We start from the raw sequence: 124,387 nt of genomic DNA, 5'->3' as shown, positions 1-124,387 counted from the left end.
AAATTATAAATTGCAAATTAATAAAGGTAGAATAAGATGTTCACACATTCCCTTTGGAACCCATCTGAACACTCGTCCTTTTGAGTTTCTCCTTTCTGGAAGCAGATTTGAATTTTGACTCCAACCTGGCAACCATGTAGAATTTCGGTGCAGGGCAGGATTAGGCTGGAAATTCCTGGGAGGACAGGATGATGAGTGGCTCTCAACACAGGACCATGGAACAACTTGGAGGCACACAGGCTCGAGAGGTTAATTCTTTAAAGATTTTTTTTTCTTAATATATGTAACCATGCTACTTTTTTGGTTAAATAGCAAACTAAATTCACATGCTTTCTTAGGAAAAATAGGAACTACACCTTTGCAAAATTCCCTGTCAAATTAGTTTGTCAAAATATCAAGTAGTAAACAGCTTCCTTACTTGGGTTCTGACCACATTTCTTGGCCATGTGCTTTTGGACGGACACACACACACGGCTCAGAAGCTAGGTGGTCTAAGATGGAATTTCAGTAATTACCATCCAAACACAACAAGCCTTCCCCAGAAATCTGTACTAACTATTCTTTCAGAGCCCAGATGAGGCGAGGCTGGGACGCTGAGTTAGCCACGAGTACTCCCTGCTGCCGGCTTCTCTCCAGACACTTGAGCAAGCAGAAGCTTCTAATGGAGCCTCAGACTGCAAAACCCTTCCACGTGCACCAGCTAGCTCATCCGTTTCCTAGCAACCCTCCGTTGACGTCTCTCCCCAAATACTGTAAAATGAATGCTGCATAAAAAACGGCTTTCCCTTTCTTTTCTCAAGATCAGCCCAGGCCAGGTTTCTACTAAAACAGCACACACTGAACTTATAAACGGGTTGCTTCCCTTGGAGCAGCAGTCCTTAACCAGGAGAGATTCTGCCACCCATCACCTCCCCGTGGCATATTTAGGGACATCTGGAGGTGTGTGTGTGTGTGTGTGTGTGTGTGTGTGTGTGTGTGCATGTACACATGTATAGATGTGCTGTTGAGGTCAGTCCTCAGTCTTACCTGTCATTCATCTGGTGCTAGCCACCACAATTTATATATTTATTTATTTATTTATTTATTTATTTATTTATTTATTTATTTTTTGAGACAGGGTCTCTCATTGGCCTGGAGCTCACCATGGAGACTTAGTAGGCCACCAAGTTCCCAAGTTCCAGGGATCCAACTGTCCACCTCCTCAGTGCTAGAACTCTTAGTGTACATTGCCAGATTCTGCTGTAAAAATATGTTTTCTGGGGGCTGAACTTCAATCCCCCTACTTGCAAGCCAAGCACTGTACATACTGAGCTGCTAACCCTGCCCTGGAGACATTTTTGTTTGTTTGTTTTTAAAACAAGGGGTCTCTCCTAGCATCTAGCTGGGGATAGGCCAGGGGACTGCAAAGTACCGTCAGACCACACCCCTCAACAAAGAACTATCCAGTTCAGTGTCAGTAATGCCAATGTGGAGAAACCCCACTTCTGTGAATTTGAAAAGATAGTCACTTATTCTCCAAATGAACTGACCATTATTCAGTTTGGGTTTTATTCAGCAGCAGAGTTTGGAAACAAAATTAAATCCTTTACATTATGATTGCTGCATTCAGTAAACAAAAATATAGGAAGCCCAGATCACTTTGAAGGTTTTATGCATATGAAACATTATCCATAAGAAATTAAAATTTAACTGAGAATCTTGTGTTTTATCCAATAACTCTTCTGGAGATGAAGACATTTTCTTTAGCTTCTCACTTTAACATCTTTCATGTTTTTTGTCTTAAATTATATGGAAATGATTAGTTTTATGTTTTTAAGTGAGAACCACTTTAATATCTTGGTGTAAACCAATGATTGAAATGAGTTGAAGAAACTCACTGACTACCTTCCTATGTTAAGGTGGCATGTTAAACAAACTAATTGCCTTTCAGAAATACACCTTAAACACATGGACTAAAGTTAGATTCTGTCACAAAAATTACACTAATTTGATGTTTTTGGTCAACATTGATGTGATGTGCTAATAAACTCTATAATGTCTTTTCTTGTGCCAGGAATTGTGCACATTTATTCTGAATGCACACTCATATTTTCCTCAGATCTTACCCCAAATACAAGACTCAGAGTCTTTCATTCATGTTTCTTGCAAGAATTTTTATTCTTTTTACTTTCAAAAGACAACAAGGTCATATCTGTTTTAGAAGAGTCTAAGTAATTGTCTCAGACAAAACCCAACAAGCCACAAATGGAGAGATGGTCCAGTGGGTAAAGAGCTTGCCATATGCGTGTGGGGACCAGAATAAAATGAGAAGCAGTGGTACCCACCCACGATGGTGGTACTCCTCTAGGAAGGTGAAAAATGGAGACAAGAGAATCATGACGTCTGCATGCCAGTTAGCTTGACAGACACAAGAGCCAGCAACAAGAGACCTTGTCTTAAACAAAGTAGAAGGCTAGGATTGAAACCCAAGGTTTCAACACACATGGAAAAAAAGACATACCCACCACATCGCCAGAACAAAAGACAAGCAACAATAAGGCTCGAACAGTGATATGTTCTAACAGCACGTGCTGTGTGTGCTGGGGTCAGAAGAGCAGTGTTCTACTGCAGTTCAGTGCTGGCTTGTGTCGGACTGCTCACCTATTCCCAAGGTTTCAGTTTCATTCACAATTTGGATCTTTGAGCACAATTGCCCCCAAGAGCTGCATCAGTTGACGGGGTTGAAGGCTGTCAAGCAGAATTGTTTTCCTCGCTTCTTTGTTTCTATGGAACCTATTATTTTTCAGGAAAAAAACCTTTAAAATATACATTTCACTTTAAAAACAATGCCATAAACAGAATTGTACTATGTACAGTGTGCCAATTTGCACACATGTCTAACAGGCATCATTTTTTTTGTTCTGAAGACATACAAGGCCACACATACAACTTAGTAGTGTTTCCCTTTATACAAAACAGGGCACTAAGATTGACAGAAGCTAGCTGAACTCGCTCAGGCCCACATATGGCAGGAACAGGCCTGACCCCAGATCTCTAGTGTTCATATTAAGTTCTCATTCCTTTGTGACTCAGTTTCTCTTTACAAAGTTTAAGGTGATTTGTGGCTTAAGTTTATTCAGATATATTAAGAATGACTTAATTTATCCATACAATTGTCAAATCCAGTAAATTAAAGCTAGAGGGTAGTTAATTGCGGTTCCTGCAAATGTACTGATTAAATTAACTTTTAGCTGTACTTATTTTTATTACACGTGGAGCTACAAGCTTCTAAATTTTAAAGAAATCTAGACTCTCTTACTCTTTGCCAGTATGGAAACCTGGGGACCATTACTACAAAAGTGAAAATACTTTAAATTTCCTTTCTATTCTGTTTAGTTGCATCAAAGAACTACATTAAATACTCACCAAAGGAGTTAGGAAAGAAACACAAAACCCAGCCCTGTCCCCAAGTCTATTAAGACCAACTTTTCTGCATGAACTTTATGCAATAACTTCCATTGTCTGAGCTTTCATTGTAATTCTTTCTTCATATTTCCCTTTTATTGAAAATAGATTCATTTCTCACACAGTATACCCTGATTATAATTTCCCCATCCCCCACTCCTCCCCATTCCTCTCCACCTCCCCTCCTCTCCCGATTCATTCCCTCTTTGTTTGCCATTAGACAAGAACAGGCTTCTAAGAGATACCAACAAAACGTAACAAAACAAAATATAACAAGATAAAACAAAGACCATCACATCAGATTTGGACAAACCAACAGAAGGGTAAGATTCCAAGGGAAGGCTCAAGAACCAGAGACCCACTCATTCACACACTCAGAAGTCCCAGAGACCTAGGGTAAAACCAACATTACTGGTCAAAAAAAAATAATGATAAAACGACTCCTAATGATACTCTGCTATATGCAGAGATCAGTGCCTTATTCTGTCATCATCGGAGAAGCTTCCTCCTACAGCAGATGGGAACAAATATAGAGACCCACAGCCAGACATTACACAGAGTCCTTGGAACACACAGCTCTAAATGGGATGTCTCCATCAAATCCCTCCCCTCAGAGCTCAGCAAACCCCATGGAAGAAAGAGGGGGAAATTGTGTAGGAGCCAGAGGGAATGGAGGACATCAGGAGAAAAGGTCCTCTAAATCAACTGAGCAAAGCTCATGTGAACTCACAGAGACTGAAGAGCAAGCTCAGAACCCGCACAGGTCTGCACCAGGTCCTCTGTGTATACACTGTAGCTTTCAGGTTAGTGTTTTTATAATTCTCTCTTTAAAAAAAAATTTTTTTTTGAGACAGAGGCTTACTGAACATCCTTGGCTGACCTGAAATTCACAAAGAGATCCACCTGCCTCTGCCTCCTGACAGCTGGGATTAAAGGTGTGTGCCACCACACCCTGCTCTCTAGAATTCTGGTTGGCCATTTATTCTTTATTTGCCATGGCTACAGAATGCTAAAAGCTGCATCTTTGCCTGAATGGATAACCACTTATCTAATCTTTCATCTAATTGCTCATTTCTACCTTTCTAGAATTTTTGTAGACTGTAGTAGAGGGATGACCACAGTGGATGAGAAGAAAGGGCATGACACAATGTCCTGCAAAGATCGAAGTCTCCAGAATGAACATGGAGAGGTCATTCAGCTCTGGGTTGAAGGTTGTCAAGTCCAATGACAAGTTGTAGCATCCTGCGAGGGCCTGTGTGCTGTGTCATAGCATGTCAGAGGTAGAGACAAAATAGGAGGGACAGATGTGATGTATCACCACTGATTCTCAAGGTTAAAAGCCCACCCTTGAGAAATGACATCATTCCATTTAGAGAGCGCCATCCCAGGACCCAGATTCCTACCAACCCTGGGGCATTGTGAATCAAGCTTCCAATGCATTGATTTGGGGGAACAAACACACACATTACAACAATATTTCTATGAAATGGATATTCTGAAAATTTCCATTTTCTCCATCTGGGGAAAAATAAATAAACGTTAAGCCAATCCTGAATGATGTCATAGAAAACTCAGCTTCCAGTTTCAACTTAGCCATTAAGGCTCAGGGTTCCTGTGAAAGATGCTTGCCACATGTAGAAACTGAGGAAACCAACCAGATTTTAAGAACCTCTTTAGCTGTAAAAGTTAGTGCCCTTTATTTCCCCGTCTGCCCCTAATTCATTTAGACAATATCAGGACCTTCCCCCATACCTGCTGTCCCAGGGCTCACCGCACTCATCTTTGCTTTCAGTGTTTAAAGAAACGGACCTGGAATGTTGTAAATCTGCACTGTGTGAAGAGCCTCTCCAGGATCTCCCACCCGCCTGTTTCTGATGACAAATGCCAGATGTGAAAGAAGAAGATTAACTACGCAGACAACTTGCTTGTAAATTACAGTAAATTATACAGCGATGGCGGAAGAGGGATCTGGAGGGAGAGGCAGTTTCATTCTGAACTTGGCTAAAGCATCTGTTCCTATCCCCAAAGGGAAGGAGCTGAGAGGCTCAGCCTCATTCAGATGCACATGCTCACCGCCTTTCCTGCTCTTGGTGTGGGTGTGTGTGGGGGGTGTAGTTGCTAACCTCTTCCCTCCTCTTTCCTGTCTGTTGGGGGAGCCGCTTTAAATTGGTTGAAGCTATTAGGTGGGAGGGTTTTAGAAACAGAAACACTATGGGCAGTTGAGTGAGCCTTGAGGTCAATGGGAGATGGCTACAGAGTTATCTAATCAGAAAATTGATTGATAGGGATGTAGCCTGAATGTTTCTTAGTCCTGCCCGGCCCCGCAGTCTTGCAGATGCTTATAAAATAATGACTCAGAGGCTTATATTAATTACAAACTGTATGGCCTATGCCTTCAGCTTCTGGCTAACTAACTCTTTTGTCTTAAATTAACCCATTCCTAATAATTTATATGTTGCCACATGGCTGTGGTGTTACCATTCTGCTGGCATCTTTATTCTCCTTTTTATTATTATTTATTTATTTTATGTGCATTGGTGTTTTGCCTCCATGTAAGTCTGTGTGAGGGCGTCAGATCTTGGATACCTTCACAACACAGACAGTTGTTAGCTGCCATGTGGGTGCTGGGAATTATTACATATAGGTACTGTGAAGGCAAATTTTTCTCTACTCTTTTCTTCTAGAGGTATGGTTAAAAAAAAACAGTTTTTAAGTCAATAACTATAATAGGCCACTTTTTAGGTAACAGAGTGGGCAAGGGCATCCCATTCTGCAGGGAGCCCATAGGCTGAATTACTTTATTAATGGCTCTCAGATCTGTCAGCATTATCCAATTACCAGATTTCTCTTTAATAACAAATACAAGAGAATTCCAAGGGCTGGTAGATTCTTCAATGTGTTGAGCATTTAACTGTTCCTGAACTAGCTGTTCTAAAGCTTCTAGTTTCTCTCATGTCATAGGCCATTGTCCAACCCAGACAGGGTCATCAGCCCAGAAGACTGTATGGTGACCTCTAGTCCTGTTCAAAACCATCATTTCTCCTCTGCTTTTCTCTCTTCCTACTTATTTTGTTTATTTGTTTGTTTGTTTATTTTTGTTTTTTTGAGACAGGGTTTCTCTGTGTAGCTTTGGATCCTGTCCTGGAACTCACTTTGTAGACCAGACTGGCCTTGAACTCCCAGAGATCCACCTGGCTCTGCCTCCCAGTGCTGAGATTAAAGGCGTGTGCCACCACTTCTGGCTCAACGTATTCTTTCTCCCTAGCCTCTGCCCCTCTGGCCTCATTCTTCTTTCCTTTCCTCTCCCCTAATGTGCCTTGAGCCTCTGACTCTCCTTTGAAGAACAATGAAATGCTCACAGTGTTCAGTCATATGTGATCATATTCGGAAGAATAAGCATTGCTCCACTACTCAGCTAACAGGTCCATCATAGAAAATCACGGAGGCTGCTTCCATACCCCTCTCCTGCTGGTGCTCACCTTCATCTCTCCCATCCTGGGAGTCAGCCACAGGGCTTAACTTGTCACCAGCTCAGCCACGACAGACTGCAGTGGGAACTGTTGTGAAGATAATCCTGTTCTTACTGTGTGTATTTTCTGTTCTTTTTTTTTTTTTTTTTTTTTTTTTTTTGGTTTTTCGAGACAGGGTTTCTCTGTGTAGCTTTGCGCCTTTCCTGGGACTCACTTGGTTGCCCAGGCTGGCCTCGAACTCACAGAGATCCGCCTGGCTCTGCCTCCCGAGTGCTGGGATCAAAGGCGTGCGCCACCACCGCCCGGTGTATTTTCTGTTCTTAAGAGTTAAAGTTTTGAAGAAGAAGAGGAAGAGGAGGAGGAGGAGGAGGAGGAAAGTGAAAAGGGTTTTTTTCAGATGACCCTAGCTGCTCACTGTCGCACTTTGTTTCCACAGCCCCTGACCCCCATCTCTGACCTCTTTCTGAGTTCTTCAGCTGCCCACCTCTCCTCCCTTCTCAGTGCTGCAGGACTCCTCAGTGACATTCACTGCTCGGATAGTTTGTTCTTGAGTTTCAAGTGCCTCCGTGTTCTCTGCTTAGCACTGAGTGATTCTGCTTGACTCTCTGCACCCTTTCTGTTTAAATGATCTGCTGAGAGGCCTGACCATCATCTACATTAAGATGCAGCTCGGGGCCCTCAGAAGGGGTTTCCTGGCCTTTTTAAGAAGAGTGACTGTGCACAAGGCAGAGGGCACGGTCCTTGGTCTCCTCTTCCTCTTTGGGAGATGCTAATGGTTCAGGGGCAGCAGAGTCGTTCTCAGCACTGAGACCTTCTTTGACACTGTTGAAAGGATGTCAGTGACCAGTGCCAGGGCAGGAAGAGACCTCTGTTCCTTCCTGGCCCAACAGACATGCATTGATAGAGATGCCCTTGAGATGGTGTCCCCAGATTCCCATCTCCACAGGAAGTCACTGGAGGCACTGCCCAGATGCCCAAAGATAGAACACTTACCATACAGTGCCCATCAAGGATAAACCCAGTACTGCACGAAGTCAATTTGCTATCTTATTACTGATGAGAGTGAACAAAGCAAATAGAACTGATGGTATAATGTGATTATGATGTAAAATATGTCCAAGGGATATGATGGTATGTCATAGCATGCTTTTCCCCCCAAAATAATGCTTTAAAATATTTTTCATATTCATTTACCTTTTATAATATCACTAACTTACATCTTTGGCAAATAGGATTTTGACAGTATCTGTGAAGTAGACAGACAGGATTTAATGTAAAAAGTCCAAGCTTTGGTGGCAAATAGAACTGAGTAAAACCCTCATGTAATTTTTTTCACATAATCGCTTTGAAACAGATATTTCCCCTTTATGCTTTGAAATCCAAGTTCCTCAATGTGCCTACAAAGGCCTCTATTTGTGCTGTAGCCTGTATTGTAGGCATTGTGTCAACGGTCACAATTTCCATCATTTCTACTGCCCACTTTACCTTCCTGAAATGTTGAGTTACACTAATTCTCAGAATGCAGAAGTAAACGTCTGTGCCCCTTGTATTTTCTTGAGCTGTTTATACCTGTCTGAACCTTTCCCATGATCCATCTCCTCCTGGGCACTTCTCTGTTCTTGTTCCAGTCGCTCTGCAAACTGAAGAAAGATTCTTTATAGATCATCTCACAGCACCCAGAATTCATTCCCATCAAGAACTCACCACCAGGATGGTATGACAACCCCACCCCCCAACTGTACATCAGTCAGTAACAAGAGCTGCATCTTATTCATCTCGCTCTAATTGGTGCCAGAATTTGGTAAACCCACTAAGTACTTACTGGATTAGCAGGGACAGAGGAGCATAATTCTATCCTTTCCGTTATGATGAGGAATTCAAGAAATGCTAGCGTTAGTTCCATTACTCGGCCTCCAAAGTATTTCTAAAATACAGGAGCAAATGCAGGGTGTATGCAAAGGAAAACTATTTGGACAGTATTTTGAGGTACTATTTTTGTATCACAAAAAGCTCATTCAACAGAATTGCAACTGTCTCTGTCATCTTCAAGACCCTATGTTGCTCGAATTTCTAATTGGTCTGATAGTAAAAAAAACTTGTACCAGATATTGGGGTAAATGCTGACTTATCAGAGAGACAAAGGAACAAGCCACTGTCATGTCTCACCTCACCAATTTCAGGAATCCTCTGACTGAAATTCTCTGAGTCCTCACCCTAAAGGTTCCAGCCAAAAAAAAAAAAAAAAAAAAAAAAAGCCTCTAGCTGTGAGGGATGCTTCTGCCAAAAAGCCTTTAGTTCCTGTCTCCTCACGTCTTATATACCTTTCTACAGCCATCACTTCCTGGGATTAATGGCGTGTGTGCTGTCCAGTGCTGGGATTAAAGGTGTGTGCCACCACTGCCTGGCTCTGTTTTTCTCTTAGACTGACTTAATCTCATGTAGTCCAGGGTAGCTTTGAACTCACAGAGATCCAGACTGATCTCTGCCTCCCAATGCTAGGATTAAAGGTGTGCGCCACCACTGCCTGGCCTCTATGTTTAATCTAGTGGCTTGTTCTGTTCTCTGATCTTCAGGCAAATTTTATTAGGGTACACAATATATCACCACAACACTACTTGGCTGGGCCTGAAGAGATGGCTCAGCAGTTATGAGTTCTTTGCTCTCTTCCAGAGGACGCGAGTTCTGTTCCCAGCATTCATATCTGGCAGCTCACAACCACCTGTAGCTCCAATGTTCTCTTCTGGTGTCTGTGGGCACTGCATTTACATGACTTACACTCACACAAACATATATACAAGTAAAGAGAAATGTTTTAAAAGACTTAATTTTAAAAAAAGATATTGGCTGGCCAGTTGTGGTACGTGCCTTTAATCCCAGCACTTGCGAGGCAGAAGCAGGTGGAACTCTGAGTTTGAGGCCAGCCTGGTCTACAGAGCAAGTTCCAGGACAGCCAGGGCTACACAGAGACACCTTGTTTCAAACAAGCAAGCAAACAAACAAACAAACAAACACTACTTGCCTCATGAAATCCAAAATGAGGGAGGATATTCATAGATCAGACAAATAGTTTAAGAATCAAGTGCTTCTCTTGCTTTTGATTAAAAAAAAAAATTGGCCATGCCCACAGACAGGAATTACTTTGAAGAATAAATGTAGAGGTGTGTTGTTATAAGAACAGGCTATGTCCTACATATAAAAAGATCAGGGGCTGGGTGGTGGTGGCGCACGCCTTTAATCCCAGCACTCGGGAGGCAGAGCCAGGTGGATCTCTGTGAGTTCGAGGCCAGCCTGGGCTACCAAGTGAGTTCCAGGAAAGGTGCAAAGCTATACAGAGAAACCCTGTCTCGAAAAACCAAAAAAAAAAAAAAAAAAAAAGATCAGGAAGAAGGGAATCTCTTCTGCAAATGAAGACTTGAAAACAAGGTCTTCGTACTGAAGAAACATAATTCCTTCCCCGCAACCTGCCCTGCACCACCACAGCATGCACACAGGTGTCCATGGAAACATCACTCGGGGTTATTCACACTGAGTTCCACAACTGGAGGTAACACTTCTCTGGATTCAGTCATTCCTCTGCTACCTTTGTGACTTTTAGTACATGGTTAGTCTTAGATGAAAGATGACCTTATTACCCATGTCAATAACAAAATGGAAGGTATCTAAGTTGCGTTTAGTCACGTAAGTCTTGCCTGCACCTATGACAGAATCAAAGGAGAGCATGGGAGGCAAGTGCTTCAGATCGGGAATCCCATGCAATGGGAATCCAGTGCCTCCAGTTAGCACAGGGTTATTGAGTGGAAGGAAGAAGACAGGGTGAGAAGAGAAAACGGACATCAGGAAAGCCACTGCAGAAAGGGCTGGGTTTTATGGTGAAAAGCCATGTTGGCTTTGAGGCACTGGAGACTGAACAAGCCAGCAACGTGTTTTGTGCCCATCAACTACAAAGTTTATTATGTACTTATTGGATATGTGGGCCATATAAGACCTTCCCCTCCCCCCATTTTCATAGAAAATCAGGGTAAAAACATCACAGGCAGGCAAATATGTGATTTGAACAAATGGAATAACAAATGTTTACACTCAGAGGTGTTTTGTAAAGAAGTTCACACATATGCCACCCTCTCTGATGCACCTTTATATACCTCTTTGCTTTTTGGTGTCTTTTCTTTGGGACCCAGATGAATATGGACAGTGAGGTATCCAGAACTGTGAACCATCCCACGGGCACAAACCACAATACAACTTACACACTCACTGAGTTCTGTTCTCTCTTCTCCCCGACGTTTCTCTGCTACCTAAAAAGCACATTGATTTCTTTCAGGGCGCTAGATGATATTTAAGGTATTCATTCAAGTAATAACATTTCATGAGAGATTTCCCTACAGTTAGAGTTCAGAACAAAGATGCTTCATTTTATATAACTGATATGATGGACATATGGACTGTTTTTAATTGCCAGGAGACCCTGCTTTTCAAAACAATTTGTTTATAAAGCAAAAGGTTTCCCCCTTCCAATACAGAGCCTTTCTTTACGCAGATTACAAGACATCAGATCTCACAAGGCAGGATTTGTTCTTCATTATTGAAGATAAACAGCCTAAAAGAGTAAGCCAGCTCCCTAAAAGCTAAGTTCTGGAAATAACTAAGATCATTTTGTGTCTTCAATTTTATACAACCCAGAAAGTGAAATCATGACTATAACTTTTCAGTTATCACCATAAAAATTCAAGGCATATGAATTTATTGTCTCCTCCTAATACACTAGTCTAATTCAATGGAGGAAATAGAAGGCAATGTGCATAGTGTAATTTACATTTCTGCCCATTGCCTTTTCTTTTTCCTCAAAGAAAACTTTTGAAATGTGTCTTCAGTCAAAATAGAGAATGCTGGAAGATTTGTGAGTTGTAATGAGGATTCCAGTGATTTCCAAGGATGATTGGATCCCAGTGGTGTAAGGAGGCAGACCAGTGCTGAGAATGGGCCCCCGAGAGCAGCCTCACTCCCAGAGGCCTGTCTTTAATCATTGTTATTGATTTTGGAGGGCCATGTGGTCAGCAGAACATCCAGGGCATCACTCTGGGGAGACATTCAAATGGCATGGTCTTGCTGATGAAAAGACGTAAGTCTGCAGATCAGTCGAGTACATACTTAGGAGCACAACCGCTCCATTGTGTGGTACATTCATTTTCTAGGACTGTGGCAATAAATTACCATGAACTGGGTGGCTTAAAATAATAGAAATTCACTTTCGTAATTCTTGAGGCTAGAAGTCTGAAAACAAGTTGTCAGCAGGGCTGTGTTTCTGCTCAAGGCTGTAGGAAAGAATCCTTCCTCATCTCTTCCTAGTTTCCCATGATTCCCAGCAATCCACAGTACTCCATGACTTGTAGATGCATTACTCTGACTTTTGCCTCCATATTTACATGGCCTTTGTTAACCTTTTTCTTTGTGTTCTAATTTGCGTTCTATTGCTGTGAGGGAAACACTGGACAAAAGCAGCACCAGAGAAATGGGTTTATTTGGCTCACAGGTTACAGCCTACCATCAAGGGAGGCCAGGGCAGGAACTCAGGGCAGGAACCCGGAGGCAGGAACTGAAGCAGAGCTCATCGAGGCACACTGCCTCCAGGCTTGCTTCCTCCGGTTTGCTCAGCTACATTCTATACAACACAGGGCCACTGGCCCAGAAATGGCCCTGCTCACAGCGAACTGGGCCCTCTCACAGCAATTCGTAACCATGACAATGTCCCATAGACACGCCCACAGGACAATCTGTTGGACACAGTTCCTCAACTGAGACTCCCTCTTCCCAGATATGTCTGTGTGTGAAGTTGGCAAAAGTTACCAGCACAGCACATCTGTGTGTGTCTCGGCATGTTTTCTTCTTTTCTATCATTGACTAACTGGATTTCAGACTCATCCTAATCCAGCATGCTCTCCCCTCAATTTGACTGTATCCTCAAAGACCCTATTTCCAATAAGGTCACACTCACAGGTATTGGGATTTGGGGTTCAACATACCTTTTTGTTTTGCTGTGTTTTTTTTTTGTTGTTGTTGTTTTTTGAAGTAGGGTCTCGTGTATATAGGCTGGCTTTCAACTCACTGTAGTACAAAAGGCCTTAAAATTGTGATCCTGTTGCTTCTGGAATTACATGCATGGTGGTACATGGTTTCTGTGGTGCTGGGCACGGAACATGGGACTCTGCATGTGCTAGGCAATCATTTAATTGAGCTGCACCCCAGCCTCTTGGTGTACCTTTGTGAGGGAGGACACTTTAACACAGAACATACAGTAGGATAACATTTATTTAACTTTGTCTTTCAAAGTTTTGCATTCCCAGCAACAATGACTGACAGTTCCTTCGAGTTCTTTGGGCTTGCAAACTACTTGGTGTTGTCAAGTTTGGATTTTAGGCATTCTGCTCCAAGGGGTGTGTGATGATATCCTATGGTTCTTTTAATTTCCCATTCTCAAATGGCAATGATGTTTACCCTATTTCCACGTGATAACTTCCTTTCATATGATGTTTCTGTAAGGTGTCTGTCCATAACTTTTCCCCATTTTTAGGTTGGATTGTTTGCCTTCTTGTTGCTATGATTTGGCTAAATGCACCCAAAGGCCCATGTCTAAAACTCTGAATTGCCAACGTTGGCACTATTCTCAAATGCCTTTGTGGGGGTAGGGGTGGGGGCCTTGATGGGAGTCTTCCTGTCAGACCTATGGAAGTGTGCCTGGAAAGAAGAGTTTGGCATTCTGGCTCGTCTTCATTCACCCTTTGCTTTCCAGCAGCCATGAGACATCACCACACACTCTCCAGCATCACATGCAGCCCTGCCATGGGCCCATAGCAATGGATTCAATTGATCACAAACTGGCACTCCCAAAACTCTGAGCCAAAGTAAATGTTCCCCCTTTTAAGTTGAGTATCTCAGGTTTTTTTTTTTTTTTTTTTAATATATAATAACAGAAAGCTGATCAATGTGTGCTTCTACTTTTTAGGATTTCTTTGTGTTTGGGGTTGGGGAACAAGTCTTTTTTGAGACAGGGTTTCTCTGTTTCCCTGACTGTCCTGGAATGCACTCTGTAGCCCAGGCTGACTTCTAACTCACAGAGATCCACCTGCCTCTGCCTCCCGAGTGCTGGGATTAAAGGAGTGCACCACCACTGACTGGCTTGCATGAGTCTTTTTTTTAAAGAGATATGCATTTTGCACATTTTCCTCCTAGTCTGTTATTTATCTTTTCATTCTCTCAACTAGCTTTGTTGTGTTTCTAATCATTCAGATTTAGGATTTTCTTTTCCTTTGTGACTTCCTGTTTGACCATGTGATTGTTTAGGCTAGTATTAATTTCCATGTTTGGAATTTTTATTTGTACCTTTCTACTATTCATTTCTAGTATGTTTAAGACATATACTATAGCTGTTTCTAGTCATCAGGCTTTTTCTCATTAGGCATTTGATCATAGCAACAGGAAAAGTCACTAAAATAATGCTCACATTTAGCACTGCTATGACTTTGTAGTGAGCTGGCTCATTTATCATCCCCTAAGACCTTTCTTTCCAATTGTAACTTTATCTGAAGTCTACTTAATCCACATTAGTTAGCACACTCACTTCTGACTTTACCCCATCAATGTTTGTATCACGTAACTCTCCAACCTTTTCATGGATGTTTTAAGCATACCCATCTATATCACTATATCACTATATTTGAAGTAAATTTCTCATAAGATAGCATACATTTGACTTATGATTTTTATCCATTCTGCCAAACAACTCCTAACTGGTATGTTTAGATCACTTGCATTTAGAGAAATTACTGGTATTTTAGGGTGTAAGTCTATTTTATTCGTCTTCTGTTTGTGGCCCGAATCTCTCCTCCTCTCTCCTCTTTCTCTCACACACACTCATGTACGTATCTCCTCATGGGTTCTTTGGCTCTTTAGAATTCCATTTTGGTTCATCTGGCACTTACCGCCTCACCTCTTCTATCATTTTCTTGTTGGCTGCCCTCAGTGTTACAATGGTGCATGATTATCTCATCACAGTTACTAGTGTTTGTTTTGCTGCTTTCAGTGAGATATAGAAATCTTACTTTTATTTAGGGCCTATTACCCTCATCACTTTAAAAATATAATTAAAATTCAAAGTACAATTTTCATTTTATTCTTTCAGGACACATTGAACATCATATTAGATAATTTTTAAAATATTTTTTGTTGCATTTAATTTGTTTTAATACAAAACATAGATCTCAAGTTCACTCTACCAGAGAGGCAAATGAAGCCCTTCCAATATGTATCACCTCCTGTCAGGATCCACACAGTTACCTAATGAATGAACAAACCTGGCTCCCTAGTCATGCTTCTGGGTAGCAAAGTATCTTTGGAGGAAGCCACATGCTTGTACAGGCAGCTAGACTTAATGATGGCTGAACGCCACCACACTGGAGCTACGGATGCCATCTTCCATTGACCCTTAAACGCCTTCTCCTTTTCTCACCATCGTGCTTAGGTACAATTCCTCAAGACTTACTAAAAGTCAGGTATCCGCAAAAAACTTAACATTGTTGGTAAAATGTAAATTGATCCTGTTACATTCTAAAATCAATATCACTGTCGCTAAAAAAGTTGACTGTTTAAATAGTGCCTGTTTAAAGGCACCTCATAATTAGCCTGCCTTTGGCATCATCTATCTTCATGCTGAACTATGTTTGATTTTGAGCACAGTCAGCAATGTTTCTAGTCACTGTCAACCAATTCCCTGGAGATTGTTCCAGTCTGTTTCTGTCTCTGTCTCTGTCTCCCTACCCCTAACCTCTCTCACCCTCTTCTTTTTTTCTATCATAACAGAAAAATTTGAAGGAGTGTGACTCGAGCTTACTCAGCATCCTGTCTTCCTGCTTCAAGTTTCCTCAGTGAAGCTTTTCTTTTCTTTTCTTTTCTTTTCTTTTCTTTCTATCATAACAGAAAATTTTGAAGGAGTGTGACTCGAGCTTACTCAGCATCCTGTCTTCCTGCTTCAAGCTTCCTCAGTGTCAAGGAGAAAACATGCCACTCATTTCCAGTATTAGCCTCACAGCTCAAGTTCCGAACGGTGGCCCCTCAACTCTTAGGATCCTATCCTTCTTTCCAGTATTTCAGGCTTTTGCTCACAGTGGCCACTTCTGTCTTCATCTATATATCAATTCATCTTGTCAACTCTTTCAAAAACTTTATCTTTTACAAGAGTCTGATTTTTTATTTCTTTTCTATCTTCAAGATCTTACCCATCCCTAATCTTTGTACTGCTTCTTCTAGTAATCCTCAAGCACTTTGATTTCTAACAGCATCACTTTCATGATATTCTGCAGTATATCCTCATTTCATTTTCCAGCCCATTTTGCTTCATTTGATGCAATTTATGGATTCATAAAACTTCTCTTCCTGTTATATTCATGAAACAACTCTATTACTCCTGTTGCCTTTGACTGGGGATCTATTGGTTCTGTTCGGATGCTTTAGTCTTCCTTCGCATCCTTCAAAACTACACTTTCCCACAACTTCCAATCATGGTACCCATTAATTAAGCATCACTCCTTCCCATCAATATCCAGCTTATAATTTCCTGCTATAGACACCCCCATTTCTATGTCACATCTTCACTCATCTAGCTTAGCTCAGTGGCCTTCTTTCCTTCGTGTTAAACTAAGCCCAACAGACTCATGACTCAAGGTCATCAACACCCTGCTTCCTCCATTATGCCTTTTCCAAGCATGGAAATATACTTAAAGCCTTTGTCTAAAACAACATTAGGCTTATGGTCTTGACAAAATGGTACACCTTGTTAGTATTTAGTTAGCTCAAACATAGAGTTCTTATTTTACCAACTATTCATCTGAAACGTGAATGCCAGTTTTTATTGCCTCACTGTCTTACCACGTGCTAGGTACACAGAAATTGTTCAACTAATTTGCTCAATTGCTTAATGTTAAACATTGCGTAGAGAAGTAATAATGTGTGTATCGTGTCACAAGGGAGACTTTTAAAGATCTTAATAAAGTACCTTCAAAGAAACAAACAAAAAGTAGACTTTCAAATGGATTTCTTGGGAGGTTATAGGAGGCATTGTAACATTGTTTAAGATGGAGTTTCGGCTTTTAAGGCAGATTGCCTGGGTTAAAATCCTTGTTCTCCCACCTAGTGAAAGTTTGGGAAGGTTAACTAACATCCTTGTATGTTAATATCTCTCCACAAAGCTGGGAGAGATAACAGGAACTGCTTCATGGAGCTATTATGAAATCAAAAGAGTTATGTCACATAGTGAAAACAATTCTGGTATGTAGGAATTGCTCTATAAATATCAGTTATTAATAAATGTTTGTTATACATACAATGGTAGTGCCTCAGAGCTAAAAGAACCTTCACTTTATAACCGAAGAGCCACGGAACCAAAGTAATAACTGGCTCACAATTCAGAGCAAATTTAGAAGCCAAGAAAAAACACAGTTCTCTTGACCTATTTTCTATGGGATTTTTCTCCTTAAGGATTTCTATATCTGAACACAAACTAAGGGACATTCAAGGATGTTCAGCTTAACTCTCCCATAAGGGATCACACTGCATGATCATTTATCACAAACTGTTTCCTTGCCAGCAACTCTATTTCATAGATTCTTGGTCACAGAAATGGGCGGACAGGGATTCCAACAGAACTTGTATCATAGCCCCAAGTAAAACTAAGAAACACATGAGCAATAGAAGTAGATGCCAAGGTCGGGTCCTCTGAGTTCAGATGAAGCCACTTAATGTGCATCTTCTGAAAAACAAAACTGTTCAGGGAAAACGTGGTCTGGAAGAGTCATTATAAAGCTGTGGTCCAGGCTATCCTGCCCATACATGAATGCTTTGCAGATAGTGAGAATGCTTTGCCTGGGAAGAATCTGAAATTATGATTTTGATGAACTCGGAACAACCTCTTTAACAGCCAGAAAAGTTACCGGAGCCAAGTACCCATACCAGGCATGATTTCTGATGGTTTAAGCTTTCTTTGTCATTGTCTGGAACAATATTCAGCCTGGTTGTGCAATCAGGTTCACCAGTATTTTAAAATTCAATTATTCAATCTAGCAGATATAGACTTTCAAGAGGAATTGCAGCAACTAGGTACAAATAAACCTCTAAGAAAGAATTCTCTTATCAGATGAAAAAAGATGCTGTTATCTGCCTCAACTTAACAATAATGCAAATTAAATCATCATCAGTAGGAGTGGTGGGAGAAAGGGCCATACTATATGCCCACAAAAGGTTCCGATCACCCACTACCCCAATTGCCAACAAGACTCAGAGAATCTACGTTCTCACTGTAGGATTATTTTAAAATACTTTGCTTTAGAACACAGACTCTGAGCTTTATTGCTTGGAATTTTATTTCTCAAAGCATGAAGTTTCCATTACATTAAATCAGAAAGTTAAATTACCTTCTTTATATTGAAGATGAACCAGACACCCTCCAACAACCTTACAGTGACGCACTGTTCCTCTTTTTGTTTTTAGTATTTTACATATATCTCTAAATTTACTGGTGACAGTGACTTTTTATAGTTTGGGTTGGGAGCTTAGCTTTTAATGGCTGAGCCATCTCTCCAGCCCAACAATGACTTTTTATACCTACCTGTGTGTGATGTCCGATTTGTAGTCTCTAAACTCCTAAGAAGAGACTCCCTGTCTCATTATCTTTTTATTCCTCCAAAGTCTTCTACTGTCTCAGATGTATCTGCTCAGTAAATGTGTTTAGTTTCAACTGTACATTCACTAAGCATTTCCCACTTGAAAAATGTGACTAATGGATTCTTAGGGTGGAATGTCTTTTCTTTCATTTCTGGGATATCTTATTTTTGAAACACAATCTTTAAAAAATACCATAGCAGGTCAGCATTGAGATTTTGGAGTGCTAAGGAAGTATCTAGCAAACATTGCTGAATATTATTATTATGGAAATTTGCAGAGGTTTCAGTTGAAGGAGACCTAAGCATCTCGTGACAGAGGCAAAGAGAAAGCCCAGAGGTGTATCAAGAGGATAATCCAGAAAGACTATTGCGCTGCCTATAAAAACCACACAGCACCCAGGTCCTACCTCTGAAAGAAAGTATGCCAAGTTATCTCTTTAATGGTTTTTCTGAGAAATTAGCAGGTTTAATGTTCATGAAACATTTAGTACATGCCCATTAGGCCCATAGACAAGACTAGTTGAATGATTTACAATGTTTAGTCTAAAATAAAAATGCAGAGTCCTTTATGCCAAGATTAAGATTTCAAGATAGCAACAGCAGAGCAGTTAGTGAACTGAGGCTTTCTAAGCAAAGAACCTCTGTGTCTGCATTGGTCCCACACCTACGAAGCCAGACCTGTTCTTCCTGGAAGAGCTTCTGTACAGTGGGAGGCACAAAGCCTGTGACTAAGACAGAAGCAAAATTCAAGGGCATACAAGGAGCTGCAGGAAGCCAGAAGGGGCTCCTAATTTTGTGAAAGATAAGTTTAACTTAAAAAAAAAATTCCTTTTATGTCTATGTTTTGCCCGCATGCATGGAAGTGTGCCCATGAACGCCCGGTTGGTGCCTATGTAGTCCAGAAGAGGGCCTCAGATCTCCTGGAACTGGAGTTATACAGACTGTGAGCACCATCTGGGTGCTGGGAACCAAGCTAAGTCTTCAAGAGCCCTTAGTACCTTTAGCTGTGCCAGTTCTCCAGCCCCACTAACCTCAATTTGGGGAGAGCAGTTGGAGAAGAAAGCTATTCTGGATTAAAGGAGTAGCACTTGTGAGCAGGTAGGAGTCCTCTGCTAAACTTCAGAACAGGGTTCACTTTTAATGAGGTCGAATCACGCTAGCAGAGGAATGGCAACCGAAATTGAGCCTGGAAAGGCAGGCAACGGCCCATCGTAAAGACTGAACACTACAAGGGCCTACCGGGTACCAACCACCCCCATGTCATTTTAAACTATGTTTGTGTGAAGAGTCGTTGTACAGATTTGGGTGTAGCACAGTGATGTGGGCGGTAATACGGCATGTCACAAATACTTTGAGCATGCCTAGCAGGTCTGTTTCCCTGATGGCACAGTCCTCTGAGCCCCTAGACTGGCTGTTAAATTCTCTTCCAACGCCTGGCGCTGTCCTTTCAGCCTCTGTCCCTGCTCCTCGTCCCGCCCCCGCCATGCCACGTGCTGGAGAGTGGGCGGCAGCAGTGCTTCCGGGTGACGGAGAGGTCGGCCCCGGCAAGATGGCGGCCCCCTGGGAGCTGAGCTGCTGGGGAGGCGGCTGGGGGCTCCCTTCGGTCCACAGCGAGTCCCTGGTGGTGTTGGTGAGGGCGCCTCGCGGGCCGGGGCGCGGGAGGACCGGGCTGGCCGGCTGCGGGCTCCGCTGGGGACGGGCGGGCCGCCTGCAGGCGTCAGCTGGCGCCGGCCTGGCCGCGCCGGCCCGGCGGTGGGAGAAAGCACGCTCGCCCGCATGCCCGCATGCCCGCATGCCCGCATCCTCAAGCCCTCCTGCAGCCCCGCGTCCCCGACTGCAGACCCGGGAGGGGCGCGGGCAGCCTTGGGCCTCTGCGGTTGCAGCCGCTGTCAGAGCCGCTCTGCAGACCTGCATGACTGCTCCGTCTAACATGTCTTTTTTTTTTTTTTTGCAAACTCTGTTTCAGGCTTATGCCAAGTTCTCTGGCGCACCCTTGAAAGTCAATGTTATAGATAACACCTGGAGAGGTTCCAGAGGTACAGTATGAGCTTTCACACGCCCCTTTCTGCCCTTTTAACACTTGCACCCCTTCTTGCATTTAAAGCCCTGGGTATATAGCCCTAGAGTACCTCGGGTGTTTTAGCTTCTTAGAATGATCTTGGCTGTGGGTTGGTTGTGATTTGATCTCTCTGAGTAATAACTCAAAGTGCAAGCCAAATCTGTGGAAAATAGGAGAGATGAAAATGCTCTCCAGAACTGCTCCTTGTGAAACTACAAGCACACACTCTCCCATGTGCAATTGGTATAATTTTTAAGGTATTGTAATCTTCAGAATAAATCAGGATGTTTGCGTGTGTGTAAACTGTTTTTGATTATAGGTGATGTACCAATTTTGACAACTGAAGACAGCATTGTTTCTCAGCCTGCAAAAATACTAAACTTTTTAAGAAAACAGGTGGGTGGCTCCTTTTGAAGAACTAGATAGTTTTCTGCATGTTACTCTTTTTATTATTATTTTAGACTAGGTTATACTCTACTGTACCCTGACTGCCACTGTGCAGCACAGACTGCCATCAAATGCTAGGATTATAGGTGTAACCCATCACACCTGGCATCCTGTATGGCGTTTTGTTTGTTTTTGGGTTTTGATTTTTCGAGACAAGGGTTTGTCTATCTTTGGCTGTCCTGGAATTCACTCTGTTGACCAGGCTGACCTTGAACTTACATAGATCAGCCTACCTCTATCTCCCGAGTGCTGGGATTAAAGGTGTGCTCAGCCACCACCCAGAAGGTTTTTGGTTTTGGTTTGTTTGTTTGGTTTTGATTTTGGTTTTTTGAAGACAGGATTTCTCTGTGAAGCCTGGGCTATCCTAGAACTCTCTCTGTAGACCAGGCTGGCCTTGAATTTACAAAGATCTGCCTGCTGCTGCCTTCCGGTGATGGGATTAAAGGTGGTCAAAGCCACTGAGCTGGCTTTTATTTTTAATTCATTATAAGGTGGTTTTATTTTTTTCAATTCTTTGGCCAACTGGGAATGCCTGGATTTTGACAACAGTGACAGAAAGACTTGCTTACTAGTTCCATAAAGCATGCATTTCACTGTGATTTGGAAGTCATAGTGAAGTACATAACTGTATATTTTTATGAATTTATTGAAATAATATAAGATTCAGTTTAAGTTATTCAAGATTACTCTTGCTGATAACATTATCACTTTATTCCCGTTGTTACTATACATTTCATGCTAAGTTTGACACCTGAGTTCCCACCAAATCACAACTTATTTGATCATTTATTCTTTTGTTTTATTTTATTTTTGTACTGGAAATTGAATCTGGGGTCTTGGGACTGGTAGGCAAGCACTCTACCATGAGTTGTATTTTACTTTTTAAGAAGCACTTATCTGATAGTTATAGACTTTATGAAATCGTGCATCTAAAATGTGTGAAAGTATAAATATTTATGTAGTAAATCTGCGATGTCTAAACATAAAGATTCATATAAGCACGAAAGTTATAATTGGTTTGTCAGTACTCTTAAGGAAAAAACCCTGTATCATTAATATTTAAGCATATTCTAAATTGAAGAGTTTCCTTTTATATGCAGAAAAACATTAGGAAGAACTATATGTTTTTTCCTTTCTCATTAAAAATAATTGCTTCTTGTGGACTTTGTACCACGTGCCATACTCTGAACAAAGGCCATTAATGAGCGTCGAAGCAATAGAAGTCAGCCGACAAACAGTAGGCAACATTTGTTCACTGTGTATGGTGTGGTGCTGAGAACCCTCTTTGCATTAAGGAACAGTATTCAATGGGTTAGTATTTACCCCCCTCTTAATGTTAGGATTGACATTTGTGAGGGAGAATCAGAGTTCTAATTTGCTCAGCTTCCTTGTCCTTGGGATGTTCTCTGACCTCTGAGACGTTTTGTTTTGGTTTTGAATAGAAATATAATGCTGACTGTGAGCTCTCAGCAAAACAAGGGGCAGATACCCTGGCTTACATCGCCCTCCTAGAAGAGAAGCTTCTCCCTGCCGTGGTGAGTGTTCTGGATACCGCAGCATTGTGGTGACTTAGTGAGAATGTTGTGGTCTGTTTAGAAAGAACAGAAGAGGGGGAGGGTCTTAGAGGAAATTTCTCATATTAGCCTTGATCTTTTATATTATGACAAAGCTGGATTCTCTTAGACTTTTAACTTCCCACTGAAGTGATAGTCTGGTTGGTTTGTTTGCTTGCTTGGCTAGGGAACCATTCTACCATTGAGTTCCACTCCAGCATAATATTGTTTTTTAAATAAACACCACTAATGGAAGATGAAACTTTGCTCCATGGATAGAATTGGTTATATTGAAGTTCATTCATTCAGTGAATATTTACTGAACACTCAGTATGTGCTAGGCTCTATTCTGGGTGTTGAGATACAGCGGCCAACAAAATTCATAGGTTTAAAATCATTTCATTTTACCTTGAGTCATTTTATCTGGAAATTTAAATGAAGTTACTTTATTCAAAGACCTTTATGAAAAAAACTGTCACATTGATTGAGCGATGTTTGTTTTAGCAGAAGAACATCCCTGTAACTGTTTAACCTTCCTTTGACAGCTTCACACTTTCTGGGTTGAGAACGACAATTACTTTACTGTGACAAAACCGTGGTTTGCCTCCCGTATCCCTTTCCCTCTAAGTTTGATCCTGCCTGGAAGGATGTCTAGAGGGGCACTGAACAGGATTCTCTTGACAAGGGGAGAACCGCCCCTCTACCACCTCCAGGAAGTGGAAGCCCAGGTATGGGATTCTCCCAGCAAGCCCTGTTGGGAAGGGAGAGGAGAGGAGACCGGTGGCCTTCCCTCGAGATGCTACTCCAAGGTGTCTTTCATCCTTTTTAGATATACAGAGATGCCAAGGAGTGCCTGAACCTCCTGTCAAACAGATTGGGAACATCTCAGTTTTTCTTTGGTGACACGTGAGTAAATTCCCTTAAAAGTCATTTTGTTGGAATTCACCTTTTCGCTGTTTCCACCAGTATATTTGAAAAGTGCTTGATTTGTGGCTTTCTTTGCCTTGTTACTATAAGAGCTTCCTGAAACGGCTGCCATGGTGGGACACACTATTTAGAGTGACCTGAATCTGTAGAATAAGCTATCTCTTATCCCTTAAAAAAGAAAAGAAAAGAGAAGTGGGGGCCAGTGATTCTGCTGCAGAAGATGAGGGCCCTTCTGAGTGAGGCTCCGCCTCAGCGGCCCCTGGGCTTCCTCCTCCCACAGGCCATCTAGCGCATGTCCCTGATCATGAAGCCACTGGCCACTGCCATGTGTGATGCACACATGCTGCCACGCCCTTCTTGAGGAGCACCCTGAAGGAAGTCACCCAGCTGCCCCTCAGTCCCAGGGCTGGTGGCTGGTATTGGATTTGTGTAGACTGTTGATACTTATTTACTGTATAAATACAACTTATCATTTTTATTATGTAAGAAAAGAGTCATTTTTGATATGTTGTGCGGGTATATTCAGTGAGATGTGAGTTAAAGCCGGTTCTCCCATCCCCCAAAAGGTCAGTTTTTCACTTCAGAAGGGGACCTGGGGGTATAGCCGAGTGGCAGAGCTCTCAAACAGCATGCATGAGGCCCCGGGTTCAGTTCTTAGCCCAGGACTTTCTCGGCTTTTATAGGAAATTTTTCTGTTGCCATTAATCTTACATTAGCTTAACGTGCGGCAAATGTGGCTGTGAATGTATCAAAAACTCCTCCCACCCTGCTTCCAGTCCATACCGTTTGCAGTTTACAACCTCAGTTTCCTCTGACTAAAATAAATGGCGAGAATATTTTTAAAACTACTTAGAAGGTAAAACCCTGGCCGCTTCACTTTTGAAAACAAAAACATGGTAGATCATTCAAAACATGATGCTGCCTATTCGACTCGGCAGATAGTGTGAGGACAACTTTCAAAATACGGTCCGAGTCAGACTTCCCTTTGATGCTCCTGACAGAATCCGTTGTTTCCAGGCCTTCCACCTTGGACGCCTATGTGTTTGGCTTCCTTGCACCACTCTATAAAGTGCGGTTTCCCAAAGTCCACTTGCAGGAGCATCTGAAGCAGCTTTCCAACCTGTGCCGCCTCTGTGACGACATCCTCCACAGCTACTTTAGGCGGGGTCCTGGGGGTAAGTCGGTTCTTCTTTAGCTAATGTCTGTTCAGATTGACTGTTGTAATAGTCTCCTGGCAGTGCAGAAGTAGAACACGTTTGTGGGTTGTCTTAGATCTGGTTCCTAGCTTCAGGATCTGGTGGTTTGCCCATTCTGTCTGCCGCCATGTTCTTACTTACATGGAGAAAGAGACCTCTGACCTGCATGCACCATCCTCTGGACTTTACGTCTTATGTGACTCTTCTTTGAAAGTACTGCCCCCCCTGAAGTGAGTCATTTTCCTCTAAAAGATTAAACCACATGTGTTGAGTCCCTGCTAAAAAGTAGTGTTTGTCCTCATGCGAACAGGCAGTCACTTTAAATGATTCTTACCTGCTGCTTCCAGCATTTTCCTTCATGAACAGAAAGCAGTAGCAGATTGACTTTGGTGAGGTACACTCCCATGAGTCTACTTGAAAACTGATTGCAGCAAACTGGAGATGAGTAAGTAGAGGGCTCTTGACACTGAGGATGGAATTCTCTGTGACTGGGGGCCTGTGCTTAAGGGACTGGGCACACTGTGTTTGTGTCTGTGGAGGTGGCTGAAGTTGTCCTCTTAAGAAGCAGAAGTTAGGAGATAGCTGGCTTAGGCAGCAGGCTATTTTTTTGTGGTGGATTATCTGCTTTACCTATAGGGAAGTCTAGGAAATGGGAAGTTAGGGAACTAAGTAACCTCCGACCTTGTGACTTGGACCAGTGACTAGCAAACCTGACTGCACAGCTCCTCCATACTTCCCAAATTAAAATGTCCTGGGATCAATCCCAGAAGGCTCTGCTTTTAAAAATGCCTTTAAATGTCTTGGGTGCCTGATGAGTAGCGGTTAGGGAATTGCGACTTTAGCAATTATAACGCCTCTAGCGTGATAAGCAGTGGCCTGTGTGTAGTGATTAGGGAAGCGGGCAGCATAGTTTTGAGACCGCCTTGCCGTTACTAACCGCTGTAGCTGACTGCATGTCGTGTGCTCAGTGTCTTCTAAGAACACATCCAGTGTTTTCCTTTCTGGTTTCCTGTGGAGCACTGCTGTCCCTCCTGACTTTGCCCTTGAACCCAAAATATTTTTTCTCTTTTTCTTTTTCTTTTGCGGGGGGCAGGGTGGGGCATGGAGCAATTGGGAGGGTGGGTAAACGGAAAAATTTTTTTTTTTTCAATCTTAAATAGCTTGAAGTCTTTCAAAGTTTCCTTGCTTTCCCTGATTTCTCTCCTGGCTTCTCAGGCATCTCTCCAGCTGGACAAGAAATGATAGACGCCAACCTGCAGAAACTCACCCAACTTGTAAATAAGGAGTCCAACCTAATTGAAAAGGTCAGGTCGAGTTACTTCAGTCCTTCCTTTCCTTTCTGTGGGAACGCTGTTCTCTGGGCTGTGTGTTCACTTTACCCTCTTAGTTTTAAAGAGTTTACTTTTCAAAAGGCTGTTTATATACACTGTGAGTGGAGATCTGTTTAACACGGTGTTTTGAAGCCAGCGGCAGCCCGATGGTCCCGAGGGAAATCTGAATCATTGTATTGGGTCTGCCTTTTACTGTGTAGTTGGCGCTTGTCCAGTTGGGTGAGATGAAAATTCCCTCCAAAGACAGCCGATCTGAAGCAAGCCTCGCTTGCTGCCCCTGCTCTGGCCCGAAGTCACTTTCTGCAGGGTCTCGGCACTCCTGCCCCTCCTCTTTGTCAGGAACGTGTTTGTCTTCTTCCCTCACGTACCTTCTCTGTCCTGAATGTAGTCTACGGTGTTTTCACCAACCCGGTTAGCTTGTCACTCTGGAGATTCTCAGTGTGTGAGAGACTTTGAGGAACTGGGGAGCGGAGAGAGCCAACCGCGCAAGATTTGAGGAGGATTCTGATTGGAAGCATGGGAAAGGGCCATGCAGATTCTCCCCAAGTGTGCGATAGACTGGCTCGCTTTCACATCCACCGAGGTAAAAGCGCTTCATAGGGGTTAGCTTACGCAAGCCTCCCAGAAGCTCCATGTGCAGATACTGTAACTGTCCCCAGGTCACAGATGTGAAGGTGTGAGCAGTTGACCACACTGCCTGAGTCTTGGCTGAAGTCGGTTCAGGGAGGAGACTGGAACTGTAGACACGGGGACATGAGCCTCCACATGAGTGTTGTAGCAGTTCATTGTTCTGTAGCAGCTGTTTTCTCCCAAATGAGACTGTTGTCACCAGGAGGATGTGGTGATCACGGCTGTCCTCTGGATGGCCTTGTGTTTCCAGTGTCTCTCATGGTGTTGAATTTGGAGAATTTGCGGAGTTCATTACTGTCCGAGTTTTTGTAGTGTGAGGGAAAGCCTGCTGGGCTCTATTCTTTGTTCGGTCCAATACGCATCCTATGAAGATGTGTGCGAAGTGCTAAGTGTGGTTAAAGGAGCTCACTCGTCTAGTGGGAAGGCTGTTTAACATAGTTTCCATTTTCTTTCTTTCTTTCTTTTGGTTTTTTGAGATAGGGTTTCTGTGTATAACAGTCATGTTACACAGTCCTGTCTGTCCTGAAACTCACTTTGTAGACCAGGCTGGCCTCTTAATTCACAGAGATCCACCTGCCTTTTCCTCCTGAGTGCTGGGATTAAAGGTGTTCACCATCACCACCCAGCTAGTTTCCATTTTCTATGTGTGGAACCCATGACAGATACAGCATAGGAACTGTGAAATACCCACACAGGCAGAAGGTAAAATTAGGAGCCCAATCACTACTTTACACATATCCACCTTGGGTCTTCCTCAGCTTATGAGAGTCTTGTAAGACCAGCAGGCGTTCATATCTGCTCTTCTGCAGCAAGTGTGTGATGGTTGGTAAAACACAGTAGGGCAGCGGCTCTTCTTGGCCACCACTGTTCACAATTATAGTAAAAGTCTAGAGCTTAAGGGAGAGAATAATGCTTGAAAAACAATTCTTGCTGGAAAGTAAATGCTGCTTGCTAGAGTTGTTCTCTGGTCATGTTTTTTTCTATATAGAAACAATTAATAGTTTCTCTCAGGTTGGCTTAGAAGTAATCAGTGTTTGACAGACCTCTAGATTAGACCTAAAGAACTTGTCCTTGCCACAGTTCTCCCAGCATCCTTTGGTCCACATACTCTCAACTAGGGTTGGGGGCTGGGGGGTTGCATGGCGTTCTGGCCACTTTCAGTTTGGAAAAGGGAAGGAGTTAAAAAACAACTGTGTTAGAAGAAGAAGACGTGGTTCATGATGCTGGCTTTAGGACCTGGAAAGGGGACTTGTCTCTCCTGAGCCTCGTAAAGAATGGGACTGTGCCTGTTCTTCAGTGTGGAGGGATTGGCAGAGCACATTAGAAGTATCACATTTACCCTTGCTTGTAGAAGGTGTCTTAAGTGAGTCACTGGTCCAGTTCAGCAGCGTATTCTTTTTTGTGGAACTTACTATAACTTTGTGATGGACAAGGACGAGCCACATTGCTTTTCACGGATACTGAGTCAGCCGGTATTTGAGATGACAGTCATAATTTGGGAGCAGTCGTCAGAGAGATGTCTCTCCATCAGTCCTGCAGACGTCCAATTCTGTTCTCTTCCGAGCTGGGGTCTAGATGAGGAGGCCACGTCTGCCGAAGAGAAGCCTCCGCCTCAGTCAGATGTGTCTTTGTGCTTCCTACAGATGGATGACAAGCTCCGCCAGAGCCCTCAACTTCTTCCCCGGAAGCTGCCCACCCTCAGGCTGACTCCAGCAGAGGAGGAGAGTAGTTCCCTGCAGCGCCTGTCACCCTGACGGCTGCGGCCTAAGTCTTAAGGTTGTCTGCAGTCGCCGAGTGCTCAGACCGAGTGCACGGAGACCCAAAGAACAGACGCTATAATGGGTGTAAGGAAGGCTTTACGGAAAGCAGAAGGAACTGTACGTGACTTCCTTTTAATTAGAGAATCTCTGATTTCCTCTTGGCAGTGCATTTTAAATAAAGGGGAATGCTACGCGAACTGGGTGGGTGGGTGGGGCAGATACATGGTACTGTATATTAAAATCCTGCCTTAATCATGGCAGATCTTTGCCTTTGGTTCAGGTGTTGCTGACTAAAAGCTGCAGTTCTGTTCTGAATGTGCATTTTTAAGTTATTTAAGTTAATTTTATTAACTTATTTTTCTTAGCCCTGTCTCAATACTTGATATGTGGCTTTTTGGCTGAGATCTTCTTTTTTGCAGTCTAATGCCTATTTCAGGAACTAGGAAAAATAGAAAATTATTTCAATAGAAAAGCCTGAATTTAACTTTAAAAAGCAGTGAGGAATGTGCTTTTTAATTATTCTCTTGTAAGTCTGATTCTTTGGTGGCTTAGTGCCACGTATGCAAGTGTTAAGGGTGGTTATATAATACGCACCTGATAGCACATGGCGGTGTGAATAAGTACTGCTGATATGTTTGCTTTAAGCTAGCAAAGGCGAATGTGGCAGCCTTAGACCTGTGTATTTAGACACTGATGCCCACTTGTCTCATTCTTGTATCGATTCCAGAACTGGAAGTCTAGCTCATCTTAGAGTATTCAGCTGAAACCCTTATTGCACTGTGCTCAGTTCACTGTTAAGCATCCTTGGGATGAGCTGCTCTGAGGGTCCTGGAGACACCTCCCACGTGCCTGGTCTCAGTGCTCCACACTTCATTCAGAACAGTTGGTTTCATAATAATAAGTGTATCATGTAGTCACACACTTTCTGACAAGCTATTATTTTCTGTGTATTTTTAAGTACAGTTGCAGGATCCAAAGGAATAAGTAAAAACTAACAGATTTCTGAGACAATTTATATTTATTGGTGGCTGAATGAGCTGTTCGAACATTTGCTGTGTGGTGATTTTACATGTAAGAGAGACATGCTTATTTTAGTGGCTGAGGTGCTTCTGTTGTCGAAAACCACTTCTGGGATTTTTAAAATGTAAGACCATGTTTTGGCCCAGTGTCTTACAAGATTACCATGGTGCTCAGCAAAGCTTCCCAGGTCCTGCAGAAACCAGGCTGCGTTGTCCAGAGACTGGGCTGCTGGGAGCAGAGTGAGGCTCAGCTGCCTTCGACCTGCGTCATCCCAGTTGGCTCTGTGCTGGGTGGAGGAAAGTCTTAGGTCACTGTAAAAACTGTTTCTTGAAAGCTTTAAATGAGTCACAAGGTGGTATTCACAGTCTTGTTCATCTTTTTGGGTGCATTTAGGTCAGGTACACATGAGTTTCATAATCCTTCTGTAAGAAAGGGGATGTATGTAAGTGAGTGTGTGCCTGGAAGTGTATGTAGGGTTGGGTAAGTGTGTGTGGTTGTGCGTGTGTGTGGTTGTGTGTGTCATTCATCTTCTAAGTCAAGTTACAGCAATCTGAAACCTGAGTATCTTGTTTTGAAAGTCATGATCAAAAGACTCCGTTGTCTCTAGGACTGATCTATATTGGAGATGGATGGTTAGTACATTAATCAAACGTCTGTTTATGCTTTAATCAGGGTTAGTCATTTTCAATTATGATTTAATAGTAAGCCTTCCAAGAAGTATTTGAAGTAGCTTACAGTTGTAAAACACATGTAAAAATAGGACAATTATTTTTGAAAAGTAAAAATTTCTAAGAGAAAGAACCGTATCAACACTACTAGATGTAAAATCAAGTATGAAATCTAACTGTGGGTGAAGTTAGAAGGTAATATTGAGTTAAGTTCTTCTGGTGAAACTGCTGATGTCTAGATTAAATATGTAGAACAGCAGTTCTCAACCTGTGGGTCAAACAGCCCTTCCAGGGGTCACATATCAGATATTCTGCATATCAGATATTCACATTACGATTCATAACAGTAGCAAAATTAGTTATGAAGTAGCAACAAAAATAATGTTATGGGTGGGGGTCAGCACACCACGAGGAACTGTATGAAAGGGTCGCAGCGTTGGGAAGACTGAGAACCTGGTGGAGAGGAAAGCAGCAGATCGTGTCAGAAGACCAGCCGAGAAGTGCGCTGTGGTGTTTTGTGTGCTGGACTCTTAATCAAAAGACTCGCCTTAGAATAACAAGCACTCGTCCTTTTTGGTGGAGAGGATGACTGTGAAGGGGTTTGTCTGCTTTCTGGTCACCCTGCCCAGAACTCTCTTTAGCCTTCCATTCTGTAGCCCACGTGCTTGAAGACCACATTTCGTAGATGCAGAACCAGAGTCAAGTGAGAACTTAGATGTTGGGTTCCTTCGTTCAGCTTTGTTTGTCCAAGCGAGAGAGTGATAGAAAACGGACTGAGCACAGGACGCTTTAGGACCAAGCACACAGAGAAGCTCTTAGAAGGAAATCATTTCTTAGACTGGACAAAGGGCCCATGTCACCCCCGTCAGGATGTTTGTGCTGGAAGCTTGAGTGTGCCGGGAAAAGTGGTCCGTGGCCTTGACCGAATACTGTGAGCCATTGTCTTCTGGAGGTAGAGGATAGTATGAAAAGAAGGACTCTGCTCATTTTTATTTTTGTTGATAGTACAGAGCTAGAAAAGTTGGTTTGCTAATTCCCACAGGTTAAAGATCCTGAATGAACACTGTGTCCCGGTGGTGACCTAACACTAAAGACATTGCAGACAAGGGAGATGGGAATTTCCCAGAACTTCGACCTCACGGGAGGGCCATATTAACTAACAAATCTCAGTTTCAATGTGCTTGAATTGTTTGGGGGTACCAGAGGACCCATTTTTTTTTTTTAAGCAACCATTTTTATTTCTACTTGTAACCCCTAACGATTTACTCTTGATAGATATAGTAGCACTAAGGAACAAAGACATTTATGTTGGAGCTAAGTTAAAAATTTTCAGAGTCTAAAAGTGGGGGAAATTATCAACAGAGGCAGAAACTGGTAATGGACTCTTGTAAGAAAACCACTTTAGCTTCGTGTGATAAAGTGGGATTTGAATTAGATAGTGTTTCTTTAGAGCCTCTTTCGAACATGGGCACCTAACAAGCTCGTTAAAAATATTTTTTCATGGGGTGGAACAGTTTTTTGACAGCCACAGCCATAACCACTCAAAGCCAGAATATAAATGTTTATGTATGGGCGGGGGCTGATAAGATGGCTCAGTACTTAAGAGAACTTACTACTCCTGCTGAGGACCTGAATTCAGTTCCCAGAACATACGTCAGGTGGTTACAACCTCCTATAACTCTAGCTCCAGGGGATCTGGTGCCCCCTTCGGAATCCATGAGCACCTGCACTCACAATGTGTATGTACCCCCCCCCCCATATACACATAATTGACAGTAAAATAAATTTAAATATACGTAGGAAGCTGAATGATAGAACCATGGGATATCTCACTTCTATTTTTGTAATGCCTTCAGAGTCTAATTATTTTTTAAAAAATTTTTTTTTTTTTTTTTTTTGGTTTTTCGAGACAGGGTTTCTCTGTGTAGCTTTGCGCCTTTCCTGGAACTCACTTGGTAGCCCAGGCTGGCCTCGAACTCACAGAGATCCACCTGGCTCTGCCTCCCGAGTGCTGGGATTAAAGGCGTGCGCCATCACCGCCCGGCCTATTTTTTAAAAAATATTTTTAAAGCAAACTTAATAGAGTAAGTTTATTACTATCTACATAAATGTGTCTTAAATTTTAACACTACAGACCTAGTATTTAGTTCCAAATGAGAACTACATTATATCTTGCTAAAATTTTTATTTCGTTCTTGAGTTTAAAGAAAAGGCAGCTAAAGTTTCTAACAAATTGTTCTATGACACTCTCTTCTGCCTTACCAAGAAAGTTTTTCTGACAACCTTACACGAAAAACTTCTTTTCCATAAAATAGCAAAGTGCTTATGATTTCATGTTTCTACTTTGTGTGTTTTTTCCCCCTGTGGCAGCTGGGCTCACATTTGAGGACAAAGTATTTTGAGACTTTTCTTCAGTCTCTGTGTGGTCATACCTTCTTGTCTTGCGTTTTTTGTTTTTTGTTTTTTCTCTGTATTCACAGTGTGGCGCTGTGCACACTGAGGCCGCCCTCTATCACGGAAGTGTGACATAGCTGTGCACATAGCTTTAAGGTCAAGGGAGTTTGTAATCGATTTTGTCTTGTTGTGGTTATTTTTAGAGTTGAAATCCTGAGCAAAGCCACAGCGATCATTTGAGTTACAATGATTATCCTTTGTGTATGTTCTTGGTGGTTAAAAAAAAAAAAGAATTCTATGTCCGTCCGTCCCCCCCACCCCACCCCACCCCCGCCTTTGCTGTTGTTCAGTTATGGGAAGTTTATATTTATTTCTTAGTGCTTACATATTTCTTAAACAAATTTGAAAGAAATCTGTGGTTACGTGCAATCATAGTGCAGTGGTTTCACCCTGAAAGGTTTTGTTGAAGCTTCATTGGATTTCAGAATGCTGATTTTCATAATGATGCATGCTGGGAAGAGTTTTGGTTTTAGTTTTCAAGTGTTTGTAAATAGTTGAGTGCAGAAGTTGCTGTTGGGTGTTGTAGTCTCCAGGAGCCCAGGCTACTTGTCGTACAGTTAGGACCGTCGTGACAGGAGCAATGGGGACTCTGGGAATTAAAAAGGCTTCAAAAATGTCTTTTGTCCTCCCCCAACCCCCGAAAGTATTCCATGGATTACTTAGTAGAATTAGCATTCTTGAACAATGATACAATAAAAGGGAGACTTGAGTTGATTGCTTGTGAATAGTGAGGGGTGTGTTGTGATAGACTCTTACTCAAACAGAACAAAATAGTTTCTTTAAAAGGAAAAAAAGGCTAGTTATTTTTGTGCTCTCATTATTATTAATTTAAAATTATAAGGTAAAAACATTTAGTTTATGCAAGAGTAGTTTCTAAAAGGGTGTTTGGCAGAATATATTCTTCTAATAAGTTTGGAAAATTCTGGATTAGGTAAAGCTGAGTTGCTGTAGGCTTTTCAGAACCTTTGATGTGTAAATGTGTGGCTTGGTTTCCAGCTTCAGAGATGGTTAACTTATTAGCAGAGAGGGCAGTCTGAACAAGGCTGCATGTGGACCCATGTAGAGAAGACAGTCTGAACAAGGCTGCATGTGGACACATGTAGAGAGGACACAGTCTGAACAGGGCTGCATGTGGGCACATGTAGAGAGGATGCAGTCTGAACAAGGCTGCATGTGGGCACATGTAGAGAGGATGCAGTCTGAACAAGGCTGCATATGGACCCATGTAGAGAGGATACAGTTTGAACAAGGCTGCATGTGGACACATGTAGAGAGGATGCAGTCTGAACAAGGCTGCATGTGGGCACATGTAGAGAGGATGCAGTCTGAACAAGGCTGCATGTGGACACATGTAGAGAGGACACAGTCTGAACAAGGCTGCATGTGGGCACATGTAGAGAGGATGCAGTCTGAACAAGGCTGCATGTGGACACATGTAGAGAGGATGCAGTCTGAACAAGGCTGCATGTGGACACATGTAGAGAGGATGCAGTCTGAACAAGGCTGCATGTGGACACATGTAGAGAGGATGCAGTCTGAACAAGGCTGCATGTGGGCACATGTAGAGAGGATGCAGTCTGAACAAGGCTGCATGTGGACACATGTAGAGAGGATGCAGTCTGAACAAGGCTGCATGTGGGCACATGTAGAGAGGATGCAGTCTGAACAAGGCTCTGTGCGGCCACATGCTTGTCTCCCAGGAGACATCATGGCCACTCCATTTAATACACTGCTTCCCTAACTTACTTTACTGTGGGTTTTTTTTAAGTGAGTGTTTTATGGGATTTGTGTTCTGAGACATTTACTTAGGAGAACATTGAGTGTTTTGTTCTCTGTGCTTATTACAAGGTTTCTGCCTTTGTGTGCTTCTCTGGTGATGGTGAGGGTAACTAGTAACTAGACGAGCTTTATTTCATTTCTGCGTCGGAACCAGCTCGCTCTGAGTGCTGGTGTAATGGTGAGCATCCAGCCACATGAAAAGCTTTGGATCTTAGTTCTGATGTTTAGTTCAGTTTTCCTCTCGCGAATTAGAGCACAGCCTTTTTAATCATGTAGTTTACATATCCCAGATCCTTGGAAATCACAGGAAATGACCTGCCAGAGTTTGCATCAGCCCTGAGAGCCATTTAAGGTGGAGAGGGCCATGCTGGCTGCTCGCTCTTGGGTCTGTGGCTGCTGGCATTTTGATCTGTGGAGGAGGGGTGTGCGCAGCCTTTAAGTTAAGTGCATAAAGATGAGCCGGGTGTCATATGATTTATTTTATTTTGTAAAATAGAAACTGTTTTAAGTGGGACTGAAGTGTTTGTAGCTTAGCTTTAGCTTTCTGGCAGATCAGCAGTGAAAAAGACAAGAACTATGTATGTGTGCTATTGACTCCATCTCCTCCAGCCTGTCTTTGAATAGCAAACATTTTTGTTTTGTTTTTTTTTGTTTGTTTGTTTTTTGAGACAGGGTTTCTCTGTGTAGCTTTGCGCCTTTCCTGGAACTCGCTTTGGAGACCAGGCTGGCCTTGAACTCACAGAGATCCACCTGGCTCTGCCTCGCGAGTGCTGGGATTAAAGGCGTGTGCCACCACCGCCCGGCTGAATAGCAAACATTTTTAAACATCTATCTGGTGTGCAAATACTGTAGTCTTTCATAAAGTAAACTATCAAAATCAGCAATGTCGGCCATGGTCTCATATTCTAGCCTTGCCTACTGTGAATGTATTTTACCTAGAGCTGATGTGTAAATACCCAGAAATGGAAATGATAATCATTGTTGTTAAGAATTTATTCTGATAAATGAGAAACTGGATATAATCTCAAAATAGCTATTTTCTCAATAAAATTTCAAATCACCTGAGTGGTTGTTAATTTTTGGTGTAATACTATTTCTTCATTGAGGGATTATTTGTTCATCCCTGGGATGAGCTTTCAGTGGTGGAAGCGGTTACCAGTGACTGAGCGCTGGGGCTCTGCTGCATCGGGCCTTTCCCTTTCTACCCTTCGTCTAGGGCGTGTGGACACCATTGTGAGCTTTGCACTCCATGCTGAGGGGTGGAGGTCTGCTTTCTAGGCCACTGACCTGCATCTGTGTCGACACCTCCAGCTTTTCAGGGTTGCTGCCTCTTCATCCCCAGTTCTGTCCATCTCTTCTTTCTCTGTCCACAGCCCAGCAATGTTCCATCAGCTGAGTGGAGACACTAAGAAAAGAACACTGTTTCAGGTTGGAGGGAAGATACTGTTTCTTGCTTGCACGTGTGTGTGCATGCAAGTGCATATGTCGGGTCAGGAAGTGAATAGGCCAGAAAATACCCTTGAGTATCATTTCTCAGGTGCTGTCCACCTTTTCCAGAGTCTTATTGCCCTGGAGCTCACCAAGCAGGCCAGGCTCTAGGCCAGAAGCCCCAGGGCTCCTCCCCTCCATCTTCTCAGTGCTGGGAGCTTACTTTGGGGAGGGCAGTTCTAGGATTCACACTTCAAAAAAGTTCAATCTTTTGGTATAGAAGAAAGCATTGGTGTTTCCCATACATCTCAGTCAGGACCAAATAGACTTTAGGTTCATTTTAAATGCAGAAGGCAAACTGACCTGAAGACTTGTCCCAGTCTTCCAGTTTTGATATGCATGATCCCAGTCTTCTCCACAAGAGGGAAAAATTGCCTTTTAACCCTGATAAACTATTTGCATTTTGAATCATACACAACATCTTGACCCCTGCTAAAATTGCTTAAAAAAAAAGTGTGTGTCGGGGGGGGGGGGGGGGGGTGGGATATAGTAGGTATAGAAATTAAGAAGAAAAAGAGGGAAGGATTGCACATGCACATGTATACAATCATGAATCAGTTACAAAAATGTGTAAAGATGTAATCATTGAAGTATGTGGCTGAGTGTGGATTCCTGCAAACTTTATCTGCCTCTCTAGTTTTGAAGCTGTTCGACTCACGTTCATGCCAGGCTGGATGCCCATCTCCTAGTCGGTGCCATGTGGAAGCCAGAAACACCCACACCTTTTAAAGCCATTTCTCTCCTGCTCCTTCATCTTTTGAGAAGGTTGCTGTGGTGGTACTGAGTGTGGACGGTTTTGAGCACATTTTTGGGGGGGTGTACAAGAGGCTGGGAGAGATTGCTCTCAAGGACCTCACAATATGAGATGAATGAATGTCACTTCAGTACGGGATTGTCTCGGTCTGACTTAGGCTGTTTTCCTTCATCCTGCTATAACTCTGTTTTGTGCTCAGCCTAGGTCATTTATAAATACAGGAAACCATTTCTTACCATTATTGAGGCTGGGAGGTCCAAGGTTAAGGGACTAACCTCTGTAATGGCCTTAGGCTGTGTTACCTCATGTTGGAAGAAGGAAGACCAGGAGAACAGGAAGGAGAGAGGGGGCGAGGGCTAAATTCATGCTTTTCTTAGAAACCCCCACAAAGAGCTAACCCATTCCTGTAACTCTAGCATTAGTCATTCGGGGGCCAAGCTCTCCTTGCCTAATCCCCTCCCTGAAGCTTCCAACTCTCAATACTACGGTTTAGGGATTAAAGTCCTAACTCACGGTCTTGGAAGGAAACAATTAAACCGTAACAAGTAGCCAGGACTTGCCCTCCACATGGCTTTACCTTCTGCCCCCAGACATAGTCACAGATCCTCCCGAAGGCAACGGATGTGTCTGCACATGTGGCTTTTATGTCCAGTCGTGCAAAGCCCTGAAGTCGAGGTTCATGGCTATGGGAAGCTAGGGCATCCATGCACTTACAGTTGGGAAGCTGGGGCGTCCATGCACTTACAGTTGGGAATGTGGGGCATCCATGCACTTACAGTTGGGAAGCTGGGGCATCCATGCACTTACAGTTGGGAAGCTGGGGCGTCCATGCACTTACAGTTGGGAAGCTGGGGCGTCCATGCACTTACAGTTGGGAATGTGGGGCATCCATGCACTTACAGTTGGGAAGCTGGGGCATCCATGCACTTACAGTTGGGAAGCTGGGGCATCCATGCACTTACAGTTGGGAAGCTGGGGCGTCCATGCACTTACAGTTGGGAATGTGGGGCATCCATGCACTTACAGTTGGGAAGCTGGGGCATCCATGCACTTACAGTTGGGAAGCTGGGGCGTCCATGCACTTACAGTTGGGAATGTGGGGCATCCATGCACTTACAGTTGGGAAGCTGGGGCATCCATGCACTTACAGTTGGGAAGCTGGGGCGTCCATGCACTTACAGTTGGGAATGTGGGGCATCCATGCACTTACAGTTGGGAATGTGGGGCATCCATGCACTTACAATTGGGAATGTGGGGCTTCCATGCACTTACAGTTGGGAAGCTGGGGCATCCATGCACTTACAATTGGGAATGTGGGGCTTCCATGCACTTACAATTGGGAATGTGGGGCATCCATGCACTTACAGTTGGGAATGTGGGGCATCCATGCACTTACAGTTGGGAAGCTGGGGCATCCATGCACTTACAGTTGGGAAGCTGGGGCATCCATGCACTTACAATTGGGAATGTGGGGCTTCCATGTACTTACAATTGGGAATGTGGGGCATCCATGTACTTACAATTGGGAATGTGGGGCATCCATGCACTTACAGTTGGGAAGCTTCAAAGGAATCAAGGACCAATTGAGAACTTAAATGATGAACATGCCCAAACTGGACAGAGCAAAGCCAGGAGGCATCAACCCTGTACAAAGAACTACAGGCAGCTGAGAAAAGCTAAGACTGGGAGGGGTTTACCCAGGGGAGAGCACACCAATTGGTTGTCCAGTGCCAAAAATCCAGCCCTGAGAACATACAAGTAACACATGAACGGAACAGGTTATATTTTAAAATATATGTGAATATGCATATGTGCATGCGGTAACAACTAGTAAAATGAGACCATGAATGTGAAGGCAAATGGGAAGGGTATATGGGAGAGTTTGGAGGGAGGAAAGGAAAGGGAGAGACATAATTAAATAATAATCTCAAAAATAAGTTAAGGCATTGACTGTCCTTGTAGCTGAGATGGAACCTGGGAGTGGAGGAGCAGGATGCTTCATCGCCTGTTTTGGGCTCTGTTAGCTGTGTGGTGGTGATTCTGTTGTCATAGTGAAGCTCCGAGGACATTTATCTGGGCGGGATGGGAGATGCCCCTATCCAACAAAGGAATGTCTGAACCCCGATCCTGGTGGGCTGCTGTGCGAGAACAGAAGACCTGGTAAGCCTTAGTCAAGTTTTACAGAACAGGAGCGGATGATGAAACCAGAGGACCCGCCAGAGGCTTTGAAGAAACGGAAGAGCTGCCTGCTGTCGGGAGAGCACTGGGTTGCAGAGTTTAGAAGCCCAGACTCTCTAGGTGGGAGAAATCAGTCTTGTAATAAAAAAGCAGAAGATGGAATCAGATAGGTAGGTCATCAAGGAATTGTTCAAGAAATGATTTAATCATGGTTAGGAGCTAAAGAAGAATGGGATAGAAAGACAATGGATTCAGAGTTTCAAAGCCAGGTTTAGTTTAATAGGCCAGATTGGTGATTTTCGGTAGTGGTGTAACTAGGTGGATGTTTCTTTGCCTTTTTTTTTTTTTTTTTTTTTTTTTTTTGGTTTTTTTTTTTTTGGTTTTTCAAGACAGGGTTTCTCTGTGTAGCTTTGCGCCTTTCCTGGAACTCACTTGGTAGCCCAGGCTGGCCTCGAACTCACAGAGATCCGCCTGGCTCTGCCTCCCGAGTGCTGGGATTAAAGGCGTGCGCCACCACCGCCCGGCTTCTTTGCCTTTTTAACTTAGTAAAGTGTATGGGATAATGGGGCCGAGGAGATCACTCAGCTGACCAGGTGCTTGAGGTACAAACACGAGGACCTGAGTTTGGATGCTCAGCATCCGCATAAAATGCTCATGTCTGTTACCCCAGGATTGGGGGTGTGGAGACAGGAGGATCCCTGTGGCTTGCTGGCCAGCCAGTCTCGTTGGACGGGTGAAGCTCCAGGTTCACTGAGGGACCCTATCTCAAAAAGTTGAAGTGGAAAAGCCATCGAGGGAAACATTCAATGTCGATCTCTGGCTCCCACTAGCATATGCACCTGCACCACACACACACACACACACACACACACACACACACACACACACACACACACACACACGATGCATAGGACTGGCATAGGATACTAATAGAAAAAGCCCTTCTTATGAATGACTTTGGTTTACTAATTGGTATCTGTTTCTCCAGTCTTCTCCTCTGCTCCTCCTCTTTTTTTCCTTTTTCTCCACCCCTCCTCTATATATCATGATTTCATAGTATTTGCTATTCTACAATAGACTTTTCTCTTAATATTCAGAAAGTCCTTATAGGCCATTAAATACACCCAGTATTCCTGTGGTTTTCAGTGGCAGAGTGGGGTTTCATTATCTGGTTGGTTCCTCTTACAGTGGTCCTTATTACCTGTAACTAAACTGTTTCTCCAAAAGATTGTACCACTTTACATCCCCTGCAGCCCTGTATAGCAGAGACCATGTTACTGCAACTCTACCAGCTTCAAATATTATTTTTCTTTTTACTAACTTGGTAAAAGGTAGCATATAATTATTTAATATATAGTCTCAATAACTAAGAAGATAGAATATTTTTCTATGTGCCTGTTCTTTGAAGGTCTGTTGTAAGTTACTGCTGTGTTTTGGATATTGAATATATTCAAGGCTTGTCTTGGGGCTGGTTCCATTGGGAAGCAGTGGAAACTTTAAGGGGTGCTGCCTGCCAGGGTCTTAGATCATTAAGCCCACACCCTTAAAGGGGACTGTGGGACTCTAGTTCTCTGCTCCCTTTTGATTCCTGCCCACTGTGTGCTCTCAGGGGGATGTGTCTGTGTGACATGCTCCACACACAGCCAAGTCCATAAAGACTTCATGGATAGATACCTCAGACTCCAGCAGCTAAAACGAAGCCCTTCTCTTTAGGAACAGATCATCTCCAGTGACAGCAAGCTTGAGTGTCTGTCCATACACATCCTGCAGCAAAGGCGGATCACCTAACCTCCAAACTCCTGCTCTGCCAGCTGTTCAGTGGGGTTTCAGTGAAGAACTAATGGGCTAATGCATATTGCAGGTCCAGATGTGGCAAGTGCTCAGAGATGTTTTTCTCTTCACCCTCTTGACTGGCTAGATGCCTCTTTGATCAGGATGCCTCTTCGAGCTCTCCAGCATCCAGAGCTCAGCACAAAAGAAGCTAGAGGAGTTCTGGGTGTTTTGTTTATTTTGAGACAAGGGCTCACTCTGTAGCCTGGCCTACACCATCTGTCTACCTCGTTTTCCTGAGTGCTGAATGACAGAAATACACCATTGCATTAGGCTTTGAGGTTTTTGAGAAAAGAATAAGATTTGAAAACATGTTGAAGCCAAGAGCCAGTGAACCATGAGAGACTCAGTGGCTTCCTCAGATTCTCGCTGTTAACGTGAAATATTTGAATCATATTCTTGAAGATTTACCAAAACACCTCGCTAATGGGTGTAAAGCACCTATGTTCAAGGCTGAATCTAACCTTTAAAAGTAGGGTACTATTTTTCTCTTTGCAAGCTAAGTATTTTAGGTATACTAGGACAGATGACTTATTAAAGGAATTAATAATTGTTTTTTAAAGTGGGTACTAACTCAGTTTCTTCCCTTGGAGATTGTTGAGGCTCAGACTCAAGTCCTTGCACATCCTAGGACATCAACAGCCCTTCTAACTCATTCAAAAAAAATCATGAATCTGGATTTCACATATTTAGATTTGTCCAGACAGGGAGCATAAGACTATATGTGCAATAAGAGTGTAATCCTATAAAAGAGGTAATAACTGAGAGCAGTCCTGAGAGGTAGTGCTTCAAATGGGGAAGAAAGAATTGGTGTCAGTACACCAATTGCACTCAGTACAGCCTGGACTAGCGGGGGAGATTGATTCAGCGTTTTGCTAATGAGAGCTGCAGATGGCTTTAAGTTGAGAGGTATTGTAAACAGCAGGGATGACTGAGAAGTGATACAAGAGGCTCTGGAAAGGTTAGGAACATGGACAGGAAATCAAATGATTCAGCTTGGAGTAACGCAAGCCAATCTGACATCTGGGGCCAAACAAGAAGAAACACAGATATTCAGCGGAAGAGAGAGACATGGAAAATAGTCATCTCGAAGGAAAATGGAGGGGCATTAGGCACACACTGGGGAGAGAGAACTAGACGTTGTTCAATCCCCACTGTCTGTCTAGTGCTTTGCTTGCTGAGTTCTTGACCAAGGTTAACTAATTCTGCATGTAAAACAAATAATAGTGATTTTCTTAAAGGATTACTCACAGGGGCTCATGACTTAATAAAATAAAAGGCCAGTCTCCCTCTAGCTGTTCTTAATGCTGCAGAAGGTCATCAGGATAAGGAGTTATTGAAGTGACAGGAATTTAAAAAAAAAAAATGGGTTAAGTAGGAGAGGTCACTTACCACACACTTACCAAGCTGTTTCTCATCCAGTCACACTTCCAGGAATACTGAAACAGCTTCCCAGCTATTCCAGGTACCAGCAGCATCCTGGCTTGGGAGTCTGGCTAAAACAGAAATAAGACATAAGTCTCAGGACGGCTCTACACAGGTGATCTGTGTTTTCTGGTGGAGTCCCTCTTCCCATCTTCAAGTGCCCTCATGTTAACCCCTGGGAACAGTTTCCATCCCAGTCATTTGCCCGGCTTTCCTGGCATTCCTTATCTCCCTCTTAATACAAAGGTATAGTGAGTGTCTGTGTTTCCTCTAGATGTCAATGAACTAAATCAAAATCACTGGTGATACTGGTTAATTTAGGACTCTCCAATTTTTTTTCCGTTATGGGGATTTGAAATATTGGGTCATAGTAAGGATTGTATGGAGGTAAGAAGGAAGAAGATGGAATTCTGGGAAGGACACACCCTCAGCAGACACTATCGCCTGCATCTCTTCCCCGTCCTGAGAAGAGCAGAGCATGAAAAGGAAGGGTACATGGAAGGAACTGGTTGGAAAGCAGACACTTGTTCTAGCTTGTGAAACACATCATAGCACAGACCGGAAGTCGGAAGCTCAATGTATCATTTGTTCCTGGTAATATTTTCCCTTTAACACCTGTGTATTTGCCCATTCTACACCCCAGTGAAGATACTGACTCAGCCCTTGTGTGGAAAGAAGCTTGTTGTAGTTGAAAACTTAAAGAACTCGTTCATTCATTCATCTAACAAGTGTCTCCTCAGTGTCTCTAGGGTCCTAGATCAGGATACTGCTGTGAACACAGAAAGTCTCTCCAGCCTTGTGGGACCGACGTTCCAGCAGGGGGAGACAATTAATAATGAACATAATAAACAAGCACGTTGCATAGGATAGCGAACATGATCGGTGCTAGGGAAACAAAACAGGGCAAAATAAAGAGTTGGGGAGGCTGGGATAGTAAACAGGACAGATGTCATCATCATTTTGAAGAAGGCATTTGTACAGACTTGAGATTAAAGTGTGGGGTTGGCCTTCTTGATAGCTGATGATGAGCAATGTCATTCAAGAGGGTGAATGAAAATAGATCTTGTGTGGCGTATTTGAGAACCAGCGAGGAGTCTAGGGTCTTTGGAACAGAGTGCATGAAGATATAAAGCTTATAAGGTCACTGAGTCAAGGAGTGAGAGCAGACCAGGCAGGAGGGTGAGAGCCTTTGTAGAGCTTTGGCTTCCCACACCCGTGTAGTGTGTGTGTGTGTGTGTGTGTGTGTCTGTGTGTCTGTGTGTGTCTCTGTGTGTAGGCACATGTGAAGGGTGTGCTCAACATTAGGTATCTTTCTCAATCACTCTCCACCTCAGTTCTGAGACAGGGTCTCTAATCGAACCTAGAGGTTCCCAGTTCATCTGGATTGGCTGGCTGGCAAGCGACAGGGATCATCTGGTCTCTGACACTCTAGTACTGTGATTACAGATTTGTGCTGTTGTGCCTAGCTCTTTGATGTGTGCTGGGGTCCACCACTTAAGTCCTTTCCAGTTATGTGCTCTTCTGACTGACCCTCCTACCATCTGATCACTTTTTAAAAAAGGTTTACTTCGCCGGGCGGTGGTGGCGCACGCCTTTAATCCCAGCACTCGGGAGGCAGAGCCAGGCGGATCTCTGTGAGTTCGAGGCCAGCCTGGGCTACCAAGTGAGTTCCAGGAAAGGCGCAAAGCTACACAGGGAAACCCTGTCTCGAAAAACCAAAAAAAAAAAAAAAACAAAACAAAAAAAGGTTTACTTGCGCTGGGGTATTGAGGACAGATAAGCGATTATGAAGGAATGGATGTTGGGAGTATATTGCAGTAGTGTAGAGCCAAGAGTCAGCGGATGAAGAAGTGGTAGCTGAGGCGGGGCTAGAGGGATATTGCATGATGATTATATATGATTATTATATATGATGATTGTATATTGCCAGCACCATGGAGATCTAGATGTACATTGTAAGACAAAGAGAAGAAAGATGATTTCAAGATTTTTGGCATGAGCACTGGATGAATCAAGTTGCCTTTAACTGAGGTGGGGGCAGGGAGTGGGGTAGGCGAGTATGAGCATCACAGCTGTGGAAGAGGGACTGGGAATCTTCTTGACGTGTTGTGTCTGAGGTGTCCACTTAACAGCCAACAGCAGATGTTGAGTGAGCACAGTCCTGGAGGAGTGAACTGGAGAGCCATCGGGGCAAAGAGGTCATTCAAAACCATGAGGCTGGAGGAGATTTTTCAAAGATTTGAATTAACAGCAAAAAGTGATCCCTGGAGTGCTCCAGTCAGAGACCATGGAGAAATAGCTGAGGATACCTGAACCCTAATGCCAGTGAAGATTGTGCTGGGAAAGAGGACGTGACTGGCCACATTGGGTGCACCCAAAGGGGCTCAGCAGATGAGGCCTAAGACGTGGCTGGCCACATTGGGTGCACCCAAAGGGGCTCAGCAGATGAGGCCTAAGGCTTGGCTATGCAGTTCATCAGTGACCTTGGTGAGCAGTTTTGGTGTCGAGGGTACAAGGATAATGGGAACAGGCTTAAGAAAGAACAGGAGGAAGGGAATGAACTTGAGGAATCATCTCACCAGGAGCACCAGAACAGGGCTGGAGTGATCTCTACAGGATGTGTGTATTTTTGCCAGGAGGCAGAGCAGCCACATTTGAGAATTAGAGAGTCATCACTGCAGAAAGTGTTGAGAGAATTCTGTAAGGAGTGAGGATGTGTTGGGGAAAATGCAATATTTGAACGTCAAAGAATCATCAGAAACAAACCAAAGCCTTGGTGTCATCCTCTCTCTAACTGTTTCTAGCCAGTAAGTCACCTAGTCTCTTAGGTTCCTCATCATGGATTTTGCTTGAATAGGAGTTGGTCACCTGCTGCAGGACCCTGGCTGGCTTTTGGTACCCTGGGTCCCTGAAGCAGACATACCATTAGTCCCCCAGCTTCTGCAGAGGGTTCTGCCTTCCCAAGCTACTCCACATTATTCATCTTTCCAAAAGATGATTGCAAAGTGGTCATCCTGCATCCTTGTTTGGTGCCCTTAGTGGCTGCTTATCACACGTCTAGAGACATCTGATTCTCTTGGTCTAGCCTAATGATGCACCCACCTTCCGGCTTTACCAGCCACAACACCCCCTTGATCTACAAACACTCCATGCTTTCCTTGAGGTCTTTGGATGAGAAGACCTCAGTGATTGATAGAAGCCACAAAATCAGCTTAAGAAGATAAAGCAAACCATTTGATGATAAAGTTCCATTAAACCAGAAACAGAATCCCCGCCTCTTGGCTCCCATATTCCTTGTGTTCATAGTACACCAGATATTCTTATCTCCTCTTGTCTCACATACGTACGTAACAACACAGCACACAGAAGGCCACAAGGATTCTCAAAAGTCAACCCTACCTTTCTTCTCCTCCTCTTCCTCTTCCTCTTCTTCCTTCTCCTCCTCCTTCTTTGTTTTTTGAGACAAGGTTTCTCTGTGTATCCCTGACTGTCCTGGAACTCATCTGTAGACAAGGCTGACCTCGAACTCACAGAAATCTGCCTACCTCTGCCTCCAGAGTGCTGGGATTAAAGGCATGCGCCACCACCGCCCAGCTCCTACCTTACTTCTTTATACCCTTTCCCTGGCTTTTTCTGTACCCTCAGCTTTAAGCACTAGCTATGTTGAGGCCTTGAAGATTGACATTTCCTGCCCAAGCATCTCTTTTGAGATCTGAATCATAGCCAAAGATAGATACTCCGGAGGTCTGTAGCAATCCCAGGCTGGTTGCTAAGCTGAACTCTGGTCTTCACCACCCAGATACTTTTTTTTCTTCTCTCAATAAATGTCAAGCTCTCAGTTAGTGCAGCTCTTCCAGAGCTGTCTTGAATGGTTGACCAGCAAGCCACAGGAATCCTTTCTAGTGCTGGGAATACCATGCAGGCTGCTGCATGTGGCTTTTTATGTAGGTACTGGGAATCCAGACTCATTTTCTCATGCTGCGGTGATCACCCCGGAGATCTGGAAGGTTACTTCTCTGTTTCAGTTTGCAAGAAAATCTACTTGCAGAGCTGGGTGTGGTGGTGTGGAGGCAGGAAGATAGGAGTTCAAGGTCATCCTCAGCTACATAGTAAGTTTGAGGCCAGCGTCGGCTACAAAAGACTCCATCTCGATCACTCTGTACCCCAGCAATCAAAAAACAAAACCTACATGCTCACAATGGTCAAAAAGGTTCATAGATTGTAAGTTGTTTAATCTTCACAGCAAATCTTTGAGGTAATGGCGATGATTATCACTCATTTTGTCAAAGTGGAAACCAGGGCACAGTGAGGCTAAGTAACGTGCCCAAAGTTACACAGCTTTTCAATAGGATTAGAAAAAAAATGGCCACCAAAGGGAGTGGCACTATTAGGAGGTGTGGCCTTGTTGGAGTAGGTATGACCTTGTTGGGGGAAGTGTGTCACTGTGGAGGCTTTGAGGTCTCCTTTGCTCAAGCTTCCCTCAGTGTGACATTCAGACCCCTTCCTGTTGCCTGTATATCAACCCGTAGCAGCTCCTTCACCAGCACCACATCTGCCAGTATACCACCATGCTCCCCACCATGATGATAATGGACTAAACCTCTGAAACTGTAAGCTGCCACCTCTACAAGAGTTGCCATAGTCATGGTGTCTCTTCACAGTCATAGAAACCCTAAGACAGAAACTCAGGCCGTCTGGCTTGGACATTCGTGGACTTAACCTGAACTCATTCATCTTGCCAAATCTTTTGACTCACCCTTATATACAACCTATTAGATGAATAATCAATTCCATCTCTAAAATGTCCCAGACTACTGACTGTCATAGTAATTCCATGCAGGTCCCCGTTCTACTGAGTCCTGCCTCCCCAGCTCTCCCCTGGGGCTTTCTTCCCAGGAGAGCCAGGCCTCAGCTTTATTGTAATTCTTTTCCAGACTGCCTTCCTTCCTGGACACGCCCCCCCCCATCTGAATTATATTCCACTCTCGTTATTCTTTTGTTGTATTAGTCTTTTCCCCCAGTTAAATTTTATAACGAAAATGTTGCATTTGTGTATCTTTTTAAGTAAGCATCATGAAGGCAGAGATCTTGATCCTTTCCTCCTATCTGTCTGGCACTGGGCACAGAGCTGTGTACATAGCAGAAACTCCATAACACTGGGGGATGGACTGAAGGACCAGTCCATAAACAAGAAATGACTGTAGCTTTTACGTTTTATCTCTTTAGGATGAGCTACCTACCTAATTCATACATGAGTTGTATGAACTAGTGAGCATTACACAACCCATGCTTTTGAAAAGCAAAATTTATTTCCATCATTTCAGTGAAAGACACTGGTAAGTGTGCCCCTGCCTCTCTAAGAAACTCCACCCTGACTTTCACACGCTGCTCAGCACATCAGACCAAGGATGGGAATTGATTCCAGCAGGGCAAATTGATCTCCCTGTTCAGAATTTAGAATCAGGAAATAGACAAGCAAAAACAGGTCTGCAAGGTATCCTCATTCATCCATTCTTCTGGTATTTTTTAGCATCCATAATGAAGTAAGCACTAGAGACATCATGACGGGCATCTCTCCTGCAAGGCGTTTTATGGTTCTGGAAAGAATCCAGGAAGTAAAGCTGCTAATGCAATGCAGCCCTTGAAGTGCTGTGATGGGGAGCACAGGAATGCACAGGGTCTCTATGCAAAGAGGGAGGGCAGAGAAGGCTGTGCAGGAGAGGGGACATCACAAACTCGGGGTGGGGGGGAAGCTTAATAGATCCAGAAGGGGGTAGAGATGAGGCAGAGGGAAGTCTGTGGAGAATAGAAAACTTAAGCAGTCTACCCAGTCTGGGTACCAGAGGCGAGAGATGATCCTGGAAGAGGAGAGAGGTCTCCATCAGGAAGGCCTTGTCAGCCTGACCCAAGTTTAAAATTTCTCCTAAAGACTGTGAGGGCTATTGATAAAGTTTTTAGCCAAAGATTAATAGATATATTCCTATAGGTGCTCTGGAAAGATCCTTATGGTCTTGGTGAAGAAAGATGTGTCAATGAAGGGATGGTTGTAGAAGTCTGGACCAGAAATGATAATGACAGGGATAAGGTGGTGGCAGTGGAAGGTATGACAGATGACAGAAAGCAATTTTAGGATAGAGAGCGGAAGAAGAGGTGCTAAGGATGATGCCAGGCTTGAGGCTTAGAGACTCAAGAAAGAGAAAAGGGACTCATGGGATAGGAACACACAAGGGAATTCAAGGAAGAGGCTGGGTGGGAGCTGTGGATGTAAGCAGTGTTTGCATAGGATTAACTCAAGCCTTTGTGGTACACAGTTCCCAGTGAGGAAGAGGAGCCTTCAAAAGAATCAGATGAGAAGTGTCTAGAACACATTTGGAAACTCAAGAATGAGTGACGTCATGGAAGCCAATGAGTGGAACCTTTTCTGGAAGGTTCCGAAGAATGTCAGCAGTCTAACCAAAAGACCCAAGCAAGGACAACTTCCAAGTAATTAGTTGCTGGTGGAGATTTGTTAGGGAAGTAGTACTAACCATTTCTAACAATCTCACCACAGTGTGCTTGTTTCAGGAGTGCTAAGGCGCTTGGCCTGGTGCGTCACAGCAGATTCCTGAGGAATGGCTTCACCAGGGCGTTCTGAGTTTGGGTTTCAAATGTTGTTATAGGGCAATCTGTAAAGTGCACTTGAATGTCAGAGTTGAAAATGTGGGAAAAAAAAAGTAGACATAAGGAAAATTTATTTTTAAAAAGTGTCTTTTCAACTTGAAGGAGACAAGTAGCAACCCACTAACTTAGCATTTTGTGTGCGTTTATGACCTGTTGAGAAGTGCCAGGAAGTGAGTGGTGAGCAAGGAGAAAACGATGTGGCCTGTTTGTCATCTCTCAGAGTGTCCAATTGCTGAAGGCCACTCTGTGATCAAAATAGAATTTTCCTTCCTCGGTAGCCATATGTCGGGAAGAAGAAGCAGGCCACGTCACATTCATTAAACAACTACACACAGGAGCCAGTGTGTAATCACTCCCCCCCCCCCCATTTTATTTTCAACAGTTTGAGTGTTCCTAAGAAGCCCTGTGGAACTGGATCTGGTACTTCAATCAGAAATTTAGTGTATTTTTCAATACTGGTCGCATCTCTGCCCTTCCTCCCTTCTCCGTAACAGCCTCTCCCGGGCCTGATTTCTGCTCCTCCATCTGAGTGTTTAGTCAATTTAATTGGCGGACACATTCTGGAAAAAATGCGAGGCTCCTCAACAGAGGTATTTCCAAAATTAGGTGTTGTTTAAAAGCTAAGGCAGACCATCCATCCGTCAGAACACCCAGGCAGGACCAGAACGGTCCACATGCTAACTAGGGCTGTTCTAAGAGCTCCGACTCTCAGCCTCTTGAGCATCATAAACTCACCTGAAGATGATGTGCTGCATCCCCCTGACGTCTAAGGTCCTGGAAAAAAACTGTGCAGTATTTACCAAAATGCTTTCCATTTAAAACTTTTTGTTGAATGGTTAATAAAATGGAAAAAAAAAAAAAAAAAAACCCATGCACAATGAAGGCAATTGTGGTCACAGCCAGCTACGTATTCTTGGGTCCAGGACAGAAGGGCCAGACTTACAGTGTGAACCTCCTCACTGAGTTCATACAAGGGGTTCAGAGGCAGGTGAGGGAGGCCATAAATTCCAGGCCACAAACACAAGGATTAAGAATCTCTTCATTTTCCTATAACAGCTTCATTTCTACTGCCAAGCTCTTATTTCTTCTTGCCACAGAGAATGAAAAATGCGTCACCTCAGTGTCCCCGGGCTCCAATAGGTTGCTGATGCCAGCGCCCAACCACAGCCTCCACAGGAAGCCCACCTGGTCCTGGCTTCTCTGCCCACTCCATTTATCTCTGTGGCAGCCTCGACTGGCCTGGCCCCTCAGGCCCAGTCACTCCCAAGTCAGTCTGCCGAGCACCCTGGTGTAGTGTGTGCTGAAATGTCTCTCCTTGGAAGCAGGGCTGGCTCTGGGCTCCTAGAACCCACAAATCCATCTCTCTGTCACCCCTCCCCTTACCTCCTGCCAGACAAACAGGATCTCTCTGGAGTTTGGGAAACTGTTTCTTTGGACACTTAGAAATAATAAAAGAAGCCTCTTCTTAGAACTTGTGCTTTTGATCTCTAAGGTGGGAGGGAAGTTTTAGCTTTGTGTCTTGTCTACACAGTTTCTGAGAAGATAACAACCAGTCAACTACAATTTGTTTGATATGGAGGAGGGATGAAGGAGAGAAAAAACAGTGAGCGGTAAGATGAATAAGATGGCAAAGGATATGTTTTTGGGCCAGCAGAGCACATGTCCACCCCATTCCTCCCCAGCTTTCCCCAGTGCCTGTAAGGAAATACTACTCCCTCCATCCACATTTCCTGATTTCTGTGAGCCCAGGAGCCCATGGGTTCCCAGGCAGACATGGATACCAAATCACAGGGAAAGGTTGGAACCCTTAGCTGAGAAAGCGGTCCTTGGCACACTGACCCCCACAGCACCAAAAGAGTCAGGTGCCGAGCACAGTGAACCTCTGAGCAAAAAGTTCTGTTGTCACTCTCCTGAGTCTGTCTGCTGGTGGGGGAGACCGGACCAACAATGTACCTCTCGGAGATGGAGAGATCTGGGAGACTGAACCAACAGTGTACCTCTTGGGGATGGAGAGATCTGGAAGACAGGACCAAAGGTATACCTCCCAGGGATGGAGAGATCTGGGGGACAGGACCAATGGTATACCTCTCAGGGATGGAGAGATCTGGGAGACAGGACCAATGGTATACCTCTCAGGGATGGAGAGATCTGGGAGACAGGACCAGTAGTGTACCTCTCAGGGATAGAGAGATCTGGGAGACAGGACCAGTGGTGTACCTCTCAGGGATGGAGAGATCTGGGAGACAGGACCAATGGTATACCTCCAAGAGATGGAGAGATCTGGGAGACAGAAGCAATGGTGTACTTCTCAGGGATGGAGGCATCTCCATCTTCTCAACCCACCCCTACTACACAGAAAAATGGAACAGAAGAGCAGGGCACAGAAGGTAGAACTCTTGCTGTCCTTACCCCTCTGTAAAGAGAGAGACCAGCATTAGTGGGACATTGACGACCACGGAGAAGCATCTGCAAAAGGGAGAAGGGGTGACCTAAGGTCTACCAGAAGTCACAGATGGTGTATCATCATACCGAAGCTTTGGCTGGCCTTTGAAAACTAGGGACTGTGTTGCATGGCTGCCCAAGGACAGCAAAGAGAGACAAGACAAATGTAGGCAGTAGCCTGTGCCTGTTGCAATTCCCTGCCTTGCTGTGGGATGGTCTGTATGTCAAATGTGTTGCTCTGATTGGTTAATAAATAAAACACTGATGGGCCAGTGGCCAGGCAGGAAGTATAGGTGGGACAAGCAGAGAAGAGAATTCTGGGAAGTGGAAGGCTGAGGCAGAGAGACACTGCCATGACACTGCCAGCCGCCGCCATGACAAGGGAGATGTAAGGTACCGGTAAGCCACGAACCACATGGCAAAGTATAGATTAAAAGTATAGGTTGGGTCCGAGTGACTGCGGGACTGGCGGGTGAGAGAGATTTGTCCTGACCGTGGGCCAGCCAGGAAAACTCCAGCTACACTGCCTCCTGCTTGGATGTCCACAGGGCCACGGAAGATGGTCTGCTGTCATACAGGAAGGAGATGGGCTGGGCAAGGGGACTGTTGTTTTAGCAGAATTAATGACAAACTATTGAAGAACGGTAGGCAGAAGGAGCCAGGCAGTCAGGAACTTCTGTCTCCACATCCCATCATTACAGCACATAGAGACATATATTTTAGTTCACATGCCATATTGGAATAAGGAGAGCCTTGGGTCCAGGTGGACCTGGGTTTAAACTCTAGTTCTGTTATTTCTTAGCCATAAAGTTCATGGAAGCCCCTTTCTTTCATCTCTAAATGAGCGTAGTAGCTTTTGAAAGTATTGAGCGCACCTCCTGCCATATAAGCACCCATCAAAAGAGAGTCTTTTCTTGCTGTTGTGATTATAATGATCTGATTTCTCCAGGGAGACTCCAGCGCAGGCATCTGGAGTTAGGAGACTGTCCGGGTTCTTGCTTCTAAGAGCCTTCACTACAGCAGATGAGAAGAGAGAGTATAATCAAATGGGTGACTTCTTGGACAAGTGGTCACTCTGTTTACTCATCAAAGGCATATACTCAGGTCACCATGATGTCCCCGGGCATACTGAAACACTAGAACTGAGTCTGCAGAAGTGATGGCATTTGCTGAACTTGAGCTGTGAACAGCTGCTCTGGGCTAGAAATAACTTATCAAATGATGAGTTTCTCTGCCAAGGCAGAGGCACAGCTCTCAGTGGGCTTGGAACCACAGGAACATCTAATAGAGAGGTCTCCTTTCACGGTGACACCCTGCAGCCTTTTACCTGCCAAACAGGGAGATGGCCAATTTTTAGAACAGACTCTAGATTTTTTCTGGGACAAAGACTCAAGGAAAAGTTCAAGGCAAAGAGAAGCTTCAGTAATTTATTAAGGTGAGACAGGTCCAGCAAATCAAAACCCCAGTGGGAACTGTAAACTTTGGAACTTTCAAACCCTGGCTCCTGTCTCCCCTGCTGCCTGTCGTCAAGAGTATTTGTGGATGTAATAGCCAAATCTGTGTCCCCAGCACCCAGGCCAAGTAAGGGAAGCAATGCTCTTTGGTGGAAAGTCATAAAAATAAAGACATCCTAGGAAAGCGGTTGGGCTGTTCTTGGTGATTTTTGACCAGAAAAGAGAGCTATGGAAAGATTCTGTCACCATGACTTGCAAACCATAAATGAATAAATAAATAAGAACCATAACTCATAGAATGGAAGATGCTAACAGGAATGGCACCTGGCCTGACCCATGCCTAAAGGCTTCCACATAACACAGGGCAGATTCTGGACTGAAACGCAGGGCCTCAATGACCTCATGGAATCTTTCCATTATCTAGGCAGCTGGCCCAAAGAGGCAGGAGCATACACTTTCAGAAAGGGCTCTAAGCCCCTTAAGGAAATGGTACCCATGAAACACTAATGTTTTTCACTTGGAGGGTAGGGATGAGAATAATAATGCACATTGTCTCTGAAGGGACAGGGAAGCCAAAAGGAATACATTTTGCCTCTCATTTCTGAATGGGTGATTCTCTAAAATTCATGTCCAATTATGTGTTTGGATACTCCCTTATACTTCGGACAGAAGCAATGGTGTGATGGTTAGATGCTACATTCAGGGTACGGTATTTAACGTGTGACTTTGTCTAAAGTACCCCACTGCTCCTGATGGGGTTCCAGCAACTTACTTTGTTTATGGAAAAGTGAATTCCAGGCTCTGTATCAGAAGGCAGCAACGGTCCCTTCTCTTCAAGCTGTCAGTTTCCCTTGTAGTTGCCTGGAATCCAGGACCTTATGGTCAGGGGAATTAGCAGGGACTGTTCCTCAGATTCAGAGAACTTGCTGATGGGACATGAGGGATGCTCTGGGAGCCAGGGTCCCTTTGTGTTCTTACCAGTTCAGTCACTGGTTAGAAACAGAGAACCTCTGGAGACTGGGTGACCTGAACAATTGAAATGTACTGCGTATAGTTTTGGAAGCTGGGCAGTTGAAGACTGAAGTTTGGATCCAAGATCAGAACTGGGCCTGGTGACCCAAGCCTGTCTTTCTAAACATTCTTGAGGCTGAGGCATAAGAAGGGTTGCAAGCTCAAGACTGGCCTGGGCTCCAGAGGGTGTTGAAGGCCAGTCTCATTAACTTAGTGAGACTGTCTCAAAATAAACAGAGGGCCCAGCAGCCTGCCTAACATGTGTGAGGCCCTAGGTCAATTCTCAGAAAAAAAAAAAAAAAAAAAGCCACCTGCTTCCTGGTTTTATTGTCATTGTCTTATTATATCATCATATGAAAAAGCAAAGAGATCTCTTAGGGGTCCCTTTTACAAGGCACTAATCTCATGCCTAAGAACTCTCTGCCCCCATGGTCCTGTTGTCTTTGACACGCTTAGAACTCGATTGCCCCCACTGAGGTCCATGGGGGAAGAGAGGGAAGAAGAAGTGAGGGGAAAGGAGGGGACTGAGGGGGAGGGAAGAGAGTAGAGGAGAGAAAACTTGGGAAGGGTGAGGAGTTGGGACCTTTAAGAAGTGAAGCCTGAGGAAAGGAGGTCAGGTCATTAGGGGTGTGTGGTGGTTGAATGTGAAATGTCCTCTACAGGCTCATGGACACTTGGTCCCAGGTAGTGGCACTGTGTGGGGAGGTTGCGGAACCTTTAAGGGGTGGAGTCTGCTGGAGGAAGTACATTATTGTGCTGGGATTTGAGCGTTTATAACCTCTCTCTGCTTCCAGTTCCCTCTCTGTGCCTTGTGTTTATGGTTGCAGCTCTGATTGCTCAGTTTCCTGCACTGACACCCTCCTGGCACCCGCCGCCAATATGGATTCCTGCTCTGGAACCATAAAGTCAAATAAACTTATTGTACAAGTTGCCTATCGGGGCACAAAGTTCCTCAAGCCCACAGATCACTAGGGAGACCAAGCATGTTAGTCACACGGCGGGGAGAAGGGGGTGGGGTGTATCTCCTCAAAAGAGGAAATAACTATTTTCCACCCAGAAGGCCGGGAGTGGATATCAATGACCTGGGGACCTGTGTGATCTGTGGAGCCAGTCCGCAACCGAGTCTCCCAGGGTGTCTATCCCAGACTCTCCCTCCCCAGACCTTTATCTTCAGCTCTCGGTTAATACTCCCTCAGGGGAGATGCCGCATGTATTTTATAGCCTGCTGACCTCTATGCAGTCTCAGTCAGAGACCTTTAGCCATGGAACCCATCTTCATGGTCACGTGTACTTTGCAAAGGAGTTTCTATGTTGGCGTGCCTTAAGCTTTGTTGTGCACCTGGAGTTGGAAAGATTGTTGCCTGGAAACCTGGAATGGGAATGAATGAGGGTTGCCTGGAAACTTTTTCCCAAATTGTACCGTGTTTAAATATGCTGGCAATAAAACGCCTGGCATCAGACTCTCGAGAAGTTTGATCCAGTCTGACTAAGTCTGAATTTTCATTCTCATCTCCTCTCGGACAGTTTTCCTGCCTGCCGGGACATCTACAGGGAACACCCCTCCCCTGCCGTGGTCTTGGTCATGCTTCCTGTTGCGGAAGTAACTGTTACAGGGTGTGTCTTTGAAGTGGCTTTTCTTGTTTTTTTTTTTTTTTTTTTTTGTTACTGAGTTGCTCTTGGTGATGATTCTAATAAATAGTGCGTGTTTCCTAATACTCACATTGGGAAATTCGCATAGGAATTCATTTGAGGAAATTTCCTAATATATCCAAAAGCAACTACTATAGGGTGTGCCTTTGGATGGGGTACAGAGACCTTACCCTCCTCCCTCTGATTGTGAGGTGACAGACACCCTTCCCTGTCCTCCTGTTGTGATGCACTGCTTCCGCACAGGCCTCAAACTAATCGGGCCCTCTTAAGTCTCCAAAACTGCCAAAACAACCCTTTTCTCTTTATATCCTGATTATTTAATGTATTTTGTGACAGTAACAGGAAGCTAACCATCACATCTCCTAATCCTCCACCTCCTGATCCCACCACAATGAGGAAGGGTAGGATTTTAACCCTTGCTTTTGGAGACATGGACAGTATATAAGGCTAGTCTTTATCATTGGTGCATAGAGCACACGGCTCACTATCTTGTGAATTAAATGTCTCAAAGGGGGACTAATCAGGATTGGTAACTTTTCTAATTACCTAAAAAAGAAATCCTAGGCAAGCCAAGGGTGCTGCTTGTAAGGTTTGTTAATTAGGCCAAACTCAAATATTATTACATTTCCTGTTGAACGTGTCAGTGAGGTGTGTGTGGTATGAGGCAAAAGGCTGACTAGAAAAATCAAAACTAGCACGAAATGTATAGGGATATTAACCTACCAATATGATCTTTAAAATAATGCTTATCATTTTGCATTAAAAATGTAGTTTTCTTTTTTGAGATAGGATCTCATGTAGCCCAGGCTGGCCCCTTGCCTTCCTTCTCATTGCTGGGAGTGCCAGCATGCACCATCATATCGGGATCATAAAAATGAAAAAAAATTAAACTTAAATGCAGATGTTCTTGAGATAGATTTGGAAAGCCCTTGTTGGACACTCTTATTTCTGTTATTCTGTTTTTGAAAGAAAAAAATGGATATCCGAATGCACACACTGTTGGTTGGCATCCCTTCTATGTTCCAGAGCCTGCAAACTGCTTCCTGCCTGTCTTCCCTCAGAAGTCCCACTTAGATGCCCGCATCACCACCTGCCTGAGCCGTGGGCGTCAGACTTCCCTTTAAGGGCACAGGATGCTTCCTTCAACGTCTACGGCGAAGTCTAATGCATAGATAAAAGCAAACTGCTTTAGTCAGAGCAGAGGTGGGAGCCAGATTCCTGCTGGTTCCCCAACTTCCACCATCATTAATTTATCAGTTAATTAATTCATCCATTCATTAATTCAATAAATGTGAATTGAAATTTGTCAGCCCCAAATCTATCAACAATGTAACCTCCAGATTGGGTTGCCTGGCTCAAATCACATGTCTTTGTAATCTGCGTCCACCATGATATTAGAATTAAATTTCTAGAAATCCCAGGTCTCATCTGACCACTCAGTGGTGGCCTGGCTTATCTTCTCACCAACATTCCATCTTCCATGCCCTTCAAAGCTTTTCTAGACAGCATTTCCCATTTTCCCTCTTGATGCTACAAGCTGAGTAACAGAGAGACATTTCCCCAACACACCTTGGACATTCCTGTCCTCCGACTGTGCCATTATCTGCCTACAGCACACGGTTCCCTTCTCTCCACTTTGCTCTTTTAAGTATTTTTATGTAAATGTTACCTCTTCTGCTAATCCTCTAGCTACCACAACCTTCCTCTCCCAAACTGTATGACCTGTGGCCTGTCTACCCAGCCATTGTTACTCAGAGGCAGATTGTGTTACCTGATCTTATCATCTCCAGTATCCAATGCCATCAATATAGCACTGATTAGTCTATGGTTTGAATATGGAATGTCCCAGGCTCATGCTCTGGGAATTCAGTTGTAGCTGGTGGGTTCTCGGGAAGTGACTAGATCATGAGGTCTCAACTGATCAATGGATTCATTCCTTGGTAGATTCACAATATGATGTGTTGTTGGAGGAAGCGAGTCCTAGGGCATACCTTAGAAAGACAGCTCTTGCCCTGTCCCCTACCCCATGCATCTCCTCCACTTCCAAGTGGGCAGCTGGGTCCTACCATCTGCTCTGGCTGTGATGTCCAGGCTCTCCTCAGGTCGAGCGCCAGCCATGGACTGAAATTTCTGAAAAGCTCAACCAGAGTGTTTCCTTCTTCTGACTGTTTATTTCAAGTACGTTTCACAATGACAAAAAGGTTTCTTAGCACAGTCAGGAATATCAAACTGGTTGTATTCACTTGTTTGTTTGTTTATAGTTTTGATACAGAGCTTAAAACTCATGGTGATCTTTCTGCCTCAGCCTCCTGAGTACTGGGATTATAGGCCTGTGTCTGTATTACTTCAGCAGGCCAATTCCATTTGATGGGTATTAGTTGTCTTACATGCTGTTTTGAGAAAGATACCATCCTATCTACATTCAGTGCCTTATTGACTAGTAATATCTGCCATAGACCAGAGTTTGGGGAGTGAAGACATGCTTGCTATGTTTCTTTCTGGCAGTAAATGCATAATATTTGAATGAATGTATTTCTTTAAAATAAATGAATGGGTATATTGCTTTAAAATGATGAAGTTAGGCTTTTAGTGGTTAAGATCAACCTTACACTGAGTTTAGCAAACTTTTGCTGGACATACCACTTTAAACGTGCCTGATCTTGTCTTGATTTTTCCTAGGTGATATGGGTATTTCATTTTGGGACCCAACTGCTGTTGCAACATATGTGGGCATGCCTTTTAGGTTGGAAAGTGACTATGCAGCATCACTTTGAATAAAGTGTTCCACATGAGGAATTTCTGTGATGGTTCCTGGGTAGGTCTGAGAACTGAAGGAGAAAGAGATAACTAGGCAGTATCTTGACCCTGTGATGTCCACCATTTCTTACTGATGAAAGGGGTCCAGACGGAGGCTGAAGGACTTATTTTCATGAGGACTTGGTGAGGCATGGAGCCCAAGCAGCATAACTTCAGCACAAACGGCAAAATACGATGAAGAATCAGGGAACGGGCTAAGCGCTGCTCAGTCCTGGGCAGAGGGTAGCTGAACGTGTACAGGTATGCATTGCCCTCACAGTCAGCCTGGGGTCACGAATGCTCAGCGGCCCTGGCAGAATGTGGATTACTATGTACCCCTAAAAAGTAGACCAGTACTGGGTCTGGGTCCCCTTAGCACAGGATCCAGGGCTTTTAGCAGATATAGAAGTCACACCTGTAACAGAACAGGACTTGTTTGGGAGCATTAGTGAGTGGCCTGTGGGCAATGCTGGTGCCCCTCGTGGGACACTCATTTAGAGCAAGTCAGGGGTGGAGAGGAGTGTGTGTTAGTACCAGCACATGGGCACCCTTTGCATCTGGGTTCTGATGAGATCTGAGACACAACTTGGATCTTATGAGCTGTAGGGAAAAAAGATTCTGAGGAAGAGAGACAATTGTTGAGAAATAACTGAGTGACATCCTCTTCTCCTGTTGTCTATTTCAGAAAATTTGACTGGTGTCTTTTTTTTTTTTTTTTTCCCCCGAGACAGGGTTTCTCTGTGTGGTGCCTTTCCTGGATCTCGCTCTGTAGACCAGGCTGGCCTCGAACTCACAAAGATCCGCCTGCTTCTGCCACCCGAGTGCTGGGATCAAAGGCGTGCGCCACCACCTCCCAGCATGACTGGTGTCTTATCAGGCATGTGGTCTAGAAGGGACATTTTGACCAGGGTAGCTGTTTAAGGAAGCAACTTTGAGAACACGGAGCATTGAGGTCCCAGGCTGGTTCCAAGTCTCCCTGGGCCCTCTGACTAACGGGGGTCTGGGCAATTTATTTCTTGTTAGGTTTGCGGTAAGGGGCAGGGTGAGGAAGGAAAGTGATCCCACCGTGGTGATTTATGGACTGAAATATGGTTTGGAGTTCCTTGGGGGAAGGAGGGTCACCGGTTCAAATCTTCTGTGTGTAAATCAGACACAGCAGGTGCCATCTGCTGTCACCTGGCCAACAGCCGCTCGACATTTGCAATATTGAAGGTGTCTGATCATCCTGGAGGGTTTAGAGCAGGACTGACCTGGTCTTAGCTGGAGAGACTGGCCCCTCATCTAAACCCCCTCCCGCTGCTGGGGTCCTTCCTGGCGCTAAACAGTCAGAACCTTCCCAGCTGCCAAATAGCAGTGCACAGACTTCCTCCATCGGCTCATCACAGGCAGAAATACAGCTCTCAGGGTGTTGGATCCAGATCATGAACCTGTCAGAGCTTCTTTCCAGGCTGCAGGTTTACCAGGGGAAGAGGGAGTGTTTTGCAAAATTCCACAGCTGTTAGTCATCCAGCTGACCACACCCCAGGGCAGTGGGCTGTTTCTCTAATAGTAAACTCTCCTGGGCCAGACTCCTTTAGGATGTGTGATGTCAGCAGTGTTCCGAGGCAACCTTACAGCTGACTGAGCAGAAAGCCTTCTGGAAATCTCTATGAGTCGGCTGTTAGCCCACTGTCCGTTTCTCGTTTCACAAAGGACCTACCCTCTGAGAAGGATGATCTGCGAATGTTCTCTGCGCCTTCATTATCAATGCTTTCTTCCACCTGCTCAACACTGGCAGCTGCCTTTCCCACCTTAAACATGCATCTGAGGGTGGCCGGGAGGGTCCTGGGATTTCTCAGTGCAAATAAGAACACACAGGGTCTTGCCCTGCTCATTCCAGCTGGGTAGAACTACCTCAGGATGCTCTGGTCACCGACCTAGTTTGCATGGCTGCCTCCTGCCCGCCTAGACGCAGCTGAAGGAGTCAGTGTCTCAGAAGGTTGAACTGTTGTGTATTAATCGGCCATTAAGACATCACCTCTGTATATTACTTGTTCAGATCTTGCCTTTTTTTTTTTTCCTATTAGCTTGTGGATGACTTTGAACTCCTGACCTCCTCCATTTCTGCAGCCACTGGGATTACAGGTGTATATTGCTGTGCTCCATTTACGTGGTGCAGATGATGGAACCCAGGGCTATGTGCATGTTAAGCAGCCACTCTACTACCTGACGCCCCAACCCCCAACTTCCTATTTTCATAAATAACGTTTCCCTGGAGCATGTCCATTGGCCTATGCGTTATCTGTGGCTGCTTTCTCTGCTCATAGGCAGGGGCAGGTATTCTGCTAGAGGCTACACTATTTACACTGACACCCGAAAAAATTGTCATAGCCTTGTCTGAATGGTTTGACTCCTTCTAGAAATACACGATGCATAAACATGAGCACACACTATTCCACATGCCTGTTAGATTGCAAGCAGAACACTTGAGAGACTCACAAGGGACTAGGTATGTATAAGCATGCTCACAGCAGTGTCTTGTCACATTTCCAAAACTTCAGTTTCTCACTAGGATAAAAAGGACAACTTTTCTCTAGGTACTGGGATACTTCTTATGGGACTTCAAATAGTTCAAAACCTCTAAAACATGAAGTTGAGCAGGGGAAATGCAAGTTGCAGATACAAACAATATCCACATGCTATTTATGTAAATTTGAAAATGTGAAAATTCTCCACTCTGTTGAAAATTTAAGAGTGTATACAAGCTAGACAGTACTAGAGAGGCTGGGCCAGGTGTGAGGAACCAGCTAGAAGGAACAGCGTGGCTTTATTTCTAACAGGCCTAGAAGTAGACAGGGGTTTTCCCCCTAGGACTCTTGTTTCAGGCCACGGGCATAAAAATCTGTATCTCAACGATTTTCTCAGGGCAAAGAGAACCAAGGCAGCACATTCCTCATCTACTGCCTTTTATGCTACTCCAGGCTGGGAGCCAATGAACTGCCATGAAGAAGTGTTTTTGCTACCATGCAGTTCTCAATGCCTGTATTTATTTGTTTGCTGAAGCATCAACCTCTTCAAGGTGTCGGCTCAGTTACCTGGCCCTGCATAGGACAAATGCAGGTAGAATACATAAGCACTAAATCCATTACTTCTGGGAAGAAACCAAGGAAAGCGATCCAGAAGGCGTTCTACTGGGTGGTAACTGTGTTGTGTTAAAGCACAGGATACAAGTGGGACAAAATGCTGTGCTGTGATTAAGCCGACAGTATGTGAGTCCACAGGCCAGAAGAAAGGTGTGGAGCAGAAGAGAATCAGTTTCTGGCCAGAAAGCAAGACAGGCTGAATATGATGGTGCATGCCTGCTAATCCCAACATCAGGAGGGAGAGGCAGGAGGATTGTAAGTTTGTGGTGGGTTTTCGACCAGCTTGGACTGCATAATGCTACCCTGTCTCAAAACACAAAATGTGTGTGGGTTGATGAAGAGCAGGGTGGGATTCAATCTAGGTTTATTTGTCTGTTGTTCTACTCCAACTCATATTTAATAGGCACTATGGGTGCTGTATAGAAAGAAAGACACCCGGGAAGGCTGCAGAAGCAGGTTTGATGTATTGTGTACCAGGTCAGCTTCAGGGCTGCAGGTGACAGGAATCAACTGGAGACCACCCAGTCTTCCCTCTAATTTCAGTTGTGAGGTCTTAGGCCTTTTATCTTGCTATAACAAAATGCTTGAGGCTGGGTGACATGTAAAGAATGGAAGTTATCTAGCTCACAGTCTGGAGGCAGAGCATGCATGTCAGAGAGAGCTCACGTCATAACAAAACCACTCCCTGACGGACTGTCACTCTACATAAAATAGTATAGTGATAAGAGTAGACCCCTCAGGCTCCAATCATTCTCCAACACCTAAAGAGGTTTATCTACACCATTAGTTACTTACTGTATGGGGTCGAGTTTCCAGCACAGGGCCTTTGAGGAACAAATTCAGATTACAGCGTCAGAATCCCCAATCTTCCCTCAATTCTGAGACTGTCTACTTGATAATGGATATTATCACCCTTTATATTGACCCAAGTCAGTTCTTGCTGCTTATCATCAGAGCGTCTTGGAAAGGATTTATCTGCGTTCACTCTGTTACTCCATGAGAAAAACTGAAGCCCAGGGGGAGTCGGCATAGTGTTTGTGACCCTATTTAATCAGCGGTCTTGGAGAGCAAGGATGCTAGGATGAAGGAGTCTACACTGCCTGCTCCCACTCTTACTTCGTTCCTGCTGCAGCTCACGGTGGAACGGGCCTGGTTTAGTCCACAGGAAATGGCAGCACGTGGACTGAAGTTTCCTCGAAGCCAAACACGGTGGGTAAAAAGTAGTTTCCCAAAGAAAATCACAGCCCCGCGCTTCCCAAATACAAAACGGGCGCTGATTGGCTAAAAGGAGTTTCCAGTTGAGGATTCACGGAGCTCTGAGGTTCTTTAATCTCCAGCATGCAGTGGCGCATGGGTGGGGGTGGAGGCAGGAGAGGAACCCCAGAAAGGTGGGCTGTAGACTCGTCAGTCTTCGTTCTTCCCTGTGTGGAGCAGCAGCCAGTAGAGAGGTGGCAGGGGGCTGGGGAAGGAATTGAGGAGTTCTGGGGGACTCTCCCTTGCCCTCCAGAGGGAACTTTCTTTAACCAAAGACTGCCGCCTTGCTGGGGACATTGTGAAACCGCCTCCTGGGACTAAGGGAGACTCCAAAGTATTTTAGCAGAATCTACACATCTGACAAGCCTAGACCAGGTTTGGTGAGGGAATAAAGGCAGGGAGGCTGTGTTTTCACATGACCCTGGAGGAGTGTTCTCCCAGAAAGTGAAATCCTGAAAGAAAGAAACAAGAAAGTTCCGAAGGCAAACTGAAGCCTGTGACACACAGACCATTGGCAGCTGAGCTCCTTCAAGGACCAGCACGGAATCAGAAACTATCCACGGGGAAGGAGAGAGGGTGGTGGGTTTCGAAGGGACTTCCGGCTCAGAACTGAGATGCAGATGCTGCTGCTGTGCACATCTGGGGACCTGAAGAAGGTCATTTGAATCAGCACATGTCACTTGATTTAGGGCCACAATTCCAAGGTCAGGAGGCAGGGCAGCATCATAACCCGAGTCCCACACAAGGCTATAAACAATCCCAAGCTCCTAATGCCTCAGGAAAAACTCCAGCAAAAGTATAGACTGGGAAATATGGACAAGGGCCTATGGACCCACTCTTGACGGCTTTGTTTACTAGCAGGGGCAGAAGGCAAAGCTTCTGTGTGGGGGGCATGATTAACATGTCAAAATAGCTCCACATGGAGAGTCTCTTCATTAGAAAAGGGGCAGAACATCTCTCTACTCAGTCCATAATCCTTCGGCTATGTTTGCCGAGTGCGTGTTCTGACTTGATCAACAGGCTGTATGTGTTGACTCAACAGCTAAGGACAGCCTTTAGCCACACTGCAATCAGTAAGGATGAGGAGAGAGGCTCGAACAGGAGGGGTTGGGAACTCGGTCCAGAAGGAAGAAATGGAAGTTAGCTGGAAGACTGGGTTAATACTGTGTGTGGCAAACACACTCTGGAATACATCAGAGAACACTGTGGCTGGCCGAGAGCAAGAATGCCACTTTGTTAAAGGTACCCCACAGTCACGCGATTAAGCATATTGATGTGAAAGCACTCTGGGAACTGGCCGGCTCATGACATGCTGTTTCCTCCCCTTACCCTTGGCGTTAGTGTTACGGGGTGCCCCAAGAAACTCTGTTCTTTTTTGATGTTTTATTTTTGTGAGGAAGAACCTCACTATGTAGTTCTGGCTAGCTTGGAATTTACTATGTTGAATGGGCTGGCCCAAACTTACAGCAATCCTCCTGCCTCTGCTTCCTGGGTGAGAGTTAGGCACACCCCCCTGGTATTTACAATGTATTTTTTATTCCATCTGAATTAGTGTAAGGTCTGTTCATATCTATCTGGGTTACTTGTAAGTTTCTCAAGGCAAAGCTGAGTGTCTCGTCCTTATTGGCCACCCTAGAAATGGGCACAATATTCTCCATACCGTGGGACTTGAGATATTATGAAGTATGTTACATAAGACAGAAAACAGCTTGGGTGTGGGGTTATGTGCAAAGGCACAGTGTCCACCAGTGCTGACCTAGAACCCAGAAAAGCCAGGATGTGAAATCTAGCCAATTTTTGACCCCAGACACATGACTCTGTTTGATGACACTCCCAGGGGACCTTGACCACACAGAGATTCCTTTGTCCTTCTAAGGAGAAAACAAGGCCTCTGCCCTAAATATAGGCCATCCAAGTGGTTCCAGGGCCTGGCCCAATTCTGAACCAGCAATTGTCCATCCTCCCTCCTAAGCCTCTGTATAGTTTATCTCTTGTTGACAAGTGTCTGGCTAAAAAGGGTTCAGGAGTTATCAATGGGAAGGAGGAAAGGAAAAGCTTTCCCACGCAGGCATTTCCAGCTCTATTCTCCCCATTCCATTGGCCAAACACCTTAGGATGACTTTGAGAAGATGCAGAGGTGCCATCTATGACCTGTGCATCCAGAAAGCCAAGACGGATCTGCCATCTGTGTGAGACTGGACATTTCCACAGGGGTAACGTAGTTTCAAGAAATAGGCATGTCTTCCATTTTTAGAGAAAGAAGCACCATTTAACCTATCTAGAAGCTATTTGTACCCCTTTCAGTTTCCGCTCACACCGGGTTTCAGACAGATCCTTCCTTGACGTAGCCTAACTGAGGATATGAATAAAGTCACCCTTTGCTTACAACCTGGGTGAGCCTGGGGCTGCTCTTTTTGTTGCTGGCATTAGCTTGGATCTTAGAAGAGCCAGGGCAGTGTGTACACCCCCAACGATGTGGTCTTCAGAAGGTGGAATGGGGCGTGAGAACTATTTCTTCCTTATATTTTTCTGTATCAGTTAGAATTGGGGGGCAAGCCTGGGTTATTTTATCATTAGACAAACTATACATCCATTTTTAGAAAGGTTCAGGATGACAAGGCCCTTCTGTGTTCTCCAGATACGTTGCTTCAGGAAGCCCAGTCTCCATGGAATTCTCCCTGCACTCAGGGACCACCACAGCTCAGGCCCAGGTCTGCAGAGGGCCCCAGACAAACCTATACCACCCCTCCCATAAGGCGGAAGCCCTGTCTCACCATCTCATATTCGTCTTTCACAGTGTTTATTATTGATTTTAGTAGTTCTGAGCAACTTATTTTCAAACACTCAATAGTGTGAGTATACTCTCGTCTTAGTTAGGGTTTCTATTGCTGTGAAGAGACAACCATGACCACGGCAATTCTTATAAAGGAAAATATTTAATTGGGTGTTTTACAGTTCCAGAGGTTTAGTCCATTATCATCATGGCAAGACACGGCAGTGTGGAGAGAGACATGGTGCTGGAAAAGGAGCTGAGAGTGGAGAAGGAGCTACCTCTTGATCCTGAAGACAACAGGAAGTGAACTGAGACACTGGGCATGGCTTGAGCATATATGAGACCTCAAAGCCTGCATCCACAGAGACACACTTCCTCCAACAAGGCCATGCTTACTCCAACAAAGCTATACCTCTTAGTAGTGCCACTCCCTATGAGCTTATGGGGGCCAACTACTTTCAAACTACCATTCTCTCTTTATGAATCGAAGTTCTCTGTGTCTTCTCTTCATCCCTAGAGAACTGCTCTCATTAGTGGATGAATTTCCTTCTAGATCTTGCTTTATATCTTTCTAGAGCTTTCTGTTGTACAGAGCACACAGAGCTATGCCTCCTTTTGCTTTCTTTCCAAATCTCATAAAGTACCTTATTTTTGGTGCCTGCAACTGCGTATAGTTTTGACTCAGTAATATATCTTGAAGGTCTATATATTCAGTGTCTTTTTCTACTAAAGTGTTGTGCAGTGTTCTAGAGTCAATAATTCTCAGTGGCTGGATATTCAGATTGTTTCCCATATTTCACTGTTACAAGAAATGATCATCTTCAGTGTGACTTCTTGTACATTAGGTATTTCTTGAGGGTAGATATAGGGAGAAAAATTGCTGGGTCAGATAGTAAGGGGATTTTCATTTTTTAGTAGGTACTAATTATTTTTTAGTAGGTACTAACTACCAGATTGCTCTTCACAGGGGCTCTCCTAATGATTTGTGTTTCCACTAGCATTATGCTGGCACACCTGTTTCCCCATACCCTGACCAAACCCAGAAATAATACACTTTTAACTTTTGCCAATCTGACATGATACATAGTATTGTTTCAATGTTTTATTTGATTATTAATATGATTAATTATATTTTATTAATTTATTTTTATTTTCTCTTATATAAATTTCCTATTTATATTTTTTCTCATTTTCTCTATGTGTGGGAGGGTTGTGTAGATGCTTAAAACGTTTTAGATAATAATCTTTAGTCACTCAGGTATATTATAAAAATTATTCCTGATTGCTTGTTGTTTTAGCTACATCAATAATGTCTTTCATGCTATAGAAATGTTGTTTTAAGTGGAGTCAGACCTATCTATCATTCCAAGTATTAGTTTCTAGACACTCAAAAGTATCTGTGGATTCAAATTATATTTTTGTCTTTCTTGTTGCAGCTTCTTCTGCCTGCTTTATCTTGGTAATCTGATCAAAAGACATATATAAAACTTGTGAAAAGAAAAAACTAAAACCCAGACACCAACATTTTATACATATATGAGATTATCAAAAAAGAAAAACAAAGAAACATAAATGCAAGAAAACACAGCTATGTCACCAAGAAGTCCTACCTCAAGCCTGAGTGATGATTTACAAAAGCTCTGTTACTCCAGTGCCCCCTTCAGTTAACCTTTGACCTCCTCTGTACTCTCACACCCCCTAGGAGAAAGTCGGGGCAGAGGAGAGTCAGTGCATGGCTGTAATCTCGGAGGAAGGCCTCATGACCTTCTCACTCTTCTCCTTTTGGAGGGAATGTTAATGGGTCCCATCTTGTGAGGGTCTTGTGTGAGTAATCTGTTCTTATTCAAGGTGGATGTGGCATCCATGCCCAGGGGACAGTGTTCCACAACACCCAGCTAGCTGCCTGAGTTAACTTCACTCTCAAGGAGACAGTCTTTCCTATCGCCATGACTCCAGACTAAAAGATATACGATACCTATTCCCTATGAATGTGGACTTCTTCAGAAAGTCTTTGTAGATATAACCAAGCTCAGATGAATCTATACCACAGTCAAACCGTTACTGTCTTGGTTTTGTTTCCTGTTGCTGTGATAAAATGGCCTGGCAAAAATCAACTTAAGGGAGAAAGTATATTTGGCTAACAATTCCCGGCTGTAGTCTGTCACTGCAGAGATGGGACTGGAAGCAGCCAGTCACATTATACCCACAGTGAAGAGCAGAGACCAGTCCTCTCCTGGCTTGGGCTTAGGTTCCGGTAACATGGCTAAACAAACCAAGAAGGTCAGGATCGTTGAGAAATATCATAGGACCTGCTGTGGTGACTCCCTCTGGAAAATGGTGAAGAAAATTGAAATCAGCCAGCACGACAAGTACACTTGCTCCTTCTGTGGCAAGACCCAGATGAAGAGACGGGCCGTTGGCATCTGGCACTGTGGTTCCTGCATAAAAACAGCAGCTGGTGGGGCCTGGACCTCCAACATGACTTCTGCCGTCACAATGAAGTCTATCCAGACTGAAGGACCGAAAGGCCAGTAGAGGCGTGTGCTACTGTTTGAGACTTGCCTAGCCTGCGATAAATGGGTTAATTTACAAAGAGAAAGAGAGGGTAAAGAGAAGAGGAGAGGGGAGGGGAGGGGAGGGGAGGGGAGGGGAGGGGAGGGGAGGGGAAAGAATAAGTTAATGCATGCATACTAGTGCTTAGCATCCCCTACCCAGGGAATGGTGTCACCCACAGAGGGTGAGTGTTCCCACTAATCAAGATAATCCCCCACAGACCAAACTAATCTAGACACTCCCTGGTTGAGACTTGCTCCTCAGGCGATTCTGGGCTGTGTCGGGTTGACAATTCAACCATCACAGGCCGTAAGTCCAGTGTCCATATCCTGACTTTCAAATGTGGAATTTGGACACATGATATCGGAAGCAGAGACTGGAGTTGTGTCGTCCAAGCCAAGGAGCGCTAAGGATGTTTGACTCATCAGAAGCCAGAGCAGAGGAGGAAGGGCATCTCCTGGGGCTTCTGGAGAGAGGATGGCCTCTCCAGCATCCTGATTTCTGCATTCTAACTTTTAGAAATATGAGAGAATAAATTTCTGCCATCGTGTGTGATATTTTAAGCAACTCTAGGAAACTAATAACTATTGAAAGCAGGCAAGGAGGAGTTGGGGAGGTGACTTCGTGGGTTTGCTGCACAAACAGGAAGAGCTGAGTTTGGATCCCCAGGATGGAGTGGGGCAGCATCCACCTGTAGCCCCGGCACTGTCGAGGAGAGACGGGAAGATCCCAGGACCTTTATGTCCAGCCATTCCAGCCAAAGCGGTGACCTTCAAGGTCAGGCAGATACCCTGTTTCAGAAAATGATGAGGAAAAGACACCCCAATGTCAGCCCTGCCTCTATGTGTGCAGACACACACACACACACACACACACACACACACACACACACACACACAATTTTAAAAAGAAAGTAGACAGAGGAAATGTTCGGGCTCCTTACTCCCCTTCCCTAGTATATTTTATTCACAACAGTCATCATTTTAAATGTTATGTCTGATTTGTTCAGCTTTAGTCTGCATCCTTCTGTAAAACTGAAGCTCTGTGGAGACTCTCATTCATACAAACCAGGGCTTGGAATGTGACAGACAGACACTGCACAAACACTGAGTGAGGGCACAGATGGGGACCTTTTCTCTCCTTTAGCGTGACTTGAGTAGGTGTGGGGGACATTAACGTGCTCACTTGCTCACTGTCACCTTTCTCCCCCTTGGTATGATAACGACGAGGTGCCAGAAGGAAAGTGAGCAAATTCTCTGCTTCGGACTCTCCATCCCCATCAACAGAGCAGGCATTTCTTGTCTAGATCGTATGATTTGGGGTATGAATTTAGGATGGATTTGTGGTTATCAGAGAAAAAGGGATCCAATGGCGTGGGGACCCCCAGGCTAGCCATTTGAACTGCATCGCTAAACGTGTCTTGGTACTATTCTGAGCTCTTACATCTGAAGATAAAGTCGAAACCATTTTGTTTTCAAAGTGAGTTATTGAGGCCTGGGCTTCTAACTGTTCAGCTGGACATCCTGTTCTGACTCAGCCAGGCGAGGGGATGCGTTCATATTTGCCTTTGCCTCTGCGTGGTCTCCCCACCACCTCTCACTTTTCCAAGGGCATTGGGATGTCCCGAGGGAACAAAGAAAATGATTTGAGAAGGGAACACATCTGTGGTCTGACTGCGACGTTTTCCAGCAGCCGCTGCCTGACGGCATGTGCTCCTAGCAGCAGTGACTTTGCTGAGTGTACAAGGGAGTACTGAGCAGTGGTCACGGAAGACAAGAGCCCGCGAATAGTGACAAGGGAAGAGTGAGCAAGAAGGCTGTTCAAGGAGTGTCCCACTTCATAGGGACACCCCACCGCTTAGGGTCAGTCTGTATTCCAGCTGTGTGGATGCCTGAACAGAAGCCACCCACGAGAGTGGTCCAGGAGGGTGGGCCCCAGGGGCTGGTGAAGAACACTTTCCCTACTAGTGACTGTATTTCAACAATATGCTATTCTCTTTTATTTTTATCGTAACTGTCACTCTACATTATTTGAAGCAACCCCCTAAATTAGTGCATCAAAGACCTAGAAGCAGTGATGGGTCCCCTGGAAACCCTGCTTGACCTCACACTGCCCCACACTGACTCCTTAAGCGGTTTCACAGGATATAAACAAAAGGACTCACCACATGAACCACAAGTTAATAGCTTAGTGCTTGGCTGGTCACAGAAAAGCATCTTTTTTTCTCATATTTTCTTATTAACTTAGTGAAATGATTCCATTTTTCTCAGTACTGCAGAGAGGTGGATTCTAATGTCCTGTCTACTTGACAGATAAGAAAATAAGCTTTGGGGGGAGTGGAGTGGGAGGAGGGAGGAGGGGGAATCTGTGGATAGTATGTGGAGTGAGTAGAAAATTTCTTAATAAAGAAAAATGAAAGAAAAAACAAGATAAACAAACAAATAAATAAATAAAGAAAAAGAGCTTTGGAAACTTTTGCTCGGTATTAATATCCACAGAGTTATTTGGACTGCAGACCCATAGTCCTCTGGAAATGGATGAAGCCCACATCAACACCTTTCCCTGTCTTCTCCCTCCTGAGGCAGGAGGAAGCTCCTCCAAAATCAAGCCCATAAGATTTCCTTTCCCAGGAAGTTGAATGTGGGATTAACCGGCATGCAGCTGCAGCTGTTAATATGCAGGTGCTGAAGGCAAGAGGCAGCCATCTCTGGCCAGAAGCATGGGCCAATGCGGGCTAGAGACCAGTTAGGCAGTCAGTTAAAAAGATTCAGGAAGACCCTCCCCCCCCCCACCGCCTTTACACCCCGCTCTTGACAACCTTCATCCCTTTCTCAGCTGTGACCTCAGATTGGGGCACCACGCGACAACCACTTACTTTAATCTAGCTTGAGGTCGGTTGCACTTAGTGGAAATCAGAGTCCCAGAAAATGGCAGACCCTGAGATGAAGGTCAAACAGCCAATACCAGCCCTGCCCTGCCTCGGATCCCATCTATAGCGGCTCCATTCACAAACACTGTCACCAAGCCTCTCTGAGCTGGCTAGGCTCCCACAAGGGTGGTAGTGATGGGGGATGGGGAGGGGATGGAGAGAACAGCCTGCTACCGTGATGCTGTAGTGGCAGGGACACTGGGGGGGGGGGGGGGGGGGCGGGGACAGGGACACCGACAGGTGTGCTGTTCAAATCCAGCTTCTCTGTAAACACTTCACAGATGTGGGTGGAGCTGGGAAGGACACCTTCATTTCACGTAAACAGCGGCACTGCATCACCTCTCCCTAATCAAGGGCTCCTGGAGAGGTGTTTGTTGGTATTTATTAATAATTATCTACAACACATCCCTGGGAATGTCGCAGGCAGCTTGCTGGGGAGGCGCAGGTGTAAAGTGGAAACCTGAAGGGAAGAAAGGGGGTGTAAGACTTGAGAATCACTCAAGGGAAACCAGAAAAGTACGGTAGTGGGCAACTGCTTTATGCACCAGGCCCACGAGTTACTGAGATCCTGCTCTGGACTCCTCTGGGCTCCCCAGACCTTGTGATATGGGTGCAAAGAATTCCGATGAGACACACAGAGCACAGCATACTGACAGAAGATGGAGCTCATTACAGAATAAATTGGGGCACACTCACGGAGTGACGGTGGGCAAGGGCTAAGGGAACCACCCCAGGGAAAACACTCTCACAGGGTGACAGTGGGCACCACATCGGTCAGGGATGATGCAGGGGAAAATGCTCTCGCCAGGTAAGAGGGGACAATATCCAGAGAGACTGTTTTGCCAACCTGTACTTCTTAAAGTTTGGGGAAACAGACTGTTTCTTCCCCAGTGATGGTATCATGTCTCAGTGACAGAGAAGCCTTCCCCCACCCCCAGCCCCCACCCCGTTCAGATTGACTCTAAAGGGGGCGTGTTCTCGCTCTTTGCCATACCTCCTCCTTCTGTGTAGCCACAAGGTTTCAGGCTCCTGGAGTCGGGCTTAGACAGGAATCAATGAATGACCTTCTGGGCAGTTCAAGATGTCTATCTCCTCTCAGGGATTTACTGTTTAATCTATGTCTCTGGGTGTCTCTCTGTGCGCTGGAATGTGCATGCAGGGGTCTGTGGAGGTCAGAAGACGGTGTCAGATGCCCTGGAGATGGAGCTACAGGCAGTCATGAGCTGCCTGGTGCACTCTGGAAAAACAGCAAGTACCATTAAACCCTGAGCCATCCGGTCTGAAAGTCTTAATTGGAAAATTCTAGAAACAAACAGTTCTTAATTTTGAATGGTACACCTTTTGAGAAGTGTGATAGAAGCTCTCTCATTATAGTATTACATTATTACAAGTGTTCTATTTTATCATTAATATTGTTTATCTCCTTTATGCTGAATTTATAGTTTTAACTTGACCATATGTATGTATTGGAGGAAAGAGCATAGGTAGAGTTTAGTTTAGTACTATCCACGGCTTCAGGCCTGGGGGTTTGGAATGCATCTCCTTGAATGAAAGGGACTACTGTCATCCTAATTCTGTGCCACTTCTGTATCCTCCATCTTTTCCCAGGTAACTGGAGTTCCTCTACTCAATCTCCATTTCTTTTTCTTTTTTCTTTCTTCTTTTTGTTTTTGTTTTTGTTTTTCGAGACAGGGTTTCTCTGTGTAGTTTTGGTGCCTGTCCTGGATCTCAATCTGTAGACCAGGCTGGCCTCAAACTCAAAGAGATCCCCCTGGCTCTGCCTTCTGAGTGCTGGGATTAAAGGTGTAGCCACCGCCACCCGGCCCCAATCTCTATTTCTAAACCAGGTTATATGGCTTGCTTTAGCTAAGGAAGTATCCATCCCCAAAGGTGAGACCAACCGTTAGACTGTAAGAGCGTGTATGACTTCCTTCTTGCCCTCTTGCTTTTCAGCAGTCAGGATGAGAACAGCCTGGGCTAGCCCGTCACAGGAAGAAAGATGGATGAGACATCTAAATGGGGTCAACTCAGTTAAAGCCATTTGAGCAGGCGCAGCTGAGGCCAGAAGAGCTGCCCATCTGAGCCTGGCCCAAATGACCTACAGACAGGCTTGACTCTGAGCAAAGTAAACGCCTGTTGTTGTGTCTACTGGGGTTTCGTGGTTGCTTGTGATGGCAGCTATTACTGTGACAGCAGATGGCTGATGCATCTGATAAAGGATACATGTTTGGGTGGGTTCTTTTAGCTGTTTTACGAGCATTTAGGTAGTCCTCTAAGGAAATCAGATATAAAAACAATATCTCTAGAAACTTGGCCTCATCATCATTGCCCTGCTGATGCGCTTGCAATACAACATGCCTAACCCTGTCCTGTTAAAGCCCATCTACCTCTTTGGAGCCCAGTCTTCTTTAAAGCTCTTTCTCAAGGAATGCCAAGTGGCTAGGCACAGCAAAGATCCCAGGCAGGCTGAGTGCGCATCTAGAGGCTTTGCCTGTCGGAGGGCTCCAGCCCTCTGACAAGTGGAATTCTAAGTCAGAGGTTTTTCAGATCCAAATGAGCATGTTTAAAAAAAGGGAATCTGTATGTGTGAGACCTATGTAGGGTAGTAGGCTTTTAATCTTGCCAAGCGACAGGTTATCTACAAACCAACCACCAGTTTTTCCTTTATCCTCACAGGATGTGCTCCACAATGAAGTTTCATGAACTATATCATTCTCACACTGAGTAATCTTGCACCATCATCCATAGACACCAATGGAGCAATCAATGAATTGATCTATAAGTAACACTGTTCTTTTCCCCTCTTCACTGTGCATGTGGAACCTCCAGCGGGACTTTCCTTCCCTCTTTGCTAGCTGCATCTTCCTACAGGATTAACATGGAAAGGTCTATAATTGCACGAGCTCCCGGAAGAGCCCATGTACAGTATGATTTCTAGCCCATAGGAAGGCTGCTAACTCTGTGGCAGTGGGTGGGAAAGGTTGTAGCTGAAGATTTCTTGGTCCTGCCTGGCCCACAGTCAGGACAAATCTCTCTCACCCACCAGTCCCACAGCTGCTCAGACCCAAGTAAACACACAGAGGCTTATATTATTTATAAACTGTATAGCCTAATGGCTCAGGCTTCTTTCTAGCTAGATCTTACATCTTAAATTAATCCATTTCTATAAATCTATACCTTGCCACGTGGCTCGTGACTTACCAGTATCTTTACATGTTGCTTCTCATGATGGCGGCTGGCAGCGTCTCCTGACTCAGGCTTCCACTTCCCAGAATTCTCCTCTCTCTTTGTCTCGCCTATACTTCTTGCCTGGCTACTGGCCAATCAGCACTTTAGTTATTAACCAATCAGAGCAACAATAGGCAAAGGGAGATATGGAAGCTACTCCCCACCAGGGATTTGAGCTGCACTGGTCCTAGGTGCTTGAAACCTCAGACAGCCCACACATTGATTTTTCTCCCCAGTCTACATCTGTCCATTTCCCCTTTCTTCCTGTTCTTGCTAGAACTTCCTGTTCTTGCAAGTGATTGGCAGAGCAGTGCCCCCACCAAGTATGTTTGAGAAATTAATGAACCCTGCACCACCCTGGTCCTTGCCTTTCACATTTGGATTTTAAAGCACCCAAACCCATGTAAAGGCAAGGCTAAGCTAAAATTGCTTCTCCGAGCTGCAAAGCAGGTGCCTTCTATCCATTAGCTCTATACTTCTGCTAAGTTTGTAGAGCTTTGCCATAATCCCCAGATGGTTACTGCACACACAAAATAATTGAACCTCTGAAGGGATTAACTCAGCTCTAGTTCTGATTAGCAAAGGGCGGAGCAGAGCTGGAACAGCTCCTGGCTGAGATCTTGGGGACTAGATTAAGGGTCTCTCAAGCATTTGCAGGTGTTGAAACGTGAACAATCCAATCACTTAAATGTAAGGAAACTGCTAAATCCACCCCCAGCACACACACACACACACACACACACACACACACACACACACACACACACACACACACTGCAGGAATGAAGCTGAGGAAGGCTCACAAGGAGAAGCCACAGGGGTCCTTGAGACTTCTGGGTGTGTGGAAAGCCATGCAGCCCTTGGGTCCCACAGCATAAAGTAGCTGGGGGCTGATGCCAATCAGAAAAAGGCCACCTCCCCATCCCAGCACTGCCGAAGGCTGATTTAAGAACCACACTGAGGATTCAGTCATGAGGAACATCTATTTTCTTTCTTCCTTCCCTCGGCCCCATTTTCAGGTCAGAATTATCATCAGACATTTACTTTGTTTAAAAGTGGAAACAGTTTCTGGTTTTTTTCTTCTAACACGTAACCTGGAATTAAGCACTTGTAATTGGCAGTCTTCCCATCCCTACTCAGGCCCAGTTTGTCTTATTTTAAACCTCTACTTTGTTCCTCTGGAGGCCAGGAGGGATGAAACTCAGGTGACTTTTGGTGCATTGCTGAGGCAGGACACGTGTAAGTGCAGGCTTGGGCATGGAAGAGACAGAGGTCATGGGCTCAGGCTGGCACCAGTAGGACAGGGCTGTGTTGCCAGGCAAGGTCAGCAGGGGTCAGCAGAAGCAGGTGCTAAGCTGCCTGGGAGGAGATAGGGGTTGGGGGGCATGCCAGCCATCTGTGAGTATGTGCAGACCTTCCTGGAAGTGGAGCAGGGTGTGGAGAAAGGAGGGTTTCCCAGAAACGTCTTCAGGAAGAGGCCAGGGCGGTCAGTTGATAAACTGTCTAAAGATGAAAGGAAATATTGGGGCTGTCATGGGTCTTTTCAAGAAGTTGGGGGAGCGGTGTTCTTTGCCTGAGCAGAGGACGAAGAACCACGAGCACCATCAGAAGTTGAGGCTGAAGGCTGCCGTTGCTCCTGCTAGGACTCACTCTTCTGCCCCCGGAACTGCTCGTCCACCCTTGTTAGACACATCTCTCATTGAGCTGAAGGGATTGCAGTTGTCCAGGTCATTTTCAGGCTTGAGGTGCCCTGGCCTGAAGTTACATGACGGTGGGTTGAGAGCAGAACTCACAGAGTCCCTGGAACGGCTACAAACAGAGGGCTGGGATGCACTGGGTGGGGATTAAGTCTGTGCCACTTGAAAATACACTGTTACAAGGGACAGACTAGGGGATTCAATTCATATGCCAGAAGCCAGACTTCACGGACCTGGAGGCTTGTCTTCTTTCTGCAAAGAAAAAGCACCAGGGGGGTGTTACTTGGTGATTGTGGTATTGGAACTGTTGTGGGGTATTTGTACACGGTGTGAAGATATATTGCTGTGATTGGTTTAGTAAAAAGCTGAGTGGCCCACAGCCAGTCAAGAGGTACAGGTGGGGCTTCCGGGCAGGGAGAGAGGAAGTAGGAGATGAATCTAGGTGTGTGACAGAGACACGGAAGGAGTCGGACACACAAAATGGGATAGAGGTAAAAGACACACGATAGAGCATAGATTAATATAAATACGGGTTAATTTAAGTTATATGAGCTAGTTAAAAACAAGCTTAAGCTAAGGCCAAGCTTTCATAATTAATAAGAAGTGTCCATGTGGTTATTTGGGAGCTGGCGGGTGGTACAGAGAAAGACTCGCTATAGCACACATGGCTGATGTTGTCATGGACCTTCAACTTTCCCACTCTTCAAGGGGCCCTCTGTGCCCTCAGGGCTGTCAGAAGGGGGATGGGAGGGCCCGGTGAGGAGGGAAGAAGGAAGGCTGAAGTGTGTACTCAGGAGATGACACCTAAGAAATTAAGGCTGTGATCCGGTCAGCCAGCTCGGTGTGCCTGACCTCAGCAGGTGTAGAGCATACCATGCTGGAAGGCAGACTTGGTCCCCACCTGAAATCACACTTAGCAAAAGCACAGACAACTGGAGGCGATGATAACATGGGGCAGCAAATGGGGACGTACTCTGCCAACCATGTGGGGAGCGCCTCCCTCTCCCTCAACTGTGTGAGCAGTGATGGGCAGGATTTGAAAACTCTTCGTCAATGTGGTGTAAATAAATGATAGGAGGAATCAATGTCAGCATGGAGGTGACTGTTACCCCATGCGGTAGAATATTATTTAAGGCGTGTTACTTTTGTTTATGTTGCATTTGTTTAACTCTGTGAAGCTGTGTTACTGTGCCTGTCTAAAACACCTGATGGTCTAATAAAGAACTGAACAGTCAATAGCAAGGCAGGAGAAAGGATAGGCAGGGTTGGCAGGCAGAGAGAATGTATAGAGGGAGAAATGTGGGAGGAGAAAAGAAGAGATGGAGGAGTGAGGAGATGGAGAAGGAGCCAGAGAAGGGGAGGACATCAGGGGCTAGCCACCCAGCTACACAACCAGCAAGCCACGGAGTAAGAGTAAGATATACAGAAGTAAGAGAACGGGAAAAGCCCAGAGGCAAAAGGTAGAAGGGGAAAGTATAAGATAAGGAAAGCTGGCTAGAAACTAAGCCAAGCTAAGGCTGGGCATTCATAAGTAATAATAAGCTTCCGTTTGTGATTTATTTGGGAGCTGGGTGGCGGGCCCCCAAAAAGACTGAAAAACAACAACAACCCCACACCTGGGTCAGGAGCCGAATGACAGGTGCAGCATGGATCTGTACGCCAGAGCACATGGGTGGGCAGGAGCTGGGGTGTGTGAGGAAAGAGGCTGAAGGAGTGTGTGCATGGTCTGCAACACTTGGGAAGAAAGCTGGTCCTGCCGCTGCACGTGAATCACTGTGGACCATTAGCCTCTGAGGGCAAAAGCGATGCTTTCTGTCATCTCTCGGTACGTAGGGTAACGGGAGCACCCATATCCACAGTCTCTCGTTATTTTAGTAAAAGGACCCAGTTTCGGCTGCGCACTGGTAGACGCTGTGTCCTAACCTCCTTGGCAGCTGGGGGCAGCCACGTGGTTCAGCTCTGCCAGCCGTGTGAGAAAGTGATACGCACAATTTCTACCCACATCCTGGCTGGGGCAGCTGCTCACCTTCACCAGTCCCCTTTCCTCCTTCCTGTGGCGGAGGACAGAGGAAACACAGACCACAGGTACAGTGAGGCTGAGCCAGCTCCCATCAGGAACGCCAGCCAAGAACAGAGCGACAGGGAAAAAGGAACCTGGGTCCCTACATGTCCCTAAAGGAGTCATCTTCCACCCTGGACAGCTCTCCCTGCAGACACAATTGCCATGTTTGGACCAGTGTTTGGGGGTCTCTTTGTGACAGCTCCTTAACTTATACCCTCTTTTATACTAGCCCTCGATACAGTCACCCAATATTATTCCACAGAGGAAAGGTCCGTAAATGGCTTGGGAAATAAGTGAAGACTTCTCAAAGGAGAGAGGCGGAAGGCAGTGATTCAGCTCTATCTAGGGAAGTGGTCATTGTCAAACTCAACGGCAGGAAGAGAAGTGGGAAAAGGTGACTTCAGACCTGGTGGAAGCCTGCTGGGGTGGGGTGGCTATAGGTGGTTAAATGGGGACCCCACGGGGCTGTCTATTAGTTCTTATTTGGCTTTATTGTCAGTCCTAATTTGGACGCAGGGGAAAATTCAGCCAAGTTGCTAGTTATTAGTCAGCTGTTAGTCAGGTCTTGGCCATATGAAACTGTTAATGTTGAGTCTCCTGGGTTGTCACCAAGGATTGCAATCTGGCTCTTTGCAAGGTTACCTCTACAGAGCCCGCTACATTCCTAGACTCCCGTTGTAGGTAAGAGGGTGGTGTCCTGGGCAGGTCACTGCAGGCCACGGGTCAGAGGTCTTTTTAGGTGTGTGATTTTGCCCAGTTGTGGAAATCCGTGGCTAATGAGCACAGCCCGATCACGGGGGAACACAGCAGTGATGGGGGGCGGGGAAGGCGTGTCTAAAGGCAATCTTACCAGCACAGAGCGGTGGGAGAAAATGGGGTCCATGCATCCTGATGGAGACAGAGAATGCACAGGGGCAGAATAGAGGCCACCAGAGCCAAGGAGCAGGAGTGCTGTGACCTAGGCTGACAGGCGGCAGGACTTCAGTGATGCTCACTGCCAAAGACCAGGACTTGATCTCATCTTTGCCTGAAAGAAAGTGAATAGCCAGCTCAGTGCTCTCCACCCCACAGGGCATAAGTGAGGAGACAGTGTTCCCAGCCACCTTCCCCAGAAGCCCAGCAAGCCACAAAGAACGCCTTGTGTTTGACAGGGCAGCAGTCAACAAAAGGCTTACTTTCTTAGTGTGAAGTCACTTCTGCGTAGTACTAAATACAGAGGAGGCTGCTGATTGTCCACAGATGTCTGAGCAGTACCCAGCTGGCAGGCCCTAGCTCCCTTTTAAATCTGGTTGCCATTCCAGTGGCGTGTGGGACCAGGGACCCGTCATGAAATGGAGGGTATGGAGCTGAGAGCTGGCACTGGCCTGCCTTCCTGATTGGGTAACACCTCTCCTGGTCGTTAGTGGCAGACGCTCCAGCTCCTGGGCCTTAGTTTCCAAGAACGTTGACTGTCCATCTCAGCTGGAGACAAGCTTTGTTCTCTTGGTACTTCCTCACCTCTAGCCCAGCAGGACCTTCATTCCAAGGCTCTCCTCAGGCCCCAAGATGTATTGCATCTCTCTGTCCCACCAGCTCCCAAATAATGATGCAGAGATTTCTTAATTATGAAAGCTTGGCCTTTAGCTTAGGCTTGACTCAGCTAGCTCTTATAACTAGATTAATCCATATTTTTAATGTATGTTCTGCCACATGGAGTTCTCTCTTCCAACTTGCACCTCCTGTCTCCTCTCCATGTCTGGCTGGCGACTCCTCCTTTCTTCTTCCCAGAGTCCTCTCTGTCTCTAGAAGTCCCGCCTATACCTCCTTCCTAGCTATTGGCCATTCAGCTTTTTATTAAAGTAATCACAGCAATATATCTTGACACAGTGTACAAATATCCCACAACACCAAGAACGTCGGGCAATCTCAACAGAATCTGAGCTTTTCGTATCCAGGGCAGGCCCAGGAAAGGAGCTGACAGCAAGTTCTTGAATTTCCCAAATGTAACGCTTCCAAAAGGGAACACATGGTTCTTTCCCCGAATCCTGCCCTCTCCCCTCAGCCGCTCCCTGCATGCATCACCACTCGCTCAAGTAGATCAGGACCTCAACCATTCTTGATTCTTTGTTCCTTCACTTTATTTTAAAAGTCCTGTTGGATCTCCTATCCATATTTAAAAAATAAAAATGGAAGAGAGTTACTGGTTCAATCCACACCATCACCATTTCTTGCAACAAGCTCTAGTTTACATCACCCACACATTCCCTCCTCTATGATACCATTTTTCTCTGAGACAAGGTCTCACTCTGCGATCTTGGCTGGACTGGACCTCACAGCGTCCATCTGCCCCTGCCTTCTAAGTGCTAAGAGTAAAAGCTTGCATCACCACACATGCCTGCGAACAAGCTTCTTAGTTTTCTATTCAGCATGCGGTGTCAATGTCTCACCCCCTCCATCACAGAGGCCATCTCCCCCTGCCCCATCCACTGCCCTACCCTCTCCATCACAGAGACCATCTCCCCCTGCCCCATCCACTGCCCTACCCCCTCTATCACAGAGGCCATCTCCCTCTGCCCCATCCACTGCCCTAACCCCTCCATCACAGAGGCCATCTCCCTCTGCCCCATCCACTGCCCCCCCTCCATCATAATGCCCATCTCCCTCTACCCCACTCATGATGGTTTTCTCAAGTCAGCCCCTTTCCCTCTCTCAGGGTCTTTCTTGGTCTGAAATATTCCTACCTTTGCTGAAACTGGTTTTTAATCCTTTAATGTTTCATCTTAAATATTCTTTCCTCAGAAATATCCCTGATGACTATTCAAATGTCACCCCCTTGTCTCTTCCTCTTCGGAGTGTTCCTTCTACCCATTACAGGCTTCATAGTTGTTTAATTATTTTGATTATTATTCATAAGCAACTGTAAGAACTTACTCAATGTTATATTTTTAGTGCTTGGCACAGAGTAAATTCTAGAAATAGTTATTAAGTTGATAACTATGTGGATGGATAGCACTTGGGGGATGTCATCATTGGACCAGATGCTTCAAAGGTTACTTAGGTCAATTGAGCTAGACCTTAGTCCACAAACTCAGAAAAACGTCAGTTCATTGGGTCAATTTGATATTCATGGAATGCCCACAACATGGCCACACATCTGGCCTTTGCTCACCGAGGCATACATACATGAGACAGGCATGGAGCCTGCAGAAAAGAGTGGTGGTAGGAAGTGAATTATGCAAACTCAATTGAGGACAGGGTAATATTGAGACAGGAGAGGTGACAGAACTGTTGGGCCCATCAAAGGAACAGCAGGATGTAGTCAGGACATTTGGGAGCAGGCTGCCCACCTGAGCATGGTGGGGTGCCATTTCTCCCCTCTTCTGGGTTCGAAACTGGAGAGTAGCTACGAGCTCTTCAGTGCCTGCTGTTAACCTGACGTCATTCCAGGCTTTGCATAGGAGCCACCTGCCATGGGCAAACCATCCAGGTCAGTGCTATACCACTAATCCAGTGTTGGAGGACTGACTCCCTGTGATGGCCTGGGAGGGAGAATTAAGTGTGTGGGTGCTATTGCCTACGCCTGGGAGAAAGGACAGCAGCATCAGCTGACGGAGGAGTTAAGAAGGGAAACACTGAGACAGTGACTTCAGCTGGTACCACAGGAGCTGCGAGCCGGCATCGGAGCTGTTCTAAATCGAGGTTAGAATTTGCAGGTTAAGGTGCGGCCCACCATAGCAAGGCCACTATGTTGGTGGGACCTTGAGGCAGCTGATCACATTGCATCCACAGTCAGGAGGCAGAGAGAGATGAACGCTAATGCCTCACTTGCTTCCTCTTTTTTTATTTGGTCTGGCAGTTAAAAAGTCAGTTTCCCCAGCTCAATTAACCTAGTCTAGAAAATCCATCATAGACAGGCTCGGAGATGTGTCTCCAAGGTGACCTGAGATCCTGTCATGTGGCCCATCAATATAAACCACCATAATGATGTCCTTAGTCTAGGCCTCTCTTGTGTTCTTCAGAATACTAGTTGTGTTTAGCATCTTCACTTAATAGTTCCCCAGATAGACCCCCAGTTCCCTGTCCCTCCTTCAACCAGTTCCCGGGACAGCCTTAACTGGTACCCCTCCTCTCAGTTACTCAAGCCAACGCCCCTGGAGTCATTCTTCATTATTCATTCTCTCTAATCTGTTTCCTCCATGAGGATATTCTTTAAGGTCTCATAGCAGCCACCCTGTCACTGAAGCCACGGCAGATGGCTGATTACCCTTCAGGGCTGCCATCAACTACTCCTACCACTGTCTGGCCACTGTTCCCTCTAAAGGTGGCCTCCTGGTCCTGACTGCTCCACCTATCTATCCTCTGTCCTTGGAGTCTTCCATCGAGTCCTTCTGCATATCTGTACATTTCACTGCTTCACCTCCTTCTGGTCTTTGCTCACCGAGGCATCCCTGAACATACCAATCATTCTATCCCTAATGCCCACCACCTACAAATACACTGTATTCAAATAACTTTTCATTTATGGTTGAGCTCCTCCCCAGCCCCACATGAAAGGGCATAAACTTCACAAAAGCGAAGGCTTTTTTTTTTTTTTTTCAATGTGTTCACTGCTGTTCCTCAGATTCTAGAACAGTGCCTGGCATTCTGCGGCACCTGGAAATACTTGCATTAGCAAGGTAGTCAAAAGCATGTTCAGAAGTAGCCTCTGACTTATCCCCAAACTGGGTCCTTGTCACAACCCCGCAGTCCTCCTTACTTATGGAATCAACCCCTTCAAGGTAGATGTAAAGGCAGTGAGAGGTCACAGGCAAATGCCGCCTCTGCACGAGGTCTCATGACATGGCTGGCTGGGCCTGTTAGACAAGCCTCTGACTGGGCTCTGCTGCTGGGCCAAGATCGCTTCATAGGGTGCAGGACGGCTGGCCTCCAGCCACACAGTGACTGGAAAGCAATGGTGTCAGGGCTGCTGAGTCAGGCGTGACTTTCTGTGATTGTGAGACTTCTTGCAGTTGTTAGATTCATTGCTGAGGCAGAGAAACTTGAGCCCCACACTTACATAACAGCCATCCTTCCAACAAACAGGGCCTGCTTCTCTGCTTTGGCTACTCAGTTTGAAGGAATTTTGGGATAAAAGAGCTTGAGCACATTTAATTGAATGAGAATAAAATCTATGTGGACCCTCTATTATTTTTAAGGTTCTTTTTGTGGCTGGGTTTTGTTGCTGTTGTTATTGTTATTGTTGTTGTTTTAACCCAGAGTCAGAGTCATGTAGAGCAAGAGAAAGGACTCCGGTCTTGGAATTACAAACCCCAAACCATGCTACCCTTGACTTCTCACTAGGTAGTATTACAGCGGTGAGGTAGTTATTCATTCTGTCTACATTTCATTCCCAGCTACATAGTGAGGGATGTTAGGACCAGCTACTGCAGGTGAGCTGATGGGCTCCAGATTAAATTTCAGCCTCATACTGTTTGTTTGGGCCTCCATGGATTTTGAAAATAGAATCCTAAAAACTATAGATGGGACTTGAGGTCTCCATTTTTCTACAGTCTGCATCAATCTGTGTTGTGTTCTGGCCAGACTCAGGCCTCTGTAGCCCCCGCCTGGTCTCTACAGCTGCCCAGTTTCCTTTCCAGGGATAACAGTTGTGAATCTTCACTGTCAACTTGTCAGTTTAAAATCATCTAGGAGATGAGGTCAAGGGTCACCTGGTTTGGGGTTTGTGCCAACACTGGGGTCCCTTTCTTTTGCCCTATGCTACCTCTGGTCCAGATGAAAACAGCAGCCAACCCTGGGTGTGAGTCTGAGGATTAGCTAAGGGCAGGTCTACCCTGAATGTGGATGGCTCCACCCCGTGGATCGGGCCTCAGATGGGATGAAGGAGGAAAAAGTAAGGAGTTCCGCAGCCATGTTCCAACTGTGTTCTGACTGCACCTGCAGTACAGCTAGCCACCTCACCATCCTGCTGCCGTGGCTCCCCCCATGACGGACTGCACCCCTTGAAACCGAGCCAAAATACATTCCAACCCTCTCTCAAGTTGTTCCTATCAGCTGTTTGATCTCAGTGTGATGAGAAAAATAACTAACACCACAATCCAATGATTCTGAGGAAGGCAGTTCTTCCAGTCACGGTGCCCGGTGGGTGACCACAGGGGAGTTAAGAAACTGCTTTCCAACCTAGAATGAAGGTCCAGTAGCGATTACGTAACTGATACACGTCGAGTTAGTTCTATGTTCAGTTCTATTAACTTGGATGCATTTTCTTTAAAGATTGAACTTTCCTGTGGCAAGGTCTCTGAATTCAGAAAACTCTTTTCCCACAATGTAAAGGACTTGAGCCAACTTGGTGCTGGGTGGAGGGTCCCAGCCAATGCAAATAAGCCCCTCCCCTACCACATGATACAATACAAATATCAAATCCTGAAAATGAGCGGTGTGGATGGGTATAATTCCCTCTTGGATGTCAGAAATAAAAACACTCTCCAGGTCTGGGGAGATAGCTCACTAGCAGAGGCCTCACTGCACTGTGTGGGGACCTGAATGAATCCAGCCCCCACACAGCAAGCTGGGTACACTGCGCATGTCTGCGGCCCCGCAACACTGTGGGGAGCAGAGGCAGAAGGATCGCTGGAGCCTAGCTCCAGTGGGTGACCCTGTCTCACAGGAATGAAGTAAGAGTGACAATTCGGGGCACCTAGTCTCCTCTGGCCCCTGCTCACACAGAGACGTGTGCACCCACACTTATGTGCACACACACCACATACACAGATATCATACGCACAGATATGCATACACAAAAATAAAAATTTAAAAATAGCACCATCCATATGAGCTGGTGTGTAATTAGCTCAAGAGGATTTTACAGGCGTGGACCCTGGGGGTGGCAGGCGTGGCCTAAGGCCTTTTGCTGGCTGCTGGATTCTAGGGGAAGCCCTCTGAGAGAGGTTCAGAGCTCCTCAAAGAGGAACCCTCTGATCAAGTGATTAAAACAACACAAACTGAAATCTAAGCCATTAAATGAAACAAAAAAGAACAACACAATAAAAAGACTGTATACTTAAAACAACAACAACTTTGCTTCATCCAAACATCTCCCTCTGATACAAACGTTCAAGCCCCCAAACATCTCTGAATGTAAATGATACACCTGCCTTTTCTGTCTGGTATGAGGGTGTAGGACAGGGCTGAGTAGAGCGGGTGCCTATCAAGCAGATGCAGGGTTGGAGGTTTGACCCCGGCGTGGAAAAGAAATTGTGGAGATGCACTTTCCCATCTTGCAAGATGGCGGGGCGAAAAAAAACCAAGAAGCCTAACACAAAAGGGAAGAAATCTGCAGCCGAGAAGGCTGGCGGTGGTGCCCCTGCCGCTGGTGCAGCCAAAAAGGGGGACCCGAAGGTTAAAAAGCCCACGAAGGAGAAGCCCCGTTGCAGCCGAAACTCTGTCCTGGTTAGAGGAATTGGCGGGTCCTCCCGATCTGCTATGTATTCCAGAAAGGCCTTGGACAAAAGAAAACTCTCAGCTGCAAAAACCAAGGCTGAAAAAAAAAGAAGAAAAAGGAGAAGGCCCTTGCTGCTGTCACAAAACCGGTCAGCGCTGACAAGAATGGTGGTATAGGGTGGTTAAGCTTCGAAAAATGCCGAGGTATTATCCTACCGAAGTGGTGCTGTAGCTAGAGTTTCCCTGCCTGGCCCACAATCAGGACAAATCTCTCTCACCCGCCAGTCCCACAGCCGCTCAGACCCAAGTAAACACACAGAGACTTATATTACTTATAAACTGTATGGGCGTGGCAGGCTTCTTGTTATCTAGTTCTCCTATCTTAAATTAACCCATTTCTATTCATCTATACTTTGCCACATGGCTCGTGGCTTACTGGAACTTTACATCTTGCTTGTCATGGCGGCATCTCTCTGCCTCAGCCTTCCACTTGCCAGAATTCTCCTCCCTCCTTGTCCTGCCTATACTCCCTCCTGCCTGGCTGCTGGCTAATCAGTGTTTTATTTATTAACCAATCAGAGCAACACATTTAGCATACAGAGCATCCCACAGCAATGTGCTTCAGAAATGGCTCGGCTATGGCAAAAAGCCCTCCAGTCAACACGGGGAAGGCTGTAGCTGTGTGTCAGCGTCACTCCTGGGACTTTCCTGATCATCCTCACCCACCGGGCGCCACAGGGGCAAGAGAATGGTTTTCCTGAAGTAGCTGGGCAGCGGCGGCTTGCTGCTTGTGACTGGACCTCTTGCCCTCAGAGTTTGTCATCGCCACCTCTACAAAAGTTGAGATCAGCAAGGTTAAAATCCCCAAACACCTGACTGACACTCACTTCAGGAAGAAGCAGCTCCACCAGCCCAGGCACCAGGAGGGGGAGATCTTCCACATAGAGAAGAAGACATACAAGATTCCAGAGCAGCGCAAGGCTGGTCAGAAAACTGTGGACTTGCAGATTTTGCCAAAGATCGAAGCTGTTCCTCAGCTCTAGGGCTACCTGTGATCTCCGTTCTCTCTGACGAATGGGGTGTATCCTCACAGACTGGTGTTCTAAATTGCTGACAACCTAATTAGACAGCTTCATATGTTTAAAAAAAATTTAAAAATTAAAAAAGAAATTGCATAGATCCCTGGTATATAATGTGATGTTCTGAACTATGTGACCATTTTGGAATGCTGACTCAAACTAAAATACACGTCCCCTCCCATACTTATCATTGTGAGATGATATGCAAAGGAGGACAGTAGCAACGCTTAAAATCTACTCAGCAGTTTTCAAGTATGTAATGTTAGTCACTGTGGTGTGCAAGAGGCCCTTGGACTTACCACAAGTTTGTGTTCTGTGAGCCTATTTTTTTTTTTTTTTTTTTTTTTTTTTGGTTTTTCGAGACAGGGTTTCTCTGTGTAGCTTTGCGCCTTTCCTGGAACTCACTTGGTAGCCCAGGCTGGCCTCGAACTCACAGAGATCCGCCTGGCTCTGCCTCCCGAGTGCTGGGATTAAAGGCGTGCGCCACCACCGCCCGGCCTGTGAGCCTATTTTTATAGTCAGTTAAGTAGCTATCGATGATACTGATCTTGAGATGGCAGATCCTAAGGTGTTTATCTCAAGCTCCACCATTTATCCATTGCCTGTAACATGATTTGCTAAACGGTTTTATTAATAAAAAACCCGGAGCCAGATATTGGGGTGAAAACTGAGAGATCAGTGGAGTAGAACAAGGCAAGCCACAAGCTCTTACCTCTAGGAAATCCTCAGCCCAAGACAGTGAGTTCCTGTTTCCTCACGCCTTATATACCTTTTCCTGCCCTGCCATCTTACTTCCTGGGGTTAAAGGCCTGTGTGCTTCCCAAGCAAAGGCATGAGATCTCAAGTGTTGGGATTAAAGGTGTGTGCCACCATGCCTGGCTCTGTTCCCAGTGCGGCCTTGAACTCACAAAGATTCAAAGGATCTCTGTCTCTCTAGTGATAGGATTAAGGGTGTGTGCCATCTCTGTCTGGTCTCTGTCTAGTGGCTGGCTCTGCCCTCTGATCCCCAAATACGTTTTATTGGGGTTCACAGTATATCACCACAATAGCCTGCCTTCCAGCAGTCTGGAGGGTCCTTGCCCTTTCCATCTTAGGAACTCACCCTGTCAGTCCTATCTGTATATCTGTTGTCCTGTGGACCATCCTGATGACCAGGATAGGGCATAGGAATTGCCCTTTGATGGAAACAACTGGCCACATGTTTCATCCCAATGTGCTGCAGCTAAGTACTAAAAGAAACATCTTTTTTAAAAAGATTACTTATTTATTATATATACATCAGATCTCATTATAGATTGGTTGTGAGCCACCATGTGGTTCTGGGAACTGAACTCAGGACCTCTGGAAGAGCAGCCAGTGCTCTTAAACTCTGAGCCATCTCTCCAGCCCATTATCATTTTTTAAATAAGGGAAGTATATTTAAAACATGTTGTTTTTAAATTTTATTTTGTGTGACTGCATCTTTTGCTGCAGGTATGTCTGTGCACCACATGCATGCCTGGTGCCGCAGGAGGTCAGAAGAAGCCGTGGATCCTCTGAAACAGGAGTTGCAGACAGTTACGAACCACGTGGGTGCTGGGAATCAAACCTGGACCCTCTGGAAGAGCAACTGGTGTTCTTAAGCCCTGAGCCTTCCCTCTAGCCCCAAAGCCATCTTTAAAAAACAAAACAAAACAAACAAACAAAAAAAACCATTAAAACTCATAGCTTTTCTTGTAAATTAAAAATGGTCATGTGTAGAGATCAGGGAAGAACTTCCAGGGGTTGGTTCTCTTCTACCCTACCACTCAGATTTCCAGGCTTGGTGGCAGGTGCCATTGCCAGCTGAGCCATCTCTCTAGCCAAAACAAAGCCATCTTACCCGTGAGAGAAGAAGGAGTGGTAGGAAGATGCTCTGAGGGTAGCTGCTCTCGGGTTGAACTGAATTATTAGTCAGTGTGGTGCTGGCCTCTGTGCTGGGTAATACCAAGGCTTCTAACTCATCGGGGTGAGAAGAGGTCGAGCAGGAACCTCTCTAATGCAAAAACCAGAACCTTTTCTTTCCACACACATTCTCTGAATCAGATGTCATGACACATGCCCTTTACGGGTGTGGGGGATTGTGGGGGAAGTGGGGCTAGCCTCCTTGTTCTATTCCTAGCAGAATGCCAGCCCCGTTGGAATCAAAGCTGGCACTTCAGACCCAGATAAGAGTGCCACCTCTCACACAGTGTAGTGCATTCCATAACATGGTGGCTGAAGTTCACTGCTCTCAGGGGTTCAGCTTTGTTAATCCAGGCATGGTGTTCCCGGCATCCCACACTTCTCTCCTGGCTCCCTGCTTTTTGTTGTAGGAGAGAGTACAGGAAAGAGGTGGATCCTTCCAGTAGGGCAGTGTGGAGTTGGCTGGGAATGCAGTACACAGGTGTTCAGGCATCTGGATGGGGGGGGGGTGGGTTTCTCTCATTTCTACTGCCTTCCAGTGAATGCCAACAGCCCCAGTCCGTAGCCGGGAGGGAAAGGTCAGAGGGTTGAATCCATTCCTTCCATCAATATTAGTTTTCTTTTGCAAGCAAGGGAAGAGCTATCTTATTTCCAAGAGCCCTTAAAGGCATGCTCGTATTTCTGCGAGCAAGTTACCCAGCCTTGTTTTGTTTTTATATTATTTTTCTGACCCACTTACGACAAACGGGCCTCATGCTGCCCCTTCTAGCCTCGAGCACATGGAAAACACATCATCATCATGCTACCCAGGACCAGTGAGCTCTAATCTGTGCCCCACTAACACTCCCACGCTCCCCAGCTTTGTCCAGTCGTGGTTTGAAAGGGATGATAAGTCTTCACGAGGCGTTCCTCTGTGACATCTGCTCCCTTCGCCAGCTCACACAGCATTAGCACAGAGGTTTCCTTCGCTCCTTGGGCCATTTTCAAAGGGTAAACTTTCTAAATAGTCCTGCAGAAATCACCAAAAAGAGAGAAAACAGGAAATTAAATGAAGTACTGGGAAAGTCTGCATATGAATCTAATTTTATTTTTCCTACTAACGAAGATAGCACACCCTGAACGCTGCACAACACTATAACAGAACACCACAGTAGCAGTTATAATTGATTTCGCATCAGAATTCATATTGCAAATGTTCTCTTTTTCTCCTGGTGCTCGGTGGAAAAGGACATTTCTTTTAAAAAAAAAAAAAAAAAGGAACCAGGACTTTGCATGTGTTTCTGTAATCGGAGCAGGCTTTTGAAAAAGTTTCTTGTGCCCTTAATAAATAGATTATGTGTCTTTAATTTGTAGAATAAAATGTACAAAATACCGAGAACAAATGGAAATATACTTTGATTAAATCATATTGATCCAAACGCTGCCGCTGAGCCAAACACACTGTTTTTTTCCCCCTCTGAAAGCTCCAAGCACAAAAACAAGCAACCAAACAAAACAGAACCCCAAGGCAGATCTCAGCTGGAGGAGTTTGGTTGTGACAGATGTCAGGCCCCTAGAGAGCAGGGAACACGTAAAGCCAGCATCCTGGGGTAACTGTCAGGTAATCGATAATTCTTTGACCTCCTCTGGTGTCCAGGACTGCTAAGGATAACCATCACACTGCCAATAAGATGACCAGCCATCCAGACCCTGAGTCTCTGGACCTGCCCCAAGGTGAGTCTTTTTCCTAACCACAGAATCCATAGCAGCCACCCCATGCTTTTAAAAAAATTAACTTCTAAATTTATTAGTTAATTTTGATTCGTGTGTGTGTGTGTGCCCAAGGAGGCTAGGAGAGGACATCAGTCGTAAGCCACTTGATGTGGGTGCTGGGAGCTGAACCCCAGTCCTCTGCAAGAGCAGCAAGTGCTCTTAACTGCTGAGTCGTCTATCCAGGCCCATCACCATGCTTTTTTTTTTTTTTTTTTTTTTTTTTTGGTTTTTCGAGACAGGGTTTCTCTGTGTAGCTTTGCGCCTTTCCTGGGACTCACTTGGTAGCCCAGGCTGGCCTCGAACTCACAGAGATCCGCCTGGCTCTGCCTCCCGAGTGCTGGGATTAAAGGCGTGCGCCACCACCGCCCGGCCCCCATCACCATGCTTTTTAGGGCAAGCTCGCTGCCACAGTTAACATAGTTAGTGTTCCATCATCACCCTGACTGGAAACACTTCTAGGTGTGTCTTGGAGGATGTTCTCAGGGAAGGCTGACTCCGAATGTGGGCAGCAGCATCCTATTAGCTGGGCTCACAGACTCAATACAAAGGAGAATGTGAGCTGAGCACCAGCGTGCATCTCTCTCTGTATCCTGGCTGTGGATGCAGCATAGCGATGTCAAGCTCCTCCTGCTTGTCTCCCCGACCAAGATGAATGGGACTGGAAAGCTGGGAGCCAAAGCAAAGCCTTCCTTCCTTCCTTAAGTTGCTTTGTTGGGTATTTCATCACAGCCACAGGAAAATTAAGAAATGCACCCACTAAGTTGTGCTTGTGAGGAACCCAGCTCCAGCCGGCTTGAGCAGGTACGTCCCTCCCTTCAGTCCCAGGCTCCACGAACACAAAACCAGGTATGAGCAGACAGCTAGATTGGGCTGTCACTTCAGATCTCCACCAGGGAGACTTCTCGGACAAGCGATCTCCCATCCTGGAGCATTCCTGGCAAGAAGCTGAGTCAGCGTCACATTGGCCAGCCAAGATGACAAGCCACCGGCTTCAGTCCCAGGCCACCTGGAAAAGATGGTAACTTGGTTTTGCCAACTCTGGTCACCAGATCCTTGACTGGAGTTTTTGTGTGAGATCGTCTCAGTCAAAGATTCTTTCCAACATGTAGAATTTTTTTTTTTAAACTGAGGACAATAATCACACTTATTCGGATGGATTGTGCCTTTTCATACCCGCCCCAGTCATGTAATTTCATTTTTTTTTTAATGTTAACACAGTCTTTTCACTGATTCTTTGGGAATTTCACATCATGCACCTCAATCCCACTCATTTCCCAGTCTGTCCATGTCTGCCCTCCACCCTTGTAGCCTCCCCTGATAAAAGAAAATTAAAAAAAAAAAAGGAGAAAGAAAAAGAAAAGAAAGAAAAACAAAACAAGAACCACTTTGCTCCTCCATCTTTCCTGCCTCTCCTTCACATAGTCATCTGTCACAGTGGCCTTGGGAGCTGCGGTGTGTCACACAGTATACCCTTTTGACCAAACAACTTTGCTTTCAAATGTTCATTGCAACGAGTTGTTGGTTTGGTGCCTCCGGCCTCTGGCACACCATCAATACTGTTCATTGCAAGGAGTTGTTGGTTTGGTTCGAGGCCTCCGGCCTCTGGCACACCATCAATACTGAACACTCACTGAGACTTCTCTAGGATATCCTGCTGTTGCCCCGAGTCATGGACAGCCTGTATCTATGGTTCCACAGGACCTGCCCCTTCACACACTCTAATAGGTCGTAGATGGGGTAGATGTTGGGATGGGCCAATCAAGGCCTGGATATGGGCCTCGGTGCTAACTGAGTCAGTCTGGGCCTCCACCAGGACCACCCCGTCAGGCGAGGGTCAGGGCCAGCACTCCCTCACCCATGCTGTTGGGGCCAGCTCTCCCACCTAGATGGTGAAGGGTGGGGCCAGCTCTTCCAAATCCAGGGCCAGCTCTCCCATTGCATGGTGAGTGAGGGGGAGGGTCTCAGGGCCAGCTCTCCCACATCTGTGACACTGGGGCCAGTTGTCCTGAGGGGATCATCTCTCTGGTGCCCAGGTCAAGTTTTGCTTTGTATCTGAGTTTTATAGTTTTTCCATAACAGCATACACTTTCTACCCGAGTCTCTGTTTTAGGGCTTAGACTCTTCCCTGTCCGTGAGTCCTGTTCTCACCTTTACCTGCTGTGATCACCCGTCCTTTCTGACCAAGGAACAGAATTTCAAGCTGAGAACCAAACCAATGTCTCAGGAACAAGCAGAAGCTCTCATTCTGGAAGCAGGGGGTGGGTGGGGTGGGTGGGGGGTGTCTGAAAGGATTGGTAAGCACCAGCATGCTTGAAAACACAACCAAGTGGTTAGATTTGTGAGTGCTGAATATAGACCCTCCCAGCCCATCTCTCTAAGCCAGAATCATGGAGCCCAGACCTTTACCCTCCGGGCAGAGTTAGGAAGAAAATGTTGGCTTAACGGAAAGGGCTTCTCCAGCTAATGGTCCATCCTGTTCCCCCTAAGGTAAAGCATAGACTTGTCAGGCCTCCATAACCAGAGCTTCTAGAAAGCCTCTGCATCTTCAATTTTTAATTACGAGCTGTTAATTAAAAGCACCAGGCATTTGAGGGAGCCTCTAAGCTGAAAGGTAGAGGCAGAAAGCAGCCTGAAGGAAATCAGATATCTTTTTAAAGTGGAAAATATGAGTTATATGATGAGAGAGCTGAGAGAAGATGCTGAACAATGGTGCGTCTTTCCATGTGCCTCCCTCCTGGGGACAGTCAGAGTGCAAAGAGCTCTGGGAAGCGGAAAAGCTGATGGCAAAGTGAAGAGGTGACATCAGGGGGTGGAAGAGAAAGCCAAACTCTGGTCCCTAGGAAGGAAAGCGTCACACACACACACACACACACACACACACACACACACACACACACCCTATACACACAAACACATCACACACACACACACACACACACACCCTATACACACACACACACACACACACACACCACACACAAACACATCACACACACACACCCTATACACACAAACACATCACACACACACACACACACAAACACATCACACACACACACACACACACACACACACACACACACACACCCTATACACACAAACACATCACACACACACACCACACACACAAACACATCACACACACACACAGAAAGAGAGAGACAGAGAGACAGAAACAGAGATTACTTAAAGGATTAGTTTATGTGGTTCACAGACTACATGAAATGAAGGAAGGAGGGGGAACGGAGGAGAGGGAGAAATTTGCCAGTGAAATAATTCGAGAAAATCCCCCACACTGAAGCACAAGGTTTCACAGGTTGGAATGAAAACTCTGGAAGCCAGGCAATGGTAAGACCTTTAAAATTCAGAACCTAAGAGCTTGCATAGATCCTTAGCACAGAATCTAAACATTTTAAAACTTGAAGTCTCAATGGATCCGCCTTCTGTGTATCTTCCCCCTGTTCCTGCCCGAGAATCTACTAGAAGGTGGGCCTTACTCAAATCCAAGGAAAGACTTGGTATAAAGAAGAGTGGAGCCGGGCGGTGGTGGCGCACGCCTTTAATCCCAGCACTCGGGAGGCAGAGGCAGGCGGATCTCTGTGAGTTCGAGGCCAGCCTGGGCTACCAAGTGAGTTCCAGGAAAGGCGCAAAGCTACACAGAGAAACCCTGTCTCGAAAAAACCAAAAAAAAAAAAAAAAAAAAAAAGAAGAGTGGAAATTCAACATTGAAGAGAAACAAGGAACTCCCTAGGGTAGCAGAAAAGCAAGCGTCCATATCAACTGCGCGGGCGAGGCCACCAGCTCCACACAGGGCAGTGTGAACAGACAGGCCTGTCACTGAGCAGTCCTCAGTGCTGGTCCCACAGAACCTCCCAAGGGGTTAAGAAGGAAGACTTGGAATCCAGGAGGCAGGGAATCCAGGTCTGTCTGAGTCTGGCAAAAGGACACTGAGGCCTGTAAGATGGAAAGCTCCTGATGGCACTGAGCAGCACCCTGGAGAGAAGCAGGTGATGTATATTTAAAGCTCCCTGTACTTAGGATTCTCGCAGGAAAAAGAGAAAACAAAACTTTGGAAGGATGTAAAGCAGAATGTCAACAATGCATATCTCTAAATGCCAACGTAGTTGATAACTAACTCCTTGGCTTATGTGTGTTTTCTGTTATTTGAAGATATAAGGTGTCCCTGTGTGGAAAAGGACAATGTCAGGCATGGTGGGTGCACATCTGTGATGTTAGCTCCTGGGGATGTTAAGGAAGGAAGAGTAATCTTGAAACTATGGAGCTACATAGCAACGTGTGTGTGTGTGTGTGTGTGTGTGTGTGTGTGTGTGTGTGTGTGTGCGTGCATGTGCATGTGTTTTTTTGTGTGTGTGAATTTGTGCAGTATGTGTATGTGTGTGTGAAGTCTTCTTTAAAATAGCCCAACACTATTTAAGTGTAAGATTTAGTAGGCCTTAAGATATTAATAAAGGTGTGCAAATGTCAATTCTGTGAATTACATGTGTGTCTCTTTAGCGAGAACCCCATATCCCAGCCCAATCCTGCCCCCATCCCCAGTCCCCAGAAAGTATTAATCTACTTTTTGACTCTAAATTATCAAGTCTGAGTATTTCATAGCAACGAAATCATACAACACAAGGTATTTGTGTTTTCAAGGTTCGGTCCACAATACAGCGAGGTTTGGTGTTGTACACTGTTTCCCAGGACTCTCATCCCGTCGTGAGGATATGCAGTGTTTTATGTATCCACTCTTCAATTGACAGGTATACTCAACTCAGGGCACAGTGCTGTTATGGATTCATGTACCAGTGTTTCCTACAGACGTATGTCTTCAGTTTCTCTTGGGTAAATACCCAGCAGCAGAACTGAGCCTTATGGTATCTCTATATTTAACTTGTCAAGGACCCGCCAACCCGCTTTCCAAACAGCCACACAATTTTAGATTTGGACTAGCAATGTTTTGAGCACTCCAGTTTCTTCACATGCTTGCCAGCACTGGTGTCTTTAGATGTCCCACTGAGGGAGAAGGAGCATCCCACTGGGTTTTCAGGAGATGTGCAAGTTTGCATGTGTGCGTGCATATGTGTGTGTGTGTGTGTGTGTGTGTGTGTGTGTGTGTGTGTGTGTGTGTATGTGTGTGTAGGCCAGAGATTGACTTCAGGTGTCTTCTTCAATTACTTCGACATGTTTTGTGAGATAGGCTATCTCACTGACCCTGGAGCTTGCAGATTTGGCAAACCCCAGGGGTCATCCTGCGCCTGCCTTTCCAGCTGTGGGGTTTCAGGTGTGTGCCACCACAGCTGGCTTTAAAATAGGTGCCAAGGATCTGAACTTGGGGCTTCATACTTGCACTGTAGACGCTTTATGGATGAAGCTAACTCCCCAGCCCTCTCTCAACGACTTTGATTTGCGTTTCTTGATAACTAGTGACAATAAGTATTTGATCCTGAATGACTGTCCATTAATACATATTCTTGGAGAAGTATCTACTTAAGTCCTCTACCCATTTTGAACTGGGGTGTTTCATCATGGAATACTTTGTTTATTCTGTACGAAAGTTCTTTGAAAACTCCCCCACTACACAGCTCTTAGCTTTCTTGGTAATATTTCCAGGACAAAAGTATTTTAACTTGGAGGATGCTTTTGCTGGCATGTGAAAGGGACCACTGCTTAACCAATATGTTGAGGTTAATATTCACCAGCAGGCGCTAGTTCAGCAGCGAGGGGCATGGGCCCCTCCCCACCCAGGCTGACGGTTGTCAGGGCCAGCCTTGCCAGGTCCTGTACAGGCATGCTGTGAGCTGCAATGGCTGGGTCATGCCCAGAAGATGGCATCCCACAGCTCTTCTCCACGTCCTCTCTCTCTTATCATTCTTCTGGCCTCCTCTTCCGCTGTGCTCCCTGAACCTTGGGGCGAGGGGATGGGGGCGATGGTAGGAATGCCTTATTGAGGGCTGAATGTTCAGGGATCACTTGTTCTCAATGCCTTGAGCAGTTTTGAGCCAACGCGCTCAGTTGCATAAAGTGTGGTGACGGGGCAGGGAGATCAGAGAAGCGAGGGATCACAATACATTATGTACGGGTATGAAATTGTCAGTGAACAAATTTACAATAAAAAGCCCCCAAAAGATTTATACTTCTGTTTCTATTAAGAATTTTAGTTTTAGCTTGTACATTGTAATGTTTGATTCATTATGAATTAGTTTGTGTATTTGATGCGAGAATTGTCCGAGTTTGCTCTGCTACTACAATGAAATGCCACAGGCTAGGTGAGCTGGTTAATTACAGATATTTATTTCTCATAGTTGTGGAGGCAGAAAATCCAAGACCAAGGTATTGGCAGATTCATTTCTTAATGAAGTTCCTATTGCTGGCTTACAGACGGCTACCATCTTGCTATGGACCTACGCACATTCTTTTTAATTCACAGGAAGAAAAGGAGAGGGGGAGAGAGAAACAGAGAGAGAGAGAGAGAGAGAGAGAGAGAGACAGAGAGACAGACAGAGAGACAGAGACAGAGAGACAGAGGGGGGAGAGAAAAGAGAGAGGAGAAGAGAGGAGGGGAGAGAGGAGAAGAGGGGAGGGGAGAAGATGGGAGGAGGGGAGAAGAGGGGAGGGGAGAAGGAGGGAGCTCTGGTCCCTATCCCTTGTCTTATAAAGATACTAGTTTCATTAGTGGGGTTCTGTCTCACAATCTCATCTAAACCTAATTATCTCTCAAAAGCTTCCCAATTCCACTGCGTTGGGGGTTAAAACTCCAGCACGTGAACGGTGACGTAACCCAGTCTGCATCAGTAATGTCCCAACTCATTCCTTTGCACTGACCCAGCAACGCTTGTTGAGAACACAGTTCTTTCCAGCACTGAATGGCATTGATGGACGCCTCAGTCTGCTGTCACGAAACCTCCAGAACTGACATATTTAAGTTTATTTGAACAGAAATTATTTTTCCCTCATAGATCTGGAGGCTGGACAGCGCAAAACTGAGGTGTCATCAGGCTTGGTCTCTGGCTAGTGCCTGTCCTGTCCTCGGCTTACAAGGTGGCCTCGTCTCCCTTCTCTGGAGGGAGGAACGTCTCTCCTTCTCTGGAGGGAGGAACACTGTCTTCACACAGCAGAAGGGACAGGAAAGGCATAATGAGGTGAGTACTGTGCATTTCCATCAGAGCACCCCATTCCTGGTCACCTCCTAAAGGCTGCACCTCTTAACACAGTTGAGTTGGCTCTCAGGCTCCAACACATTAGTTTGGAAATTTCAAGAGACACATTCGAAGCGTAGCAATACCTTCATCAAAAACAAGCTGTCCATAAAAACAATGTTTTTTTTTTTTTCTGGGCTCCCAATTTTATTTCATTGTCTGTACACCTGCCCAAATGCATCTCGATTGTGTATGTGTCACGTATTTTGATCATTGTTGCTTTGTAGGAAGTTTCAGTGTCAGAAATTTACAATCTCTAATTTTGTTCTTTTTTGAGAATATTTTGCTTATTCTGGGTCCCTTGCATTTCCATATGAATTTCAAAATCAGCTTATCAACTTTTAGGGGAGAAAGACACCTGAGATTTTTACAGTAATTGTGGTGAATCTGTTGACTTTTTTTTTTTTTTTTTGCCATTTAACACAATCATGTCTTCCAATCCATGAGCATGCAGTGTCTTCCACCTATTGGGGAATTCCTTACTTTCTTGCAATGCCAGTCTCATACTCTGTTGTTACCTTCATTGCCAAGTGTTTTAATTATTTCTGATGCAGTTATAAAGGGATTGTTTTCTTAACTTTGGTTTCGTAGTGTTCAATGCTAGTTCACAGACATACTATTCATTTTTTTTTTTTTTTTTTGGTTTTTCGAGACAGGGTTTCTCTGTGTAGCTTTGTGCCTTTCCTGGGACTCACTTGGTAGCCCAGGCTCTGCCTCCTGAGTGCTGGAATTAAAGGCATGCGCCACCACCGCCCGGCCATTTTTATATACTATTCTTTTTTGTTTGTTTTTGTTTTTGTATACTGTTCTTTTTATCACTATTTATTATTTCTACAAGTCTTTGTGTATATTCTTTGGGATTTTCTTTATAGAAATAAAAATCTTGTCATCTGGAAATTGGAACCTTGTTTTTTTCTTAGCTCATAATAGGTACACACACACACACACACACACACACACACACACACACACACACACACACACACACACACCTTGTCAGTTTTGTTCCTGTGAAGAACCATCCTAACAGACCAAATTCAGTGACTGCTCAAAATGGCCCAGTGTCTGCATAGAACCTGTGAGCACTCTTCTATACACTTTAAATCATCTCTTGACAGCTTATGCTACCTAACACAGCATGAACGCTACAGAAACAGCTAGAGTGGTAGATTATTTAGGGAATCGCAGCAAGAAATAAATATCTGTATGTGCTCAGCATGGACGAAGGTTGTTTTCTCCCCTGAACATTTTTGATCTATGGTTGACTGAATGACAGATGAAGAGGCCACAGGCAAGGAAGGCCAACTGTACTTGTAACCTGCCATAAAAAGACACACTACAGTTTTGAGGTTGACCTCAATTACCTCTTTTTATGAGGATGTGGTGAAGTTCCTGGGTGTGTGGTTGGGGCAGACCAGATGCTCTAGGGCAGGCTTTCATCATCTGCTGTCTCTCACTGAGCCCTCGCCTTGGGATTCTGAGTGCTAAGTTTTTGTTTTTTTGTTTGTTTATTTGTTTGTTTTCTGTCATGCTAAAAGGAGTTGAAATTGCAGCTTTGAAAAACTTCTTAATATTTATTTACTTTATTTTATATGTGTGTGTGTGTGTGTGTGTGTGCCTGAATGTATGCATATGTGTCGCATTCTGCTTTGTGCCTGAGGAGGCCAAAACTGGGGGTTGGATCTTCTAGAACAAACAGTTGTGAACAACCACATGGGTGCAGAGAACCAAACCCAGCCCTCCTGAACGAGTCCATCTTTCCAGCCCCTCAATAAGTAGATTTTTTTTTTTTACCAAATCCATTATAATAATTAAAGAGAACTTTCTACCCCCAGTTTGGACTTTCTAAGGATTCAGATTTATATTTTTAAAACATAAAATTTCAAGACGAAATCAACTTCTAGTCTGCTTGTGAAGGCAGCATATATTCACCATAAAAATATCAATATGAGAGTCAAAAAAATCACAGAATCTTTTTCATGAGTGAAACAACTGCTAATATTTGCTAGGTATCTGCCCAGATTTTCTTTTCTGTGCATACCTGTGCGTCCACACACAAAAAAACAGACACAAACATGCATAAAGATGAGACTATGTTGTAAAAGGTAGTTTGTTACTTTTTAATTAACCAATGTGTTACAACCACAAATAACACGGAGCTCTGTCTGAAGGTCTTATGTTGTTTTGTGAGGCAGAATCTTCCTGTGGAGGCCAGTCTGGTTGAGCTCCAATTTGTAATCCCCCTGCCTCTGTTTCCCTAAGGCTAGGATTAGAGGCACCTGCCTCACACTCAGCTTCCATTTTAACTTTTAACGGTTACATATCATTATGTATGTGGGGAACTGATCACTCTCTGTTTTAACAGTTACTAGTAGATATTGTATCTGGAATCTCGTGTATTAAAACTTAACACTTGCCCTATCTCTATATTACACATCCCTAGAGATGTAATTACTGAGCCAAAATAAACACCCATGCAGTACATTGATGTAAATGCCAAGTTTCTCTTAAGAAAGGTACCAGTTCGCATCCCCAACAGTGTCAATAGAAGTGCTTGCTCCCCCAGCACTGGGCATTGTCAATCTTCCTAACTCTGGCTGAGATTTTAGGCAAAGAATGGTGTCTTACTATTTTTAATTGAATTTTTTGAGCGTTGGGAATAGAGAACATCTCATCTGTGTGTGTATTGGCCATGTGTTAGGTATTTTGATTTTGCCTATCATTGTGCTCGATCACTTCTGCATAGACATGTTAGTCCATTCTTATCACTGTATTTAAACTTCCAGTACTTTAAAGATACTTACTCTCTTCCTGTATAATGTACAGAGGCCCAGAGTCATACAGTTTGTCTGTAACTTCCTCCTCCTCCTCCTCCTCCTCTTCTTTTTATCAGATCTGTGCAGTTCTAGGGCACTTTACTCAGGCTGTCATGGGATGTTTCTTCCTTGGCATTTTGCTGTGGGAGACCGTCTGCTCCTAATGAGAGGCTCTTCAGTAATGAGGAAGGATACAGGACAAAGAACAACTTCCCACTTCGTCACTATCTGAAAAGCTTCCGTTCCCCACCGTGTATGGAAACATCAGCTTTGTGATGCTTCTTCATAGGGTAACATCAAGACGTGTCCTGCCCCACCGGGTGGAGCTCTGCCATCAAACTGCCTCTGCGTGTGCCAAAGGCATCGGCTCATTCTTTCCAGTCTTCTGACTTGGACTTTGCAGACTTCAAATTCTTCCTAAAACCATGAAAGTCCAGATCCAGAGAGAACTCTCACACGTGGAGTCCTGCTTCCCACCAGCCCCAGTCTTCCCATAATCCCCCTCTTCGCACCAGCCCCCCCACTTTCCCACAATCCCCCTCTTCCCACCAGCCCCCCCACTTACCCACAATCCCCATCTTCCCACCAACCCCCCCCACTTTCCCACAATCCCCATCTTCCCACCAGCCCCCCCACTTTCCCACAATCCCCCTCTTCCCACCAGCCCCAGTCTTCCCACAATCCCCCTCTTCCCACCAGCCCCAGTCTTCCCATAATCCCCCTCTTCGCACCAGCCCCCCCACTTTCCCACAATCCCCCTCTTCGCACCAGCCCCCCCACTTTCCCACAATCCCCCTCTTCCCACCAGCCCCCCCACTTACCCACAATCCCCCTCTTCCCACCAGCCCCCCCACTTACCCACAATCCCCCTCTTCCCACCAGCCCCCCCACTTTCCCACAATCCCCCTCTTCCCACCAACCCCCCCCAACTTTCCCACAATCCCCCTCTTCCCACCAGCCCCCTGAGCTGTTTCCCTCATACTATTCCTCTAGTTCTCTTTTTAATGGATCAACTTGCCATGTTCTTTCTATTATCCCACTCGGTTGGTGAAAAGAGTCATTTTACTCCTTCTGTAAATAATTCTCCCTCAGAACTAAAACTAATAATCCTGGTCCTGTCCATGCAGAAAAGTTGAAGAGATTACCAAAAAAGTTGAAAACATTACCAAGAAATGCAAAGTTTGAAAAATGTGCAGTTATAATTTCACTACTTAGAGGTAATCACTGCTGATGTTTTTTTTAGACCTTTTTAGTGCCTGTATTTCTAGATATTTGCAGACTTTATGTCACAAAATGTATAGGTTTTCTGGAATGAAATGGATCATACTGTGGTATTGTTGTGAAATATGAAATGTCCATATCTGAAGATGAATGCTTGCTGCCTTTGTCCATGGTTGACAACCCTCGTCGTACCAAGCATCCTTGAGTCATACCCTCGGCCTCAGAAACGTCTGTGTTTTGTTCCACTGTCTCCTGTAAATAAATGTCTCCGTGGAGAATTTGGAGGCCATCCTGGTCTTTCTTTTGGTGACTTCTTGTTTTTCTGGGTGGATGTTTAAAGAATTCTTCCATGTTAAGTAACTTAGTTAGGCAAAGTATCAGTATCTGTTTGTGCGTTTTCCGAGATACAGACACAGCCTTCAGTAACATCTGTCTTTCACTTATAGCCTATTTTCTGCATCCCCTTCTGACAGCTCTCAGTGTGTCCTTTGCTTCTCATCATTTGGATTATCTAACTCAGCAGAACTGATTATGTGTGCTGTATTATCTACTGTTCAGATCCACCACAAGTCTGCCTGCTTCTGAATTGGCCGTTGCTTAGAAGCCTCTGGGTCTCCCTGACATTTGCTCAGTATCGATCATGGTGGCACTGGGTACCATCTCTCCTAGAAGTGATGGAGGACTGCACTTGAACTTTCTGCAGTTTCTCTGTCAATACTGGAGCTCCTCTTCTTGTCTGATTAATGATGATCAATTTTGGGGCCTTTCTCCATTTTGTATGATAATTAAAAAACCTTTTTGTAAGATACCAAGGAAATGATTTGCTGTAGATGTAACTGTCTTGTTAAATAAGAAACACAGAGCCAAATACAGAGTTAAAAGCCCAGAGGTGAGAGCAATAGCTAAAAGCTGAGACTAAAAACCTCCTTACCCTTCCTGCCGCTGCTGTCCTTCCCTCAGCCAGAGGCCTACTTCCTGTGTGTCTGTCCTTTTATTGACTTTCTGTTCTGCCTTCTCATTGTTTATAAACCCAACCACATGACCTCCTCGTCACTGCCTGTCTGTACAGACCTCCAGGTTTTCTATGGTTGGTATTGAGATTAAACGTGTGTGTCTCCAATGCTGGCCGTATCCTTGAACACACAGAGATCCACCTGGCTCTGCCTCCCAAGTGCTGGGATTAAAGGCGTGCGCCACCACCGCCCGGCTTCTGCTATGGTTTGCTATTAGCTCTGACCCCCAGGCAACTTTATTTATTAACATACAAATAAAATCACATTTCAGTACAAATAAAATATCACCATAACTTGCTGTTGTTGTTGTTGCTGCTTGATTTCACTTAGCCATCTGCATGTGGTTAGGTAGATGATATATTCATCATTTGGGATGTATGTGCAATAATTTTACTTACAATACATAATGGATGGACATATAAGTAATTTATTTATAATTACTTATAACAAGTGTGCAGATCTAGGCTTGGTGGCACATCCCTGTGACCTCAGCACTTGTGAGGCAGAGGATGGGGTGTTCAAGGTCAAAATGGGCTATGCAAGAGACTTTATTTCAAAAAGAAAAACACACACATTGAGGGATATCAAGGGAAACATATAAATTAGAAAATATATTATCTCTATAGATTGAAAGATGGGTTTATTTAATATGTCTATTATCCAAAATTGATCCTTAGAATATGTGCACTCTGTATTAGCAGATTTCTATAGAAATTATCAAAATGCATATACAAACAAGAATGATATAAAGTAGCTAAAAATGATTCTGAAAAAGAACAAGTTTACACACTACACTAACAGGATTTCAAGACTTACTACAATTAGCGTTGAGATACACTGCGTTTGTTATTGGCAGAGAGTAGGCACTGAGGTCAACAATATAGAAGAAAGTCCAGACACAGGTTTACAAATGTTGGTCAACTTATTTTAATCTTTCTTTTACAAAAGCTTAAGTGAAACTTAAGTGAAACGTGTCTTTTTTAGTGCATGGTCCTGTGAGTTTTGACAAACACGTTCAGTTACAGAACTGTGACTGTAATCAGTGGTTGTAAAACCCGAGTGGAGAGCATTGGCCTTTCCTGGAGGAGAGCCACGTTTCTGTTGGCCTTGTTTCCCTAATGCTTGCCCATTCCTTGTAGCATTTCTTCTGGTTTGGGTCTGCTGGCAGCGAGTTCTTCTTCTTCTTCTTCTTCTTCTTCTTCTTCTTCTTCTTCTTCTTCTTCTTCTTCTTCTTCTTCTTTCTCTGTTATTTCTCTTGAGAAACCCCTTATCAGTCTTTCCTTGTTTTCCTTTTTCTCTGAGCTGCTTTTATGTGTCTTATCTTGGGTTTTCTATGGTTTTGCTATGATGTATCCAAGGGCAGTTTCTTTATATTTATTTTTGTCTTTGAAATTTCTTGTGCTTGTTTTATTAATGTGTGTGTTTGGAAATATGTGTGTAAGCGTGTGTGTGTGTGTGTGTGTGTGTGTGTGTGTGTGTGTGTGTAGACACCAAGTTCCACTTTAGCTGTTTTTTTTTTTTTTTGTTTTTTTTTTTTTTTTTTTTTTTTTTTTTTTTTTTTTTGGTTTTTCGAGACAGGGTTTCTCTGTGTAGCTTTGCGCCTTTCCTGGATCTCGCTCTGTAGACCAGGCTGGCCTCGAACTCACAGAGATCCGCCTGCCTCTGCCTCCCGAGTGCTGGGATTAAAGGCGTGCGCCACCACCGCCCGGCAGCTGTTTTTTATATTGCCTCCCTTCCCCGGTTGCCAGAGCATTCCATTAAATCTGCTGTAAACACAGGCTTGGTCAGTGGCCCGGCCCTTTGGAGTCCGAAGGGACCATGGCCGTGTTCAGTGTCCCAATGGGATGCAGTAAAGAGATGATATTCATATGAGAAAGGACTCAGGGCCAGACATTCAACCACTCTGAAAGAAACTCTTGAAACAGAGGCCAACTTTCTACCCAGTGCATTTGAACAGTAAATCTAGTTAGGTGTTAACTGATCCTGCAAGTTGGAAGACTTGGGGAACAACCAAACTGCTGATATCCAGACCATGACTGGATTCCTCATGGCTCTGTATTCTTCTACCTCAGTCTAGGTAGTTAGACATAAGAGTGACTTCTGTCAGCCCCTGCCAGGGGTGGGATAACTTGTTGACTTTGGGATGGGGGGGTGAGATTCCCAACAGCATTAGCTGCAGTGTCTCCAACATCATTGGTAATGGTGACCGATCTCAGCCAGATAGTGGTAAACACCAGGCTGTGGGCCTCAGCTTGGGGTGCTGGAAGCTTCATATTCTCTGGGCTATGGCTCCACCTTTTACCATCCTGATCAGTAGTGACGATAATTTCCTGAGTTCCAGGTACACGGGTTACTTATTTTTGAAACAGTCCTGTGTAACCCACAACCATGAACTTTAGCCGCAAACCAAAGCACAAGCGTTTATTCCTTGTCTGTCTGAGGTCTGTTAGCGGTTGGCTAAGTGACTATATCCTGGAGGCTAGCTGATTGTTATCTAGGCTGCTTTTCACAGCAGCAACTGGACTCTGTCCTTCTTCCAGGCACCCTAGTGTGTTCTCATGGTGACCACAGAGCTGTGACAGGGCGGCGCAGGTGGAATATGCAGGGCCTCATGAGCCTGGCTTCAGCATGAGCTCATCACTTCTGTCCCACAAGTCACACTGAGTGGGGACATATATTCAACTTTGGGAGGAAGTAGTTCAAAGTCCCAGGCCATGGGTTCTGAATAATAGGAGGCATTAAGGCTGGGAGCTAGGAATGCTTTGAGTCTGTAGCGCTAGGCAACACCTTCCCCTGTTGGGTCCTCCGGCCATTCTCACGGTGGTCTCACCAATCCTGTGCACTAAATCTGTTTGAACTATTTAGAGTGATTTCTCCTTTCCTCATTGGATGTTGCCTGAATCAGTTGTGCCTTATACACACTGCTGCATTTACTTCCATTGTTGTCCCCAGAAATCACCAACACTCAGTAGTTTAAAATAATACCGACTTATTATCTTGCTGTTCTGTAGGTCAGAAGTCTGATGGGCTTGTCTGGCTTGTCTGGGAAGTCTCCTAAAGCCAAAGTTAAGATTTTGACAGAGCTGTGCTTACCCTGTAGGCTCTAGGGAAGGATTTGTGTCCTTGGCCATTGTGGTAGTTTGAATGTAATTGGCCCCCATAAGCTCACAGGGAGTGGCACTGTTAGGAGGTGTGGCCTTGTGGGAGGAATTGTGTCACTGTGGGGTTGGGCTCTGAGGTCTCCTATGCTCAAGCTAAGACCTAGTGTCACAGACCATTTCCTGTTGCCTACCGGTCAGCTCCTTCTCCAGCACCACGTCTGCCTGCATGCTGCCATGACCCACCATGGAGATAGTGGACTAAACCTCTGAAACTATAAGCCACCCAGTTAAATGTTTTCTTTATAAGAGTTGCCATGGTCACGATGACTCTTCCCAGCAATAGAAACCCTAACTGAGACAGCCATGCAGGCTTTTGGCAAAATATAGCTCTCTGTGGTTGAAGGACTGAGGCCTCTTGCTGGCATTCTTAGCTTCTGAAGGTTATTCATATCTCTAGGCCATGGCTTCCTTCCTCTGTCTTCTAAGCTACCAACAATGGGTCAGGCCCCTCTCATGCTCCACATCTTCCCTGTCTTCTCTTCTACCAGCTCTCCCCACCAGATACTTCTGCTTCCCTTGCCTGTTCTCTGAGGGCCCATGAGGTGATATTGAGCTAGTTCCTCTTCAGATAACATGATCAAAAGTGTCACCATCTAAAAAGTCCCTCTTGTGCTCTACTGGGACATAGTCACAGGTCTGGGGATTAGGGTGTGAATTTTCTAAGATCATTGTTCATATTATAGTCACATCATCTTATGGCATTGTTCATAATCTCACCTCTTGCTGGAAAATGAGCCCTGTGAAGTCAGAGGTCATGCTGCATTTGGGGAGACATCCCGAGCACCTGGAACAGTGCCAAGGGTAGACAGCCAGAATCATCAAATAAAGAAAGGAAGGTTTGAAGAGTCCAAAGGGTTAAGCCACTGACTCTTGTTTGGCCATTAATACTCCCCCATCTCATTTCTTCCTGTATAAACTAGAGCTAATTGCACTTATTTCCGTAGCTTTTATATTGTTGAGGGTTATGTTAGATAACTCATATGATGGATATCCATGTTTAGAACATAAAATATTCTCTCTATTTCTCTCTCTCTTTCATATTCACCCCATTAGCCAGAGATAATCTTTTCTATCCTGGAGAATTAGGTTTATTATAAATGGTAATCAAAAAGATGGGTGGTTATATGTAGCTTTTTATATTCAAAGTATGACTTAGGACAGAGGAATAAGAGCCCTCAGACAAAATTTTAGTGAGAAGAAAAGAGATTCAAAATACTTTTCAAGGGCATGCTCCCCAGCGATGGGGCCACAGACTGTCCTTCCTGGATAGAGGGTGTCCCGTTTCCACCATCCTGATTGCACTGTGGGACTCTGGGGAAGAAAGAGAAGATAAAGTCTGTCTGAGTCTCAAAATGAAGTAAAAAGTTTACCCTTCCATTGCGAGAGAGAGAAAATGGAAGACTGAGGAGGGGGAATTCCAGGGGAGGGCACAGCTGGGGAGGGAAGGCTGGGTGGGTAAGAACCTGAGAGCAGGTTGTACTCTGCATAGTTTGGTGGAAGCCGCCATGCTTCTGAGATGCCGTCCTGTAGAAATTCCGTATGAACCATATACATAACTCTGACTTTTCCCAACATTTTAGGAGTAAAACAAACAAATGATGTTTAGCTGTAAGAAAGATTGGGAAACGTGGATTTTGCTTTTATGGTTTTTAAATGGAGGCTGGCAAAGCAGGAGGACGTTGGGGACGAACTGAGCCCGGCCATGTGCACAGAGAATCACTCTGTGATACTGACATGAGTCACCAGTGCTTGACCGGGGAACCCAACCATGACCAGACCTTGGGTGGCTTCCTTTTGTGGCCTTGAGATGTTATTAGATTAGCTGATCTCAAGACTTCCGGATATAGGCATCTCCTTAGGTCGCTTCACTAATGAGGGCTAATTATAAGTTAATTATCAGGAAATAAACAGGGAGCTGTCTCGGGCCACATGGCTTGGCTCTGTGGAAGCTAGGGCACGGTCCAGGATGCAGCTGTGGTCCCACTATCCCAGTAGCTGCTCTGGTGACATGGCTAACCAACACCCAGTGGTTGACTTCAGTGAGGCCCTGTGGGTCCCTATGGAGCTCACCATGATGGGCAGACAGGCCTTTGCTTCTGTGCCACTTGAGATGCCCTCATCTGGCTGGTCAGCCTTCACCACCAGTGGAAAAGCCTTTACTGGATAGTTTGCTTGCTTGAGGCCACCTCAGGCTTTCGCTGGTCTGTCAGTGGCTTCTCTGCTTTATCAGTGATGGGTCAAATATTGCTGCTCTTGGTTGCTCTCAGGCGGGGATTGTAACTGCAATGGGCTCTAGGGAGAAATGAATGAAAACGGGTGGACCTTGCTGTGGTTCCTACTAAAGCTGTGTCGGTCTACCCGTGTTTGTATCTGGAGCTGTTTATTCATTGTGGTTATTCGTCTTCCGATTTCCCTTCGTTCAAGATTAGAGTTCTAAGTCAATCACTTTGACTACCCAGAATACCAACACATCAGGACAAATAACTAAAGAAAACCATCACTGCCAACAAAATTCTCATACAGGTCACCGAAAAGCAAAGAAAGACACTGATTTCAGTAATAGGTTTTTTTTTTTATTTAAAACCCAGTATATCCAAAAATCAGTCAGCATGCAACCAATTGAAAACATGGTATTTTGTTCTTTTCCTTTGACTCAGTCTTTGGACCTGATGTGTATTTGATATGGCACATCTCAGTGAAAAATAAACTCTCTTTAGTTCATAATGGGGACCAGCAAGGTGGTGCAGAGGGTGAAGGCACCTGCTGTGAAAGACTTGCAATGTGAGTTCAGTCCCTAGAACCCACATAAAGGTAGAAAGAGAGGATTGATCCACAAAAGTGACCTCTAGCCTCTACTAGTGTGTCCTAGGATGCACACACACACACACACAGACACACACACACACACACACACACACACACACACACACACACACGCCACTGCCTCCTCCACCACCACCGATAACAATAAATTTGAGTATACAGGGAAACTTACAGAATCCCTGCACGCCACATAGAGACTGTGTTCTGGATGGTGCAACTTTAACGATGCCCCCTGTGTGGACTACATCCAGAACAGAGAGGCAGCACTGTTCCTGAGTTCCCATGACAGTGTATGTGTGTGTGTGTGTGTGGGGGGGGGGGCAGGGGGTAGTTTCTAGAAGTTTCCCTGGGTTTAATTAAGGAGACAAAAGAGAGGTTAATGGTTTGAATATAGAGTCAGGCCTTGGCACACTCTGTGTCCATGGACATCACGACGATAATCGAGGACCACAGAACCCACTGGTGGATCCCCACACGTCATCACAAAGGTCTGACACCTCAATGGTTGCCAGTCTTGGAGCGGAACCAGAACATTGACAGCGCACCAAAGCCACGCAGTTACAGACGAAGTCTTGGGTTCACATTCTTCTCATCTCTTCCTGTACCCATGTGTGGAAGGCATGCCCAAACAGGTGGAACCCAGACTCCAGGCCCTAAGGTGTACATCCAGCTGTGAGGCCCACCCCACAAGTCAGGAAGAAGTCTACACAGGCGTGGAAGTGGACTGGAGAAATTTGGGGGGAAACTGCTCCAATGTCTTGAGTAGCTGAAATGTGGCAGGGAAGTGGAGGTTCAGAACTCAGTGAGCATACCTCTTAGCTCCCCAGACTTATGTCTTTGGTGTGGTCATGGCTAGAAGGGCAGAGAAGCTCCTTCTGGACATGGTCCACTCTTGCTTAGGTCTCCACAGATTTGAGTCCGCTACATGGTCACTGCATAGCAAGTACTTAGGCCATGATTCTACCCCAAAATAAATTGACCAGAGGTAAAGAGGGGGGATCTGAGAGGCTTATAGTGTGCTCTGAAGAGCTGGAATCATAAGGGAATGCATTTATTGAAAGTGATTCCCATACTAAAAATTCCCAAGCTCAGGTTCCGTTCTTTTTTCTCCCACCCTTCAAGGGCTGAGAACAAAGGTGGAGATTGTTAGGTAAATAAAACCCATCTTGTGGGTGGCATTTTCTTTGCATATTTGAGTATTCTGTTTATATCTGGGGGAGTCCTATTGCGCATGCATCATGCCCTGAGGTAAGAACCCAAAGTTAGGAAATAAAGTGATGTAGTGGTCGTGGTAGGCAAGTAGTGGTAACTACTGCCATGCTAATCAAAATAGCTACCACACTATTCTGACCCTACCTACTTAGGATTAGCAGAGACTCTGAAAGTTTCGGGTCATAGTTCAAACAAATCTCCCCTCGTTTCAGATCAAGTCACCTGCCGAGTTCCAGGACCCTGAGGCCACTGGCACTTTCTAGCCAACTGGATATATTTGGAAGTCCTTCCTACCTCCTCCCATTCAATAATCCCTTAGAAGACCTCAGAAAATTCAAGGAAGTGGTACACTTGTATTGTAACTTTGTTATAAAGGACACAAACCAAGATCAACGGGGCAAGGTCTGACAGGGTCACGCAGGTAGAGAGTCCATGTCCTCAGGACACATCACCCTCCTGGCACCACTACCAGGAAGCTAAAGCCAGTGTGTTTTTATTCCACAGCACGATTGATTGACACACTGGGTCTGTCATCTATAGCAAGCTTTCTTGTCAGACTATCTTTGGACCACCAGCCTTCAAGTAATGACCCACAGACTTACTATTCATTGTGAAAGCTTGGCTTCAGCTTAGGCTTGTCCCAACTAGCTCTTAGAATTTAATTAACCCATAGTTTTTTAAATCTGCATTCCACCATGTGGCTTGGTTACCTCTTCTTAGTATAGAATGTCTGACTTGCTCCCTCCTCCTGCCCACACCTCAGGGTCTCTCTTTCCCCGGAAGTCCCACCTATTCTCTCCTGCCTAGCTATTTATTGGCCATTCAGCTCTTTATTAAACCAATCAGAAGGCTCCTTATGTAGAGACACATCTTTAGAGTAAACAAATATTCTACAACAGTCATTAGATCCCAGATTTGAGGGGGTTGAGCTAATGTCACATGACCAAAGTGCCAACCTTTGAAAAAATCACGTAATTAGTCTATCTGGCATAGCCAGCCCCCATCCTGAATCATCTCATAAGCACACATTCAGGCACAGTCTTAGGTGTCCACCATGAATAACACCCTATTCCTCAGGAAACCCCACTGAGTTAGAGGCTCCCTCTCAGAAACTGGAGGCTAAGACAGCCATATTTCTCGTTGCACAACAGTGGTATAATGATGACAATGATATAATTACTAGTGTATCCCTCTCCAGTTCAGAGATAAAACACTTTAAACCAGCTAAACGCCCACCTTTTGAGAGAACCCCTAAGATGTAATTGTCCTAGGCAAAGACCATGCATAAGCGTGGATCTCCCCTTAGATCCTGCTTTGGGATGGAGAACACTCAGGGCCTCAGCATCAGCTAAGAGGCCTCCTGTTGCCTGATACTCCCCATACACACCCTGAAATCTCATCAAACTGTTCATTTATTTTCCTGTAAACGCTCCTGTTGCTAACCAGTCCTTGGGCATTTTCCAGTGGAAAATGGAGTTGCTGGCTTTCCCTGGCTCCTATTCATAGTCCAGTAAGTGAAGAGAAGAATAAGTAATTGCCATCTCCAATACTGATGGAATACAGAAGGAGGATTGAAAGCAGGGGAATGTCAACTCATCCGTTCAGGTCCGTTGAGATCAGTGGAGGGAGAGAAACTTTCAAAGGAGATGCAGACTAAATCAGGAAGACATGGCGTCTCAAATAGAGCTACCTTAATGAGAAGGCGTCACCTCGGCGCCAACGTGAAGCCAGCAGATGGGAAGCACCTGTCCCTTGAGAACCTCACAAAGCAAAATCAAGCATCAGAGCCCAGAATGGAAGCAGGGAAACCAAATCAGACTCCTCGGATACACTTCAGTAAATCAATTCTGTCTGCAAAACAACAGGTGTTGTTGCTCAGAAGGGATGTGCCACCTACCCCCAACCCCCTGCCTCATCCCATTGCGTCCCTGAGATCTGGATTCTTCGATTAAGCCCATTCCTTCCTTTGGTCATTCTTAGAGTGGTGGATTTCCTGCCCCAACACTCATTCCTCCATTGAAATCTGGCTGGCGGTGGCTGATGTTTGAACAGCTTAAGTCTCTGGGGTCTGTGTGGGGAGAGGATAATTTTAACTCAGGTGATAAATCCACCAGGATTTGGGGCAAGAGAAGAAACCTGGAGAAGCCTTTATCCAGCTCTTGAAGACAGGCCCCAGGAACTGTTGGAACGAAGTGAGGAGAGGGACTGGTTGGCACTTCAGAACCAACAGATGAACCCAGCTCAGCCTGGAGTGCACAGTGCAAATAGTTACTGACATCAGCAACCAGAGGAGGCAGCTGTCGGGAAGAGGTCCATTACCTGAGGATCTTACCCTGTCAGTTCAGAACCCCGCCGCTTGTCCATATGCTTGTGTTAATCATCTCATTGTACAGGAAGAACAGTTTTACAAGCTTCCACGCCATAGGTGGTGCCCACATGCTCCAGTCCCCTGTAACAGGATTGCCGGTGCCAAGGCTATGCACAAGCATCAGTGGGAAGGTTATTCCAGAAATTTCCCACATCTGTCTCCAAATGATGGTGTTCCTGGGACAGGTTTAAGCTTTCTGCTCGTCAAAACAGAAGCCAACAATGACTTAAGGAGAAAGGAAGCTGGACACAGGGAAAAGCGGTGACCAAGCCCGGAGTGGAGCTTCACGACCACGTTGTTCCCGCCCAGGGGGTGACTCCTTCCCCTCCCGCTGCTCTGGGGGCCTCTATTAAGGTCTGTTACTGGGTGAAGGTTTGCCCCCCTCCCCCGCCCCGACGTCTTTCCCTCTCCACACCCTTCATCCTGCAAAGATGCTGTGCCACTTTCAAACCCGGGATCTTGTTAGTCCCCCGGGCGGCTTCCGAATCACCGCGGGAAGCAGACTGTCCCATGGCTTTCCACACTGCTGCTTAGTCACAAAGATCCACACAGCGAGGTAACAAGACTGAGGGGTGGTGGGAGGCGGGCCCCAGACTGTTTGTGTCCCTGAGGGATTCTCAAAAGCAAGTGTGAAAGAGAATGCCACAAGGCTTTTTGTTTTGGTTTGGTCTGTGCTTTTTTGTTTCTTCATCTTTAAAAGTACCTGAAGGAGGGCCTCAAGCCCAGGCTAGACCAACTCCCTGAAAAGTGAAGGGGAGGTAGCCCAACATCTGTGGCTCCCTTCTCTCCCCATCCATCCCTCTCTCCCCATGCTCATTCCTTTTCCCATTTCTCCACAATTATGCTGCTGGGGAATTGTGTGAATGTCAGAGACTGATATATTACCCAATCCAAGACGTGCCTGGAGCCAGTCTTTTAACTGAAGAAAAAAAAGTGGTTCTATTCTGTGCATTTTTAGTGTCACCCTCATAATGTTGGATTCGGGGAAAGCTGTGGGATGTGGGACTAGTTAACTATTTGTCCATTCAGAAAATAGTTGTCAACTACACATTATGCTCTGGACCCTGATGGGGGCAAGATGGAGGCACCCTGTTGGTCAGTCAACACCAACGATGTGACTGGTTTCTGCCTCAGTTTACCACAGTGAACCCTCATCCTTTTCAAAGTCAACAAATCCCATTCCTGCTGAGGAAATTACTAAGGCATGAAGAAACATTTAAATATTCTTGGGTCAAATTCTATTACAAAGGTCCCTCTGGATTGCTCATGTTCAGATGTCCTATACGCACCATATTCTCATGTTTAATATCAAACTCACTATCTTCCTTAGAAACTGGGTCTTCTCCTCTATGGACATGGGTCTTCTCTAGGGTCCTCTGTCTCACCGAACAGCTTCACACCTGCCTTGTGGGCATCCTGGACATTGGTCCTGAGGAGTTTTTCTTCCTCACTATGTTAGTTGTTTTATCGGCATGATAAACTACCTGACAAGAAGGAATAAAGGTTTTATTTTGGATTACAGTTCAAGGGAATACTTTCCACCATAGCAGAGAAGGCATGGTAGCGAGGGCAGGATGCCAACTGGTCACATCACATCTGCAGCTAGAAAACAGAGAGTGGACAGGAAGTGAGGTCAGATTATAAAACTTCAAGCTCCCCGTCCCTAGTGGCCCACTTTCCTCAGCAAGCCTCTACCTCCTAAAGGTTTCTCAACCTTCCCAAACAGTACCACAACCTAGGGACCACCATATTGTTCCCCATGAGCCTATAGTGGCATTCTGCATTCAATCACAGCTCACAGTCTCAGGCCAATCACCATGACTTTCCTATAACACAGGGAAGCACAGAGCTTTGACACTTGTTACAGTCAATCAAAGGTGTGCTTTAATCCCAAGCAGTTTGCAAGGAAAACAAACTGGAGTGAGCTGCCAGATGCCTTCTGTCTCCCATAATGCTCTGAGTGGTGGATTCCTTAACGCAGTCACCGAGTTCACCTACAATTTACACAGGTAAATTGGCTTTCCGTACCAAACACATTTATGATTTAAGTAAACAGCTTCTTTAAAGAACAAGTTTCCTATCCTCTGGGATTACTAAAAGCCTTTAAAGCTCAGGTTTTTGAGAGATTAAATCACAGCTTTACAAACAGTTGTATATCTTCACGGAGCTTTTGTTCTTTCCAATTGTAGGTCTTTCCGATTGTAACCACAGAGAAATGGAGCCATAATTCATGATTCAGAACATGGACATTTTAATCTTACTTGACATCTTTGCCCCGGCTGAATTAATTTTTTTGTTATAGTCCTGTAGTAGCTAGAATGCAAATATTATATAAGTTTTTCTTCCTCGTTCTGCTGAGAAGGGCAATAAATAACACACTTAATTTCTTAAAGTGCTCATGTCAAAAGTATGATCTATTTTCTTTATAGAGATTCTTATAAAATGCCATGGTGAACTGTTTTCAATTTTAACTAAAGTTAATAGACACTTGAGACTTACAATTTTTATATTATTTTAATACAATATTTTATTAATTCTTTGAGAATTTCATACAGTGCATTTTGATCATATCCACTCCCCACTCTTTCCCCTAACTCTGTGCAGATCCACCCCCTTAATTCCAACCCCTTTCCAACTTGGTATCTTTTTTTTTTTAAATAGCCCACTAAGTCCTATATTCATGGGTGTGGGGTCATCTGCTGGAGCTTGGTCAACCTCACAGGGGCCACACCCTTAGAGAAAGCTTCCTCTCCCTCTCCCTCTCCTGGAAGCCACCAATTGGCCATCACTCTTAAGTTAGAGGTAGTCTCATGGCTCACTCTGTATTCTTCAAGTTCCCTACCATACATCCTCTTCTAGGCCCCACGTACTTTGCCCAGAACACCGACCAACAGATGCTCTGCCAGGTTCACCCTTCCAGCCTTTCTACCTTTCCAACAATTCCATCTGAATAATACTGACAAAGACCCCCGTCTCTTATTTCATTTTGCTCATAGATGAGATAGACACATGTCAGGGTAGCATTAGAGCTATGCCTTGAAGATTCTGGCCTTTATGCAGATGGAGCCATAAAGTCCCAACTCTCTTTGATTTGCTTAAACCTATGTGAAAATGTAGGTGGCTCCTGCCATCCATCTCGTTACTAAACTGGAACCCAAATAGAAAATCACTTGCCCTGTGTCCACCATCTCCCAGTAATAGCATGTGTTGTTGACAGAAGAAGGCATTGTAAGATATTCCATGTGGGTGCTAGGAACTGAACTGTGGTCTTCTATGAGAGTAGCAAATACTGTTAATCAATGGGCCATCTCTCCAGCCTTTGATAAAATATAATCCGCATCTCAAACATCTTTGTAACTCTATGTCAAAGAGTTAGTAAGTAACTAATCAGTAAAGAATTCTGGACAGATGGAAAAGGAAGAAGCCCCATGAACCTATCTCTATGCCTAGAGGGACCTACCTGATATAAGTATTTTGTAGCACTGGAACTTGTATGAAGACTTTTAACGTCCATGGGATGGATGGTAACTCACAGTTAATGTCAGCTCTTACCATGGACACTCATCCTTACCTGTGAGACTCATGTTAAGCAACTGTGCACATATTCCACAGCAGCCTACATGCAGCTATGGGCGCCCAAATAGGTGAAAATATCCTGTTCTCCAAATATCAAGCAAGGGCTTCTGTCTGACTGATGATTGGGATTTCCATCTGAAACTATGCAGACCAGAAGAAACAACCTTCTTCTAGCCTTCGCCGCCATGGTGGAAGGCTCTGACTCCCCTGATTAAATCAACTTCCAAGAGAATTAGAGGGATCATGTCTTTCCCTGTGCCCTGTTGCGTACCCCACCCCCAACTCTCAGTCTCTCCCTCCATCTCCTTTTGGAAGTTAGAAATGTAAGGACTTAGCAGCTGTCCAAAAGCAATCACATTTGTGAGAATTTAGAAAGTTATCACAAATTCCAGAGAATGCCTCAGGCTCAGAAAGGATTTCGGTGGATCTAGGCTTGTATCTCAAGCTATGGTTGAATAGTTTAAAACAATTTAAAGAAGAAGAAGGAGAGGAGGAGAAGGAGGAGGAGGAGGAGGAAGAGGAGGACAAAACATTTAAAAAATAAAAATAAAAAAATCAAAGGCAGAAAAATCAGACCTCTAGAGTCAAAAAGATTCAGAAGTCTCATTTTTAACAACAAAAATCATAAGACATAGAAAGAAACCAGAAATGATGTCTTATTAAAAAAAATGAACAGAAACTGTTTCTGAGAAAGACCAGATGGTGACTTTACAAGACAAAACTTTTAAGCAATTGTTGCAAAGGATCCAAAGGACTAAAATAAGACAGGGTGAAAGTTGTTTGTTTTTAATGTACGAACAAAACAGAAATATCAATAAAGTACGGAAAAATAGAAGCAGAAATTAAAAGAAAATCTAGAGATAAAAATACACAAAATGAAATGAGAAAGCTCATCTGGGGGTTCAAAAACAGATTTGAACAGGCAGATGTGGGTCAGGGATTAAAGATGGCTTAAGCGAATTGTCTTCCAATGAACAACAGAGAAAGGCTGATGGGGCACGTTGTGTATTTACTTGACTGTTTCTATAGTGCGCCCTGACCTATTTCCTCAGTGTGTCCTGTAAATCAGAAGCGAGGTCTAGTGCCTCAAATAGATTCAGATCATACTTTGGGGCAATAAAACTTCATTGTTGCTATTCATAGATTATTATCATCTCAGGGGAATAAATGTGTCTCCCTCCAACTCATTTTTACAGTTTTTGTTTTGAAATAATTATAAACATGTGGAGCTGTAAAGATAATACCAAGAGTCTCTTGAAGTCTTCGCCTAGTTTACTCCAGCAGACATCTAAGGTAACCATAATACAGAATATTGGCTTTGGGATAATGCTGCTGATTGAACTACAGGCTTTAATTTTTGACAGGGTTACATGTATGTATGTGAATATATGCATATGGCAATATCTCTATGCAATCTGATCACGTGTTTGAACCCACTTTTAATTTTTAATAGAATTCTAATGAGATTCCAAGACAATATAACTTTATCCCCTTGTAATAAGAGAGCATGCAATCCAAGCATCTGCGCAAGTTTGAGCCTTCCCACCAGGAAAGCTAGAAGAACTCAAATTTAGGAGAAAGCTGATTTTAGAGAGGGATTCTCTGACCAGAATTGTCTTAGGGTTTCTATTTCTGTGAAGAGATACCACAAAGGCAGCTCTTATAAAGAAAACATTTAATTGAGGTGGCAACTTACAGTTTTAGAGGTTTAGTCCATTATCGTCATGGTGGGGCATGGCAGCTAGGAGTATGGCAGCATGCAGGAAGACATGGTACCGGCTACATCTTGATCAGAAGGCAACAGGAAGTAGACTGACATTGGGCAGTATCTTGAGCATAGGAAACCTCAAAGCTCACCCCTACAGTGACGTATTTCCTCCAACAAGGCCATACCTACCTCAACTAGGCCAAGCCTCCTAATAGCGCTACTCCCTATGAGATTATGGGGGCCCATTACATTCAAACTACCACAAGAACCTCCCCATGAGCCTTTTGTTCATGATGAGTCATACATAGGATGAGCCATACACTTCTTTTTCTAGAATAGAGGGGAGGTGGCAATGAGAAAAGACCACATCAGCCAAGTTGTGAGTTGTCGTCTTTGGGGAAAGGACGCCACCTCAGAACTCATTATCCTCTAATGGGGATAATGGGGAGCTTCCTCATTCCTTATTTCTGAGGAAAATTGGGTTGGGAGTGTGAACCCAGAGCCTCGGGAGATGTTCAGAACAATCCCTGCTCAGGGAGGCTGTTTGGTAGGTAGAGAACATTTGGAGACTCTCTGTGAGGTGTGGAGTTGATGTTTCCTAGAACTAGAATTTGGTATCATATTTCAAGTTGGCTGGGTTTACCTCTCTCCTGCGGAATCAAACCCTCTGAGTATTTTTCAGCACCATCTCCAATCAGTGTTTGCTATGCTTTGAGGAGTTAAGGAAGCTGTGGAGAGAGTCAATTTGGAGAAAATGCTAGAAGGCAGTAAATGCAGCTCCAAGCCTGGCTGTACATCTGTTAAAATGGGAAGTAACATGACTGCACCATGTTCAAGACCTCGACAGGAATAAGATTAAGATTAGAACACCAGCCTCCGGAATCCAGTGCTCCACACAATGTCACCATTAAGTCGTAAGCTCTGGGATCCTGTCGGATGTAGGCAGATGGACTGGATGCTGCACATATTCGTGGCAGCTTCAATAATTCAGCTTTTTTTTTGGCTATCAAAATGACCCTCAGGATAAACAGCCAAACTCAAGTGGACATTTTTATTTCTTATTGCTCTCTCGGCAGTACTTAATTCCACCAATAATTCCTTCCTTAAAGATTCTGTATCAGTCAAGAGTAAATAAGAGAAAGAGAAACCACTTGGTATTTTAAATAAAGGGGATTTAATCTAGGAACCAAATGTTTATTAAAATGCTGGGAGGTGTTGAAATGCAGCTGGACCTTCAGGAATATCCATCACACGTGGGCTGCAAGAGGTGGTGTACCTCTGTCCAAAGCACGAAGCTACGGGAGGGACTCAGAACACACTACTATGACTACAGTCTAAGCGTGAACGAACTGCTACCATCACCATGACAACAAGCAGCCGTGAAGCTAGCTAGGAGCCTGTGGAAAACTGCTGTAGAAAAGTTCCACACCTCCGCATTGTGCTTGCCTAAAGAAGACGGCCCCCAGCAGCGGGACTACCCTCTGCCTCAGTCCCATCCTCTAAATCTAGAGTGGTGGGCTGCAGTTTTTGCCCAGGCCTGTGATTGCATTGTCTTCAGTTGTCCAGGAAATTAAAGTAGACAGGCTAGAAGGCAGGAAGGGATGGGAAGTGCTCAGCCACTCTGCTCTCCTGCCTTCTGTTCTAGTGAAATATCCCTCCCCTACCTCCAACCCTGTACCCTCTCATCTGCACCTGGGCCTTACCTGTTGTTCCTCGGTATTATACCTCTCCCTTTCTTGCTCTATACCGTAGAGTCCATAGTCTCTTTCTGGGAAATTCCATCTGGTAAGTATGCAAGGTTTGCAAAATCATCATCTTCAGCCAGACCTGTTTCCCCTGTGATACTCTATGGAATCTCTGCCTGGATATGTCTTAGGTACCCCAAGTGAACCCACATGTCTTAAACTAGATGGATCAGCAGCTCCCCTCTCCAAAGGCATCTAGACACCTGATTTCCCTACGGTAATGGCAAATGGTTAGATATTATCAAGCTAATGTCCTATGAGGGCAGCCTAGGAATCATCCCTAATTCCTCCATCCCTAACTCCACCAACCTCGTCTAATCAGTTGCAGAGTCCTGAGAATTATACGCATCAAATCTCATCTCCCTACCAGACCTCCTGAAAAGGCATCAGAGCAGGCTGCCTAATCTCCAGCCTTATCTTCCTTCATATGGTTCTCAGAGAACCTTCCTAGAAACACAGCTCAGATCTTTTAAGTCCTCATGGTTCTCCGTCCCCTTAAGATGGAGTTCAGAACCATGAACGTGACTTTCAAGGATAACATCCAACCTTGTGTTTCCCTGGATTGTATTGTTTAAGCATTGGAATTCTTCCATAATTTGAAACCACCTGCCTGCCTCCTATCAACTAAAGACTTAATGCTGAATCTGTCCTGATTGGCTGATGTTTGTGCCAGTCAGATCCTTTAAAGGATGGATGATTGTACATTGACATTGTTTCTATCATGAGAGAATTATCTCATGTTTGTGTTCCATTTCTTAGAACTCTGCTCCTCCTCGCCCCTGGAGAGTGTTGCTCAGGGATTATTTTGTTCTTCATTGATCAGACCAGTTCAAAATCTCCAGACCTTTCCCCAGTGAGGTCCTCTAACTACAATGCTCTCAAACCTCACGGAAGCAGTAATGATATCCTTGATGGAGGCAATGGTACTCGGGCTATTCCAAGGCTGTGACCAACTGCTATGTCAGGACTCTCTCAGTGTTTTCCTCGCCTGGCCACATGTGAACACCCAGGCTTCGGTTGGACCGAGTCCTAGAGTATACAGCAACAATTGAGAGAGGAGATGGGCATCCTAGGCTCTCTGTAGGAGCTAGTCGGGGTTTCTTTGGGAGCAATCTGCACCCGCAAGGGTGCTTGGGAGACCAGTATGAAACACATCTCTATTGAATTCTTCAGTTATTGCAAGGCTTGGCTAAAACTTACCCAATGCTCGCTTGGCCTGGGCATTCACCATATTAATTGAATTCCGAAAAGTGATGGCTAATGGATAGGGAGTGCCAGCTCCACTAATGTGTGTGAATTCAGTTGAGGACTGTAGATATAATGATCTCCATCTTCTAAATGAGAGAAATGGAGGTGCGTGGAGGTTAAGCTGAGTGGCTGAGCCAGAATTCTAAGCTCCCAGCCCAGCACTGAACTGCCAGCTAGAAAGCCCCAGCCAGCCATGGCACAGTATTGCGGTATTCTAATGTGCAAATTTCATGAGTTAGTCAATATGGAGATATTGAGTAGATAAAAATCTAAGACAGTATTATAAGGGCTAAGAAATTTTGCTAACACAATTGTTAGTTCTGCCAATGTTGAGAGAAAAGCATTTTGCAAAATCCTGTTGAAGTCAGGTGAATTCTTCTCCTCTTGAGATGACTCGTTATTTAATGCCCAGCAATTTAGTGGGAAAATCGTTGGACAGTTTTATCAGAACTGTTTATCAGTGGCAGTACATAATTGAGCAAAAGGAGTCCAACCTATGAACAGTTCGTACTACTCCTTAAAGCTCTTAGGAAGAGACTGGATAATATCTATAATCTAGCCAATTTAGAGGATGAAATGGCATACATTTTACATTTTGGAGTTTATGTGTTTATGAATCCATATTCATATGCCTCAGTTGTTAAATATTTTTATGTTGTCTCCGCCTGTGTCTCAAGACTTCCCTCACCGTTTCCCACTCCGTGTTCTAGCAGTTCTGCAATCTTGAGCTCTTGTGGGTCTTGGGACTCCAGACCCTATCTTCTTGGGGCATTCTTGTCCCCACCACCTCAGTGGCAGTTTAAGCTTATGAGTCACTACCGTTAGCTTACAAATCACTTCCTCGGGTAGATCTTCCCCCACCCCTGACTGTACACTAGCAGAACCTTCTCGATGTCCCAAAGGAAAAACCTCATGAGTCATTTCTGTGGTCACTTTTGGGGGCCTGTCCCTCTTTCCAGACTATATACCCCACAGTGGAGGGGTGACCTCAGTACGTATCCCCAGGGCCCAGCAGAGGACCTTGAACACACGGGCAGCTTCGTAGCTCTCAGAGGAGTGAGCCAGCATCTGCATGTGTTAATCCCACCAGTCGAGAATAAGACCACTACCACAGTTAAAGCCAAATCTGAAGCAAGCTTTAACTAAATACTGGCCAGGTGGATGGTCTCTTTGGCCAGGTCTATCTCTGGGTTTCCAGAAAAAAGCACAAGTCATGCCTTGCAGAGGCTTAAAAAGGCAGTCCCACAATGCCTCAGTATTTCCCATCAAGTCCAATCAGGGGCAAGAATATCCTGACGTATTTCCTGCATATATACCCACCCCCCCACACACACACCTACATCCAATCAGGGGCAAGTACATCATGACATATTCCCTGCCCACCTACCTCCTGCGCATGTGCGATCAGTCAGGCATACCACTGCAGGTGCAGGCGGGTCAAACAAACTTGTTTAGGGGAGTGAAAACATAAACAGTCTGCAGCATTTCACTTGGTTCTCACACGTGTAGTTCCTCCAATCACTTTACATTTGCTGTTAAGTTAATGAAGTAATAACACCTGCAGATGCTGGCTCACTCCTCTGAGAGCTATGAAGCTGCCCGTGTGTTCAAGGTCCTCTGCTGGGCCCTGGGGATATGTACTGAGGTCACCCCTCCACTGTGGGGGCATATATAGTCCGGAAAGAAGGACAGGCCCCCAAAAGTGACCACAGTATGTTTGTTTATTTTAAAATTGACCATTGACATCTTCCAGAAGTTCAGGTCAAATGATTGTTTAAATGGATTAAAATTGAGATTTGCAATCAAGGTTCATGTCTTCCAGAATTTTGCTTTATTATCTTTTGAGACAGACTCTTGCATATCCCAGGCTGGCCTCGAACACTCTAGTAATCTGGAGTTGGCTTTGAACCTCTAATCTTTCCGCCTCTACTTCCTGATGACTGTATTTGCTGCTGGTTTGGGTTTGGTTTGGTTTGGGCTTCTTGGTTTTGTTTGTTTGTTTGTTTTCCTTTTACTTCTTTAACATGTATATGCAGTGTTTGATTGATCTCTGGTTAAACATGTCTTGAAATTTTCAGACCTCAGCATGCTGCGTGATCTCATAACGCTTCCACAGACTGTGTGTCATTCACAACCTACGGACTGGAAGGAGACCCAACTTTCAAAGACAGTGCCCAGTGATTTCAGCATGAAAGGTGATCTGTCTGTTTTTCTAGAATCTCCCAGTCTCTGGAATGTGCATTGGCAATACTTCTAGACCAGATTTCTGGGGAGCTGGCTCACTTGCCTCAGAGACACAGTTAAAGACACTGAAATCTCAACAAGCCTCTTGGCTACTTCCCTTCAGCCGCCCAGATGGCTGCTCTGGAGACAAGCATGTGTATGTTAGCCGAGATGAGCAGGCGTCTGTCCAGGAGGAAGAAGAGGGTTGTCCACGTGACATAGAGACAAAGATCTGGAAAGCCCATGAGGAACTCTGCCCATGCCATAAACGGTAGAGCCCAACACTTCCTGGCTTAGTCAACCTTCATTTCCCCCACAGGGGCACAGTCTGTCCCAGAGAAGTTTGTAGCGAAGTTGTGCAGACAAATGACGGTAGGATGGGGTGGAGGTGTGCTTTGTAAAGTGGAAGCAGCCACCAGCCATGCTCTGGAAAGTCAAGAGGGCTTCTGAGAGGAGGGTCTGTTAGAGCCGGGTTTACCAATTGAGGGGAAGGTGGTAAGAGAAACTAGAGACGCAACACCGCTGCCCCGTAGAGAAAGGAGACTGTGTGTTCCCAGCACCCCAGGAACTTAATGGGGCTAGATGGTTTCCTCTGGAGAACTACAGGGAACTTTACTTCGGGAACATGGTGACTTGTTTTTCATAGGTTGACCCTAATGACCAGTACAGCTAATATACATGACTCTAGGGGCCCATTGTTAATTTTCACCTCCAACCCCATGGGGGTGATGGGCTCCATTCAAAGGCTCCAGGCTGTGTAAAGATCTACTTCCTTTTAGTGTCCAAAAATACTTCCTCCAATAGTCCCCAGCAGGGTCATTTGTTCCTCTCTCTGTAGCTGCGGTGCTTTGACACTCCTACCTAACCCCCATGCACCGCACAGATAAAGAATGGATCTGAAAGACGCCATTGAAAGCCTTCGCAGGAAGCCACGCCCACCTAACAGCCCCAGCCCACCCTCACTTACCTTCACCAAACACCCACAGGCTCCATGTTGCTTCCTTGTTACCCCTGTTCTCTCTGATGACCTCCCTTGACGTTAACGCTATTCTTTTCTTTGTTTTCAAAATAAAACCAGAAAAATCAATTTATTAATGTGCAGTGAGAACTCCACTTGCCAAGTGACTCAGGGCAGCCAGCGCTGAGATGTTCTCCCCAGGCAGCCATCAGGGATCTGAATCCGGGCTGCTGATTAGAAGAACCTAGAAGCTGAATGGCATCAGTCCACAGTGTCCGTTCCCATAGTAATGTGCCTGATTCTTGGACTGGTCCAGCTTGGGGGTCTGACTAGGCTTCTCCCAAGTCTGGAGTTGGCCCTACCAAGATGAGACTGTAATCACCTTCCTCTGCCACCCTAAGGACAAAGGAGTGTTAGGGAAGGAAAACAAGATCTTGTCGGTAAAATTAAAAAATGGTTCTACAAGTAACTTCCTCATGCCCAGAATCCTTTGAGGTTGTGTCCTGAAATACCATGTGTTCTATCAAAGCTGGTCTGGAAATTGTAAAGAAGGGGCTTTTGCAGGTTTGACATGTCTTCCTCCGGTGGGAGGAGCAGAATGTACAGGTCTGTCCCAAGCTCCTGCCCCTTCCTCTGTCTTCGCTTCTTGGCTCTGCTTAGCCACCCCTGCCACTGTCCCTAGGTAACGTCATCCACTCTGGTGGTACACAGGAGAGTGAGCAAGTCTGACTCCAGTGAAGGAGAGAGCGGGGAAGGTTGAGCAAAACCCTCTTAGACCACACAGCGGCGGAAAGTAGTTCAACAAGGCTGTCGAGGTACCTTATGTCAAAGGTGGCCACCAGAGGATCCTGTCCCCAAGGAGCAGGTGCCTTAGCAGCCTAGTCACACTCAGAGACTGCGAGCTGCCCATGGGAAGCATGGCCCCAGGACCACAGTGGTGATGGGTTGGAGAACACAGTAGTTGGGCCTTTTGTCAATTAAATTCCTTGATCACAGTACCTGATCCCTAAAGGACATTCAATAAACCTTTACTGAATGATTGATTGATTGAATGAATGAATGATTGGTCACTGGTACTAGTGAGATTACTGAAATTGTATGGCAATCTCAGTTTCAAGAAATAAGCCTTTGAAATGGATTATTCTGGAAATAACTCCACTTTGAGGGTGATTTAGCCTTTCAAGCTGAGTTTTT

General features: G+C 45.0%; 1 protein-coding gene, 1 long non-coding RNA gene and 1 pseudogene across 5 annotated transcripts; 2 read left to right on the top strand and 1 right to left on the bottom strand.

Moving 5' to 3' along the window:
• Positions 1-20,042: 20,042 nt before the first annotated feature.
• Mtx3 (metaxin 3) lies at positions 20,043-124,160 on the top strand. Of its 4 annotated transcripts, XR_008219600.1 has the most exons (11): positions 20,049-20,252; positions 20,589-20,658; positions 21,001-21,077; positions 22,571-22,663; positions 23,227-23,409; positions 23,511-23,587; positions 24,626-24,783; positions 26,020-26,108; positions 28,409-28,642; positions 96,882-97,064; positions 122,091-124,160. XR_008219600.1 is itself a non-coding variant. In XM_052743571.1 (9 exons), the coding sequence occupies exons 1-9, from the start codon at positions 20,106-20,108 to the stop codon at positions 28,517-28,519; spliced, it is 1,005 nt and encodes a 334-aa protein (XP_052599531.1). In that variant the 5' UTR covers positions 20,049-20,105; the 3' UTR covers positions 28,520-28,680. The 4 variants fall into 4 exon arrangements, 1 of the variants encoding a protein (XP_052599531.1); XR_008219599.1 differs by lacking the exons at positions 96,882-97,064; positions 122,091-124,160 and adding an exon at positions 66,720-67,652; XR_008219601.1 differs by lacking the exons at positions 96,882-97,064; positions 122,091-124,160 and having other exon boundaries at positions 20,043-20,252; positions 25,152-26,108; positions 28,409-28,443.
• LOC128113707 (uncharacterized) lies at positions 38,257-47,827 on the bottom strand. The gene is made up of 3 exons (XR_008219602.1): positions 45,521-47,827; positions 42,100-42,192; positions 38,257-38,826 (listed from the first exon to the last, which is right to left on the bottom strand). It is a non-coding gene; the product is annotated as an uncharacterized LOC128113707 (long non-coding RNA).
• LOC128113705 (60S ribosomal protein L6-like) lies at positions 83,124-86,274 on the top strand (annotated as a pseudogene).
• Positions 124,161-124,387: the final 227 nt, after the last annotated feature.

This window comes from Peromyscus californicus, unplaced genomic scaffold (genome assembly GCF_007827085.1).
Source record: "Peromyscus californicus insignis strain IS unplaced genomic scaffold, ASM782708v3 Scaffold_18__1_contigs__length_77618521, whole genome shotgun sequence".
In the NCBI taxonomy this organism is placed as follows: Eukaryota; Metazoa; Chordata; class Mammalia; order Rodentia; family Cricetidae; genus Peromyscus; species Peromyscus californicus.
Note: the sequence above shows the minus strand (reverse complement) of the source record. Positions and strands in the feature narration are given on the sequence as shown.

Bases quoted from the DNA above. Each gene is read 5' to 3' on its own strand.
- Mtx3 (XM_052743571.1), top strand. From the start codon at position 20,106: ATGCCACGTGCTGGAGAGTGGGCGGCAGCAGTGCTTCCGGGTGACGGA. The intron at 20,253-20,588 runs GTGAGGGCGCCT...ACTCTGTTTCAG, and splicing joins GCGAGTCCCTGGTGGTGTTG to GCTTATGCCAAGTTCTCTGG. The intron at 21,078-22,570 runs GTGGGTGGCTCC...GGTTTTGAATAG, and splicing joins TAAACTTTTTAAGAAAACAG to AAATATAATGCTGACTGTGA.